This window comes from Castanea sativa, chromosome 9 (assembly GCF_040712315.1).
Source record: "Castanea sativa cultivar Marrone di Chiusa Pesio chromosome 9, ASM4071231v1".
Classification (NCBI taxonomy): Eukaryota; Viridiplantae; Streptophyta; class Magnoliopsida; order Fagales; family Fagaceae; genus Castanea; species Castanea sativa.
In genome coordinates, this window is record NC_134021.1 from 38,287,288 (window position 1) to 38,431,466 (window position 144,179).

General features: G+C 36.1%; 2 protein-coding genes across 3 annotated transcripts; one reads left to right on the plus strand and one right to left on the minus strand.

Moving 5' to 3' along the window:
• Positions 1 to 25,576: 25,576 nt before the first annotated feature.
• On the plus strand, positions 25,577 to 65,546 carry LOC142610651 (ferredoxin-dependent glutamate synthase, chloroplastic). 2 transcript variants are annotated; one of them, XM_075782526.1, is made up of 34 exons: positions 25,649 to 25,992; positions 32,092 to 32,404; positions 34,767 to 35,209; positions 35,341 to 35,472; positions 36,166 to 36,264; positions 36,745 to 36,815; positions 37,982 to 38,039; positions 38,389 to 38,485; positions 40,055 to 40,147; positions 40,701 to 40,846; positions 42,375 to 42,534; positions 43,433 to 43,543; positions 43,686 to 43,901; positions 44,400 to 44,557; positions 45,420 to 45,549; positions 48,626 to 48,684; positions 48,909 to 49,014; positions 56,891 to 56,987; positions 57,306 to 57,421; positions 57,539 to 57,736; positions 57,880 to 57,990; positions 58,234 to 58,473; positions 58,572 to 58,670; positions 59,026 to 59,121; positions 59,223 to 59,420; positions 59,528 to 59,602; positions 59,794 to 59,922; positions 60,024 to 60,122; positions 61,742 to 61,884; positions 61,991 to 62,084; positions 62,493 to 62,731; positions 62,824 to 62,902; positions 64,620 to 64,703; positions 64,929 to 65,546. In XM_075782526.1, exons 6-34 carry the CDS (start codon positions 36,758 to 36,760, stop codon positions 65,088 to 65,090), a joined length of 3,651 nt encoding a protein of 1,216 aa, XP_075638641.1. In that variant the 5' UTR covers positions 25,649 to 25,992; positions 32,092 to 32,404; positions 34,767 to 35,209; positions 35,341 to 35,472; positions 36,166 to 36,264; positions 36,745 to 36,757; the 3' UTR covers positions 65,091 to 65,546. The 2 variants fall into 2 exon arrangements, with proteins under 2 accessions (XP_075638640.1, XP_075638641.1); XM_075782525.1 differs by lacking the exon at positions 37,982 to 38,039 and having other exon boundaries at positions 25,577 to 25,992.
• A 14,636-nt stretch (positions 65,547 to 80,182) lies between these two features.
• Positions 80,183 to 81,013, minus strand: LOC142609177 (uncharacterized). The gene has a single exon (XM_075780791.1). It carries the CDS (start codon positions 81,011 to 81,013, stop codon positions 80,183 to 80,185), a length of 831 nt encoding a protein of 276 aa, XP_075636906.1.
• Between the last annotated feature and the right edge of the window lie 63,166 nt (positions 81,014 to 144,179).

The window sequence follows — 144,179 nt, forward strand, 5'->3', positions numbered from 1 at the left end:
GATTAAATTCACTCCTTCCTAACAACTTAAAGTTTTGGGAAAACCAGTAATTAATCTTAATATCAAAGCAAATGGTCCTAAATTCAAATGCTATCTCCACTCAACCTCCCATTTTAAAATTTTAAAATCTCAAATGTTGGACCTCAAGACTTTGGGCCCACACATGGGGGGTAGTGTCAGGATAATGGTTAAGTGATTTTTTTCTGTCAATCTAAGTCTTTGGGCTAATCAGTAATTAATCAAAGGACAAGGTGAAAACAATAAAAGAACAATTTAAATCTCATAGAAAAGAAGATAACTGTTACTTTATAAAAATTACTTACCTACAATTAGATGTTGCACCGATTTGGCAATCATATGAATATAAATTAAAACAAAAAATCCTAAACCACTCTATCTCCAGTAAATTTTCAACACTTTAAATACTTTGGTGAACACAGACCTTAAAACCTGATACCAGAAAATATGAATTTTGATGCGAAGCTGGGAAAACACCACATAACAACCAACCACTGCAGGAATGCATCATGTAGACAACAACAGCATGTATGCAAGGACATAAGCCAAGAGCAAGAGATGTCCTGCAGTCCATCAAGAGCTTGGAATTAAAACTTTTAAATACACTTACCAAAGCAAGAAAATAACAAATTCTCTCCCTTACTCAGTATTGGTCATATGCAAAATAATATAGAGAAAAAAAAACAGTAATTAATTGGTCCAGATACAAGAGATCTTCACCTTATCATGTAATTGAATCAATAAAGGCTATTGCACTTAAAAAATCAATTGTCTTAAGTTTACCAAGTTGCAAAGTTGGTTATAAAAATAAAATCAAAAAACAGTTCAGTAAATTTACAGCACAATTGCATTCACAAATAAAGTAGAAAAAACAAAGTCAACACAAGTATAATCCAGTTTACCAACTCCACTTTGCAGGATTTCTTTCATGCCTGTCATTAAATGAGACAAAAACTTCAATCGTGTAGCGTCACTTATAAAAAATGATCACCTTAGATCACCTTATAGAGGAGCCTGAAATCAAACATTAGGGAACTGCTAAGAGTTGTTAGCAAGGAAAAAAAATTCAACTCACATTTTGTGCAAAAATATTACTTTGCAGGATTTCTTTGGTGACTATAATTCAACCTCAAAGAAAGAATTTTCACCAAATGAACTGCTGAAACAAATGGAAAAAGGGATCTGCTAACAGTTTAACATTTCACACTTTGGAAACCAGTATGAAAGATCGTAGTAACATATAATATAAAAACTATAACTTAAAACACAACAAAAAATAACATTGAAATTTAAATAAGTTAAGTATGGTTGTTCAAGCCATTTGTTCTATTCATGATGTCACCTTGCTTTATATTGGGCCCAAGCAAGCTATCTCTATTGTTGAAGCTGGACACGTTAAGAGTAGCGGCCATCTAGTCGACTTTGGAACTCAAAACAACACATACTATTTATGTAATTTTTTCTAATTTGTCCCTCCCTTTTATATTACTAAAAACAAGTAGCAACCAGTCAACTTGGGCTATGGTCTAAGTAGAAAAACAATTATGTAATCGCCAAATGTCAAGTCCAAATCCAAATCTAGTTAGTCTATAACCAAGAAGTTTATATATGACCTGGTAGTACATTATTGTAAAAGTTTGGTCCTAACTACTCCAAAAAGGAAAACAGAAGTAACATTCCATATATTTTACAATGCTAATGAAACCTCAAATCTTTTGAGTCAAACTGGCTACCATATATAAGATAACTATTTAATATAAACTTGCAATCCTAAGCTCCTAATACAAAGATGTCAAGTTAATCTTTATAAAAACATGTGTAAGAGGGGGACAAAGGATATATAATGCGACAATTTCACACCATAAATACTGCATTTTCAAGTGGTACTGAAAATATATGAACACTAAAAAAAAATAGTCAACTTGGTTCAATAACATACCTGACTATGTAAGCCACCCACTGTCTGTCACACTTATCAAATGCCAAACACGAGCTGAAAGTTCTGCCAAACACAACATGATAAGTAGTAAGAGTTATAGAAAGCAAATAAATGGGTGAGCTTTCCCAAGGCCCCTATTGCTTAGCTGGATAAAAATTGCAGAAATATGTTTTTGGGAAAAGATCATTGGCTCAATAGTCTTGACTTATGTTTATGAAGCTTTAAGTAAATTCATCAAATATTTTCCGTTAGATACAAAAAGGAAAATAAGCAAGGAATTTATTCTGAAGTAAGATATTTCCACCAAATAAATAGCAAGGAAACAAAACATCTTGAAAAAGAATCAACAATCAAAACATCAGGGTTATTGTTGGAATGGTTTGTTTGCAAGCATACAGTAAGAATGACTTCTCTAATGAAATCAATAAGTATCTCCACACATTTTCCTACATCCCCCTTCCCCTACTTCCCTTGCCATCCCCTCCCTTTTAGGCTTAATTGTTGGTTTTAAATCATCACAATTAACAAAAGCTAAACTATATAATTTTAATGCTAACTAGTTTTAATTAAATAACATATGGAATCTTTCCAAGGAAGACCCCTTTGGACTTGCCCATCAACATGATAAGAAAGACAAGGAAACAGCACCAGGGTACCAGAGGTGCATCTAAACTATTTAAAAGTAGAACAATCAAGAAGATCCAAAAACTAAATAACGAATGACCACCAATAGTAGCCATCCAATCGCACAAAGTGTGCAGAAAAATTAACTTCATTTCCACCACAGGTCATTCAATGTCTTTGAATGTCCGGTAATTCCTTTCCTTCCAAATGAATCATGTGACAAAAGATGGAAAAGTTGGAAATGCACTTTTGTCAAAAACCCAACTTTTCATGTGTCAGCAAAATTAAAAGGACTCAAAAATTGTGACAAGCCATTAGTATGATTAAAAACATTGCAATTTTTCCTTGTGTATATGTGTGTGTGTGTATATATAAGTTGGAGTTCTGTGGCGTTTCTTTTAATATTAACCAGTTTGATTAAACTCAATATAAGATCTGCTTTGTAGATAGGCAGGAGATACAATGACTAGGAATGACAAATATTAAACATTTTTTATTTGCTTGCTTCTCCAATTTTCATCCTAATCAAGCAAGAACTAGCACATACTCAGTTACAACCCATCTTCCGCAAGGGGAGACAGTCAGAAGAGAAGCATAATAATGTCCACCAGCATTGCTGCCCATAATCATTTTGCTAAGTAAAAACTTACCATAGCCTGGGATACATGAAAGAAAAGAATAAAAAATACCAAAATCTCAACCAACATATTATTAAATGTGACAAAAATTTCAATCGAGTAGCGTCATTTATAAAAAATGATCACCTTATAGAGGAGCCTGGAATTAAACATTAGGGAACTGCTAAGAGTTGTTAGCAAGGGAAAAAAAAATCAACTCACATTTTGTGCAGAAATGTTACTTTGCAAGATTTCTTTGGTGACTGTAATTCAACCTCAAAGAAAGAATTTTCACCGAATGAACCGCTGAAACAAATGAAAAAAGGGATCTGCAAACAGTTTAACATTTCACACTTTGGAAACCAATATGAAAGATCGTAGTAAAATATAATATACAGAATATAACTTATAATACCACAAAAAATAACACTAAAATTTAAATAAGTTAAGTTTGATCCCAAAACTAACAAAAGATTAAATCATAACTAAATTATTTTCACTAAAAAATACAAATAGTCAGATATGGTCCCACAACAAAACAAAACAAATTAATCATTAACTTAAAAACAATTGTCAATTTGATCACTACACAAGAAATAAGAACACAGGGACCGAATTAGGTTACACTACACAAAATAATAAAGATGTGCTTATGATAAAATATTTATGAAGCTTTTAAAGGATATCTTATGATAAAAAGATAAGAGCAAATTAAAACACAATAACATAGATGGAGGAGAGCTGGAGGGAAACTATTCTTTTAAAATTTGACTACAAAAACCAGCCCAAAAATTGCAATCATTATGCTGATAAAACTTGTATCAAATTCCTATGGAAAATCTTCCTCCATAAGGGGATAAAATGACAAACAAACAAGGGCAGAAATTCTTCATCATACAACAGATAGTGAATAAAAACGTTAGTGAGTACATAAAAAAGAGGACACTTGGACAGATTGTTAGCAACATGAGAAAAGCATGAATAGAAATATACACAACTAGAAATGAGAGGTGTTCACCAATGGCATTCAGATCTGGATGGTTTTACTATAGCATTCTTTCAAGCTGTTGGAGCGTAGTGAAAAAATGACATTATGGAAAGAGCAACAAGAAATAATTGCAGAGCTGGAGGCACAGGAGAATAATTGAAACTCAGTCCCAAAAATGCAAAATTTGGTAATTTAGTAGAACCCTGATAATTTCATTTTAGTCCATATTTTTGGGGTCAAAATGTAGCAATTAAACATTATGGAAAGAGCAACAAGAAATAATTGCAGAGGTGGAGGCACAGGAGAATAATTGAAACATAGTCCCAAAAATGCAAAATTTGGTAACGTAGTAGAACCCTGATAATTTCATTTTAATCCATATTTTGGGGGGTCAAAAAGTAACAATTAAATGCTCATCATCCATGAACACCTCATTCAAGCATACCACTATGTGATAGTAAATGGGATTTAAAATGTCAAAAAATTAGTCCCAATGAATTGACAACAACAAAAGTTTAATTACATATCAACAAAAGTATTATAAAGAGAGTAAAACTAGATACAGCAATAGGAAACAGCATAAAGAACATATCTCTCCAGGACACCTTTAAAAAAATATTAAGAAAAAGGTTATCTTACAAAAGGGATATAATAAATATGAACCTCTTTCGAAAAATGGCTTTAAGTGATTGCATAATAATCCAAAAATATTTGAAGTGTTGAGGGATCCTGAATAACTGGCCCCCAAGAAATTGGAATATGCACTACGCAAGCCAACAATAGTTTTCACTAAAAAGTACCAAAATAGAAAAACCATAAAAGGCTAATGAGTTATATCAGATCATTTGCCTCAAAAAAAGTTAAATGCACCAGTACTAATCTCATCTGAACTTTCATCAAACAATGTCCCCATAAAATCAAATGATAAAAATTCAAGGATAGTGAAAGAGACAGTTCCTGCAGCTTGCTTCCAACTTTTTTTTTCAAAGGGGGGAACAGGGGGTGGTCAACAAAAAATAAATTGATATTACAATCAGATAAAACTTTTTAGAAAAAAATACAAAGATAGCAATTTAATATAAAAATCATTGTATTACCATAACTTTTAAGTTGGTGGAGATATCTGGAAAACCTGAAAAAGTGACTGATCCTTAAGCGAAATAGCTATCTTACGTTGAAGCATAGAAGGCCATTCAGAATTGGGCTGACAATTGATGAACCAAGATGACATATTTGTAATCAAAACATTGACCAAGAATCATTATCTATGATGGAAAAAAGAAGAAAATTTTAAATAAAAGAATTTATACTAAAACCTGATCAGCAACTAAACCCGTGACCCTAATTATACAAAAATCTATGATTCTACAAAATATAAAATAAAGTTATATACTTAAAAACAAAACATAACTAACTACTAAGCATGGCTTTAGATTAGTTATATGTTAGTGAGTGGAGACCCACACCATAGATAACATGTGGTTTGGTAAAATTTTAGAGCAAGAGGGGTAATATCAAAATAAAAATTTATTCATGCCTTATACAATTTCTAATATTAGTATCCAAGACAAATGTCAATGAGTCGTGACAAATGAAGAGATCTACCATTCCAGGAACTTCAAATTAAAAAACAGATTCAGAAAATTTACAGCACAATTTCATTCACAAATAAAGTAGACCAAACAAAGTCAACACAAGTATAATCCAATTTACCAACTCCACCTTGCAGGATTTCTTTCGTTCCTGTCATTAAATGAGACAAAAACTTCAATCGTGTAGCGTCATTTATTAAAAAAAAATGATCATCTTATAGAGGAGCCTAGAATTAAACATTAGGGAGCTGCTAAGATTTAGTAAGGAAAAAAAAAAAAACATCAACTCACATTTTGAGCAGAAAAGTTAATTTGCAGGGTTTTTTTGGTGACTGTAATTCAACCTCAAAGAAAGAATTTTCACCAAATGAACTGCTGAAACAAATGAAAAATGGGATCTGCTAACAGTTTAACATTTCACACTTTAAAAGCAAAGAAGCAAAAACAAAGTAATGTATTATCTAAAAGTACCACTAAAAGAGAATAGTAACCATATGCCAGAAAATCTAAGCACATTCCACCAGATGAAATCCAAATAGATAACTCCCCTTATATAATCCCATCCACTTTCGTTTTTTTTTTTTTTCTTCATTGTCTAAATTTATCAAACTTGAAAACTTTTTTCTTAACAGTAAATGTTCATTTCATTTGTGACAAGATACGAGACATTAAACTAAGTTAAAATCTTCACATCAATAGCCAAACACTCCAGGATGAAAACTAATCACCAGCAGATTCTATAAGCATCTAAACAGTCTCTTTACATGGAAAAATCTCATACAAGCATCTACTCCTGCTAATAAAAAAAAAACCTCTGCTAAAAATATATTATCAAGAAACAAATTCAATGCAGAGAAAAAAAATTCTAAACAATCCATTAATCCAGTCTGTGGCATAAACTATTTATGTAGCAAATATATTAACACATATAATCTCTAATTAAAATTCAAAATAGGTATTAACTTCTGCACACAAAAAAACAATGAATCTTAAACCAACTATAGATCCTTAACCGACCAATCGAGATTGACCACATTTATTCTTCTTCACCATTCTATCCTACATAGTTGGGTTAATCGACAGTAATGTTGATTTTCATTAAATCGACAATACGGTCGATAAAACCAACCATATAGTTTCACAAAATCCCCTAATTTTGCCCTAAGTGAGAATCATATAATGAAATTGACATAAAAAAGTGTATAAAAATCAAAATCAACCACATAGTAAAACAACAAAAACACTTTCATTCATAAGGAAATTTATACATACACATGGCGTGCAAGATATAAAAGGGGAAAATAAATAAATACCGAGCAAAGAATCAGAATCATCGGGAATATTATCATCGTCTTCGTTGACTATTCGATGGCTTTGATTCTCCTACTTCTATACAGTAAACTAATCAACATTTACTCTAAAACATTTCAAAAACACTTATGGGGAAAAAAAGCTAGGAGAGAGAAAGAGAGGAGTACCGACTACCGAGTGGAGGAGAATCGAAATCGGTGATCCCTGAGAATTGGAAAATACTAGAAAGAGAGAGAGTGAGAGTGAGAGAGAGAGAGATGAAGGAGTGAGTATCGAAAGAGTGCTTGGAGGAGCGGAGAGGCCTGGGAGAAGACGGTAATGGCGATCGTTGAGGCTCAGTGGTGTCTTCCTGTGCCCTTTCTGTCCGCCATTTTTGAAGCAGAGAAAGAGAAGGAAGGAATATAAAAGTAAATTCTGTGTCTTTTGAAAGTGAAACTGTACTCTCTGACTGAAGTGTCACTTTTATACTAGTTTTTTTCTAAAATAGAATTTGCTGCTGAGTATACTTGTACCTTTCTGTTGCTGCTGAGTACGCTTGTCGCTTGAAAAAATTCGAAAAATAAAAATAGCGGGAAAAAAAAATTTTAAAAAGCTTTATATAAAAGTTAAGGCATATTTTACAAGTGTATTTAACTATGTTTTTAGTTTTTAAATAATATTACTCATACTTTTATATATTTTTTTACCTACATATATTTTTAAAAAAATTAAAAAGTATTCTTTCTCTATACTTCACCAAAAAACCAAAAACGAAAAGATAACATCTGCTTAAAGAGCTTGCTACGTGCTGGAAGAAAATCACCCATCTGCTATTGAGGCCTTGTACTTTGATAGTTGCAATTCTATGAACGAATGATTTTGGTTTTGCCTTCAAAAAAACAAAAATAAAAAGAATTTATTATATTTTTCAATCACAAAAATATTTACAAGTGTGATGATATTTATATAAAAAAAAAACTTATATCACTTACATACGTATAAACTTCATCACACTCATAAGTATTTTTGTAATTGAAAAATATAACAACTTCAAATAATGATGAATGAAAACTATTAATCCTTAAAATAAAAGTAAATAAATACAAGAACCACTAAACACATGCTATTTTTTTTGTTTTTTGGTGAAGTATAGAATCATTCAAAATAATTTGTGTATCCAAATTCTTATTTACACATCCTTCCTCAATTAGTTATAAATTTTTTTAAAAGATAATTATGATTTATTTATGATAGTTATCAACTTATTTTTAATCCTAAAATTCAATCACTTACTACACATTTATAACAAAAGTTAAAAAGAGTTTAAATTCGAGATTTAGTAAGATTTAGCAACTACCTTTAAAATAAATAAAAATTGCATGTGACATTTTTGATGTGGTATTAAATTAGTAATTATCAAAAAAAAGTAAATTGATGTGGTAGTAAATTAGTAATTATCAAAAAATAGTAAATTGAATCCCAGGTAAAATTACACAATGATAAATATAGTTTCTTTTACAAAACATATTTTATTTTTACTTTTAAAGAAATACTAATATACCTAACAACTCAAAAATTCCAAATTTTTTGGATTTCAAATATATATATAAAAAAAAAAGTAATAATTTTAGGGGCGTCACATAGTGCTGTCCAAAATCTTAATAGAAAGTGTGGATGCTTAGCTCATATATTCTCAATGTTTGTACAACCCTAATTTTGTCATTGTTGGACATAAAACAAGTATTTTTTTCATAAGTTTGAAAAAATTATTTTATTTCTCATTTTTTTTTATCTTGATGACTTCTGGATGATGTAATAAATCATAAAATTGTGTAATGCATGGAAAAGTTAAATCATTATTGATTAATAAAGAGTCACTCAGAAAATTTATAGAAAAGAACATATGTAATTCAATTAGAATATTTTTTTTTTAGAGAAAACCAAATCTAATCTAATTAAAAGTTGTTTACCGGTTAAGTTACTTTAAGTTATGGTACTGGTCATTTTAAAACCAATTTTAATAACATATACCATAATCTTGACATGTAAAAGTGTGTGTTTTCGATTTATGTGGAAAAATTAATTAGAATAAGTCAATAAAAAATCAAAAACTTTTGTATTGTATTATATTAGAAAGTATCCCTACAATGTAAAGAAAATTTAACAAGATATATATTTTTTAATATAAATTTAATAATCAAGGTAATTATTAAAATTTATTTATTATGATTAGTGATGTGCATGGGTTAAAGTTGAAGAGTTTTTTCCAACACAACATGATCTCATTGAGATGATAAATTAATTCTCAAGCCAATTCAACCAACATGGGTTGGGTTGGGTTAGGTAAATGAGCTGTGCTTACATGTTTCATGCGTTGTCAAAAATTGAGTTTTCATCAAGTATTCAATTATATTTCAATAAATTATAACAATTCATATAATATGCTTTAATTATATTCAAAAAATTCAAATTCATCCAAACTTACTCTCAAAATACCAAAATCAAACGAACTAAAAAACACTAAAATAAGGGTAATCTAGTAAAGTTATATACATGGTGGGTTAGGCTGGTTTGGCTCATATGAGTTGAAAAAACCATCAACTCGAGGCAAGGTTCAACATAAAATTTCAACCTAAAAAATTCCACCATCAACTAACACCTTCATCCCAAAAGCTAACCATTCAAAACTCACAAGCCACCCACTAGCCCTCCATCAAATGAAGGCCCCAAACTAACAACTGAAACCCATCCCCTATCTACTGGGTATAAACCCATCCCAAAAGCACTGCTTGGTGTTTGGAGTTTACTTAAAGTCTAGTGCCACAATGTTGTATGACGAATCTACTAGGTAATGATATTTTATTTGGTTGCGGGTTTGGTTTGGGTTGATTCACGGGTTTGATTTTGTTAAGAGTGGGGAAATGGAAAGAGAGAAAATGGATATGGAAAAGAAAGATTAGTTACTTCAAGGGTAACCACCTCCTTAGTAAGGGAAGAACTTAAAGAAATGAAGAAGAGGAACTTAGAGAGAAATAGGAAGAGCAAGTTGGTTAATTCTCTGGATAATTCCTCATTCAACATCACAAATCTCCTCTTATACAATTCAATCCCATTTCCCGTCAAAACTGCCCAATCAATACAACTAAGTACAACAACTACTAACTGACTAACAGAATTCAACTAATTAACTAAATACAAGTCAACATTGCCACTACTCAATTAACAATGCTAATCATACAATGTTTTTCAAATAGCTAGTTTCCTAACATTACTCCCCCCCCCCCCCCCCCCACATTAGAACATCTTGCCCACAAGATGAGGAAACTAATGCTGAAGAAGAAATAGATCCTCCCAAGTAGCATCTTCAAGTGAACCTCTTTGCCATTGTATAAGAAACTGAGTAATAGTTCTCCTCCTAAGCTGATGAGACTTGGTTTGAAGCACAACCACTAGTTCAAGAGTGAGAATGCCTTAAGTGAGACACATGGAATAAAGGGTGAATGGCAGACTCAGTTAGGAGATCCAACCTATAAGCTACCTCACCAATCCTCTCCGAGATCTTGTAAGGACCAAAAAACCGAGGGGAAAGCTTGTAAGAACCTCTATATGCAGTAGATTGTTGTTTATAAGGTTGCAACCTAAGGTAAACCCAATCTCTAACATTAAAAACCTTCTCAGTCCTGTGTAGGTCACTTTGCTGCTTCATCCTAGTTTGAGCAATCGACAAATTTTGCTTAAGCAAGGTAAGAATCTATTGTCGAGAATGCAGAATAGAGTCCACTGCAGCCACCTGAGTGGTACCAAGGACATAGTCAACTAGTCGAGGAGGACTAAAAGTATACAGTGCTTCATATGGAGTCATCTTGGTGGTAGTATGTTACTAAATGTTGAACCAATACTCAGCTAAATACAACCACTCAGCTCGTTCAGTAGGCCTATCATTAGAGAAGGACCTCAAGTAATGCTCTAAGCTTTTGTTCACCTTGGAGTTTGAATAACTCAGCCTAAAATTTAATAGTAAACACTGGTTCTCTATCAAACACAATGGAAGTAGCCATGCTATGTAACTTAAGGACATGTTGACAAATAAAGCACTTTAGTAGCGGAATAAGGATGAGACAACCGCATGAAATGAACATATTTGGTTAACTTTTCCATTACTACCATAGTCACATCCATTCTCTGTGACTTAGGTAAGCCCACCACAAAATCCATGCTTACTGCTGACTAAGGCTTATCAGGCATGGGTAAAGGCTATAGCAATCCTACAGGATGACAAGTCTCATGTTCTATTTGTTGACAAACCCCAAACTCCTTTATATGATTCTTCAAATCTGCCCCATACCAACCCAATAAAAGTCATTTTTTAATCTATGAAAAGACTTAAGAAATCCTGAATGACCTCCCAATGGACTGTCATGAACCTGCTGAAGGACTTTAGGCTTCAAACCACAAGAAGGACTCAGATATACCCTACTCTTATACAAAATCAACCCATTATGCAAAGAAAAGAAATTGGGGCCATTAAAACCATCCTAGATCAGATTGATAACTAGCTTTGAGTTCATCAATCTAAGTAGGACAAGGAAAAGAGATCAAACATAATGAAGAAGACGTGACTGGTTTGTCAATGAATTGGTCGACAGAAGTAGATTTTGATATTTTTGACAAAGAATTAGCAATTCTATTCCCACGCCCTTGCTTATATTCTACCACAAAAAAGTAACCCAATAACTTAGTTAACCACTTTTGTTGAGCAGGTATAGCAATTCTCTGCTCTAAAATGTACTTTAAACTTTATTGATTAATCTTGATGATGAAAGGTCTTCCCAAAAGATAAGGCCTCCATTTATGCACAGTAGTGACCAAAGCAACCAACTCCTTCTTATAAGTTGACAATTGTAAAGCTTTCCCTTTGGGCAATTAACTATGAAAAGCAATAGACATTTGATTCTACATCAAGACAACCCCTAAACCCAAGCCTGAAGCATCACATTCAATAGTAAAAGGGTGATTAAGGTCAGGTAATGCCAACATAAGAGGTTGGCTAACTGCAACCTTAAGTTGTTGGAAGGCAACTTCAGCCTAATCAGACAAAACAAAAAAGTTTTTTCTTTAAGAGTGCAGTGAGTGGAGCAACTATCTGGCCTAAATGTTGAATAAACTTTCTATAGTAACCTGTTGAGCCTAAGAATCCCTTTAAAGCTTTGATTGATGTAGGAGAAAGCCATGATAGCATGGCAGTAACCTTCCTTGGATTAGTACTCACACCTTAACCAAAAATGATGTGACCAAGGTATTCCACCTGTGGCCAAATACACACTTACTTCTCTTAGTATATAATTGATGGTTCAACAGCAGCCCCAACATAGATGTAGCTCCAAGGTTGGATTGAAGATAAGTATATCATCGAAGAAAACCAACACAAACTTCCTCAAATAAGCTCTGAATACATCATTCATTAAGGACTAAAAGGTTGATAGAGTATTGGTCAACCCAAATGGCATAACCAATAACTTATAGTGTCCATCATGTGTCCTGAAAGCAAACTTATGGATATCCTCCTCTCTCATACGAATCTGGTGATAACCAAACCTTAAATCCAACTTAGAAAAGATTGTAGAACCAACTAGCTCATCCAATAACTCATCAACCATCAATATAGAAAACTTATCCTTGATTGTAGCCTGATTCAAAGCCCTATAGTCAATGCACATCCTCCAAGAGCCATTAGCTTTCCAGCTTTGAATCAAGCTACAATCAAGGATAATTTCTTATACCGGTGGTTGATGAGTTACTAGATGAGCTAGTTGGTTCTACAATCTTTTCTAAGTTGGACTTAAGATTTGGTTATCACCAAATTCGTTTGAGAGAGGAGGATATCCATAAGACTGCTTTCAGGACACATGATGGACACTATAAGTTCTTGGTTATGCCATTTGAGTTGACCAATGCTCTATCAACCTTTCAGTCCTTAATGAATAATGTATTCATAACCAACTTCTAACAACTCAGTTATTATCTTCTCAATCTCAATTTTTGGAAATGAGGATACCTATAAGGCCTTTGACAAATATGGGTAGTACATTCTACAAGGAGGTAAACTAGTAGGTGTGGCAAATACTAAGGCAAATTTAGTCAAAAGCTACTCAATTGGAGGGTCACAAGGCTGAGGAAAGGTAGTAATAGACCCTAAGGACATAATATGCAACAGAATGTCCTTCCTTATAGGTTCTTTTAAAGAATTGCTTCCCTTCTTGTAGAGTGAGATCAGTAGGTTGCAATCCTACTAATTTTACTATGGTCTCAAATTGCTGGCACTTCATTGACATGGCCATAAAATCCCATTGAATTACACCAAGGGTTCTAAGCCATTGAGTGCCTAAAACCAACTCACAGTCTCTTAAGGGCAAAACAGTCAAATCTACTGCAAAAACATGCTCTTGCATAGTAACTCTAACATTTGCACATTCACCTTGAGCTTGAATTGTAGCACCATTAGCCACTTTTACTTCAAATGTTAAAGTAGAATCCAATGATAGTTGTAAAACAGACAACATTGCAGCATCCAAGGAGTTGTGGGCAATACCAGTGTCAATTAGAATAGTAATCCAATGACCATTAATTTTACCCCTTACCCTCATGGTACCAAGTGAAGGACTACCCAACAAGGCATACAAAGTGATTTCAGCTACACCCTTTTCACCCATTCTAGACTCAATTTCAAAAATTTCATGTTGAGGAAAAATAAGTCCAATTTCATCTAGTTCTATTGGTTGGACATTAGAACTAGGACTATGGAAAGGATATAAACCTTCTAACAAGAAAAGTTTAGCAGACTTACATTGATGACCAGGTTAGAACTTGTCATCACAATTAAAGCATAGACCCTTTCTTCTTCTTTCCTCCATCTGAGCAGGGGGCAGCCTTTGCAAAGGAAACTTAAGCCTTAAATCCAACTTGATTTCAGGTTTTGGGCCCAAGATTGAAGGTTTGGAATACTCAAAAGAAGAGGACCTCTAATTCTTTTAATTGCTAATAAAAAATTCCTCTTGGATTTTGGCTAATCGAAAGCATCATTAAGATTCTTTGTATTAAGCACCTTCACAGGGAACTAAATCTCATCTCTCAGCCTACTGAGAAAACAACTCAGTTTATGAACATCAGACAAACCCTTGAGTCTGTTGGATAAGACTTCAAATTGCCCCTGGTTAATGCTTCCAATGGGATCTTCATAAGCAGATGTACGAGGTGTTACTCTTCCACAAGCCCATTGATCATAAAAGCCTATCGTAATGGTGCCACGTGTAATACCTTGCACTCGTTGGGCCCATAAACTCAGCCCAGGCAAGCTTTGACGCCCATCAAAAGCCCGAAACCACGAAACAAAAACATTTATGACATGAACGGCAAAGGTGAGACCCTACCTGGTCGAGGAATGCAATTTCCCAGGAAGATAAGTCTCGGTATACTCGGCATCACCTAGGGAGTGTCACTGCTGGGCAGTCCTTTTAACGGTGGAACCAATTCCAATGCCACTCTCACCACCTCCTACTCTCAATTAACACCTACTTAAGAGTAACATCATTGGACCTCTCTTCCCACTCACCATGAAAACAATCATAACTCTTCCACTAGTCTTGGGCTATAAATAAGAGATGAGAATTCGAGAGAAGAGGTTAGAAATTTGGGAATAGATACTGATAAAAGAGGATGACCATTCTGGGAGAAAGAGGGAGAGTAATTCTGAGTGCGAAGAAAACAAGGGTACTTGTGTTGCCGAGCATAGGATCACCCATAGTAGGAAATTCAAAGCCCACAATATAAATAGATTGTGAGCTCAGATAAAAGTTGGACCCAACAACTATTTTTGGGTACGCACAATTGGCGCCATCTGTGGGAATCTCCTACGTAGCTGTGGTTTTATCGAGACACGCACAGGAAAATGTTTGGGGTCAACTAGGAAGTTATGCTGAAAGTGGCTCTAGAGGGTTCATATGGTGAGAAAGAAGGCAGAAAATGCATGAAGATAGGCAGCATGAGGAAGCAAAATAGTCTGAGCTCGGAGAGGGATCGTTTCAAACACTCCGAACAGTATCCGACGCCTAAGGGCGCAATCGCATCGACAGAAGGGACCAGGAGCTTGAGTGGAGGGATCAGGCAGAAGAGCTCTGATACCAATTGTTAAGAGTGTGGAAATTCTAGAATGGAAAGAGAGAAAATGGATTTGAAAAAGAAAGATTAGTTACTTCGAGGGTAACTGTCACGACCCAAATTCATGGAACATGAATTTAGATGTATGACTAACTTGCTGAACTTATATAACTCAATAGACATAAAATAATCCCAAAATAAAATTAAAATTCCAAAGAAACAATACTCTTAAAAACCTCTTACAAAAAAAAAAAAAAAATCTAAACTCCACAACTTGGAAATAATCTCCACTATATAAAACATGAATTACAAAATAAAGGTAACTAAAATTCTAAGTCTTCAAGAAATACTGAAGTTGCCTACAACTTCCATGCTCTACCTCGCACCTTACAAAGCAATCCAAATATTCTATATTCCAAACTACACTTTAATCTGAAAATAGTAATTGATGGGGTGAGCCACACATCTAATAAGTAATTATACAGAATATACAATAAAATAAAGTCAAGCAAAGCACAAGTATTTTAATTTTTCACAAACTCATTCAATTATATCAAAAATAATTATTCCAAAACGTATAATGAATCATTTAATACATATGTAATCACATCTCACAATCATTAGGAAACACATGCATAAAATTGATCAAAGCACAGTGTCACATATACACATCACATATTCTCACATATAATCCTGTGAGTGAATATCAACATCTAACCCCTACTGGTGAAGGATTAACACATATTCTCACACATAATTTTGTGAGCGGATTTACACATATATCTGATCAATTAAAAAAAACACTTAATTTGAGTCACATATCACAAAAAAAAATATATACAAAATAGAATAATTTTCTTAATATTAACAATTATTCCAGATATAGAGACATATCGAATATCACAATATTAAATTGAAACAGAATCAACGGATGCTTGACTCTCTTAGGGAATGAATAAGAACTGAAGAGTTTATATAAATATTTTTACGATTCTTGAGTAAGTTTGAAAACCCAATTTGCTAAAAGAAACGCCTCGAATACCATTTGAAAAATAAGAATATAACTTTGAAATCACTTGGTTTTAAATAAACTTAAAGAACAAGAATCTTTTTAGAAAACTTATATTAAAACTTAATTATTTTCTAAAAAGAGTTTAGATTAGAAATTATCTTTTAAATGAGATTCAGACATTAAAAACTTTATTTAAAATTCAAAGTTTCTTTTTAAAACATTATTTAAAAGTCGAAATTTCTCTTTCAATGATGTAAAAATGCTTTCAATAAACTTTAGAAAACGTAAGCTTAAAAATATAACTTTTGAAAACCTTTGACATCTAAGAACCTAAATGACAAAACTTGTGCATATTATGCATAATTACTTACAGCAATTGAATCACTTTGAAAGTCCAGCTGAAACACCTTCCAAATAGTCTCAAAATACTCTTAAATAGGACCTATAATCAATCATGAAAATTACTTAATATCCTCCACAAAATATAAATCTTATTGACTTATACAAATTGACTCACTAAAATTATACTTTGTTGAACTAAGTGATAACACTAATGTAAAGCATCTCTACCCAAGAATATGTTTCATTGAATTTATCAAAACTCAAAGCCAGCAGCCAATACTTTAGGATTTAATAAATGTCCTAAACAAAAGTAAAACCTTAAACATGAATTAGGCTCTATAACCGTAACTTTGTTCTAAAATTCACACTATGGGTAAACCTAGGATTTAATATGACTTGTTCATGGACTTAATATCATTAACCCTAATATATTCCATATCTAAGCATTTTGAGATGCAATTAGAATTGAATAGAAGAAACAAGTCTGTCATTATCCTTTTAAAGAATTGTAGACGTGTTGATTTCTAATAATTCATTGTGTTAGGGAATAGTCAAAGTCTAGGCAAGGACAACCAACTACCAAGGCCATTAATCATCCATCAGAGAACTTGGACTTTGACAAAATGAGATCTCATGTGTGAGCAAATTCTCCAGCAAATCATGTGTGGGGTCGGTTGCAATTTCTCCAGCTAATCATAATTAACCTTACGGCATAGATCAACAGCCCAAAAGTTCCTATAGACCTTAAAGCCCTTATAGTCCTATGAAACGATGCAGCCTTATTCATGCTTTAAATAATTTCAACTTTTCTTTTAGACTCCAAACAGTGGCATCCTAGGATTCAAGAATAATTGAAATAGTGTAAAAATCGTAATCTTAGAAATTACCAATTCCACAATCTACACATCACTAAATTTTTCCATGATAAAATTTTAACTCCTTAATTTTTTTGTTTTTAATGGTGAAAAATCATACTTTGAACAATCTGATTGCCTCTTCACTTGTATGTGCTTTAAACTCCAAGGAAAAACCTTTTAGCCTATTTGATAAAACCCTTTCTATAAAAACCCTTACTATCTCTTCCTCTACCTTGTAGTTCGTATTAAAGATGTGGGCTTAGTGGGGTAACGGGCTCCAGTTACTAATAAAAAGAATACCTATGGCTTATCAATTATATTTAAAATAAAATTTAATAATAACCTCAAATAAAAGTATGTGGGGTATTGCAATAACCACCTCCTTAACAAGGGAATAACTTAAAGAAAGGAAGAAGAGGAACCTAGAGAGAAATAGGAAGAGTAGGTTGGTTAATTCTTTGGATAATTCCTCACTCAAGATCACAAATATTCTTTTATACAATTCAATCCCATTTCCCGCCAAAATTACCCAATCAATGCAACTAACTAACTGAGTGCAACAACTATTAATTGACTAACAGAATTCAACTAACTGAATACAACTCATCACAGCCACTACTTAATTAACAATTCTAATCATACAATGTTAATCAAATAGCTAGTATCCTATTAGGTTTGGATGTGTATTTGAGTGAGCCTTTGTTTGTTTGCTGAGAAACACATGAGAAAAACTAAACGGAAGTCTGATTGATGAGATGTCAACGGTCGTTGCCACAGACACCGAAGCTCCTCACAAAGTTGCTAAAGATCGGTTTGTAGTTTATAATTTGTGAGAACGTTTAGATTTGGTTAAACTCTCCAACTACAAATTCTAGGTTTGGGGAGGAATAATAATGAATGGTGTTGAGCCAAAAAATATTTGCTAAAGTAAATGATGAGGTAAAAATTTTGTTTGATTAGTAACCGCAGATTCTGGGTTTTGGGGGAAGAACAATGTGTAAAAGTTAAATGAAATTATCTTTGGTTAAAGAAATTGTAAGAAAAATAAAAGAAAAAACAAAGAAAGGAAAAAATTGGTGAAGAAATTAAAAAAAAAAAAAACACTGACTGAGTTTTTTTTTTTGTGCCTTGTATGCGCTAATGTGGCTACTAAAATTCTGACACATCAACATTTTATTTAATATTTTTAATATTAGAATTGCCAATAATGCAATCTATTTGCCACGTAGGCATTTTTTGTTAGTGAATTAATGATAGAGACCAAATTAATTACAAATTAAAAATAATTGGGACCAAATTGACCACTATCAAAATGTAAAAAACCAAATTGACTGTAATCCTAAAATGTAGGGACCAAAATGGTGTTTTCACCTTTAATTAATTACTATAAAATATAAATTTATTATGGGCAAAATTTGCTAAATAGTACCATTTTAGAAAAAAAATAAATTAGCGAATAGCATGCGGCTAAAGCTAATTAGTTAAGTAAACTGTTTTTGGAACTCAAGTTTGTTAAACTTGAGTTTAGGCTGAAACTCGATTTTGACATACTTGAATTCAAAAAACAGTCTACTTAACTAATTAATTTCGTTTTTGTGTTACTTTCTTAATTTTTTTTTTATAAAAAGTTAAAAACATGCTATTTGGCAAATTTGTTCATTTATTATATAATAGGAGTGAATATGTATTTATTGTACTCTAGAGTATTCTGTAATTACTATTGTCAACTTCTTGGTGTTAACATTAATAAAAATACTGAAAAGAGAATATTAAAAATATACTCAAATGTTAGGAATTAAAATCAAATTTAAAGGCCAAAATCAAAATTATTGAAATTTAGGTGGTAAAGATATTTTATTATGGAAAAATTATGAATTCAAAATCTATGGTGTAATCAATAACCAATCAATAATCAAACAACTTACAGCTCTATATAGTTCCAAAAGAAAACGTGACAAATCTAATCACATAAAGATTCCAAGTTTTTTTTCTTCTTATGCCCGCGTATTCATGTCAGTCAATTTTTGTTCAGGCAGAATTGAGATCTGGTGCAATAACCTAGATGCAATTCCTATGACTGGTTGAGATTGATTGTTGCAAAAAACAACTTTCAATCTCAACCATTGATTCAAAAAAGTTAAGAAAAAAATTTTAAAAAGTAAAAAGTTAAAGTTAAAAAGGTGAAAAGTAAAAAAAAGATTTATGAATGATTTGGGTGAATTGCACCATGTGCAATGCCTAGGTATTGTACCGAATACTAATCCATTCAGGCAAATCATCTCAGTCGAGACTTCCCTCACGTCGCTGATCACAACCAAAAGATACTGGTCTTTTTGTTGCATAACATAAGATACAAAATCGGATGATTCGGATAAATTGCAAACCAACAATTGCCAGTTTGTAGCACAAACCACTCGCGTTATTTCTCAAATGGAGACAAAAGTTGGAGGAGAGATGATGTACTATAAAGTAGAGAGCGGTGGCTTTAGAATTTTATTTGACAAATGATATGTTTATAGTATTTTTACAACAAATCTTAAGTAGTAGGTTATTATTGGTTGTTATGAGCGGACAAAAAACTAATTTAAGTAGTGAATTCAAATTTGAAACAATAACAACTTAACAAATGTGATTTGTTGTGAAAATGTTATGGATGTAGTATTTCTCATTTTATTTAGGGTGGTTACTAAGAAATTTAAATTACCACAATATTTTTCTTAGTATCATTTTAAGGAAAAATAAAATTAGAAATTATTTTTATTGAATAGGTTGAATGAGTTACAAATTTTATCTTTTTGTTTTATAATAAGTTTTTTGTTGAATAATGTTTTCACTTGTTATTGTTTGGTCTTGTATTGTTTTTGTTTGGTTTTATGTTTGTTGTTATTTGGGCTAATATTTATTGTTGTTATTTAAGCTTAAAAAAAGGGATTAAGAATTATGTTTAGGGCAGAATTAATTTTGAAGTAATGCTACGTCCACAACATTTTTACAATAAATTTTATACAAAAAACTTTATTGGTAGGTAAAAAAATAATATTAGTATTTGGCCCAAATTATTATCAATAGCAGTTTACCGCATTAGGTTTGTTGTGAAATTATTGTAAAAATGTTATGAATGTAGTAGTATTACTTTTGTTATTGTTGAACCTAAATTTTTGTAATTCAGGGTGTTCAAAATTCGTATTAGAGTAATCACAATAGGTTAGTTTAGTATATAATATTTTTTTGGCAAGTGTATATATACATTTTTTTGCAAGTCAGGGTGGTCATGTGACCACCCTGGCTTGCTTGTAGAGTCGTAAAGCCGTCGCTGAAAGTAGAATCTTTGTTAAAATAATACTTACAATAATTGTATCCATGTAAAAATCACAATTTTTGTTATAATTGTCCATGTGTCAATTATGAGTAGTAAAAAGAAAAAGTGATAGATCTGTATTAAAGTGATAAATAGTCATTTACATAAGATTGCAGTAACAGTTGTGACTATTTATATGGTAGTAAAATTACTTATATACTCATGTACAAAGAGTTTGACAAGGTTATTTTTATTATTATTAGATACCATGAAATTTCATGGTGTCCTTTTTATAATATATATATATATATATATTTTTTTTTTGATATAAAGGAGTGATAACTTAGTTTTTTATTATACTATTGCACTCTATTAGTCTATTACATTCTATATCAATGAAGACCTTCAAAATCACACACACATTTTATGATGAGGGTTATTATTATTATTATTATTATTATTATTATTATTTGTTTTTGATAGGTTAAGAATGTATTGACCTCTTGTGATAAATTAACTAATTAATTAGATAAGTTAATTCAATTAACATGCAATACGCGTGGTAGTACAAATAAATCACCAAAAAAGTTAAATGCAGCGGAAAATAAAGTTGACACGGTGATTTGTTTACGAATGGAGAAAACTTTCAAGATAAAAACCCCATAAGGTGATTTTAAGGTCACATTTCTCGAGAATCCATTATTATCGCAACAAGCGGTTACAAGTAAATGAATCTTAGTACCTTATACCAATCTACAGTTGAACCCTTACCCGAATACACAATTGGACTTGTTCTATAGTGACAATCTCTCATTTTCAGTGCACGGCTCCTAGTACATAACTAAACAATCGATGCATGGATCCAAGTACGTGGCTAACCACCAACTTGAGAAGGATGTTAGCTGCAGAGTTCTTCAGTTTATCAACACGATGAAGATCATGAAACTCTTTGGTTACAAAACCCTATGACGTACAAATGCAACAGCTTCTTCAAGAGAAAGATGAATTAGGGCATATTGTCTCCGGTCACAATATGCTTGCAACAACAAGTACAATAACCTTATGACGGCCCTTACAATAATCCTTATATATATTTAGAGTTGTGAGAAAAAAAAAGTTTAAACACATACACTTGGATATGCGTGAAATTATATTTAAAAAATTGATTTTCGTAAATCTCGATAGATATTATCTGTCGAGCAGCTGTTAAGTATCGGACTAAAATTGCCTTTTAAACCTCGATAGATGCAATCTGTCGAGCTAGTTGTCGAGCTTTAAAATACAACACTTCTTCACTTGTTTCTTGAACAGATTTGCACAGCTTTAATTCTTGACTTTAACAATATGTTTCTTGAAGATTTAAACCATCCTAAATTTACCTAATTACAAGTAAAGTGCGTTTTGTCAAAAGATTAGCCAATTCTAAATGACATATGTTCTTAATATGATTCACATATGTCCTAACAGTTTTTTTAGATGCAATGAAATTTCATGGTGTTCTTTTTATAATATACATGCGCGTGTGTGTGTATATATATACACACTTTATTTTTTATTTTTTATTTTATATAAAGAAGTATTATCTCAATTTTTGATAAGACTATTTTATTCTATATCAATAAAATACCCTTAAAATCTCATAGATGCTGTATTATGATTATTCTTTTTTAACATTATGATAATATATTAATTAATTTTTTGTGTAAATAAAATTCGAACCTTATATTTTTTATTAAAAAAAAAATTTACTATTTAAGTTAACTGAATTTGAGGCGCTGATTTTGTAGTTAGTGCTGCATTTAACAGTGGACTGCTATGCATGTGATAACGAATCGATGTAGGGTCTTCCCTTGAGCAAAATATCATGTGCATACATAGTCACCCAATCTGGCGGTTGTCATATCAAAGAAAGAGTTGATTTGGTGGCCTTTATTTTTAGCCACATACTTAGAATAAATAAAACCAAGAGATCACATTGTTATTATTATTATTTATTATTTTTTTAGAGAGTTTCAATCTATGATGTCCGCTCTTGATAATAGCTCTTTATTATTATATCAAAACACTAATCAGTTTTTGGTGTAGGTGGAGATTGAATCCCAGATCTCTTATTCAACTATCAGAGACTTTATCAGTTGAGTTAACTGAGATTCACTTAAAATATTACATTATTGGTAATGGGATTGGCATGCAAAAAATTATGTGACTTTTATAATTGTTGCGACTGGTTCAGATGTAGGTTGTGGAAAATAAAAAAAATGCACCACACTAAAATAACATTTTACGTTCAACCCTTCCTAGCTAAAGATGAACTATAGTGTTTAGTTTAATGAGTTGAAAATCTAATGCTGACTCATATACCTTTTGTTTTTGAGAGAAAAAAAAAAAGTATATAAGTCAGCATTAGACTTATATACATAATTTTCAAAAAAGAAAAAAGAATATAGGAATTAGGAATTAATTTAATTAAGTTAGGTTAGACTAAATTTTCTCAAGTGGGAACCCGTAGCATAATTTCATGGACCTAACCATTCATCATTCACTTTATTTTATGGAACTAACATTTTTTACTTAAACCAAAAAATAGAGGACTTTTTTTTGTTGCTAATAAAAAAAAAAAGTAGAGGATTAACCCTAAAATATACATACCATTTTCATATTTCATTTTGTAATATATCATGATGATGGTGATGATTACAACACAAAAAATTAGTGTTCAAATGTCGACAGAAGTTTTGAAATACTTGCAAAGGCAAAATTCCACATAGTTTGGTGTTGACATTGGTGTATTGTTAGACACAAGTCACACAACTATTCCAATACTTAAGTTAGTACTCACAGTTGTTTAAAATACTTATATACGCGGTGTTTAATGAATTTTTACATACCTTCAAAGGTAATATCTAGTATTTATATAGGACTTATAGTTGTTATGCTATGATCATCACTATATCTTTGAAAAAAAAAAAAAAAACTTTTGGGCCCACCCTGTGGGATTATATGTTTGTCAAAGGTATACTCTGTAAGACCGATATATAAGATGTGGTCTCATATCTTTGGGTCCACCCTATAGGATCCACGTGTTTATCAAAGGTACACTATAAAGCGGACATACAAGATATCATCTCATATCTTTGAGTGGTAGAGCATGTTTAGACATAAGTTTAGAGGGGAGGACATCACAAATATCATGCGCGCACACACACATATAATTTTGTTGTATGGGTAGAAGATATCACAAATATCACATGCGTGCGCGTGCGCGTGCTCATATATATATATATATATATATATATATATATATATATAATTTTGTTGTATGGTTATGAACCTTCTATAAAAGTTGTATGTTCATTGATTTTAAAATTTCGCTATTTGTTGAATTTTGTAAGGATGATATTGGGTTGTGCCATATATTTTCGTATTTAAATTTTAAAACTAACACAAACATAACTATAGAAAAGTAAAACCGGGTTATTGTTTGGTTTAGACAGCGTGCCTGCAAATCAAAGCATTTTTCTAAAGTATTGATTGATTCAAAATTCGAGCACATCAGTTCTGTAATTTAATAATACTTTCAAAGATATCAAATAAAATTAAGTAAGCCAAGGAAACAAAGATTATATTTGGCATTTTGACAAATGACAATTATCTTATCAAATTAAAGCCATCAAAATTGACCAAAATACCTGACCGTAAAAAACTAATCAAAACTCATCAATCAAAGACACGTTTGATGACACCTTTGCGCAATTTATAGAAAAAAACAAACAAAAATCAATAATAGTAAAATCCCTTTAGTAAAGCTTTTTGTTATATACTACCTAACTGGGAGTGACCTTCTAAAATTTTTAAGTAACTCCACTACCTTAGAATTCTTAAAATCTTATCAAATTAATTTTGAAACAAGTAGATTAGATTTTAGAATTACCACTTCATTAACATTAAAATAAATATTAATTATCAATATTTTGATATTTACTTAAATTATTAACGAAGTGGTAAAATTTACTGGGTTCATTTTGAATTTTAGAATATAAGGAAACCAACTTAGGTCTACCGGTATTTTTTTTTTTTGAAAGATAGTTTTAATTTATGACGTTCATTTCTGATGATAGTTCTTTATCATCAGACCAAGACATCAATCAGTTTTTGGTGTATGTGGAGATTGAACCCCAGATTTCTTATACAACTATCAGAGACTTTATCAATTGAGCTAACTAAAACCTATTATTACTATTGTGTATTAACCCTATTGGGATGTGGACAAATACTGGACCAGATGATGATAAAGTGCCGACAAAATTGGAGAAAAAAAAGAAATCCTATTTCAACTTATTGCGAAAAGATTGAGTTCAATACTCAGTTACATTGGATCTATTATAACGGTGATACATGTTTATTTTTAATCATATATCTTGATTTGACAATAAAAAATAAATTGAAACGTTCTCAACAAAATAAACATGTGTCATCGCTTTAATACTCTCTGTGGACTGGACCCGAGATAAACTCTTTTTAACTTTTAGATTACAATACAGACAGGTTCTTGATGCAGCAAATCAAATCAAATCAAAGGAAAAACAAAAGGGCAGTGCAGAGCATAAAGGTGGACCGCGGAACATGTGGCCAGAGCTGAGGACCTGAATTTGAAATGGAAAGTGTAAACATCAAAGAAAGAAAGAGAGAGAGAGAGAGAGAGAGAGAGAGAAAATAAAAATAAAATATAAGAACGAAGAGAAACGAAAAAAGAGTAGTGGCAGTGGGGATAGTAGTAGCAAGAAGTAAACGCCAGAAGTTTGTTTGTGTTTGTGTTTGTGTTTGTGATTGTGAGGATGTGAAGCTGGTTGGTTCTAAACCTCCCTATCTCTCATTCTCTGCCCTTTTATCTTCACCCTCATCCCCACATTTCTCTTCACATACAAACAGTCACTCTCTCTCTCTCTAAAAAAACTCAGTCTCTCTCTCTCTCTCTCTCTCTCTCTATGGCTTTACAGTCAGTCTCTCCCATTCCTCACCTGCTCCACTCTTCTTCTTCTTCACCAAAGCCTTCGATTCTCGCTTCCTCCAACAATGGCCGCTACTTCATTGATTTCGTCGGTTTACATTGCAAATCCAAGCGAACCAGGCGGAAATTCACTGCGACTTCTCGAACCTTCTCGCGCTTTGTTTCTTCGTCGAAGGTCAAAGCGGTTCTCGATCTTGCACGTAACAATAGCGCCTCGGAGGAATCAGATTCTCGCTCTGATTTGAGACCGAAGGTGCGCTTTTTCTTTCTTCTTTTTTTGCTTGGATTATTGTTTTTCTGAGTAATCTTCCATGAAAGTGATTGAATTGGAAGACTTGTTTGGGTTTCACTTCCAGAAAATGCGTTTTTTGTTTTTACTTCTTGGAAGCGAAGCCAAACGCGCCCTTAAGAATTTTGTTACTTAATAATTTTTTTTTCTATTTTGTAATCATTCTTTTGTGTTTTGTTTTGTTCCCCTACTCTCTTGAGATAAACTAGGATACTGTTTGGTTCGCGTTTTGGATTTTCTCTTCTTGTTTTTAGGAGTTAAATTCGATTGTATTTGACATATACAACTCGGTTCAATTCAACTAAGCCTTAATTATTGCCCAAAAAAAAAAAAAAAAATCGGAGTTTGCCACGTACTCGTGCAATAACAACAAAATTACTTTTTTCGTTTTTTGTTTTGTTTTTAAATATTCTAACCAAGCAGGACTTCAGGATTTTGGGAGTACTTTGTTGCTTTTAAAAGCAAGAAGGAATTGCTAATTATAGTCTCTGCAATTTTAGCCATGAAAAGATAGGTTAGGTGGTTATTAAATAGCAATCAAACAGTGCCTTGGGTCTTTAGAATTAGAAGTACTTTCAATGTGTTTTGAGACCCAAAAAGTTGACTGAATTTATCTAGGTACCTGTAGGACTTAATTATTACAAGGACTTGATAGTTAAAGCAATATGCAGTAAAAACTCCGACTTTGCAAGTTCGTGGCGAGTCATGATCTAGGCTTTGTAAAGTTTGATGCAAGTCGGACTACAACGATAAAAAAATGGTGTTTTTTCAGTGGGAACATAGATTATAAGCACATTATCTTGTAAAGGGTATGAACATGTTAATTGAATTTGTTAGTTGTGGTTGCTCACTGCTGACGAGAGCAGAGTTATTTTTAACAAGGATTGATGGTCAAAGCAATATGTAGTAAAAATTCTTACTTTGCAAGTTCTTGGTGAGTCATGATTTAGGCTTTGAGTTAAGTTTGATGCAAATTGAACCACTACAATAAAACAATGGTGTTTTTCAATGGGAACACAGATAATAAGCACTTTATCTTTTAAAGGTATAAGTATGTTATTTGAATTTGTTAGTGGTGGTTGCATGCTGCTGAAAAGAATAGAGTTATTTATAATTAGATACTAATACTTATCATGTATGCTATCTATAACTAGATGCACTGAAATGGTGCTGCACTTGTTTTGAATAATACAACAAACTCCACTTTTGTTCTTATATATCATCATTTACTGTGCTGCTTGATTTTTTTTTTTTTTTTTGGAAGTGGGAACAATGGTTCTATCAAATTTTCAAACAACAAGTACAAAGCTTCACTTATTTTCTCTTGAGGTTTGCATTTTAATTGTTAATGATGTTTGTAAAAGCATTCATATTACTTGTGAAAAGAATCTAACATTCAAGATAATGTTTATATTGTTTATCCAATTTGCCAACCTATTTATTTTCTCTTTTTCCTATCCTGGTTGACGTCGTGAATCGCATAGACCAACTCCAACCGAATTTTCTTTGGAGTGGTATGGGAGATGATTCAAAATTTCACTTGGTGAATTGGTCTAAGGTATGTTCTCCTCTTCAGTATGAGGGATTGGCGATTAGGAGTTTGAGATGCTTTAATGAAGCTTTGTTGGGAAAATGGTTGTGGAGATTTGGAACTAAGAGAGATGCATTTTGGAGAAGGATGATAGGGGGTTAAATGCGGAAGTGAAGGGGGAGGTTGGTATTTTAATTCCATTCCAGGTCCTTATGTAGCGAGTTTATGGAAGACTGTTTGAGGTGGTTTGCCTACTTTCTCTTGCTATATTTAGTTTGCGATTGGGGATGGGTCTAGAGTGAAATTTTGGCATGGTGTTTGGTGTGGGGATAGCCCTTTGAGTTTGCATTTTCCAGAGTTAATCAGAATAAGTAGTAGCAAGGAGGTTTATGTGGTTGATTTCATGAAGTTTCCCAATGGGGTTCTTTATTGGGATATGAAATTCTTGCGAGCAGTTTAGGATTGAGAATTGGAGTCTTTGTCTAATTTTACGGATGTTATACATGGAGTTTCTTTGAGGGATACTAGTTAGGATAAGATGTGTTGGATATCTGTTATGAGAAGGAGTTTTGAGGTTAGCAACTACTATCGGGTTTTGACTGGTGTCTGTGATCAATGTTTCCCTTATAGGAGCATTTGGAAGCCAAAGGTCACTTCTAGAGTTGTGTTCTTTTTTTGGAATGCAGCTTTGGGGAATATTTTAATGATTAATAATTTATGTAAGAGGAAAGTTTGGATTTATACTTGGATTGGTGTTATATCTTTTATTACCTTGTTTGGTATTCACTGGGTAATGCTAAAGACTGCAGTTGAGCTTCTAGCATGTTGGCAAGGGAAGTTTGGACATCATCGTAATGGTATTATTTGGAAGGTTGTTTCTCATTGCTTGATATGGTGCATTTGGTGGGGGGGGGGGGATAATTGGAGCTTAGAGGACTCTAAAAGGACAGTGGCAGACCTGAAATTTTTTCTTCTTTAAAACATTATCGGAATGAATGTTAGTCGTAGAAAGTCATTATATTTTTTCGGCTTATGCTTTGATGGTAGCTTGTAATTTGTGTGCTTGATTGTATTGGTCCTTAGCTGTATACATCATGTATACTTGGGTGACTCTTTTTCATAATTTGAATAAAATTCCCATTTCTTATAAAAAAAATGTTTATATTGTTAATGATGAATGCGGATGAAGTGTATTTATAATTAGCAAAAGTCTGATAAATTATTACAAAGAATCAAATATTTCACATGTGGAGGGTTAGAGTTCAAGAATCTGCCTCTCCAAAAAACAAATTGGGAGTTGGGTTGCCTACCAATCACCTCTCTTGGACCTTGTAGAAGTTTGGGAGCTTTGTGCACTAGATATGATCTTTAATCAAATATTTTAGATGACTAATAGCCTTAATACAATTTTTGGAGCACTGCCTGGTTATAAGTTTAAATTCCCCTGTCACTTGTAAGCAAAAAAAAGAAGGGGGAAAAATAGTCACCAATAATTCCTTTGATAGATTTTGTTGATAATGAGTCATGTTTAGTGTCAAACCAATGGTGTTTGTATTTTTGCATCCTTACTAATGAGCTTTAGCTCAAATGACACCTTATCTTCTCGATGGAATGGGATGGAGGGTAAGGTTGTCCAAAACCAATTAGTGTATGTGTAACTAACAATAAAAAATGAAAAAAAAATGTTTGCATCTCTGCATCTTGGTCCATGTGATGTAAGAGGCTTGCTCTGTATGCATGTGCGTGGCCATAACTGTACCTTGGTTCCTGTGAACCCTGGATTATGAATCTTTGATGGTAGTGAACATGATTCAAATTATATCTTTGTCTATTTTGCAGAGCAGCCACTCTAAGGTTGCGTATGACATTGGCTTAAAAAGTTAGCTTATTTTACTATTTAGCTTATTTTTGCTATTATTCATGGGCCCACTGCACTTTTTGGTATTGTTCATGGGTCTCATTGTACTATTTCAGCTAACTTTTTTATTTATTTATTTTTTTATCTATAGTATTTTCAGCAAAAAGTTTTTAGTTTCAGCTAAATAAGCTGTTCCCAAACGGAAACTAAATAGTAAGCTTTTGGACCAACACTAGTAGGTTTTTTCCTCTCTCAAAAACATCTCTTTAAGTGGATTTGCTGTTTGCACATGGTACATATATTCTTGTTGACTTGTTGACATTGGTATGCAAATTTTTTGTCTGTGTCATTAAACTTTTCACTGGAGATTGTTTTCTCTTTTGCATTTCTGATTTTGTTCATATGTTTTTTGGAAGGAGCAAGGCTGGCTCAATTCTTTTTTCTTGGATTTTTTGTTCTCTTCGTAATCCTATTCTCAATATTGAATCTAGCGATTGGCCAGTCTAGGATTCATAGTTGTAATATGACAACTAAATAGTAAGCTTTTGGACCAACACTAGTAGGTTTTTTCCTCTCTCAAAAACATCTCTTTATGTGGATTTGCTGTTTGCACATGGTACATATATTCTTGTTGACTTGTTGACATTGGTATGCAAATTTTTTGTCTGTGTCATTAAACTTTTCTCTGGAGATTGTTTTCTCTTTTGCATTTCTGATTTTGTTCATATGTTTTTTGGAAGGAGCAAGGCTGGCTCAATTTTTTTTTTTTGGATTTTTTGTTCTCTTCGTAATCCTATTCTCAATATTGAATCTAGCGATTGGCCAGTCTAGGATTCATAGTTGTAATATGACACCGGCAATGATATTTTCCAACATGTTATGTCTTATGTATGTGTTTTTCTTCATGTAAGTGTGCTACCTCTAGATATTTTAAAGATTTTTTTTTGATAGGTAATCAGAAAACTTTTATAAATGATAGAAAAAAAGATTTTTTTAAAGATACTTTCAGTTATTTCAAGAGAAGGATTTCTGACTGCATACAGAGTGTGGATCTATTGTTTAAAACTTTAGCCTGATTGGATGTTATTAATTATTAATAGATTGAAAGTTGTATGGGACAATTCAACTCCAGTCAGCTTCAAATTTGTACCTGGCCATTGAGAAGTATAATATTATATTCAGAATGAGATCTTCCAAAAAGTCTGCCAGATTAGACCTGTTGATGCCCCTAGTTCAGATTTCCAAACCATGTTACCAAGTTTACTATTTTATCTTGGGCCAAGTTATTAATTTCACCCCAAGAGCCTGATTTTTTTAGCTGGTCATAAGTAGATATCTGTATTGTTAAACTTTGGGTGGAGGCCATGAGTTTTACATGCATCCTTCTTTAGATGGTAAAACTAAATAAGATGATTTTAAGCCATTGAGTTTCTCATGTTTTCCCCCCTTCTAAGTCATATTATTCATTTTCTCTTTTCAGTTTTCCTTTTCTAATGCTGTAGTAATGGTACCAATGCTTTGAAAGCAATTCCGTACTGGCCAGAATGCTGATATATTTCGTACTGTTTCATAAACCAGTACATCTAACCCCTATAATTTGTCTTGCCTTAAATATTGACCTTTACCGGACTGTTCCGGAAGTTCCAGCAAATCTTGGGAGGAAAACCAAAAACGTGTGTTTTGGTCCTGAGTGACCTTTTTTGGTTGTTCAGTGCTCACTTTGTTGCTGGTTACCACAATGTCAAATGCTTGCGTTTCTGGAAGAGAAAATTCAGAGTTGAGAGGCATTCTTGAAACTGGTTGAATTGGAGAGAGAGAGAGATAGAGGAGATGAGAAAATGATAAAGGACTAGAAGAGCATTAGGAAGAGAGAAGAAAAGAGACAAAATAAATTATAGGGTTGGTATTTTGGAATCTTTGGATTTATTTAGAGATAACACTTAAGAGAGAAACGAAGATAGGGTAAGAGAGATAAGAAAGAGAAAAAAGTGGTTTGCTTAGGCACAGTCAGAAAATAAATAAGGAAAAGAAGAAGAGTTAAGAGAGAGAGGCAGAGTGAAGAAAGAGAATTAAAAAGGATTGGGAATGTTAGAGAGAAAAGCAGTGAGAGATAAAGAGAAATTTAAAAAATAACATCAACGAAGATAACTTTGTTGGCTTTTGTGTGTGGGCTTTGTTTTTGGATTGTCATGGATTTGTGAGTTTGGGTTGGGCAAGCTTATGAGTTTAATGGGATTTTTAGAGTTATATATATATATATGTATATGTATGTATGTATGTGTATGTATCCGAAACAGTACACTAGAATTGTTTAGTACCAAAATATTCAATTCCAAACCAATAGGCAAAACCAGAAAAGTCATTGGAACAGAATTTTAAACTTTGAATGGTATAATGAGACAAGTATTCTAGAATTGCATTTTTATTTCTTAAAGTGTTTGAAGACCTCATAATCAATGAAGACGCAATATTCTTGATATGCTAGAGGATTCATTGCCTATATAAAAAAAAAAACTAGAGGATCTATATACAATGTTGTTTTTATATCTGTCAATTGTTTGGATCCAACTTCTTGTTGGCATTGTACTGTGCTTGATATGATATTAATTTGATGTTGTAAAATAAACTGCTCCATGTGGTACTGTCTATATGATCCAGTTTTCATGCTCAGCAGGTTGCAAACTTGGATGATATATTATCAGAGAGAGGAGCTTGTGGGGTTGGATTCATTGCCAATTTGGAAAATAAAGAATCACATGGGATAATTCAGGATGCTCTTACAGCTCTTGGCTGTATGGAACATCGTGGGGGATGTGGAGCAGATAATGACTCTGGTGATGGTTCAGGTGTGATGACTTCAATTCCTTGGGATTTATTTAACAGCTGGGCAAATGAGCAAGGGATTGCTTCCTTTGATAAATTGCATACTGCCGTTGGAATGATTTTCCTTCCCAAAGATGATGACCTATTGAAAGAAGCCAAAAGAGGTGATTTTTAATTAGTTTTTATCATTCTTATTACTTAATTCTTTTTGTTTTCTCAAGTATCTCATCATGAATGATTGTTTGATGGCTCTTCTTGCTTTTATATATGTTAAGCATGGATTTTCACTTATTTGTTATAAATACAAATTAGTCCAGTTGTCTATTAGTTTAATTGATGAGAATTATGTACTTCTTAGTCAATAATTTTTGGTTCTTTTGGCATGCCATGAAAGCTTAGGAATGTGGACAGAGGTTCTTTTTTACTTGAAATTAGAAGAGTGAGAGTTTTGAAGATTATATTCTGAAACTCATGAGTGACCCATTTTTGGTTTATGGCATGGTAATAGGATCTAATAGCCTCTTCAGGTTTTAAAAGTTTTTGATGCTTTATTTGACTCATATATTATTACATCATCATTTTCAAGTTGTATTCTAATATAGAAATCTTTAAGATGGTAATGTTGAGGAAAATATTTACAGATAACTAAAATCAAGAACTCAGAACCTTTCAGGATTATTTGGGGTTCAAATTATGTCTTAGGCTGTGTTTGTTTCAGTGTAAAATATTTTCTGAGTGGAAAATAATTTCAGATGAAAATATTTTCGGGAAAGGAAAATATTTTCTAGTGTTTGGTTGTATTTTAAAAAATACTTTAAAAAATATTTTTTGGTGTTTGGTTGTGTTCTTGAAAATACTATAGAAAACACATTGCTCAAATTTTCTCATATTTTCTCAGCTTCCAAACAAATATATAATATCATTTTTCAATATATAAACACAAAACAAACCAAACCCAACAAAAAAATTCATCAAATCCTGTCAAATTGAGAGAAGAAGGAAGAGAGACCGGTGCGATTGGGTTCGATCTCGCGGCGGAGGGGGCTGGGTTTGATCACGCGGCGGAGGCAACTGGGTTCGATCTCGTGGAGTGGTGGGTTTGACGAATGGGTCGATCGGAGTGGGTTTGATGAATGGGTTTTCTGGGTTTGAGGGATGGGTGTGGTGGGGTTTGAGAAATGGGTTTGCAGAATGGGTTCGTCGGAGTTGTGGGTTCGTCGGAGTGGTGGGTTCTTCGGGGTGGGTTTTCTGGGTTTCAGGGATGGGTATTGCTCGACGAAGATGGAGGGGACTTCCGGCGAGGGTGGGTTTGAACAGATGGGTCGATCGGAGGTGTGTGGGTCGCTTGGTGTGTGGCTCGGACTGGCGTGAGGGAGACGGTTGAGCTCGGACTGGCGGTGGAGCTCGACTGGCGTGAGGGAGAGAGCGAGAACCCGAGAGTGCGTGAGAGGCGGAAATGAGAGACGGAAATGAATTGAAGGTAAAATAGAAATGGAAATTGTTTTCAGTCTGGGAAGGGCTATTTTACAGTCAATGGGAAGTGATTTTCCATTTGACCAAGATTTCAGTTGTTGCCAAACACACGCAAACGCGTAAAACATTTTCTGAAACTTATTTTCTGTCGATCCAAACGCAGCCTTAATTGTAAGTTATTATGTCAGGCATCAGGGTTGGCTTATTCCTTGTAATCTGCATAGCCCTTCTGAATATTTAAGTTCAGAAGACACAAGCAGTGTCTTTAGTTTCCATAAGCCATTTTTCTAGTAGAACTAATGTATATCATAGGCAGTGGCTCAAGATTATATATTTGAAGCAGTTCTAGAACTCCTTCGCAAGCCTTATGTATTGATTTTTTTTTTATTTTTTTTATTTTTTTTTTACGTTTTGTTGGTTAACTATTGGCTTCTTATTTCTTCTCATATATGCACAAACCTATATTTTTCTGATCGGTAACTTGCGCACAAACCTGGTTGGTCTGAGTCTTGCGCCCCACGATCTTACCCTCCAGCGTGCCACCTTTTTAATAGCTATAAGCAATCCACCTATATAAGTAAAGGAGAAAAATTATACCAAAGCTGGGGATGATAATATGATCTGAAAGAATGGTATCTCTAATGTGCTACTTGGTGCAAATAATTGATAAGCTTGCACATGCTGTGGTGTGTTTTGGTTGCGATAATAAACCTAGCTTGGTATTCAGTGAGTTTGGCTGTCTCTGTGTGATAGTTGCTTTCAATTTCATGAATCCTACCAAGACATGGCAGGCTACCTAAAAAGGATTAAAAAAAGAGAGAAGAAAAAGAAAGGGTTGCAGTCCTTTTAGATTCTTGTGTTCCTTTTGTTTCTTTTTGTTGGATGCTAAATATTTCTTGATGCCCACTGATATAGAATTAAATATTATTGAATGTTTCTTTCAGTATCATCAATTCCTCAATTTGCATGAAATATTCACTACTTTGTCTGGAAAATGTTCAATTTTGTATGTGTAATCTGTTAAATGATGATTAATTTCAATTGCTTCTGTAGTTATTGTAAATACTTTTCGACAAGAGGGTCTTGAGGTGCTTGGATGGAGGCCTGTTCCTGTGAATGCTTCTATAGTTGGTTACTATGCCAGAGAAACCATGCCCAACATACAGCAGGTATTTGTTAAAGCTGTCAAAGAAGAGACTGTCGAAGACATTGAAAGAGAACTGTACATCTGCCGAAAATTGATTGAAAGAGCAGCAAGCTCAGAAACTTGGGGAAGCGAGCTTTATTTCTGTTCTTTATCCAATCAGACAATAGTGTACAAGGGAATGCTTCGCTCTGAAGCTCTTGGGTTATTTTATTCTGACCTTCAAAGTGATCTTTATAAATCTCCTTTTGCCATTTATCATCGAAGGTACAGCACAAATACTAGTCCCAGATGGCCTCTTGCACAACCAATGAGATTTCTTGGACATAATGGAGAAATCAATACCATTCAGGTTACAGTTTCCTTAGCTCTGGTTGTTATCTGTTCTACTATGCTGTAAAATGCAAATATAAGTTAGACTGAATTCAGCTAAAATAAAAAGAGACTTTAAGTTTCTTTATTTTGACAGTGATTTTTGTGCAGGGTAACTTAAACTGGATGCAATCTCGAGAAAGCTCATTGAAGTCATCTGTATGGCGTGGGCGTGAAAATGAAATTCGTCCATTTGGTAACCCAAAGGCATCAGACTCTGCAAATCTTGATAGTGCAGCAGAAGTACGATCTATCACTTATGTCATTGTTTTATTAATATATGTCATTGGAGCCCTTGTTGGCAGTGACTATTTAGAATTAAATTATTGAACAGAAATAAATGTCAAAAATTGAATGTTCTTTCAGAAGATATATACTCTTAGTGGAATTTATCTCTAAAATCTTTTAAGTTTGTAAGTTATAATGACAAACTGCCAACTTTGCAACTAAGCATACATATTAAACATTTTATCTATTCATAATGTTCATTAGTCACAAATTATAGTATATGTATTTTAACAAAATGCTTTCAATATAATATTAATTTCAAATTTGAAAGATCCATTTGATTTTATGCTGATATGCGACCGCCTGATTGGTGCCTGCAAGGGCATGTTTTTAATGACTATTCATGTTGAGTTATTTTTTAACTTTCATGGTTGGTGTGAATCCTTGATATGACCATGTTTTTCATGATTGTCTGGTATCTCCATAAACTGCTGGAAATTTTCTCCATATCTGTTGTACTTTTTCTTTGAAACATTAGCTTTTATGGCTTAAGGGCAACCTATTTATCTATTAGCATTTGTTATTTATAAACTCACCTGATTTGAGTATATGATTTGGTGTTTTGACATTCTTGTATTTCTATGTTAAGTTTCACTAGTTTCTTAATCTTGACCTGATACTAGTTCATCTTTTTTATGCTTTGTTCAGTTATTAATAAGGAGTGGCCGTACTGCTGAGGAAGCTCTAATGATTCTTGTCCCAGAGGCATACAAGAATCATCCAACTCTTATGATCAAATATCCCGAGGTATATTTATGTTGATGCTTCCGGTAAGGTGTCAACGTATTTGAAAAAATTAGGAAAAAAAATCTCTTTGTAGTGGATTATCTATTTTTCTTCAACTTTTTTACTTTAATGCATTGTCATGACTACCACCAGTCATTACGGTGGTTGTTAAGTTTGTTCAGTTTATTTCCCCAAACTAAATTAACTGACCAAATACCAAAATTGCATCTTCTATCAACATGATGGTCCTTTCCAATATCCTTTATTTTGGGCCTTATTTTCTCCAACATCCTTGGCCACTATATCTTTCCTCAGTACTCAATCTTCACACCCTTTTTTGTCTTGTCATATTTATTCCAGCATCTTGAATTCATCCATTTGGATCTAGTCTTCAAGATTTTTGGACAAATGTCTTATGTAATTGTCTTCATTACGGGGAACTTTATGTAATTTGAACGTATATCACTTGTTGACAACTATCACTTTGTCTTTTCTACTTAGGTGGCTGACTTTTATGACTACTACAAGGGTCAGATGGAGGCTTGGGATGGGCCTGCTTTACTTTTATTCAGGTAACGCTTCCAAAGGAATTTTAAAAGAATCAGCAGTTCTCTTGCCACTGACATTGATTTTCAAAACCATGATTTATAAAATAGGAATCTTGAAATGGGCCTTAGTCTGTGCAAAGTGCCTTGGATGGGTACCGACCCTTGTGTTATTTTCCATCACAACTACCTAGTGCATTAGAAGGACTATTTTACTTTTCTTTAATGGAAAGAAAAAGTCTTGGCACTGACTTCTAGATTAACTAATGGTTGAAGTGTTGCCAAGTCTACTTTGATGGGCCAAGATGAGAGAGTTAGGGCATTGGACATTGGCTAATGTGATGCAGGTTGGGGATGCACCAATACAATCAAGATATGAATTGTTTCTTGAGTGATAAGGACTTTTCTTTTGGAGGAAATAAGATATGTATAGACCATTTTTGCTGTAATAGGAACACAAATCTAGAATTAGGCTTATTGTTTAATTGTGTAGAGATTGTATAAATCCAACTGTATGTAGGAAGGCGATTTCTCCTAACTGGTCACTTCCAACAAGCAATGTGAATCATATTGCTTTACTTAGAATTCCTAGTCAACACGATTTTTGTACTTTGGAAAACTGAAGAATGTAAAAATCCAAATGAATGTAGGAGGGTGATTTCTTGGGCACTACTAGATATGGCATCTTTACTACTGCCAGAACCTATACTGACAGATGATCATCTTAATGAACCAAAAAAAAAAAAGTGGAACTAAAAAGTAAGAAGTTTACTAACATTGGGGATGGTAAATCTTTTAGCGGGCCAATGACAAATATAGCAGCATCTTTATTGCCAGATGATATACTGCTATATCTCTGCTGCCACCTTGGATACAGAATGCTGGAAGTTTAGCTGGAAGATCTCTTTAGTGCTCAGCATCATAATCACCTGATTATTTTGGACTACTAGTTTCTTTTGGAAAATTTTAGTTTCACATGTCACATTAATGTGCTACAGAAAACTTTTTCTGAGGAGAAAGATTAGTTTTTTTTGCATTGCTTCAGTTTTGCTATAGTGGTCGAGTGATTAAATTTCCCATTTTCTATTAGCTTAGCTTTTGTGACAAATGGTATTTTATTATAATATCAGAGTAGTGGTCTTGAGTTTGAACCTTATCTCTGTGTACTTCTCATTTAAAGTTAACAAATCCAGGTGTTGGGCCCCACATATGGAGGGTGAATCTGGGCTCACACGCGAGGATGAGTGTTAGGTAATGTCTAAGTGATTATATTCACCATTTCCAATTAGCTTAAGCTTTTGGGACAAGTGGTAGTTATTAAGTTCAATTTATGTGGCAGAAAGCCGATGTGAAATCAAGAATAGAAGTTTGTGATGAATGCCTTTGTTTTACGGTATTAGCATAGCATTACACATATTTTTGGGGCTCGGTGATTATTATTTTTTGATGTCCTAAATTTTCTTTAGAAGCCTGTGGAGGATATATTGCCCCGTTGACAGTTCTATCAATTACTCTTCTTTTTCTTTGACAATCTTATTTCTTTTTTGCAAACTTGTTATTCTTCTTTCTGATTGTTGCTATTCTAATTCTTATGACATAGTGATGGAAAAACAGTGGGGGCATGTCTTGATCGGAATGGACTTCGCCCTGCTAGGTATTGGCGGACATCAGACAATGTTGTCTATGTTGCATCTGAGGTGTGTTTTGCATTTTTTCTTTGATTTGATTTTTTTAATATACATAAATTGATAATTTTTCATAAGAACTATGATGTTTAGATTTTATTTGTGGGGACGGGTGATTGCTTTAAAGGATGGGGTAAATGGAGGAGGTTGGACAACGAAGCCAGTGTGAAGAACTTATGGGTGTAGCTTATGGAAGAATCTTAAAACAAAGTGGGATAAATTTGTTAGCCTTGTTTGTTTGAGCTGGGGAGTGGAGAATATGTGGTATTTGGCATCATAGGTGGTGTGGGGGATCAACCTTTGAAGGAGTTGTATTCAATTTTCTACTCTTTGGTAGCTAACCGGGATGCTTTCTTACCTTCTTACTTGTAATGCAGTAGGGGGAGACATTGGGATGTTGATTCATAACATAGTTTAATGATAGGAATTGGACTGCTTCCATGCACGGATTATTGTATTCAAATACGCCAAGGAGTGCTGGCCCTGACAGAATGAGATGGAGTTTCAGAGGTTTTAGGGTGTTTGATGTGCGGTCTTCCTGTGGTGTGCTATGAGCCCCAAGGGAGATCTTTTTCCCATGGAGAGGAATTTAGTGTGCCAAAGCCCCAAGAGGGGTAGTGTTCATTGTCTGAACAACAACTTGGGGGAAGATTTCGACTAATGATAATCTTAGAAAATGAGGAATCATTTATTGGTTGTGTAGGTGTAGCCAGGAGTTGGTGGATCATTTGTTGGTTCATTGTGATTTTGCTGATGCATTGTGGGACTATGTTTTTTTGTCCCTTTGGAGCTAATTGGGTGATGCCGCGTGGAGTATTTGATTTACTGGTTGGTTGGGGGAAATGGTTTGGTAAATGTTCGTTTGCTGTGTGGAATATAGTTTCTTTGTGTTTGATATGGCTTTGAAGATGTGAAAGTTATGGAAGTGCAGTTCAGATTTTTGTTTCTTAGATTACTCTGTGAATGGTCAATTGTCCTGGGTCTTGGTGACAATGGTACTATCACTGAGTTCGCCAATTCAATATCTTTTACTTGTAATGTTTTGGATACAATTTCTTAGACTACCTTGTATTTTGTATTGTTTATGGGGTAGTTTTTGTGGAGTAAAATTATTTACTGGTTAGAGTTTAAATTTGCCTCATCTATGGATGATAGGGATTGGGGGTCTTGGCCCTTAAAAAAAACTGTGAAATCCGGGCCTATTGGTTATAACTCAAAGTTTCTTTATGATTGATGTATAACCATAAAAGGTGGATGGTTGGAGCATAAGTCTGTCTCATATTTTGATCCAGGGGATCAGCCTCTAGTTTGGCTTTTAGAATTCCTTGGCTTTCTTGAAACCAATTTACTCAGATTTGGATCTCTTTGCTGGATCATCTGTCATGTCAGGCTGCACTCAAGGAAATCTCTTATAAATTAACAGTTCAGTCTAACTACAATCCATCTTGCCCATTGTTGCTTTTACTTCTAACAAGAATTTGTGTCAATTTCTCAAAAAAATAAAAAAAAGTATATTGAGGACATTAATAGGTTCCATGAATGTACTTAAGATATTAAGCATTCCTTTTTGTTCTTATTTAGGTTGGTGTCCTACCTATGGATGAGTCAAAAGTTACAATGAAAGGCCGTCTAGGTCCAGGGATGATGATAGCTGTTGATTTAACCAGCGGACAGGTTTGTACACCATTGTATTTTGGTTTTGCTTGGTGCCATTCCATGATTGTTGGTATTGGATTTATTTGTGATTGCTATCTATTAAGTTCAGGATTGAAGCTAGTGAGTAAATTACTGAATGATCAAATTTGTAGAACTTTTAATTTTTGATTGCTGTTGTAAGACAATTACTTATAAAAACATTCCTGATGATTCTTTTTTTGGTTTGTTTAAACTTATTAGAATTACGTTTTATGGGATTTTTATTTTTTTTAAAAGAATTTTTGGAGGGTTTCCTTCACAGGTCACATTATTCAGTAGTAAAAGTCAGCATTGTCATTGTTGTTTCTTGCATGGCATTTCAGTTTATTATTCAGTAGTGTTATGCCTGTGCAATGCATGGCTTAATCAGGAATCTTATGTAAACTAAAAAACTATATTTCAATAATATAAATAAAAGTGAGGTTAGTTTTCTTCATTTCTTTTCTATTTATTCCAAATTGTTGACCAATTTTCCTAAAGGGTACACCATATTTCGATGATTTGTGCCTTAATGACATTATACTGATTGCAGGTTTATGAGAATACGGAGGTAAAAAAGCGAGTAGCCTTGTCAAGTCCATTTGGAAAGTGGATCAAGGAAAACTTGCGATCCTTGAAGCCTGTGAACTTCCTATCAGGAACAGTTATGGAAAATGATGCAATATTGAGACACCAACAGTAAGTGTTCTACTTCATGAACTGTTTGGAGATGACCCTGAGCACTGTGATGTGAGAGATGTTGTGAATGTTTCTTAATTTTTGTTTTTTTGGCTAACATTGGTATTCAAAGCTCTATGAGAGTCGGACCATTCCCCTAGGTGTGTGTAGTCTCCTTGTCCCACAAACACCAAGTAATTACAAGGGGAAATCCCTTGGGGGTGGTCCTAAGATGCTGTCTAGGAGTTTGGAACTTTGAGTTTCTTTCTTAATCCTATTAGACACATATACTCTGTTAATAATATATCTGCAATCGTGTAAATGTATGATTCCTGATTGATGTGTCTCAAATGATAATTCATTTTGGTTCCAGTTATATCTATGGTGTTGTGATTATAAATGCGATCCATTCTTTGGTATGAAGGCAATCTTCCTTGTTACTGAAATTTGGAAGTCAAATAAATTAATTGGAAACAAATTAGTTTAAAGGAATTGGGCGTGTGCATTTTTGTTGTACCAATGGTGATGTGATTATAAATGCAATCCATTCTTCTTTGCAAGGAAGGAAATCTTCCTGGTTAACGAAAATTTTTGAAGCCAAATAAATGTTGGTTAAAAGAATTGGGTTCGTGCAAAAAGTAGTAACTTTGCAATAGAATTTCATGGCCTTCAGCTTTCTTGAACACAAATTTTTGTGAAGGTTCAGAGGTGATTTGGAATCATGTTGCACACTAAGTGCAATGATTTCTGCTTGGAAATTATCTCCTGTAGAGATAGCAGTAAAGTATTGGTCAAACCTTGGGGCCATTGCAAGTGCTCTCTGCCCAAGTGATGTGTTCTAGGTTTTAGTATGGAAATTAGCATCTTCAAAATTGGGGTAAGACTATTGATTAGCCTGGGATTATGGTGAAGTTTGTTAAATAATGTACCCACTATTTTTAAAGTGGTGGTGGCGGTACAAATAGGAGAAAATGCTTGCTAACTTCTTCTTCTTTTTTTTTTTTTTCTGGAACTCTATTTCTGTGGTGTTATTGATGATGCGTATGCATGTGTGTTTGTGTACTAATAATACTTTAGTATATGGATTAATCTGCAATGTGGATGAAGTTCCTTAGAGATAAAATCCTCAATCTTTAATAATGGCTGTGATACAAAAGTAGGTGAATCGCATTTCTTTTGCCCTTATTTTTGGGAAGCCAATGAATTGTAGGTATTATGCAGTGATATTTGTGTTCACACTCGTCTTTGTGCTGTTCTGGTATGTTCATTTTCTGTTTATGGTGCAATGTAATAAAGTGGTTGATGGGAATCACATTCAGAATACTGGATAGATTGCATTTCCTTGTTAAGTATCATACTCATACTATATATTGAGACTGATTGCGTTACTTTGTTAATTGATCCTGGTATGACTACCTCAAGTTTTTTATCAGACAAATTAATAGTTATCATCAGTAATTTGGTGATGGCCAAGAAGTTAGTTTGAATACATTCTTGCAATAGTCTCCATTTTAAATGTTGTTCATTGTTTTGTATTTGATGGGACCAGAGCATTTGGCTACTCAAGCGAAGATGTGCAATTGGTTATTGAAACTATGGCTTCACAAGGGAAGGAGCCTACATTTTGCATGGGAGATGATATTCCACTGGCAATACTGTCTCAGAAGCCACACATGCTTTATGATTATTTTAAGCAGCGGTTTGCACAGGTATGCTATAATTTACTTAACGTTGGTTTGCGCAGGTTATTGTGTGAAACTGGGAGATTTGGCCAGCCTCATGTCTCCTGGTCTGGGACCTTTTTTGCTCCACTAGCCTTGATTGGCTGATGGAGGATTTGGACTTGCAGTTTTCAGGTCATGGGCTCCAAATACGAACCACTGATTTACAAAGTTTCATATAAAACTTACTCCAGACATTGTTTCATGCTTGCCTCCCCTCAAGCATATGAGCAAATAATTTGTATATAAAGCTTGACCTGTTTTAGTGTATTATGCCCTGGAATGGTCATGCATCCCAGTGTTTGAATGTTTTGGGATGGGCTTTGCATGTTTACGTTGTGCCTTGCTATCAACAACTGGGTAACTTTGCATTGGATGTGGTGAGATTGTCTAAGATAGATGTAGTTCTGCAGTGTGGCCACTTGTTGATCAATCTTGTCTCAAAACCAAATATCCTTCTCCATCTCACACCCACCCACTCTGCTGTTGGCCCTACAATATCTCTTGAGGGACCTCTTGTCCAGAACTGTGCCCATCGAGATGACATAGTCAAGTGCATTTCACATTTCTCCTCTAGAGCGTTATCTATTCGATGGGAAAATCTAGACTGGTGTTGTTAAAATTTTCAGTTTCTCTTATGAACTTTTTCCCTGGTGAAGCTGCAAGTTGCTGATGTATATTTTTTTACATCAATCTGCAGGCTTCATAAGAAGTGTTCTTACGGACATGAGCATAATATATATTAAATTATATTTTGAAAACCATTCTAAATATTATGGTGTTTCTTTGCTATCATTTTAAGGATTTTAGCTTATAATTGGCTTTTTGATGAATTCTTGATGTTAATTTTATATTTGAACTGGTTTTTCATTCGTGTTATCTGCAGGTTACAAATCCAGCTATTGACCCTCTTAGAGAAGGACTAGTCATGTCTCTTGAAATCAATATTGGGAAGCGAAGAAATATTTTAGAGGTTGGACCTGAAAATGCTTCACAGGTTTGTTAGGATCTCTCTTTCTGCCATATTTAATGGTGTTTTTAACGATTATTTTGAATTGAGTTTTAGGTAAAATGATAATGTAATGCTTTCAGTCTTCAAATTTTGAACTGCACTTTATTAATTTTTTGCCATGGAGCAGGTTATTTTGTCCAGTCCCGTACTGAATGAAGGGGAGCTTGAGTCCTTGCTAAATGATCCCTCTTTGAAACCCCAAGTTTTGCCAACATTTTTTGATATTCGTAAAGGAGTTGATGGTTCCTTGGAAAAGACACTGAATAAGCTTTGTGAAGCTGCTGATGAAGCTGTTCGAAATGGTTCCCAACTGCTTGTTCTGTCGGACCGTTCTGATGTGCTGGTAAAAAACTTTCACCCTACCTCTGTATTCATCCTGAAGTTATCTTTGTTTTTATATCTCAATCCTTTTTTTAGCTCACTGAGAGTTTATATCTACTGTGATCATGAGTTAAAACTTAAAGTTAATAAGTTTAAAAAAAATTATATTTAGTTAAATGACCATTGAACAGAAACTTTTCTAGTTCACTTCTAGCATTATTCCTGATCATATCGATGTTTGAACTTCCTGATTATTATTCGCTGTCCAGCATTTTTCTTGATAAAGTTTTATGGCTTTATAAAATATTGTATGTTATGAAAACGATTGCCATTTATCCTACATGTAGTGGCTCATGTTCTTGTGTGTATGCATGATTTTTTATGTAAACACACACACACACACACATATATGTGCGCATGTGTGGTACTTTAACATACTCCTCATTAAAGCTTGTGAGGAAACTTTTTTGTAGACTGGTTTTCTTATTTTGGAGCAATGCGTTGTTTCTTTTTCTTCCAGGAAGCAACTCGTCCGGCAGTTCCAATACTTCTGGCTGTTGGTGCGGTTCATCAGCATCTTATTCAGAATGGATTGCGAATGTCAGCTTCTATTGTTGCAGACACTGCGCAATGCTTCAGCACTCATCAGTTTGCCTGTTTGGTTGGATTTGGTGCAAGGTCATTTTTCCCTTGTGAAAATTTTTACATAATGAATTTCTTTTTATTTGTTGAAAAAAATTAACAAATATTGTTTCTCGTTAATATTTTCTTAAAGCATTAATTTGTTTGGTCTGATACCAGTTACTCTAAAATGTTCTCAGATAAATTCACTTTCTGTGTGTTAGTTGCATTATCTTAGACAATTTCATAGATCCTTTATAGTTGACACCTATGAAAAAAATAGATCGTTTATAGCTGATCCCACTGTGGGATGCAAAAAATTAATAAGCAATATATATTATAATTTAATTATTGCAATTTTTTTTAAAGTGCTGTAACTTTTTTTTTTTTACTTACAAATGGGGAGGGGGATTTGAACCCATAATCTCTCCATGGAGAGGAGCATACAATGCTACTGAGCCATGAGGCTCTTGGCATTTGTACGGCATACATAAAATAGAACAAAGTGTATATCTGTAAATGTAGGAACAGTTTTTTATTACTTATAAAAAAAATGTAGGAATAGTTTCTTGAAAGTAAAGCTATAAGTTGCAGGGACAAGATTACCTTCTGGAAATGTCTCAGTAGCTGATTAAATCCCTCTAACTGTGTAGAATATTGTAAAAATGCTTTAAATGTATATTAACTCCTGTTCCTGTTTTACATGCATGTTCGGTTGTGTTAATGCTTGTCAAGAATTCCCAGAGTTCATTCATTAAAAACTTGACCAAACTGTCTTATGAAAAGATCTTAGAGGGTTCTACATCCCTCTGAATCAGAATCCTCTTCTTCATCTTGATTCCATTATTTAGGCTTGTTGATACTTCTATTTTTTATCTTGAAAATGCTTAACACTACATCTCTTGAATAATTTTTTCAGTGCCATATGTCCATACTTGGCACTAGAAACATGCCGACAGTGGCGTCTGAGTAATAAAACCGTAAATTTGATGAGGAATGGAAAGATGCCTACTGTAACAATTGAGCAGGCTCAAAAGAACTTTTGCAAGGTCAGTACATCAATATTAGAAGGAATATTTTTGGGATGTAAATATTTTGCTGTAATTTTCTAATGCAATTCATGTAATATTGTTCCCATTGCGTGTGTTGGCCCAATTCAATTCAGGCACTTGTGTCAAGTGCGTTAAAACTTGCCAATGGTCTTGTAGCCAAGTGGCACCTGGGTTCCTTTGTAACTACTTGTACTGGGGTTCTATCCCCCACACTTACCAAGCAAAAAAATAGGGACTAGCGTAGAAATATTTAGTTAATTATTGTGAATTGTTTATTGGATTGGTTCTTATGCTGTTTTTATAATTGTTTTCTTATTTATTTTCATTGCTTATTTGATATTAAAGGAAATTTTTTTACATATTTGCCTAGATTTGTTAAGGGGAACTAGGTAGATCATTTTTATGTTCATTAAAAACAATTTAGTATAGCTGAAAGGCAATGCAATATGCAAACGAAACAAATTATTATGCTTTTATGTTTTAATGGTCACTCTTAAACTTACGTTTGGTATTGGAACATGGCATTCAGCTATTGCATTAATGCAAACGAAACAAATTATTATGCTTTTCTGTTTTAATGGTCACTCTTAAACTTACGTTTGGTATTGGAACATGGCATTCAGCTATTGCATTAATGCAAACGAAACAAATTATTATGCTTTTCTGTTTTAATGGTCACTCTTAAACTTACGTTTGGTATTAGAACATGGCATTCAGCTATTGCATTAATAATTAGTGCATTGCAAGGAAAATTTTTTATTTGAGGTATTGCTTGAAAATTGGTTTCCTTATTATTATTTTTTTGATAAATAACGAAATTGTATTAATAAAAAATCCAGGTACACCAGGGTTGTACATAGATAATAGTACATCAAAATCTAAAATTACAATGATCAAGCATTTCTAAAAAAATCGGTTTCCTTATGATGAAAGTTTAGATATAAATCATTAATTAGTTTAGAAATAGTGTAAAGAACATGGCAAGCTTTCCTTAAAAGGGAGGTATTTTCAAGGTATTCAAAGGCAAAAGGCTTCCCTAACTAAAGGCCTTTTATCACCTGAGGCATGAGGCAACAAAATGGGACTAGCTGAATTAAAGCGAAGCACCAAGTAGTAAATATATTTAATACATATAGAATTTACAAATCAATCAGATGGTTCTATTTCTCAATTTTTTTGACTTGCTCTTTTGGAACCTTCCTTTGGAACCAAGGTCGAAAAGATTGAGAAAAATTGGTCATTCACAACCATTGATAAAGGATTCATCAAAAAGTTAAGGATTAGTAATCCTTTTAAGAAATTTAATGGATTTGACATTATACACATGCCGGGAAGGTAATCAAAAAAGGAAAGAAGATGAGTTCCCTTTTCTTTTATAACTTAGGAGCAATGTGAGATGATAGTCTCATTCACGGTTTTGAATGAGAGAAAAAAGTGAGGAATTGTGGTGTGTGTGTGTGTGTTTGATGTGCTCCATTACCATAAGCTATTGTCTGGTCCTCCCACTGATGTGTTTCCTTGGGAGTGCATTTGGTGTGCAAAGGTGCCTAAACATGTTCTTTCTTTTTATGGACAATAGCTAGGGGTAGGATACTCACTATTGATAATGTAGTTAAGAAAGGTCAATTCGTGGTTAATAGGTGTTGTTTATGTTGTTGTGATGGGGAATCTGTGAATCATCTTCTGCTCCACTATAAGGTTTCTTATGCTTTATGGAGTGCAGTTTTTGAGGCGTTTAGGATTTAGCGGGTAATGCCAAGAACGATTAGCTCTGTTCTTTTTGCTTGGAGAAGTTGGTTTGGAAAGCACCTGTCAACTATATGGAATATGGTCTCGACTTGTTTAATGTGGTTAGTTTGGCAAGAGCGTAATATTCGCACCTTTGAAGACAATGAGAGACCCTTAGACCTCTTAAAATCTCTTCTCTTCGGCACTTTGTTTTAGTGGGCTTGTATTTGGGGTTTTATGCATTGTGTTTCAATTTCTAAATTCTTACAATTTGTTAGCTTTATTTCTTGAACTTGTATTTGTTTCTTGTTCAGAGTTTTCACTATCTTGAATACGATGTTCAATTTTTTCTATAAAAGTCTTATTAACTATCAAAAAAAAAAAGAAAAAAAAAAAAAGAGAGAGTGAGGAATCCTCTTTTCAACTCGTCTCTCCCACTCCAAAATCATATGTATCTAATGTATTGAAATGTTACAATCAATTGTTTTTGACATGTGTTGCGTGAAGAGATTAGGTCTAGCATTTAATTCCAAAATAGACTTAATATGGTTTAGGCTCTATTAATTATGTTAGAAATAGGTGTTACAACAAGCATCTATAAATTAATTAATGTTTTACACAAAGCTTTTGTAAATAATTAACCTAACAATAAGTTTACAACAAGATTCTATAAATTAAAAATAACATAGGTTTACAAGCTCCTGAAAAAAAAAGAACCAAAAAAAGAAGAAGAAAGACTTAGGCTTTCACCTTAGTGCCTTTTTCATGGTTCAAGGTGATTGCCTTGCTTGCCTACGATCTAAAGGTGATTGCATCATTAAATTTGCCTGGCATGCCTTTGACTACCGTGCGTGTTTCAAAAGAGGATCTATGAGTTTTTGGATGTACGAGGTTACCAAAGCAATCACACAATGTTGTGTGATTATGTTGGAAACTCATTTTATATATATTATATTGCAGATATTATACTACAATATATAATTTTATAACTTTAACCTCAAAATATATGGACTGGGAAGAGATATAGGAACATGAAGTTACATGTTTGCATGTGCCATGCATGCACGCACTCACGAACAGTTGTAGGTTAAAGAACAGAAGTGCAATGTAACAAAGACTGTATGTCTGGTATCTTTAGCTTGGATTTTTATGGAAAGTGTATTCATTATCTCCCTGTTTTACTTTTCTATAAAATTTCTGGGCATTGGGTCGTCTGATGATTCATTTTAGTGAGTTCTACCTTAAGAATTATCCACTTCTGGTTTATCTGTGGTTTCAATAGAAAAAAATGTTGCTCTATTCCATTGCTTTACTATTTTATACTGATTGTTTCTAATTATTTCAGGCTGTTAAATCCGGTCTTCTCAAAATTCTTTCCAAAATGGGAATCTCATTGCTTTCAAGGTATTAACTCTTCTTTCATTTTTTTTATTATATATATATATTTTGTTTTTGTTTTTGTTTTTTGTAGTCAGTTATATCAGTTCTGCCACAATTATTATTTGATTTACATGGTCCACATTGTTTGTTTTTTGTTTTAAAAAAGGTCAGTTTACAGGTGTGCTTTTTAAGTCCATAATATATGTAGTCATGTTGGCAACTCCACTTACTAGTTTCTGGTCTTATAGTTATTGTGGTGCACAGATATTTGAGATTTATGGATTAGGGAAGGAGATTGTTGATCTTTCATTTTGTGGAAGTGTCTCAAAAATTGGTGGATTAACTTTTGATGAGGTAAGGAAAACTTATATGAAGCCCTTGGTCTTGTGATTGAATATATTTTCCTTTATATTGGCTTTAGGTAAAGGAATTCATATTTTACAGAAAATCTAAAATGATGGGGTTTATCGTTCCATTATTTAAACTCCCACCAAATATTAATATCATTGTTTGGATATCATATAGAAAAGGAAATAACATTCATCAGCTCTAGGAAATTCTTGTTGGTTTGGCATATGCCTATTCCGTATAGCTTATTTTTGGTGGCTTTATTTTTTTTTTGATAGGTAAGAAAAATTATATTCAAGAAAACTGCTAGATGCAAAATAGCATCAGCATATTTGAATAACAAAAAGGAAGGAAAAGCAAAAACATAAAAAACATAAATTACAAAGAAAGAGAGCTAAGGAAAAGAGGAAGAGAGTCACTAGATGTGGGTCTCCAAGCCCTAGCCCAATAAAAAAGGGAACCAGAAAAGAGAGCAAGCATTTGGTCCTCGGATCTATCCAAATCCTCAAACGTCCGTTGATTGCGTTCCTCCCAAATATACCACATCAAACACAATGGAACTAAGTTCCAGATGTAAGAAGAATGCTTCCCCAACCAATTTCACTAACTAAAAAGAAAATCTGACACCGTACATGAGGGAACCCAAGAAATCCCAAAAATCCTAAGCATGCACATTATTTACCTCCCTTATAGGCACCATTTCGCTTTTAGCTACGTTCACCTTCAAGCCAGTCACAGCTTGAAAACAAAGCAGCAACAGTCGAACATGAAGGACTTGCTTCACCTCTGCATCACAAAACAAGATAGTATCATCCGCAAATAGCAGATGTGAAACACATTCCCCTCTTCCCCTCCTACCATCCGCCCTAAAGCCACTAAGTAAACCTACCCCCTCCATTCTCTTCACCATCCTACTAAACACCTCCATCATAACTAAAAATAGTAGGGGAGACAATGGATCCCCTTGTCTCAAACCTCTAGAGCTACTGAAGTAGCCAGCTGGGGACCCATTGACCAACACAGAAAACTGCACTGTAGAGATACAGGTTCGAATCCAGCTACACCATTTCTCCCCAAAGCCCATTTTCTTCAATGACTTCAAAAGTGCCTAACAATTCACATTGTCATAAGCTTTCTCAATATCTAACTTACAAATCACCTCCGGAATCTTACTCTTCGTTCTGCTATCAACACACTCATTGGCAATAAGAATTGAATCGAGGATTTGCCTACCTCCCACAAAACTATTCTGAGATTCAGATATCAGTTGATCTAACACCACTTTTAATCTATTTGCCAGGACCTTGGCCAAGATTTTATATAGACTCCCCACCAAACTGATAGGTCTGAAATCACGAATGTTGGAGGCATCATTCTTCTTAGGAATCAAAGCTATAAAGGTAGTATTAAGAGATTTCTCAAACTTACAGTGTTGATAGAACTCTTTAAAGACTGCTAAAACATCTCTTTCTACTACTCTCCAGCAGTGATGAAAAAAGGCCATAGAAAAGCCATTTGGACCTGGAGCTTTATCCCCTTCCATATCTTTGACCACTGATAGAATCTCATCATTCTCAAAACTCCTCTCCAACCAGCCCCTTTCCACCTCCCCTATTTGATCAAAATCCAGTCCTTCCACAAAAGGTCTCCACTCCTCAGACTCCTGATATAGGGTTTTATAAAATTGAACTACCTGAGCAGCCACTTCCACTCCATCCTCATAAATCACCCCATCCACTTCTAAGATCCTCAGATGGTTATACCTTCTATGAGAATTGGCCATCTTGTGGAAGAACTTCGTATTATTATCTCCCTCCTTAATGCATAGCATCCTTGATTTTTGTCTCCATGAAATCTCCTCTAGGGAAAGAAGATGCTTTACTTGCGATCTCACTTCAACCTTCTCATTTCTCTCCATCTCAGTGAGTGCAAGAACCCCTTCCTTAGCGTCTAGTAACTCTAGAGCCCCCAATAATTCTTTCTTCTTGCGCCCAACATTGCCAAACTCTTGGCGATTCCACTGAATAATGTCTTCTTTCAAAACTTTCAATTTTTTAGCAAACACATAACTAGGAGTACCTGAAAAAGAATGGCGATTCCACCATGAATCTACTCTATCAACAAACCCGTCCGATTTCAGCCACATATTCTCAAACCGGAAGGGGCTTTTCCCCCTCATCATACCCCCTGCCTTCAAAAGAATTGGGAAATGATTTGAAATAGGTCGTGGTAGAATACACTGGATCACATTCGAAAAGTGTTGCTCCCAATCCTGTGACACTAGAGCCCTATTGATCCTAGACATGGATGGCTGTTCAGTACCACTAGACCATGTAAAACTCCCTCCCTCCAATGGCAAATCTATCAAGTTTAAATCTTCAATAAATTCAGAAAACTTTTCCATAGCTGGAGTAAGCCTAGACCCGCCCCTCCGTTCACTAGGAAAACGAACAACGTTAAAATCCCCAAAACAACACCACGGAACATTCTAATAATGCTGAATACCAACCAACTCATCTCACAAATCACCCCTCAAATTATTATCGTTCGGGCCATACACCCCTGAGCATGCCCAAATAAAACCGTCCTCCACACCTTTCCACTGAATTGACACAAAAAACGAGCCCACCAAAACCTCCAATTTTTCTAAAACCCTCCTATACCACATAATCAAGACCCCACCAGTCGTCTGATCAGCTAGGAAGCACGGGTGCGGCGTTTGGGCGGCTGCACCCGCGTCCGACGCGGGGACGCACAGGCGACACCGCTGCCTGCGCGTCCGTGCCGCGTCTGCCTTTAAAAAAATATTTTTTTCGGCGCAATACGCGCCGATTCGTGCCGACACGGCGCCGATTTGCGCGAAATCGGGCCGATTCGGCCGGAATTGGTCCGTATCAGGTGCAACCACCGATACCGGCGCGAATCGGCCGATGCAGCTGAAATTCAAAAAAAAAAAAAAAGGTGCGAAACGCAGTTTAGCTTGGCCCAAAAAAAAAAGCGCCATCAGACTGAAAATAAGAAGAAGAAATTACTAAGGTGAAGATAAGTGCGAAGGAGATGAAGAAAAGTTGAAACTTGAAAATGAAGCATTGCCGCCATCGGATTGCAAAAATCAGAATCACGTGAAGCAAAGGGAAACAACAGTGTGTTTGTTCATGGGCTTTGTTGGCTTTGTTGCTTGTCATGGGCTTTGGCTTTGTTGCTTGTTCATGGGCTTTGGCTTTGTTGCTTATTGCTTGTTCATGGGCTTTGCTTTTGTTCGTTATTCATGGACATTTTGCTTTTAACGTGCCACAGTAAAAATATTTTAATAGTAAAAAGTACTACTAACAGGCCATAGTTTTCTCCAAAAAAAAAAGAAAAAAAACCATAGTAATTTTTAAGAATATTTTAATAGTAAAAATATATAGAAAATATAAATAAAAATATTTTTAATAATTTTTTAATCGCTGCACCCCATCGCACCTGCACCTGCACCCGCACCCGAATCCGAAAACGCACCCGTGCTTCATAGCTGATCAGCATCTAGATCCACCCAATCCACATACAAACAGCCCCAAATGCTACAAACAAGCTGTCTATCTATGCCTGCAAGCTTTGTTTCTTGCAAGCATACAACATCACATTGCCGCTCCCGTAACAAGTTTCTCACTACCAGACGTTTCTGGGAGTCATTCAAACCTCTAGCATTCCATGAAACCATTTTCAGCTTCATAAATACTTTTATGGCCCCGCAATTGTCACTACCACACCTCCGACACACTATCTCCCGTTATAGTTAACCGTTGAGATCAAATTCCTCAACTCTCTTTTCCCTTTACCCATGGAGGGTGCTGCTTTTTGGAAAGCAGCAGCTTTCTTCTGCTACTGGTTAATGACATCCATCTCCCTTTCTAGTCTTTAAAGATAAGCAATACACAACTTTTCATGACGATTAACAGAAAGCCTAATCACTCTACTAAAACCTGGGATTCTGTTCTTCCCCCATTTAGAGACATCTAGCGTACCACCAATATCTAACACCTCAGAAAAGTTGTCCATTTCCATTGACAAAGCCATCCCCGGAGGGATAACAGTCAACAATGGATTACAATCTGCCAAACTCTCCTCCTCACCCAAAACAGTTAGGCCACAATCTGACTTCGGTTCCACCAACGCTAAATTGGGCTGGCCAATCTCACCCATATCTAACAGCCTGGTGCCCTTGTTGTCTGCCCCTTGAAACAATAGCACACTACACTCACTTCTAGCTTTATCCACTCTATTGACACCAAAATCCACAAAACCCGCAGCCGAGAGTCTCTTAAGGATATCTGCCAAGAAAATACCCTTCGAGACTCGCGAAATTACCATTTCGGTCTTGCCCAGAACCATTGTGAAGTCATCAGAGTTGAACCCATCATGAGAGGTACCATATAAATCCGTCTTAGCCCCCTTGTGACCGTACGAGTTAAACCCAGCAGAGGAAAAGCTCTTATACTCCATCGGAGCCACCTCCAGACCGTCGGAGCTGGTTCCAAACTCCAGCCCATCCACTACGGTGTTGTCGGAGCTTATCCTGTCATGACAACTGTTAAAACCCACCATCGGCCTCCCCTTGAGACCATCAGAGTTGAACCCAGCCTCAATCCCAGCCACCGTGAGGTTATCGGAGCTTACCGTGTTAATACCCACAATTGGCCTCACCTTGAGACCATCGGAGTTGAACCCAGCCTCAATCCCAGCCACCGTGAGACTATCGGAGCTTACTGTGTTAATACCCACCATCGGCCTCACCTTGAGATCATTAGAGTTGAACCCAGCCTCAATCCCAGCCACTGTGAGGCTGTCGGAGCTGATTCCATCAGACCCGCTGCAACTTACAAGCCTCAATGTCTCGGGCTTTTCTGAAGAAGATATAAAAGGTATCACTGAGTGGGCCAGGGGTGTTGGGCTAGTCAAAGAAGAGGGTACACCCATTTCATGAATACTTGGGCCCAAGAAGCACACTTCATTTGACTGAAAGGAGCCTAAAGCAGTTTGGGCCAACATGGGACACCAACTTTGACCCTGTGACCCACTGGAAGGACCCACGACCAAATTCCTCGGACTCCTTATGCCCCCTTTAGAATACCTCCAACCTCCTTTATTAGGAATCCCTACAACACACCTATATTGGGCTGAGCCTATCATAGGGGTTTGTTGCACCCGTGACCCACTAGGAGGACCCTCCACATGCTCCTTCTAGCTCCTTATGACCCATTTAGAAGTCCTCAAACCACCTTTATAAGAATTCCATGTTACACGCCTTTTACCTTCCTCATTCACCTCTATGGTCAAGCCTTCTCCTGTCCAGTGAGAATTCCCCAGTTCAAATTCTTTTCCATAAACAGAACCATTCACCTTTGATTTGAAATTCAACTGAAAGCTCCTTTTAATTCCAACCTGATTTGTCTCTCCCAAATTAAATTCCTCATCACTGTGCCGAGGACCCACATCTCTTCCTCCTAGAGTCATCGGACCTAGTATGCTCACCGGCGTTTTGCTCAACCTCCTCTGTTCAAAGACTGGGTTCTGCTTCTCCCCCCTATTATCCCCTAGTTGCATTTTCCTTTTATCGTGGGCGCTTAACAGATGATTTCTGCCCTTGACCTGCACTTGATGCCCACGCACCGTATCGGCAAAAGTTTTAAATGGTTGTATCCCTGATTTATCCTTAAGGAGGTGAGCTACAAATTTCAACTGACCAGAACCACCATTCACATAGTTTTCGGGTTCCAACATCTTCCTTAACTCTAACCCAAAAACCCTCCATCCATTCTTAGCTCTGCCTTCTGGAATAATAATGGACCTCCTAGACCCTCCAGCTTTAAGTTCAGTCAATAGAAGGAACAAGCCAAAAGAATTTGGAGCTCCGTTGGAGGGTGTAAGCTACATCACCTTCCCTAAATGTATAAAAATACTTCAGACTAACCCTAACAACAATCTGTTCTGTACTCTTCAACAGCCATTGTGCAGCATTCTTACCCATGAAGACCGACTTCATGAAGTACCTACTCTGCTCAAAAATCCTAACAGAAAAAAACCGTCCCCCTTCCTCTACCACCAGTTGAAAAAATTTGGATTCAATACAAAAACAGCGGGAACCACCCATAATAGAACGATCGAAAGAAGAAAGCCGCAAATTATCTGGCTAATTTGAGGTAGCCGGGCCTCAGACCAAACTATAGAGATGTAATTCTTGCTTGACAGTTACTGGTAGTTTATCTTCTTCATCAATTACTGCCATGTTGGAAGCAATTATAGATTATAGAAAAAAATTATGTCTGATGTGGATGTTGTGGAGGGAACTTAACTGGCTTAGTAGTAACACTAAAGCAGTTCTGGGTTATTCAAGAATGCTATGTTTTCATGCTTAGATTGGATGTGGGCATGGAAAGGAGGTGGTGAGTGAGTAAGAGAGCAAAGCTGGCGGAATTTGTTAAAAATGTCTATATAGGTGGAATTTTATAAATAGAAATTTGAGCCCTTAAATCCAGTCTAAAATTCTCTGTTGAAATTTAAAATTTCTTCCTCCTAACACACCCACACTAGAAACTTTCTATGACAAGTTTAAATTCTGTCAAATGCCTAAGAGCTGTTTATTAATTCTGAACCCAAGCACATTGTTAGGATATGCCCATTTTATAGGAATTTGGGATGAAGATTGTTAATTTTTGGCTATTTGTTTGAGAAAATTCTTGAGAATTACAACTTCCATGAACCTCTTGATTCCTATAAAACGTGAGAGTCCTAACCCCCCACTTTTTAGGTAGGAAACGTCAAGTGAATTCTAGTTGTGAGAATAACCAATGTAACACTTAAATTCAACTTTTCAGGTGTTTTGTTATATAAAAATATCATCCGTAGTGGTCAAATTATTAATTCTAAGCTACAATATGAGTGTGTATAAGTTTTTTTTTTTTTTTTGAAGCAATTAGAATTTTAAATTTTAAATATAGTGTTGTCTAAAATATGTTTTAAAATTCAATTTCTAAGCATTTTTAACAGCAGAATGTGTAATTATTCTGGAAACTAACTCTTAAATGATTTTTACAACACTCGTTAAAGATCTTGAAAGGGTGTTCTCTTCAGGAATAACATAGGAATATGTAATTTGTGTGAAATGCATTTAATCCACTGTAAAGAGTCCTCAGCTGTATCTTGAAAATCTCGATGACCAACACTAATGCGATAGTGCTGGCAGATGGTAACTTCTCGGGAAGGACTTAGAGGCATGTAAATTGTTAATTTCAATTACATTGACTTTGCATTTGAGAAATGACTGCACTGAGAACCACATATCCAGGAGGACTCAAATTCTCTTCATTACATGAGAACAGGGAAACGAGATTGTTGAATTGCCATGTCTTATTATAATTGCTTTCAGTTTGTAGGTAGCATATTACTTTGACAAAGTTGTAACATCCAATTCCTGGAGTTTACAAGTTTTATGGATATGGTTACGTTTTGTTGTGACCTATAAAGTTTATCTGTTGTTTCTTCTCAATTGTAACAGTGTAGAGTACAATTTAGTTGTAAGAGTAGTACTAATTTAATAATTGGGTATATCATTTGCTCTGCATAGAAGATTAAAGGATCCAGAATGACTAAATCCTAAATGCAGCTGAGCTCAGTTTTTGATGAGAACTTATGTGAGGAGGATAAACAAATTATGAGCTTCTAACTTTAACTTTGGGACCAAGAAATCTAACAAATTATTAGCCTTTGGTGGCTTACACTATGTTCATACAGTCTTCCCAAACTTTAATCTCTTTTTTCCCCCTGGTATAATAATGGTGCATCTTACTGTTGATGTCTATGTCAATTGATTATGTTTTCTGAAAATACTCCTTTTTTGCAGCTGGCTAGGGAGACTTTATCTTTTTGGGTGAAGGCATTCTCTGAGGATACAGCTAAGAGACTAGAAAATTTTGGGTTTATACAATTCAGAGCAGGAGGTATCATATGTTTTTACTTTTATTTTGGTTGGGGTGGAGACATTTTCATGCAATGCAAGGACTGGCTATATAATTTATACAATTGGATCCTTTATTGAAAATTTTAGGAAATTATTGCAGCTAGAAGTGAATTAATATGTTGCTTTTAATTGTAATCCATACAAACTATTCCACTTTTAGTTAGAATGATGCAATTGCACGTCTATATCTTTGAAAGCTGACAGCATGGGTTGTATTTGTTCATTATGCTTTTGCCTTACCTAAGAATGTCTTGGAAGTCTAATTGTTCTACTTTATTTTCTTTTAATTTTTTTTAAGGGGAGTATCATGGAAACAACCCTGAGATGTCAAAATTACTCCATAAAGCTGTTCGCCAAAAGAGTGAAAGTGCATTTTCAGTTTATCAGCAACATTTGGCTAACCGACCTGTTAATGTGAGTGCCGAAGTCATTTATTATTTTTCATCCTTTTCTGATATTTTACTAAAATTATTGAAAATCAACATTCTGTTATCATATGAAGTTGACCTTAATCTCTTTTTTTGACTGTAGGTTCTTCGTGATCTTCTTGAGTTCAAAAGCGATCGTGCTCCAATTCCTGTGGGAAAGGTTGAGCCTGCTGTATCTATTGTGCTACGGTTTTGCACTGGTGGGATGTCACTTGGAGCTATTTCAAGAGAAACCCATGAAGCCATTGCTGTTGCTATGAATAGATTAGGTGGAAAATCTAATTCCGGAGAAGGTGGTGAGGTAGTTTTCCCACTATTATAAGTTGATCATACACTAGTGACTTCAAGTATATCACTTTCGGTCCTCTTTAGTTTCATTCAGCCAAGCTGAAACATGATTTGAAAATTATAATTGTAATATACTCTGTACGTTTTTGCATCCAGGATCCCATTCGCTGGAGACCACTTACTGATGTTATTGATGGGTACTCACCGACGCTTCCTCATCTCAAAGGTCTTCAAAATGGGGATACAGCTACAAGTGCTATCAAACAGGTCACTGCATTGAACTTTTTCTTTAAAATGACTTCATAGATTAACATGGTTTCTGCAATCTGACTATATAATTCAATTGTTAGCACTGTAGTCTACTATTTGCATAATTTTCCTTAATGGGAAGGTCATGATCTTTTCATCATATTCATGAGGCTATTCTTTCTTGAATTGATTAGAAGTAGCTTCCTACTATGTATTTAAATATAATCAATGCTTTACAAAACTTTGCTGTGTCATATTCAGGTTGCTTCAGGACGTTTTGGTGTCACTCCAACGTTCTTAGCCAATGCTGATCAATTAGAAATCAAAATCGCACAAGGTGCAAAGCCTGGTGAAGGTGGTCAATTGCCTGGGAAAAAAGTTAGTGCATATATTGCAAGGCTAAGAAATTCTAAACCTGGGGTTCCACTTATTTCTCCGCCTCCTCACCACGACATCTATTCCATAGAAGATCTTGCCCAATTGATCTTTGACCTTCATCAGGTGATTATCTGCAGCATATCGAATCTTTATATTTTCCTAGTAAGACAGAGGTACTAAACACTAATAGAAATGATAACTAATTTTTACTGATTGAATAGATCAATCCTAAGGCTAAGGTGTCGGTAAAGCTAGTGGCAGAAGCAGGAATAGGCACTGTTGCTTCTGGGGTTGCAAAGGGTAATGCTGATGTTATACAGGTAGATTATCCATTATCATATTTATGTTTTGAGCAATGAAATTATCTTAAATGTCTGTGGTATCATTTCTCCATTCTTTGCCCTATTTTCAAAATATCATAATCTCAATAATTTGTGTACCTGTAAAAATATGAATCTTTATAGATCATTTTTTGGGGAATATAATGTTATATATTTTGCATCTTAGATGATATCTGGTGCTCCATTGCATTTTAAAATAATGTTCTTGATCTAATTATTTGTGGATTGCCAAGGGTCACTAGTAGCTATACATTGTGTCTGCAGCCCTTAAAACTCTTTCAGTGCACCATAAGCATTTTGATATTTTACTGATTACTCTTAATTTGCTTGGCAGATATCAGGGCATGATGGTGGAACTGGAGCCAGCCCCATAAGTTCCATCAAGCATGCTGGTGGTCCCTGGGAACTTGGACTTACAGAGACACACCAGGTTTTTATTTGACATATATGAGCTAAATAGTGGAAGTTGCTTGTTTTGATTCTCTTTCGACAGACCGTATGTACTATTTGATTTATGATGATTTTTTGCAGACACTCATTGAAAATGGTTTAAGGGAAAGGGTCATTCTCAGAGTGGATGGTGGCTTTAAAAGTGGAGTTGATGTCCTAACAGCTGCAGCTATGGGTGCTGATGAGTATGGGTTTGGTTCTGTCGCAATGATTGCTACTGGTTGTGTGATGGCCCGAATTTGCCACACAAATAATTGTCCTGTTGGCGTTGCCAGTCAGGTAATAAGGCTGATTTGTTAGTTTATGTTTTTATTTCTTGTGCTCTTTTCCAGCAAATGTGGGAGTACTGTTCTTTTCCCCACTACTTAAAATTCATTTTACTTCAGAGAGAAGAACTGCGTGCTCGGTTCCCGGGTGTGCCTGGTGATCTTGTCAACTTCTTTTTATATGTTGCTGAGGAGGTAATCCGTTTGCTTCTTTCTTTTTTTTCTTTTTTTTTTCCTGATGGGATTTGTCTTCCAATTTTATGGTCCTTGATTTGATCTGTTCTTTACTTTGAATTGTCTCCTAACTGTTTTGACCATACTTTGGGTAAAGCCCTTTGAGGTCCATTTTCTTATAGGTTAATCAATGATTTATTTATTTTGGCCAGGTAAGAGGCATGTTGGCACAACTGGGATATGAGAAGTTGGATGATATTATTGGTAGGACAGATTTATTAAGACCACGAGATATCTCTCTAATGAAAACCCAACATCTTGATCTCAGTTACATTCTATCAGTACGTATTTATTTAATTTCTTATATTCTTATCATGTGTAATTCCTTTAATACATACCTATTTTATTTCTTATATTTGAATGCCTTCTCTTTTATTTCCAGAATGTTGGGTTACCAAAATGGAGTAGTACTGAAATCAGGAATCAAGATGTTCATACTAATGGTCCTGTTCTGGATGATGTTTTACTAGCGGATCCAGAGGTAAGGACTATTGATAATTCGTGGCAGTTGCTACAAAATGCAGTTAGCATTGACATTGATATTAATGCTTCTTAGGTTTTAGGTTGAATTTTATTGACTAGTGTTAGAGAATTAGAGAGAGAATATAAAGTGGGTATGTACAAGGTGCTGTATAAGTGGTACTGCCGTGTGGCTAAAATCTCTTTTGTTCACGTCCTAATCTCTTTTGCTGTCAATCTTAACTAGCCTCTGTATTATCATGATGTAAAGAATGCATTTCTAGATGGTCATTTGCTCAAGGAAGTATAGCTACCAATTGGGTTTGTTGCTCATGTGAAGTGTTGGGGCCATGTCTGCAAGTTGAAGAAAGTATTACAAGGTCTCAAGCGGTTACTAAAAGCATGGTTTTAGGAAAATTTTCTCATGAAATTGGTATCCATCGTTGTCAGACATATTATTCAGTATTCCACTTACACAATGATATTGTTTATGAGTATGATTTAATATTTACTAGAAATGGCTATGAAGACATTACTAGATTGAAACTATCTTTACCACACACTACTTTCACACTAACGATCTTGGCATACTTCAATATTTCTTGGAAATTGAAGTTGCAAGGTGTAGGTAAGGCATCGATTTAAGAGATTGGATTGTTGGGTTTTTGTCTTGTTGACACTCCTATGGATTCTATTGGAATCATAGTTAAATAATTAAATTCACTATTTCTTAAAAGCTTAAGCTTTTAGGATGATTGGTAATTTATTATGGTATCAGAGCAGGTGGTTATAAGTTCTAACCCTACATCCACTCTACCTGAAGTTAAAAATTCCATGTGCTGGGTCCCATTCACTAAGTGGAGTTTGGGCACACATGTTTGGAGGAGTGCTAAAATCATGGTTAAATGTTTAAATTCACCATATCCTAAGTCCTAATAGCCTTTGCTTTTGGGACTATTGTTGATTCATCATATTCAAATCAGAAACTCATAAAGTCATAAAAATATAGAGATAAAGGAGGCCTTTTTTTAGATCCTAACCAATAATGTCGATTGGTTAGGAAGCTCAACTATGTCACTATCATGAGTCCAGATACCTCATATGTTGTTAGTGTGGTGAGCCGGTTCCTAGAAGCCCTAAGACTCTCACATTGGGATGCTTATATTTGGACTGTTAGATATCTGAAAAGGGCCCCAAGTTGTCATATTGTTTAAAAAGAATGGTCAATCTCAAGGTGGCAGGTTTCATTGATGCAGATTGGGTAGGATGGTCCATCAGAGGGTATTGTTCATTTTTATAATGAAATCTTGTAACATGGAAAAGTAAAAAGAAAACTATAGTTGCTCAGTTGAGTGTAGAAGTATAATACCAGCAAATGGCACATACTACTTGAGTTGACTTGGAAGCCAGTTTGACATCATTTGTTGAAGTTGATGGCTGATTCTTATTTTATGTTCATTATTTTATTATTATTATTTTGGTGGGGGGGGGGGTGTTGTGTAGAAGAGCTTGGTGGATGTAATTCTAAGGACATGAGATAAAAATGTCATATTGGTCAATGCTACTTTATCCGCAAGCATTTATTCTGTGCATTGCTACCTATACCCACTATATAATAAGATATCATGTATGTTTGTGCAGATATCAGATGCAATTGATAATGAAAAGGTGATCCAGAAGAATGTAAATATTTACAATGTTGATCGTGCTGCTTGTGGACGCATAGCAGGGGTAATTGCAAAGAAGTATGGTGACACTGGTTTTGCTGGGCAGTTGAACATAACGTAAGCTCTGGGTTTGACATAGCAATTGTTAACAAGTGAAAGGATCTATATCGTGATGTTTCTTTCATTCTAATGCGGGCTAATCAGTATTTTTCATTATATTCAGATTCATAGGGAGTGCTGGGCAGTCATTTGCATGCTTTTTGACACCTGGAATGAATATTCGGCTAATAGGAGAGTCCAATGACTATGTGGGAAAGGTTTGTCGACCAAATCTTTGCATGCTTGAGAAGTTGAAGATTTTACTTGAACCTTGATAGAGTAACTTGATTGAGTTATTATATTAAAAGATGACTAGTTCAAGAATTTTGCAATGTTATGGTTTAATTGAGTTTTGGGTTAACTAGGCTGTGTAGACTCGGGTAGATAATTCTTTAATTGACTAGGTGCATTATATGTTCATTAAATTGTGTTTTGCCAAATCTGTTTTGTTCTTACCCGTCTTTTTTCTTGAAAGGTTTGCTTATAATGAAACTAAGAGTATCAAGTTGAACTATTTGAACTTGGGCTGTTTTTCTATAATAAATCCAATTGGCCATATCAAGGACTTGGTATTTCATATGTATTCCTACTGTCAATTTCTGATGCGGGAATATAAATGTTTCAAGGGTATTGCTGGAGGTGAGTTGGTTGTAGTTCCTGTTGATAACACTGGGTTCTGCCCTGAGGATGCGACTATTGTTGGGAATACTTGCCTGTATGGGGCAACAGGTGGTCAAGTCTTTGTCAGAGGAAAAGCTGGGGAACGATTTGCTGTTAGAAACTCACTTGCTGAAGCAGTGGTTGAGGGCACTGGAGACCATTGTTGTGAGTACATGACAGGTGGTTGTGTGGTCGTACTTGGAAAGTGAGTGATGCCTCATAACATTTTTTACCCTTATGGTGAAGAAAATTGAAGAGAATGGAATTTGAACCACTTCTATCTTTTACTTGTGACAGAGTGGGTAGAAATGTAGCTGCTGGAATGACTGGTGGTTTGGCATACATTCTTGATGAGGACAACACTCTCCTCCCCAAGGTATGTGCTTTTTCATTGCAGAACTTCGTAAGGAACTTTATGCAGCTGGAAACATGTCAACTTTCCCTTTTTTTTCCTAAAATTTTTTTCCCTTCTGCTGCTAATTGTTCACTATCACCTTACTTCATTATCTATGTGCTAGGTCAGTTGTTCAGTGTTGTGACTATTTAGAATTGGCCCCAAGGGAAAACAAAATGGTCTGTTGACAGTTGTATTTGAACCTTGTTAAATATATTGGGTTTATGTTGATGTAATGGCCTAAGAGGCCCAGTTATGTTGTAAGCCCATGTAGGGCTAACCCTAGCTTCTAGTCTATATATATATATACCCTGTTAAGGTTTCATTGTAATCATTGACTTGAGCATACAGTAAAGATGTAGCTGCTAGGGCTTTATCCTGTGGATGTAAGCCGTTAGGCCAAACAACGTAATCCTTCGTGTTCTTCTCTCTTTCTTGCTTCAGCTTCTCTATATTATTTTATTCTCGTCTTTAAGAATTCAAATAAAAAAGTTTATAATTAAGAATGAGATTTGGAGTCACAAAAAATTTGTTCCTATCTATTCCCTTTCCTGCTGCTTCAACTGGCCTTCCCTGTAGCAGCATTGTATTCTTGTAACTTAGGGTACATTTGGTATACTGAATGAGGATTACGACAGGAATTGTAATTTTTATTACTAGTAATAAAGTGTGTTGTAATGTAATAACTAAACTTATTCATTAGTTTGGTTGTGAGTTATAACATTAGAATGAAACTTAACATTTATATTAGGAAATATCTTACTCATAATTACATCTTCTTAAAAATTGTTATTTTTAAATTTAAAAGAAATAAATGTTATTTTTTTATGATTTTTTAGTTTTATAATTGTTAGATGTATATGGAAAGTTTGCTTATTTGGAAATATATTAAGTTTTGAAATTATTGCACTTACTAAGGAATAGCTAATACAACATTTTAAAGAGGAATAGTTATTCTTCATTTTGAAGAATAATTATTCATAAGGAATGACTACTTTTTGTAATAAAAACATAACCAAACTAAAGAATAACTAAACCATAGGAATAACTATTATATTACAGCGTCTATCACAGTTTATCAAACATGCCCTTAATTGTTTAATGTATTTTTAAAGTGAATCTGACGTTATAATTAATTTATGGTATATAAAAAGTTTGTTTGCTTTACGTTGCCTGGAGAAGTTGTAGATGCATTGCATGGCATATGTTAATGCCGGAAAATGAAATAGATGCATTACATGACATTATTATTAATATGATAACTATTTTTTTTCCTAATTACATGGGATGCATATAAATGGAGATTAATTTATTATTTTAATTCTTCTCTGTTTTCTCCTTGGTGTTTATATTTGTTTTTCATTATCTATCAAGAAAATATGATTATACTATGAGCTTGTGTGAGGATGGACAGGAACACCTCATTTGACTGTCTTTGGTACTGTCATAGAATCACTAGACAATCAGTGACTAATTAAATCCCTTATCTCTTGGTCAATTTAACCAAGGGGCTGATGCATACATGTTATTTCTATAAATTTCCCCTGTTTTTGTACTCAAACCATTAGCATTGTTTTACTGTCGTTTCATGGGAGCTAGTGCATATCATTTTCTCAACTGATGCTCTTTGGGTTTCCTTCTGTATACTAATTATCTAATCATGTCAACTTCGAAATCATATCTTGTAAAATGTTGACAGGTAAATAAAGAAATTGTCAAGATCCAAAGAGTGACTGCGACTGTGGGGCAGATGCAGCTGAAGAACCTTATTGAAGCCCATGTTGTAAGTGCACATAATGACCTGCATAAGCATGCGTGCACCCTCATGACATGCCACAAAAGCACACCTTAAACAGAAAAAGTTCGAATATTTTCCTACCTTTAGCATTATGCCTAAGCTGATGCTGGATTATGTCTATATATAACTAGCAGGTCAAACTTTACTATTCAAACTTTTTTTAAAAAAAATTTTAATTTTAATTTTTTTTATTATCAATTTTTGGTGAAGGAAAAAACTGGGAGCAGCAAAGGTTCTGCTATTCTGAAGGAGTGGGACACATATCTGCCGCTGTTTTGGCAGCTGGTTCCACCTAGTGAAGAAGACACCCCAGAAGCTTGTGCAGATTATGAGGAAACAGGTGCTGGGCAGGTCACTTTGCAATCTGCTTAGGATTATGATTCAAAAGTACACTCAGACCGGCACTGAAATCATATAAACTGCTTCCCAATCTGTACAGTCATATACAAGGGAGATGGATTATTAAGTTAAATACTACTGCTACTTAACAAGGATTTGAATGCTTTAGTGCCGAGGGTGGAAAAAAAAAAGTTTTAATCAAAGATTAGCAGTGCATTGCCTGAAGTTGGAGACCCTTATCGGTACATTGAAAATCATACACATTTGATCACATAAAATTTGTATAGTGTTTGTGTCAGACACTGTAAATTCAAGCTCAGATTTTTCCAATCTTTCAAAGCAGTGTCATGGCCTGCTATTGCTAGTCATTCCTCTTTAACTTAATTAAATTCTGGTTGAGCTTTCTTCAGATTTTTATTTTTTGGTAGCATGTAAAAAGTTTCATTCAAAAGAGCATCATAGTATAGAAATGTCTAATCTTGCTTCTTACTATACCGACCATGCACATGTTGTAGTTACATAATCTAATTTATTGTTTAGGACTCAAATAGTTTGATAAATGAAATTAATAAAAACGATTCTTGTTTGTGGATGAATTGCTTTTTGATACATCAATAGTTAGGGATGGAGAGATTTGAATCCTAAATATTTTCATTAGAAATACCAAGAGATATTAATCAAGTTGAATTACAAGACTTCTTGAATTTGTGGATGAACTGTTGGTCATTGTTAAGGCTCTCAAGCACCGTACAACTGTGAAGCAGTAAAACAATAGCATACATCAAAAAATTATTTGTTATCAGTTTTTGGGTTGAAATAAAAAAATGTTACGACTGTTTTCCAGTTCAGCTTTTCATTTGACAAGTACTTATCCTTCCTATCTTATCTGGTAATGAATTTTCTTTTAAATCAGATGCCCCGAGGATCACAATTTCAGAATTGGTGCCTTATCATTATCCATATCCAAAAACCAATACGGGTCCCATCACATTCTGTCATCTTTCCAAAATGTAGACAGAATGAGTGGCCGGTAAGAAAATCTCATGTTTGGGAGCATGGCAATATAGTTCCCATCGAAGGAATTTGCTAGGGAGCAGACTTCGCATTCTCATCTTTGGCTTGAAATTCACACGCAGAAAAATAAATTTGTTTAATGATTTTAATTAGACGGTAAAATCTATTCCAATGAAAATAACATAAATGATTATCCTGCCTTTATTAAGAATTTAAGTCTTAACCCTATTTTGTGGGCCTGCAGTCCAAGAGACCTTTTCAATGGACAAGAAAGTAAAAATGGTTTCTGTTGAACTTGTCTAAATCTTAGGCTTGGATTTCTACACTTTCTTAATAGGGCTAAACATATAAATTGGTAAAAAGGGTAACGCTTCCTAGTGTTTAATGGTCAGAAAAAAAAGTATTAAGGTCAGAAAAAAAAAAAGTATTAAGAACATTATAAGGTTAATCTTTCTGTTCCTATCTGGACCGCGCATCATCTAGATGGACGGCTAAGAGTGGCGGTTGTACTTGTTTTAACTGAACTAATTGTGCATTTGGACAAGTCAAAAGTTTGATTATTCACATAATTCTTCATCCTTTGTACTTCTAAGAAATAGTCTTGAACCTTCAAAACACATGCATTTTACCTAAACATTTATCGTCATTTCAATTATGAACGGTTCCATTGTTCAATCCATGTTTGGTACATCCACACCCACTATTATCCCAGTTTTCCAACCTGCTAATCGACTTGAATATGATGACGTACGTAATTTATACACGTGAGGATTAATTTAGGTAGTAAATTAATCCAAAGACAGCTAGGGAAATTTTAAAAAATAAATAAAATAAAAATAAACTTGGAAGTGATTTTAAATTAAACCATATATTTTTAAAAAGGTGATTCTCAAACCATAAACATGTTACATATGAAGTCATTAACGTAAAAGACAAACCAAATAATGTCATGTGACTTCAAATGAAATGATATTTATATATTGTTGATGTTGTTACAATCACACATCTTTTCGTTCATGCATTTTTTATTAATGATATTCCTATTAATGGGTATAACTTGATTTGAAATGATTACTTTTTTGAAAGTGTTAGGTTTATTTTGAAAGTCTTGAAAGTGAAGGATTTATTTCCAAATCAGTCAAATTATGTGTAAACTGTTACTATTTAACTAAGTTATAATTATTACCAAGGGAGAATGTGAAATTTAGGAGGAAAGGAGAATAATTATTCTTCACAAAGAAGCACCCAATCACAAATTCCAATATCAATAATGTAAAAACTCTTTCTAGAAGAATGTGTAAATGCAGTGAAGGTCGAATGGGAGATGCACCATACAATGAAAAGGCCCTTTTGTCAACTACTATAAAGCATAACTAGGAAGGATGGATTCCCCTATTGTCCACAAGATTAGGAGACCAGTTTAAATTGCTTCTCAGTAGGTCCAAATGAGCTACCCCACCAAGCAGTTTCATGGTCCAAGCTAATGCAATGCACTTAGTCACTGGCAACAATTAGACATATCAATTGGACTCTTCTGAAATTGGAGTCCACTCTCTTTTAGCAGAGGTGACAGTAAAACTAACCTTAATACGGAGAGACTATATGCTTCAAATAATTTTTATTTTTTTGTATCATACTGTTCTCCACATGCTAGACAGGTGTGTATACAAATGCTGGTATTTCAATCTTGGTTTGGCTACATTTAAAAATTGCAACTTTTTCTAAGTTGCTAAAAAAAGAAAATGGCATTTTAACTTTCAATCTCAACTACCATTCTCTTTTGTGTTTCTTTCTCCTTGTGCACATAAATCTCAAGTTCCATTTCCACCAGTGGAGAAGTTGAGAGGTGAGAGAGACTGAGGGATTGACTTGGTCAAGTTTGGGCTGACTTGATTGAGCCCTGCGATGGTAGTGAGAGTGAGATGGTGTGGATACGATGGAGAGAGATAAAGCTCAAAGAGGGCGTAACCAATGACTTCATAAGGATGGAGAGAGAGGTTATTACGATGGAGAGAGATAGAATTAATGAAATTATTATTATTACTTTTTGAGCAAAATGGATTCGGTTAATGTGTGCCCTAAAGGCACACATTAAGCTATCCATTTTTGAAAATATTTTCTCGAAAATTAAAAAAGCTGTCAATACCTTTTCAATTCTCGAGAAAATGTATCCAAAAATAATTAATTATTGTGTGCCCGTAGGGCACACATTAGCAAAATTCTTTGTATAATAACCAAAACAAAATATTTTAATTGTTTCGATTTCAAATGGAACAAGTGGAAGTTTTTTTTTAAAATTTTTAAATTATTTTTTTTAGGAAAGGAACTAGTTGAAGTTAATAATTTTATTTTGTTGTGGTTAATTTAAATGTGATTTAAATTAATATGCTAACATGTTTATTTTGGTCAAATGCACGGGTAAACAGTAATCTACTTCTAAAAAAAAAAAAAGATCCTTGTCAAAGTGGATCTTAAGTGAAAAAAAGAAAAGAAAACTCAAACCTCCATTTCATTCCTTTATTCATTTGGGAACACTACTTTTCACAACCAGAAGGTTTTCTAAAGTCGCTCCTTTGGTTAGACTTATTTTACACTTTATTTTATTTATTTGATGAGTTAACCTTTTAAATCTTCACTTATATAAATAAGGTTTTATTATTATTTTATAATTTAATAATTGTCAACTAATAGAACTATAATACTCTTGATTTATATCAATAAGTATATACCAATAAAAACAAGCTCTACCAAAAGCAGCCTCTATCTCATTATAAAGGGACAAAGAAGCCTCTATATCTATATACACACAACCAAATGATTTGAACTTTTTGACCAGAAATCAACTGCATTTCCAAAATGCTCACATTTAGCCATTACTTTTTTACTTTCTCTACCACCATCAATGGTCCTGCCTAACTTATAGGCGGGCAGATCCATTTTGGATAATGTCTTAAAGAAAAAGGCAAGGAAATTAAAACTGAAAAAGCCAAATGCACATGAAACTGGTTGGTCATATGTAAAATAAGCGGATGCCCCAACGCAACAAAAAATACAAAAAATAATGTAATCAAAATATCTTGATGAGTGGGTTTTTAAAAAAGCCTTTTGGTTGTTGAGTTTGAGATTTGAATTCAAACCGTGTTAAAATAAAATGAAAAAAAATTTGATTAGTATTTTACTTTAATAGGAAAGATCAATCATCATAAAGTAGATTCTATAAATTAAGATTAAAATTATATATATAAATAAAAGCCTGACTATTAAATAGTAATTGTATGAATGTGTAAGGGCTAGAACCTACAAGCTCTACTAGAGCCAAACCGCTGGCTTATTAGGCTATTAGCTGTACAAACAGCCATGAAAACCGCCGAAAGCTAGTAGTGGACTATTTGTTTTGATCCAGATTCATCTGTATCTATCGCCCATGGTTATTTCTTATTATTATTACTCATTACTTACCCCTCTTTCCTTTATACCATCTTGAAAAGTAAAAACATGCCCAGAAAAAGCCAAATTTTTTATTACCATAACTTATTCAACACATTTTGTCACAACTCCTTTATATTACAGCCTGTAAGTGGGAAAAAAAAAAAAAAAGTCCATATACAAATAATACTTCCTCAGTCTCAGTTTATCACTTAAAAGAATGGGAATAAAGTGTGTTTTGTCACAACTTTTTTAAATGACAGCCTGTAACTACCCAAAAATAAAATAAAATAATGAATTTATATAAAAATAATATTTCTCTATATTACAGTTTGTTTGTCCTTTATTCTATTTTGAGATATTTTAAAATATTGTTCTGTTTTTAAAAATAAAAGTCATTAATTTACTAATATTTCTATTATACTCATATTTTATTTTCAAAACCCTTATTTTTTGACAAATTTATTTAAGAGTAATTTTAGAAACTTATACATTTTTATAAAACAGACAAAACAATAAATGATATTCTTTTACAAAATTTAACTTTTTAAACAAGATAAATAAATTGAAAAGAAATTAGTAGTTCGTGAGCCACAGCCTGTCACTTAAAATAATTGTAATAAAGTGTGAAATACGATGTAATGATCCTACAAATATTGAAAAAAAAAAGCTACAGTTTCAGTGACAACCATTTTATGACCAAGACCATGACTGACTGACACGTGTAACCATAGCTCATGTCGGCTTAAAGAAACAAATACAAACCAAAATTTCCCATATATAAAGGGCTGCTTCCTCGTTCTCTCCGTCATTTGACTTCATTTCTTCTCTCACTGTAGTTGTTTTTTTTTTTTTGATGGGAACTGTAGTATTTGTATCTGTCTTTCTTATTTTATTTTTATTTTTCATTTCCCCCTTGTTTATTGAAATTTTCAACATAATCACCCCTAGATTCGCGGTTTAATTCTGTATTGTGAAGCTACCTGACGAGTACTATTAAAAAGAATAAAAAGTGTGACTTTTACATAGGACTACTAGTTTTTTTTTTTTGAGAAAACATGGGACTACAGAGTACAGACTACTAGTTAATTACTCACGTCATGCCAATAGTCTCTGTGATAAATGGCATTTCTTGGTTCTTACCTATCTCTCCCAAAAGGATATCTACCAAAGGCAACAGGTCAAGATTCTACCCTACAAAAGGACCTTTTTTTTTTTCCTGCTTAGTAACCCAACAAAAGGATTATTTATCATCCACTGCACTGGGTTGAAAGATAACTTCTATTGCGCACAAAAGGGAAAAATCATGACTTAAATACACTTTTGATCCTTAAAATTAGGGTTATTTTGAGTTTTAAAATTTTATTTTATTTTAACCATTTGTGTTAGTTTTATACATTATCTATACTACTATTTAAGGGGTTTCTCCTGTTTGGATTCCTATTTTTTTAGTTCAAAAATGCCCTTACAATTCTATGTTTAAATAGAGACAAAACTAAAAGACAATCCGGTAAAAACTCATTTTTTTAGTTCAAAGATGCCCCTACAGTCTTATGTTTAAGTAGAGACAAAACTAAAGGGCAATCCGGTAAAAATGCAATTCCAACTCCCACTAAAATATTGCCTAAAAAATAGGACCACTCTCCTATTAATTTTTAAATTGATTTATTCACTTATAAATTATATTTTTAAAATAAAAATCATATATATATAATAATTAAATACAATTTTTTTTTACAAAATAGGACCACTAAAAAAGAAAAGTCTCATCGCACGCGAAGCGCGTGTGATGAGACTAGTTAAACATTAAGAACATTTGACAGTTAGATTCCTAACAAAAATAGAAGACAGGATGATGAATATGAAGACAAAATCAAACATGAAAGGCCTAAATTGAAACTTAATAAGAGATTGAAAACAAAATTTCAAGATTCAAAAATCATAGTATATTGTTAATTGAGGAATATTCCTCAATTGATCACCAAGATACACAAAATGACAGGATTAATTAATTAATTAAGGTTCATCACCACCAGGTCCAGGTCGGTAGGTCAGGAATTGAAGAGACTATTAAAATGGGATTCATTATGAATGTGTTTGGATTCAAGGCTGCGTTTTGCGTTTTGCGTTTCAAGTTTTTTTTTTTTTTCCAAGCCGCATATGTTGACCAGTCTTCTGTGAACAGTGCATCCGTGCACTGTTCATGGACCCACAAATTTCACTTTTCAACCACTTTTTCATTAAAAATGAGTCCCGCGGTACTATTTACACATTTTAAAATTATTTTGCTACAGTGTTTTCAGTTTTCAGTTTTCAGCAATAAGTTCTATCCAAACGGACCCTATATCTGGTGGGTGATTCTAAATTGTAATTTTAAATAAAAAGTAGATTGTATAATGCAAGTTCCAGTGGTTTAAATGGTACAGTACTGTCACCGCAGGCCTCTTCCTGGGTATAGCTGTGTAGCCTTGCACGTCACTCTAAGCTAAAAAAATGGTGGATCCTACTCCCATACCCCGAGAAATTATAAGTTCCAATTGATGAACAAGTGAGGTTTTCCAAAAACTATTTTGTTTAAAATCATTTTATTAAAATATTTATATTTGTTTAAAATTGGTGAGTTAAAATTTTTTTTTATACAGAAATTGATTACTGAATCAACAATTTTGAAGAAGCAATTTTGAAGAAGTGAGAATCTTCTGACTCAGCAATTTCCGCAAAAAAAATTACTTTGTCTTCACTCCATTTTCATGATCACAATAACCATACATAGTAAATAAGTATACTGATTTTGTTTCTCTGCCATCTACTATTTCACTTATCAATATTTCTTTTTATGTTAAAGTGTAAACATTCATGCATCAACAGTAAATATGTGTGCGAAATATTAAATGTGAATTAATGAGAGTGAAAAAATATTTTTCCATAACAATTATAATTATCTCTTCTAAATTAAAAGAAATAAAAATTACTATAAGTCAATTCAAAAGAAAAAAAAAAAACTACCGACTTTAAGAAAGCTGAATATTTCAAAAAGTAAAAAAAGAAAAAAAGAAAAAAAGAAAAAAAGAATAGTGCTAAGTTCCCATACATTTCTAGGAGCAATGGATCCAGAAAGAAAGACAAAAAAGTTGCAGAATGAGAGAGAATGTTACAAAGTTGTTCCCATCTTTCATGCATCCAAGCAGTTGTTTGGAATCAAATAGAAGGGTCAACAATATCTGGCACCTGAGAAGGAGTTAAAGCCAAGACAAAAAGAAGAGACATAATCAAAACCGGCACAAACAAAAGCATCAGCGGCGGTGGAGGCAGCGGTGGCAACACCAGTGGTAGAACCAGAAGCGAAATAGTCAGAACAACCATGACAGTGAGGAATCTCACGCTGAAGTTATTGCTGAACATATATTATGTATGAGTATATCAATCTTGGCCCAAAACCCAATAATAATATATGACCATAAAAACAATCATGCATCGTAGAAATCGTCCTCTTCCATTGGCTCAATAGCATGGCAAGCAAAAAATATAAACAAAAATAGGAAAAGAATAAAGCTTTTGCTTGTTTGTTCTAAGCTAAGGCTAGAAAATTTAGAGAAGTGGGTAATGGGAGGGGTGTATAGGCCTAGCAAGCTATAGGTGGGTGAGAATTGAATATGAATGAAAAATTTAGAGACTTTGAAAATGACTATTGGGTTTGTTGGTACAGAGGGTAGAGAATCAATCTGAGAAGGAATGAAAGGAAGAAAGGTAGAGAGAAAGAGAAGACCAGTTGTGGCGGCAGTGGGGGTTACGAGTCATCGTCAATAAACGCTGGCTCTTACCCTTTTCTTTCTTTCTCATCTACTAGTAATATACGTCCTTGTTCAACCAACCACAGCGTACACGTATCTTTTGGGTAATGGAGCTATGAATAGTGGTGTTTAATGCCCTACCAGTTAATGCCTTTTGAAGTAATTGTTTAGAAAAATCAAAATGCTACTCTGAGCAGTCTACCATAAGCTTTAATTACTATACAATTTCCCACAATTTACTACACATTTTTCTACCATTATTATTATATATAGCAAACTGTGACTAATGTTTGTCACTTTTATTTGGAACACAATTTTTTTTTTCCCTACAACTTACAATCAGCTGTAATATATGTGTGTGTTTCTCAAAAAATAAAATAAAATTGTAATATATTATAATTATGGCAAATAGTGTGAGAAAAGTAATTGTCTTATATGATAGATTGTAGTTGATTGTCTATTATTTTTACATAAATTTTATATATTTTTTTCTCTATAATACTCAATAAGCCAGATATGATAGTTATTGAAAATAGTGTGAGAAATGTAATTTTTGGGAGTCTTATTCTATTTCTATCTCTCTCTCTCTTGAAAATTTCAAAAATGTTGGGTTTTGTTCAAATTTTAGTCTTTTGTTTTGAAAGAATTTAGGGGGTGTTTGGTAGAGTAGTTTGAGATGAGATTTTTGTATTTTTTTTTAAATTTTTTGAAAAATGTGTGGATGGAAAAGTGTGTAATGTTGTTTAAAATGTGAAAATGTGAGTTTGAGAGTGAAGTCCAAACAGGCCGTTTGGAACTTTTAGGTTTGATGCTTCATTTCAAACAATTGTCATTATTCAAGTTCTTAGTTTTTTAAGTTTAAATGGTTCATGATAAATATGCGAGAATTGTAATGTGGATGACAAATTGGATCTCATCATCATGAACTAATTTTTTTTCCATAGATCTTTGTATAACAAAAAATTGCTTGGCACACTTGCTTTGACAATTTCATCTGACTTAAACGTCAAACACAATTAATTTCCTCTAACTTTTTTTTAGAATCAATTAATTTCCTCCAGATTTTTTTTAGAATCAATTAATTTCCTCTAACTCAAATGTTAAACACATTTTTTTTACTATAACAGATAAAGAAATCAAACGGTTGGTTGATCATTTTATGACGAATTTTATTATATTCAAATTCGGGCAATCTAGTAGTCAAAGAAACTTATCAAATAATAATAATATCAAAACCACTTTTTTATTTATTATTTTTTTTTATTGACAAGTCAAAACCACTATTTAGGAATTAGGATGTTGGCAATTTTTTAAACGTATCGGTTTAATGTTATATAGATGTAGAGGTCGACATTAGTAATTTCCAAATCTTGAAATATGATATCTTGAAATTAAAAAGAAAATAAGGGAGTTAAAAAGTCACTTTTTTCTGTTACTTTTGGGAGACGCAAATCACATTATTGGCACAGTTCTGACTTCTAATACTATAAACTAAGACAAAATAAAACCTGTTAATACCTAGTTTCGTCTAAAATCAGATCAAAACCAGTTTTAATTAATATGCAGGTTATTTTTTTTATTTATAATTTGATAGTTTAGAGAAGGAGGATTTAAATACTTCCTTATAGTTCATGTAAGGACCAAAAACTTATAAAATCAGCGTAAAAACGTTAATGCTGCTTTATTCACTTAAGAGTCCTCATACAATACATTTGGTAGAGAGGGTTCAACAACAACAAAACCAAAAGCCCCCAAACCGTAGTGTCCTGACTCTTACTTATATCATTTGTTCCTTTCATCGTGGCCCTACACCTCACAATATACTTTGCTTGTCCCTCTGACATCTGTCTGTCGGCAATGGTGCAAAGCTCTAACTTCGCGTTCAGCACTGTTCAGGTCATATCCTCATTAATGCAACGGATTGAATTGGTATCCTTCAATTAATGCGGCCAGCATGGTTGTTGCCGGGCATTTAATGCAACCCTCTAAATTAGCCTGCCACCTTCGGATATTTGTAACTCTTATGTCAGCGGTGCCCAGGCCACATCATCTTCGGGCATCTCCAGGTAACTTCCCTTACTCCTTTATTTTATTTTGCTTAACGCATGTCGGCCATCCTTTCCTCGGGTCTTCGGGTTCTTGGGTCCTCGGAACCTCACAACAGCCCCTTTAACACTTGAGTTATTAACGATCAGTTAATGACCAAGTTTTAACCTCTTACACACGTTTCTTACATTCCCCTCACTTTCACACGTACAGCCGTCTTTTCACTGCCCCATGACCCGCGTCTGGCGCCTCGTATCCCACGATGGAGCATTTATGGAGTCTGGCGTTTCCTTTTCCGCGCACGTTCTACGGTTGGATGGGTAATGCACGGTTCAGATCCCGCTTTCGATTATGAGCGGGAAAGTTACCGCCCTTATTTCTTTTACCCCCCCCCTATAAAAGCAAACCCTTTGGCTGGATGTGCTCATTTTGGCATTCTGAAGGATTGAAAGAAGAGTGAGCTCCCGAGGACCATCTTTAAACGATCTCCAGAGGTGTGTTCATTTCCTTTCGTTTCTCTCTATTTTGCTTGCTTTTCCCTTCTTGCCGCGGGGTTTAATGGGTAGGTACGCTAAGCTAGTAAACACGGATGAGGCAAAGGCTGCCTTTAAAAACCAATATAGGATCCCTGATGACGTAAACATAGCGTATTGTGAGGAAGAAGAGATTCCACTCGCACCCCGCCCCCCTGAGTCCGTCTTGATTCCCATGATTGCGTTTATCGAGGGGGGCATGGAGATTCCTATGGGTAGAGTAACCAGGGATTTTTTAATAAACTATAGACTCACCCCCTCACAATGTTCCCCAAACGTCCTTAGAATTTTAGGATGCGTAGACGCGCTTAACCGAAAGATGGGGACCAATTTGACATGGCAAGATGTAAATTGGGTGTACAACTGCCAAAAAGGGGATAGAACTAAATATTACATGAAATGTAGATTCCCTTCCGTTAGGTTGATCTCTTGCTTACCCGACTCGAGTAAAGGGATGGACGAAGATTACCTTGTCGTCTCGGGCAACTGGCATGACGGCTTACACTGCCCTACCCGAGAAGGGACGCCAGGTAGTGTTCCCGAGGACTGACCTGGTACTTAGGAATGACCAAAATTTTCATGTGTTCTTCTTTGTTCAACTTATTCATTCTAACCATTTCATTCATTACTGTAGACGATTTTCATACTGCTCCAAATTTATCTGCTGTAAACCGAGTTGATCTAAACCGAATTCTTCGTTCAGAGATATTTGTGCACCGGGACGGACAACTCCGAGCAGCCCACATTATCCTCGGGTACACACCATCCACTAAACGTTTCCAAAGCCCGAAGAACGTAATCAGAGCAAGAGATCTACGTTTAGCTCGGATTGACGTTGCGGCCCCTGGATTCCTACTGCTCGCACCTCCTCCTGCAGGAACTCAAGACGCACAGCTTCCAGCTCCTCTTGCGGCTCAATTACTTTATCCCCCCTTGGACCAGGCTACTAATCCTGTAGCCGAGGAAAGAGTTGATACGCCCGAGCCAAATCCTCCCGAGGTGACCGAGAAGGATTTTGAGGTATTCTACCGTCCAGACGCTCCTTCAAGCTCCAATCCATCAACCAGCGAAATGGGTTTTCAAGAGAAGGAGCCCGACTTGCTGGCCTTGCTGCAGGCGCACGCAGGCGACTCTTCACCGGCAGTCCCGGTCCCACCCCGTCCGATCACTCCAGCTACTACCCGTACATCTTCCTCGGAGACGATGGATAAGAAACGGAAAAGGGGCCAAAGTAGCAAGCATGTGATAGAAATCGAGGAAGGGGAGAATCTCGACCCTTCCGTTAAAGATACCAGGGCTGCCAAAGCCCTTTCCAAGAAAGTTGTTCCTACTGGTTCGTCTAAGGACCCCAGTAGTGAGCCTACAAAGAAGGCGTCAGCCTGGCGACCCAACTTCACTCTCAGTTCGAGCAGCCCTGTCATGGATGACGCGAACCTGAGGGACCCAAAGAAGGGAAGCTCGAGCCTGGTGGCTGAGTGTCTAGAGAAGGCTCTGTGCCTTCCCGAGGATATGGCAGAGTTACGATCCTTCCGTAAAAGGGAGGTTTTCTTGTCTTTGAAGCAGGACTTGGCCAAGGTATTTTTTAAGCCTTTGCACAGTTTATACATAAGTTTAACTCTTTATTATGGCTAACTCTTTTGTTTGTACTTGAATACATCATAGGCGGTCCAAGCTTCATTTATGGCTGAGGAATGGGTAGATCATTCACTGGATCTTGCCCGCAAAGCTGATCAGAATGCCGAGGCGGCAGTGAGGGCACAAAAAGAAGCTGAGTTGAATTTGAAGGAGACCCTCACTCACCTGTCCGAGGTAGAAAAGGCTCACAAGAATGCTGAGTCAGCCCTGAAAAGCTACGAATCTCAAGCAAACCTTGCTCTTGAGGCTCAAAAACAAGCCCAAAGTAGGCTCGCTCTAACTGTTGTTGAGCTTAAGCAAACGCAAGAGAAATTGGCCGCCAAGGAGCAGGAGCAGGCTGTAGCGGAACAAGCTGCGTACGATGCAGGAATAAAAAAGGCTTCGGATAGCCTGACTGCCCAACTCAAAGGGGTTGCTAGGGCGTTCTGCTTGGAGGTATGGGGTCAAGCCTTGGACGCTGCTGGGGTAGCTGCCGATGCTGAACTTCGAGCCTCAGACAATGTTTACTACCCCACAGCACTTCGGATTGCTCCTGCTCCCCCTATGCCACCAAGTGAACCAGCTGAGCCTATTCCTGTTCCTGATCCGTCTGATGCTGCAGCTTCAAAGGGCCCTTCTCCCACAGTACAGCCCGTGGAAGAAACAATCATGGGTGATGTGGCCGAAGAGCCAAAAAAGAAAAAGAAAGACAAAGAACCAGAGAAGAGGAAGGACAAGCAACCTGTCGCTTAGTCAATCTATCATGGTTGTCTCCTTCTTTTGTTGTTGTTTTTTTTTTTTTTGTACGCATGTAAGGGGCTACATGATTGCCCCAATTTTGTAATGAGTACTTATTAAGGAATTAACATTTGGCTCTTCTCTTTTTGTTTCACATATGAGTCTTACTACAATGTGCTACCATCCGACTGTCACTTTATACGAATTCATAAGCTTACCTTAAAAATCATAATACTACTTTAAATTGTTCATCATACTTGTGATTTGAAGAAACACAAAAAAACTTAACCTGGACACCATAATTCCACTACTTAATCTTTTTTGACGTTTGAAAGAACAGGCATGATAATGAGCATGATAATGAGCAACGAGGCTTAATGATTCGTTTGTGCTAACGCTTTAGATGCTTGAGATCCTTTAGCCCAAAAAAGAACAAAAAATCAGTTTAGCACTTATGTTCTCGCAAGCGTTTAATTCTTCTTAGACTTGTAGTCCGAGGAGCCGAACAAGCGTTAAGGTCAATTTAACACTTGTGTTTTTTTGTTTTTTTTGTGTTTTTTGTTTGTTTTTTTTTTTTGCAAGTGATTAATTTCTCTTAGACTTGTGGCCCGAGGAGCCGAACAAGAACTAAGGTCAGTTTAACACTTATGCTTTTTGCATGTGATTAATTTCTCTTAGACTTGTGGCCCGAGGAGCCGAACAAGAACTAAGGTCAGTTTAACACTTATGCTTTTTGCAAGTGATTAATTTCTCTTAGACTTGTGGCCCGAGGAGCCGAACAAGAACTAAGGTCAGTTTAACACTTATGCTTTTTGCAAGTGATTAATTTCTCTTAGACTTGTGGCCCGAGGAGCCGAACAAGAACTAAGGTCAGTTTAACACTTATGCTTTTTGCCGGTACGGAATTGAAACAAACAGAAGCCTCATATAAAAGGAGATTCTTTTCTTAATAATAATATCGTCGTAAGTTATTTACATTCCAAGGGCGAGGAATCACCCTCCCATCCAGATCCTCTAAACGATAAGCCCCTACACCTGCCACTGAGGTAATTCTATATGGCCCCTCCCAGTTAGGACCCAACTTTCCCCAGACAGGATTCTTTGCTACCCCCACTACCTTTCTTAGTACCAAATCTCCTGGTACCAAGGGCCTGGTCTTAACTCCCTTGTCATATGTCTGCTTGAGCTTCTGCTGATAGTTGCCCATCTTCACATTGGCTATTTCTCTACTTTCCTCAATAGTATTCAAACAATCATTCATCAGATCATGATTGCTCGCTTCGTCATACTGGTCGGACTTCAGGGTGGGAAAACCTGACTCTAATGGTATTATAGCTTCCATTCCATACGTCATTGAAAAGGGAGTCTCACCTGTTGATCTTCGAGGTGTAGTGCGATAAGCCCATAATACATGAGGTAATTCTTCTACCCAGCCTCCTTTAGCGTCATCCAATCGTTTCTTCAAACCTGCCAAGATGACTTTATTTGTTGCTTCGGCCTGTCCATTTCCTTGGGGATAGTACGGTGTGGAATATCCGTTTCTTATTCCCATTTCCGCGCAGTACCGCCGGAAAACCTTGCTATCAAATTGAAGACCATTATCAGATATCAAGGTGTGTGGGACCCCGAAGCGAGTTATGATATTTTTCCAGATGAATCTTTTTGCATCCACATCCCTAATGTTGGCTAATGGTTCGGCTTCCACCCATTTCGTGAAATAATCCGTGCCGACGATGAGCCATCTCCTATTACCCGTTGCCCGAGGAAATGGCCCGACGATATCTAAACCCCATTTAGCAAAGGGCCATGGGCTGGACAACGGATTTAAGTTACCTCCTGGTTGATGTACATTGGGCGCAAACCTTTGACACTGATCACACTTCTTGGCATACTCTTGAGAGGCTCTCTGCATGCTTGGCCACCAATACCCTTGGGTCATGGCCCTATGAGCTAATGATCTTCCTCAAGTGTGGCTCCCACACACACCCTCATGCAATTCTTCCAGCAAAGGTTCCACGGCTTCAGGATGTACGCAAAGGAGGTACGGACCTGCATAGGAACGCCTATAGAGTTTTTGCTCCTCCGATAGCCAGTAACGGGGTGCGCTTCTTCGTATCGTCTCGGCCATTTTTCCATCTTCAGGTAGTATTCCGTGCTGTAAGAAGGCTATGATTGGGTCCATCCAGCTTGGGCCTACATGAATGCTGTGAACCCGTACTGCCGGGATGCTGGTCAAGCTAGAGGACAACAAATCCTCCACCATAACCATACGTGGTAACTTCGATCCCAGTGAAGTGGCTAACATTGCTAATGAATCAGCATGAGAATTATGTCCCCTTGGGACTTGCTGTACCTTGAAACTGTCAAACAAACCCAACACCCCTTGGACTCGTTTCAGATAGCTTTTCATCCGCTCATCTTTTGCCTCAAACTCTCCATTAACCTGCCCGACCACCAATCGGGAATCACAGAACACCCTCACTACTTTTCCTCCCAAATGTTTAACCATCAGGGAGCCCACTAAGAGAGCCTCGTACTCGGCCTCATTATTAGTTGCTGGGAATCCCAACCTCAATGACTTTTCAATGACTAGTTTTTCGGGGGATATTAACACAACTCCAACCCCGGCTCCCTTTCGATTTGATGCCCCATCAGTGTAGACTTCCCATGGAGTGACGTTTTCCGTTCCAATGGACATTATTGTCATTACGACATCTTCGGGGTGAGCCTGACCGTCCGTGAACTCGGCCACGAAGTCGGCAAGGATTTGCCCTTTGATAGCTGTCCGGGGCATATACTTGATATCATAAGCTCCCAGCTTGGTTCCCCACTTTGCTACACGACTCGTATAATCCGACTTCCGCGTGATAGCTTGTAGAGGCAACTGAGTGAGTATTACCACGGTGTGAGCTTGGAAGTAATGAGGCAATTTCCTTGTTGCGTGCACCACGGCTAGAAGCGCTTTTTCCAGCAGTAGGTATCGCTGTTCAACTTCTTGCAAGGACTTGCTGACATAGTATATTGGTTTCTGGACCCCGTCGTCATTCCGTATTAAGACAAGACTTACGGAGTGATTTGTGACGGCTAGATAAGCATAAAGCACTTCTTCCTTCTCGGGCGTCGATAGTATCGGCGGTCTAGATAAGTATTGCTTTAAATCCTCAAAAGCCAAATTGCATTCGCTAGACCACTGGAAATCTTTCCACCTGTGCAAAAGGCGATAAAATGGGCGGCACCTGTTTGCGGATCGCGAAATGAACCTGTTCAAGGCTGCAATCATGCCAGCTAACCTCTGCACCTCTTTAGGGTTCCGAGGGGGATGCAATCCTAAGACAGCCTTAATTTGGTCAGAATTAACTTCAATGCCCCGATGAGTAATCATGTACCCCAAAAATTTTCCCGAGCCCACTCCGAAAGAACACTTTGATGCATTCAAGCGTAACTTATACTTTCTTAACACCGGAAGGTCTCCTGCAAATCTGCCAAATGGTCTTCTGTCTTCTTACTTTTGATTACCATATCATCGATATAAGCTTCCATGTTACGTCCCAGCTGCGCATCGAACATTCTGGTCACCATTCGTTGATAAGTGGACCCTGCATTCTTTAGACCAAAGGGCATTACTCGGTAATGGTAGTTACCATTCGGGGCACGAAAAGCTGTCTTCTCCTGATCATTCAGTGACAACGGGATTTGATGATACCCTTGGAACGCATCCAAGAAGCTCATTCGGGGGTGCCCCACAGTTGCATCCACCAATTGGTCAATTCTAGGAATAGGGAAAGGATCCTTGGGACATGCCCTATTCAGATCTGTAAAGTCAATACAGACTCTCCATTTTCCATTCTTTTTTTTTACTACGACAGTATTGGCCAGCCATTCAGGATAGAAGATCTCCTTGATCGCACCGGCTTGCTTTAGCTTACCAACCTCCTCTTTAACTGCCTCGGCGTGCTCTAGAGATCCTATATTGGTTTTTAAAGGCAGCCTTTGCCTCATCCGTGTTTACTAGCTTAGCGTACCTACCCATTAAACCCCGCGGCAAGAAGGGAAAAGCAAGCAAAATAGAGAGAAACGAAAGGAAATGAACACACCTCTGGAGATCGTTTAAAGATGGTCCTCGGGAGCTCACTCTTCTTTCAATCCTTCAGAATGCCAAAATGAGCACATCCAGCCAAAGGGTTTGCTTTTATAGGGGGGGTAAAAGAAATAAGGGCGGTAACTTTCCCGCTCATAATCGAAAGCGGGATCTGAACCGTGCATTACCCATCCAACCGTAGAACGTGCGCGGAAAAGGAAACGCCAGACTCCATAAATGCTCCATCGTGGGATACGAGGCGCCAGACGCGGGTCATGGGGCAGTGAAAAGACGGCTGTACGTGTGAAAGCGAGGGGAATGTAAGAAACGTGTGTAAGAGGTTAAAACTTGGTCATTAACTGATCGTTAATAACTCAAGTGTTAAAGGGGCTGTTGTGAGGTTCCGAGGACCCAAGAACCCGAAGACCCGAGGAAAGGATGGCTGACATGCGTTAAGCAAAATAAAATAAAGGAGTAAGGGAAGTTACCTGGAGATGCCCGAAGATGATGTGGCCTGGGCACCGCTGACATAAGAGTTACAAATATCCGAAGGTGGCAGGCTAATTTAGAGGGTTGCATTAAATGCCCGGCAACAACCATGCTGGCCGCATTAATTGAAGGATACCAATTCAATCCGTTGCATTAATGAGGATATGACCTGAACAGTGCTGAACGCGAAGTTAGAGCTTTGCACCATTGCCGACAGACAGATGTCAGAGGGACAAGCAAAGTATATTGTGAGGTGTAGGGCCACGATGAAAGGAACAAATGATATAAGTAAGAGTCAGGACACTACGGTTTGGGGGCTTTTGGTTTTGTTGTTGTTGAACCCTCTCTACCAAATGTATTGTATGAGGACTCTTAAGTGAATAAAGCAGCATTAACGTTTTTACGCTGATTTTATAAGTTTTTGGTCCTTACAGTTCATTAATTGGATCCTAAGTTTATCAATTATGGTTTTCCTTATCAAAAACATCTTCAAACATTAAGCCCTGATATTTTTGTGTTCCCTATCAAAAACATTTTCAAATTAAGATCTATAACTATATATGGTTTTTTTGGTTTTTCACCTCAACAACGTTTTCATGGTTTTGCATATTAAGAGCCCTTTCAAGCATTAAGATCCTATTTTTCTTTTTTTCCACATCTAAAACCGTTTCAAAGATGCTAAACATATGATTTTATGGTTTTCCAATATCGAAAACCTTCTCAAACGTCAAACCTGAGACTCTGGTTTTCTAGTTTTCCACGTTAAAATCTTTTGTAAGTCTTAAATTCGGATTTATTGGTTTTCTCTATGGAAAACTTTTTTAGAGATGCCAAACTCTAGTTTTCTAGTTTTCCAAATCAAACACCATATTTCAAAGATGCTAATCCTTAGTTTTCTGGTATTCCATTCCCAAAAACCTCTTCAACGATGTTAAAATTTGGTTTTACAATTTATCCACGTGGAAAACATTTCAATAAAAAAATTCTGGTTTTACGGCTTTTCTCATAAAAGTCATTTTCAAAATGTTTTCCAAAGGATAACTACATTGACAAATGACAGCATGAAGGAAGTCTCCCTTCATTTGTACAGTGGCTATTCCAGAATTTATTTTTATTTTGTGATCATCAAGAAGTTTAAATTATGTAAAACCTTAAAAAAAGAAGAAGAAGAAGAGAATTTCATATATTGATAAAAAAATACTTACATTTATACACACGCAAATATATAAAGTTTTACAATTTTCTTCTACGATTTTTTTTTTAATATTTTGAAATCATTGCTGTAGGGGTATTGGGCCCAGTAATTTATGAAGGATGGCCCAACGAAGTCTTTTGGGCTAGAAACCCAAATCCGAAGACATCAAAATGATCTTGGAGTATCTAAATGCCCAAATACGTCCGAGGAGTAGATTTGTCATCGGATTGTTAAGCCGAGGACATAGGAAGAGAAGTTTAGTGTCCCCGGGTTATGTTATAAAGAATCCTACGACTATGGGAATACACAGTACACGTGGAGGACAATAGAAAGAGCGGTGGAATATCTAAAGTAAAGCTGCTACCACCGCCCATACATTAAAAGCTCTGTAATTGATACGCTGACTGTATAGATGGAAGGATGGGACCTGAGCATGGAGCTTGGAACTTGGTCCCTAATCCCAGCGGGCTTTAGGGAAGAATGGATGGGACAAGTATCCGAAATCAGGATTGCAACCATAAAGTGGAAGATGATGAAGAGAAGGAAATGAATATAAATAGAAGGGAAGACATACGAGGAAGGGAGAGGCTTTTTCAGGAAGAAAAAGAGCCAATAGTATATGATAATCAATATTTGTATCCAAACTTAAGGAAATACTATTATAAATTATCCTCGGATTTCGTCCGAGGAGTAATTCTCAGTCTTACTCTTGCAAACAATTCTTTAATTTGTCCCATTGGGCCCAAAGCCCGTTCTTTCCCTTATTGTTTAAACCATCATTGAAATCTAGATTACAAACCCATCCTCTACAAGTTTATTGTAAAGAAAGGCCTTTCAAGCCCATCTACCTCCAGTCATAGTTTGGGAATTTGAATTGTGTCCTTACAATTGCGTTATAGTCTTATTATCAATGCCGCAAGTTAGATCTTTTTCTTTTTTTTTAAGGACAAAATTTGGCTGTAAACTTAGTTGTAGCTTAAGGCTATAGCTTTCATTAAACAAATTAATATTGTTACATATTTTGAAAATCTAACCATTGAATTACATGTTCTTTATATTATTAAAACACATGTTAAATTTCACGCCAATTGGATGTTATTTACTATTCAATTCATAAACTTATTTTTTATGTATAATTTTAGACTACAAAAACTCAAAATTTAAATATTTGATTGATAATATAACTATTCATCTTTGATTTTCTTGAAATTTTGCAAGTATGAAAAAAAACGTAATCAAATGTGGATTTGTCAAAATTAACATTCAGTAAAAAAATATTGAGCGGATTTGTAACCTTAATCTATAATCGAGTTTTTTGCCAAACTTTGTCTAAAGTTTACTTATGTTGGGCATAAAAAAAATTTAGAATTGTTACAAATTTTTTTTAAGGATAAAAAAATCACAACCTTTTTAAATTTATATATAATAAAATCTTTTCCAGGTTAGGGTAGTTAAAATATTCTCCAATTGAATTGCATCATTCCCCATGGAATGATGAGATCCGAATGTTGGCTAGAACTAATCCAACAAAACATGGCTGCAATGGGTTACAAGATTTCAAGTTTATCTTCAATATCTTGACGTCAACCTTTTGCTAGCCATGAGTTTTTTAAAATGGTTTTCAAACTAAATTTAATTTAATTTTTTTCCTGTAAAATCAAAACCATTGATATCATTTTATATACCAATCTTCATGCATGTCAGATATTATTAGACATATGTCCAAAAATTGGGCTTGCATTGCAAAACATGGCCGTCCAGCCCTAAATATTGACAATAATGACTACAGTAATATAAATTTTGAAACACTTAACAATAAAACATGTATTATCAAATATTCTATTGCATTATAATGCATATAATGATAGGATTATCTCATAGTCTCAAAATGCATAGGTAATATGGATTCACCGTATAACTTGATGATTATTACTTATTTAATAATAATAATAATAATAATAATAATAATTTTAATGACCTAATTTTTTAGCCCAATGTTAGTGGTATATAATATATAATGAAAAAAAAATTATTTTAATAATTATTATTATTATTTTTTACCTTGGGTGCAAGAGACTAATAGGGAGCAATCAATCTAGCTGCAGTCTTGGCGTCATTGAGTCAGATTCGAAGGAGTTCTTAACAATATCGGATTTTGGATAGTAAATTTGGAGAATTATGATCATGATATTTTTTTTGGGGGAGAGAGAGAGAGTCCACCAACCAATTTTTGTGTGTGAGGGAGATTGGGAGTGGTAGAGACCCACACACAGAAATTAAAAACCTTGTGTGTGTGTGTGGTGGAAAGCCCCATAAAGAAATAATTTTCTAAAAAAATGTTGAATATATTGACTAATACATAGGGGTTAGTAAAAACTCCTACACAAAAGAGATAAAAATTACATAGTCTGAAATTCGCATCAATTGGTTAATGCTCAAGGGTTTTAGGCCATTGCATGAATAGATTAGTAGAAGAGCTTACCCTTATGAAATCCGTAATTGATTATTTGACTCCTATTATTATTAATTAATTAAAAATTTCTACATGCCACATTTTTTGTTGTTGTTGAGAAAGTGACACTCACCCCAAAATGGGGAGCCGGATGCATTACTAACCTTAAAGGCCATTGGCTTATCCTACAATTGTTGAACCAAATCAAATTTTATTGCAACAAATCAATCAAGGAAATGTTGATGAATTTTGGAGATGACTTTATGTTGCTATTGAATTTAAAGTTAATGTTGTCTTTTTTTTTGGGGGGGGAGGGGGGGTGGGGGGAGAGGCGTGGACACGTTTCTCTTTTATAAACGTGGACACGTTTCTCTTTTATAAAATGTTTGAAATAGAGGGAGAAGAAAAGAGAAATATATTCTGGCGATCGTTTTCTTTTTCTTTTCTTTCCTCTAATCCAAATGTTGGAGAAATGTTAAAATAGTTTATGAGAGAGAGAGAAGGTTATGAAGGGAGGGATTTGTAGATGAACAAATTTTTCATTTAATATTGAGTTGATAGAAATTATGACAGTATAATTCAATCCAAAATACCTTCAAAAATTCAATATAAGTTTTCAAGATAGGAGGGCAATATGAAAAATCTTTGAGCTTCGGAGATATTTTCTATTAAATTATTGACAGGTAATTTGTTGTTTTTTTAACCGTGGTCCGTGGGCTTGCTTTTGACTTTGAAAGAAAAAGACCTTTAAACACTTAACATGAAATTAGTGGATTAAGATTTAGTTATTGCAATATGTGTAATTACTCTATTTTCTCTCACAAAAAATATTTACTTCTTCACATTTTAACTTTTTTAATTTCTTTTTATTTATTGTTGAAATTGAATATTATTTTTTTAATTTTCAATCTCGGTCATTAAAAGCAATTACATATAATCTCAATCTCAAATTATTATATGCAAATTGTTATGACTGTTAATGTGTCATGTCATGTTTCATTAAAAAAAAGTATAAAAAAAAAAAAAAGTAACATATCTTGCGTAAGATACAAGTTGCCAGTACATACTCATAGACTATGAGTCATAGTAATAATATTTTTTTTTGATAATAGTATTACAAGTTACTTCAGTCAAAAAAGTAATGCAAGTTATATATAATATAATCCTGCAGAAGGTTTTAAGTACTAATTACAGGCGACGAGCCTCAAGTAATTGGCTTTTGCCTAAAGTTTCCTATGTGCCCTATTTGGCAATATTATAAAAAGCTGCAAAGATTTCTCTTACAGATTTCACAAGGAAATTGCGCACCTTGTATTGTATTAGTCCAAATTCAGGTGGTCAGTTCAACTTTTAGGAAGAAGTTCAATGTTACAACTCACAACTCGTCTAGGAAGAGCTACTATTTGCTCTCACTTTTGTTTTTATCTTAAAGGTTCAAATAAGTGCATAAAGTTCACTTTTTTTATAGTGTGAGAGAAGTCATAGAAAGTAACTTACTCCTAATTTTGTTTCGAACTCAAATATGACTTATGAGACCTATCACTTTTAATAGAAGGCATTTAGCATTGCACCTAGACCCCTTTTGTTTCTTCCTTCACCTCCTAAATTTCACTAGCCTACTTCTTTAGGGTGAGGTCATATTCATAGGACTTTTTCAAAGCAAGAATAATATATAATTATTCATTTTTGGAAATAAATTTCTCGGGAATTGAAAAAGTATTGACATATTTTTTAATTTTTAAGAAAATTTTACCATAAATGAATGGCTTAATGTATGCCCCTTAAGGCACACATTTACCGGACAATGCAAGGACAAGAAGAAGGCAACTTGGAAGATCCATGCAATATTATAGACTTGAAAGGTAGCAATGTTCATGCATGTCATTGACTATTGAGTTCTGACCGCATGGGCACCACTGGAAAGGGCTCAAAGCTTTAATCAAGTACCCTATTTAAAAAACATATTGCATGAAGAGCTAAGACATCCCCCAAACCCAACTCCATTTCTTTAATTCTCAAAATTTCTTATCCACCTAGCGGAGAGGCAACAAAGTAAGGTGCACATCATGGTGTGATAATCATTAAAGTGGTAACTATATATATACTACTGACGGTATCGCGGTGGGTGTGACGGCTCAGACGGTGCCAAATCTTTATTTATTACTTTATTTTTGCTAAATTATATCAGCCTTGATGATGGTGAAGGTGACCATTACAATAGTGATAGTTGTATTAAATTCACTCAAAAACACAGATAAAAAGAAAAACAAAAAGAGAAGTGATAGTTGTAATACAAGTTACAATGGTCGTAGTGTTGGTATTGCAATATGATCTATATTCAGTGATCGTTGTGTCTAGCTATTTTGAAAGCTATTGTTATTTTTTAAAAACTAAATTATATTTTGGGTTGAAAAGAAAGTAGTAGTTTCACCACCAGATTATTCTATCTAGATAGTGCATGCATGGGAGAACGGGGAGCCATAGTTTGGGCTTGGGGTAGGGGGGAGGGAGGGAAGAGAGTAAAGTATTTATTTAGTAATATTTCTAACTAGTTAAAAAATTGAGGATATTTTCAATCTTGTCTCTATATATTTAATTATGTGTAGATTACATTTAGCTCAACTAGTAAAGCATATTATCGTCAAATAAAAAAATTAGAGTTTGAACCCTATTTACACTAAGTGCCAATTAGTGTTTTGAGCTTGATGATAAAAAACCATCATCATGAAACTGGTAGTACATGTTAATTTCAATTTTGTCTCTATATATTTAATCATGTTATTTTCATCCTTTAACTATTAATGGTGTTAATTTGTATCCATCAATTTTTAAATCAGGTCAAATTTTATCCCAAATTAGTAATAATGATAGTTGTATTATAAATTTCGGTGGTCATAGTGTTGGCATTCTAATATGATCTATTAGGTGATAAATGTAGTAGTGAAAGACATTTAAAAAAAAAAAAAAGAAGTCCAAACTACCTTTTTTTTTTTCATAAAATGATACGATTATTTTAATTTTGCTCATATATATTTAATTGTATTAATTTCTTCCTTCAAATATTAAAATTAAGTCAATTTTATTCTTATAGGTACAGTATTGAAATAGTTACTAATGTGTTTATTCAAATATTGTGTTTGGGATTTTTTAATGTTCTCTAACTACCATACTAAGAAGAGAGTGCGTTGCACATTTTATTCCCAAAATTGAAAAATAAAGTTAATTTTATCCTAAATTTTATCAACTTTTAAGCATACCATTGATGGACTAAATTTAACATAATTAATAATTGAGGACTTGATTTTAAAAGTTAAAGGGTGAAATTGAGATAATAAATCTCTAGGGACGAAATAAAAAAAATAGAAGAAATTTTAGTTTGACATTTTTAACCGTTCCTTAATTACCAATACAACGTTCCTCAGATTAAATTTGAAGGCTAAGTTTGGGCATGGGAAGACGTTAGACATAGCTTCCATCACAACGTTCCTCATTTCTTTCTTCAGGTTCCTTCATTCACTGCATGCTTCCTTCTTCCTTCTTCCAGGTCCAGAAACTCTTCATATATATGATTGTGAGGGAGTAGTTGTGGTTGGTGTTGTCTGATGATTGATTTGATTATGATGTAATGATCGGTTAATAATATTTGGATCTTCCTCTAGAAATAGTCTTAGAGAGTTCACGGAGCAGCAAAGATGGATTTGATTGGAGCTTTGTTGGACAAGGCAGTTTGTGACTATGAGTGTTGACTGCTTTAAATGCTTTTTCCTAAAGCAGGAGTGATGCATCTACCAGCCATTACATAGATCATGCCCCTGTTATCCTAATGGTTTGTTTGGTTTGGTTTGGTTTGGTTGGAGTGCTGCAAAAATGAGAGAATAAAAAATGATTAGTTAGAGGATAGAAAAGTAGGAGGATAGAAAATATTTTAAATTTCTCTAATTTTTGTTTGGTTGGGAGTGGAGAAGTAGAAGAATGGAAAAAGTGAGTTTGTGTTAATTTACTCATATTATAGTTAAAAAAATAATAGCCAATTAAAACAAAAAAGTAACAAACAACCAAAAAAGAAGAAGCAATAACCCAATTTATTAAAAAATAAAAATCATGTCAAAAAAACATGAGAAAAGCAAAATAGCTATCACACTCATAGCCCAGGAAATCCAAAAAAAGAAAAAGAAAAAGAAAAAGGAAGAAGGCAATGTCAGGAAAGGAAAAGAAAAGAAAAGAAAGAAAGAAAAAAAGAAAATTGGGAGAGGCAAAGTGCCCAGTAAAGGAAAGAAAAAAAAGAAAAAGAAAAAAGAAAATTGGCAGATGCAACGTGCCCAGGAAAGGAAAAGAGAGAAAAAAAAAAGAAAGAAAAAAAAAAAGGAAAGAAAATTGGCAGAGGCAATGGGCAAGTGCCAATAGGTATTTTCATCTATTAAGCAGTCTCATTTTCTTCCTTTAGTTTTCTCTCCATTTTGGGGAGAACTTTTTGGTAAGTCTAGAGAGAAAACACCTGAACTTTTCCATTTATTTTTCTCCCTCTCCATCCAATCAAACACACTCCAAAATTTTTATTTTTTTTATTTTTTATTTTCTCTCCAAAGTTTTCCATTCACCCTATTTCACCTCCAAACAAACACACCACAAATTTCAATATAATAGGTGGGTTTTAATTAATTTAACTAGTAAAGTTTCTTCTCGTTGGAAAAATTGATTGGTATTTCAATCTCGTGAAAAAAACACTTATTATGGAATGCATGTCATATTTTGAAATTCAAGGCCTTCCCATTTTGAGGCCTGCTTGGGCGAGTGACGGGAAGGAGCACCGATGAAGTTAGAAACTCGTGGGATGACAGTGTTAACGGACTAATAGCTTTGAAGCTAAAAACAAAGTTAAAAAAAAAAAAAAAAAATGTAAGGGCGATTCGTAGGTGGAATAATTCTTTGGTGGGGTTAGGCATAAATTAAAGACTTAAAGCATATTGAATCTTATCGAGGCAAGGATCCTACCCTAAAGAAATTTTTTGCAATCGAAAATGTAGAAGTTAATCTCGAATCTCTTTGGGGATTACTTTTCTTGCCAACTTTAAAGAGTTCTTTACCTCATCCAACTAACTTGGCTAGAGGATTTTGAAAACTTACTCCAACTATTTTTTTTTTTGAGAAATAATTACAACATGTTGTTAACTCCGCAGCTCGAACCCTTTCCTCCCTAGATCCCCAAACACTTTGTACATGGAGAAGTGCCAATTAAGTTACAAGGCCTTTGACTCCAACCATTTCTTGATGAGCCTTGAGAATGCAAAACTGACTATGGCTTAGGAGATTGTTGATATTATCACATTGCTACATGCTCTTAACTCTCTAGGTTGACACATTGATAACAGTGTGAGGGTCACTTTTGACTGTGTCCAAGCCCAAGCTTGAGCAAGGATCCCGGGGCCCTCCTGTTGTAGTTTGAAGGGACTGGGCTTGGTTTACCGCAGCTAAATGGGCTGTTTACTAACCAAGTGGTGCACAAGGCAATGTTCTTACAATATGTATTCACTAGCAAGCGAGAATATATGTATTGAACAGTAAGAAATCATCAAAGGAAAGCAATGTAATAAACAAACACACAAAATAATTGTTAGGGATCCTCAAATTAATAAGGAATACTCCATTAGTTTTCTTAATTGGGGGTTATAATGTGCTCACTAAGACGTGATACAAGGTTCAAATAAGCTCAAAAATTACAGACTTAGATGGCTATTTAAGCTTCTAAAACTTGCAAAGTTTGAATCCTTTTGAATCCGAGTATGTGCTATAATGACTATTTCTGGGATACCGGGAGATATTTCTTTACTGTCTCAATGTTTCTTGACAGAATTTTATGGTTATCTCTTGATTTCACTATTGCGGAATGATGCCCTTTACTGTTGCTGCCTCCTCCTTTTTTATAGCGTCACCCTAGGGCTCCAGGGTACCACTTGTTCCCTCTCTTTGCTTTCTTGAATAACAGAGCCCGTAGCTTGCCAGCGATTTTGGTGGCTGACCCATTCCTTGTTTCTCATAATTCTCTTTTTTTGGTGCCTTTTCACCAAAAGCCCCTTGCTGACCTCCCATTTTAAGATGTCTTTGGGGAGCTGACCTTCAATTTTCTCTTTCTCCAAGGCTTCTCTGCTTTCCCTTTCCCAGACTCAGCTCTTTTTAGGCCACCCTTCCTTTTTATTATTTTTCCAAAGTGTGCCGGTTCTATTCTTGTCATGTTGAAAGCCTTCCTAGCTACTTCCCCTTACAGTTTCTTGCTTCTGAGTTTCCCGAGGTACCAGCTTCCCCATTCGTGAGTTGTCGCTTTCCAAGCCTTCTGGTTCTTTGCTGCATCACTGGATGCTTGAGAAGGACATATCTATCATTCGTTTCTTGTGCTTTTTGGTTCCCCTTTTGAGCTGCCTTAATCCCACTTTTGGTTGTGCTGCACGTCCCAGAGGTCCTAGGCAGTCTTCGGGATCTTGGGCCGCCCCTTCTCTACTGGACTTTTTTGGTTATTTGATTCTGGCAGGCTGCCTTCTTTTTCTTTCTCCCTTTGTTTTATGGACCCTAAATCTTGCCTCTTCATGGGTCTTGGGCCTCAAACCCATCGGCCCTACCATCCTTTTCCCCCTTTTTTGTATGCTCAATCCTTTTTTTTTTTTTTCTCAATTTTTTACTTCCCACGAGTTGGCCCAATGTGCTATTTTCTCTGGGTCTCGTGTCATTTTTTAGACCTCAACAAACGGAAAAGCCTATAGATGCCGAGGAGTTAGTAAGACTTATTTGTGGCTCATAAATAAGTCTCAAAGTCCACAAATAGGCAAAGACTCACTTGTGAGGGGGACATTGTTGAGTATACATATGTGAGTGAAGTCCCACATAGAATTATATTAACCAAAATGAGTTATTAATATAATATAATTAGACTCAAACTCATAATTTGATATATTAACTATGTAATTGGAGTCTCCCCAAAAATTTACCTTTTCATCAGAAGAAGTACTCGGAGTTGGAGATAATCAATAAGGAGGTTTAAGCTTTGTTCAATAGTTTTTCATAGTGGTAGAATGTGCTTACCAAACTAAATCATACATTCACTACCCTCATTTCTAAGAATGTAGGTGTTAACACTTTTAACCATTTCAGGTCCATAAATTTGTATAACATCATTTATAAAATTCCCTCCAAGTTGCTTGCCTCAAGTCTTAAATACCACTTGGAGAAAATTATTCTACATACATACCAGGCAACGTTTATCCTAGGTAGTAATTGGGTAGCAGAAAACAACATTATAGTTCAAGAGATTGTTGACAGCTTTAGCAAGAAAAAAAAAAGCATAAAGGTTGATTGGGTATCCATATCCATATGCAAAAAGCCTATGATTAAATGGAAAAGAAATTCTTACTAATTAATCTTTGATAGTTGAGCTAGAGGTTGTTGACAGCTTTAGCAAGAAGAAAAAAAAAGGTTGGTTTATATATATGCAAAAAGCCTATGATCAAATGGAAAAAAAAAATTCATACTAACTATTCTTTGAAAGTTGAGCTTTCTAGACAAATTTAAAAGCCTCGTTGAGTAGTGTATATCCACAATTACTTTCTCCTTTCTTCTTAATGGCAGTGTTTATGGAAATATAATCTCTTCTCAAGAGTTGAGAAAGGGAGACGAAATTTTGTCCTATCTCTTCGTCATTTCTTCAATGTTTGGTTGGGTGGAAGTGGAGGAAAGAGAAGAAAACAAAATAAGGAGAGGGAAAGGAAAAGATAAGGGAAAACAAAATTCTTTTTTATGTGTGTTTGGATGTGGAAGGGAAGAGAAAGTAGAAAAAGGGAATAAAAAAAAGACCATTTTACTATTTTATCTTTGTAAATTTTAAATTAATAATTAATTATGATAATATAAAAGTAATTTCACAAAAAATTCAAAACTTTCCAAGGGTGTAAGAGTAATTTTAAAGATTTGGAGGAAAACTAAAAAAATAAAAAATTGGTGGGACATATGAAATTCATTCTTTTCACATTTCCTCTCCATCATTTATTTCTTTCAAACAAAAGACAATAAGTCACTTTTCTTCTTTTCTAGCCACTCTCTTCATACCAAGAATTTAGCCATAGGAAGAGCGGGGGAAAAGTGTCAATGGAGTCAAAATAGCTAAAATAATTTTTTCCATCACTCATCTTATGTTTGTAGATGATTTAATGATAAGTATGATATATCATTCAAAAGAAAAATAAAATTAGGTATAATATAATTATAAAAAATGAAATAAAATGTTGTAAAGTTATTTGTATTATTGTAGTATAATTTGTGTAAAAAATGTAGGAGGGTCATTAGCTAAATTTAGCTATAATTGCATATATGTTTTTTTTAATAAAAAGAAAATAAGGGTGGGAGAGGATTTTAATAGCTAGGGGGGCCATGGCCCCCTCCCTCCGCTAATGTTTGGTAGTGGTAAGGTAGGTTAGTGTTGTAGACTTTAGTTAGTTGGCTTTGTTTTATTTATTTATTTATTGTATTTTTTGAATAATTAGATTGTATACAATAAGTGAGAAAAGTGATTCGAATCTTATTATCCTTGTAGAAAATATGAAAAAATACTATTGAATTACAATATTTTTAAATCTTCAAATATGTATAAAAATTAATATTCTAACATCCTTGACAGTGTTCATAACTTTTTTTTTTGATTCACAACATAGAAACAGACTTCATTAAACTGAAACAGAGTTCAAACAGAATACATCATGCTGGACTTGAGCATCAATTAAAGGTGGAGTATCCCCCACCCAAATAATTCAATCATTGACCAACTTCGCACGTTCATAACTTTTTGAGTACCTATAATTGTTCCTTTTTCTATCTCTATAAATGCATCTATCATATCGAGCAAAAATGGATGGTTAAATTAAGATTCGGCAGGTAAAAAAACGAACCGACAAACGCAATAAAAATAAAAATAAAAATCGCAAAGGATATGATGATCCAGTAGAATTTAATGTTGCCAAAAGTTGAAAAAGAAGTACACGAAATGAATATAATATATGGATCCGCAGGTGTATATGTGGAGTGTTTTTTTTTTTGATGGGATATATGTGGAGTGTTAACCCCACAGGACAGACATGTTTCCGAAACTGCTGTTTACGACCTGATGATCAATGCGGCAATGCCCAATTCAATTTGACGTATATATATGACTTGTTTTATACAACATACATTGCATCTCTCTCATTCTCTCTCTAAAAATGTCAATTTTTTCTCCAACAAAATAAACATCAACATTGAGAGGTTTGAAGAAAAAAGGGGAATGACTGTCTGACCAAATCCTGTCCTTTTCGAACCCAGCATTTGGTATTTGGTTATTATTCATTTTAAAATATCTTCATTTTCTTCTTTTTTAATTATTTTTTTTTTCAATAATACTATATTTATAACATTTTCACAATAAATAACAAATCTTAAACAGCAAATTAGTTTTAACCTATGTCCATTATTGATATTACTTTTTTATCCATAAATATAAACTTGTCATTTATAATTTATCGCAGACGTAGTATTATTCTCCTTCAAGTATTAGGGAAAAAGATTATTTATATTTATTTTTAATGGTTGATGAGAAGTGTGGGGAGAAAATAGACCCTGATGGGGATGTGGGCCTTTGGGCCATGCTAAGGAAGGCCGACTTGCTCTTGGGTTTAGAACTTGTTAATACTACGGGTTGGCCCATACGCCGAGGATCCGGGGATCCAGCCGATAATGAATTTCCCTTCGGACGGATACCGGAGAACCCGGGACTTCATAGTAAAGGTTAGGGAACGACACGGTTAAAACCAATAGTTAAAGGGGGTGAACCCTTGAATGTCCTAGAAGCATCGAGGTTAGAGAACACAGATAAAAGTCGCCACCTCCACATTAAAGACCCCTGCACCTACCACCTGGCCGCATTAATGGGGAGGTGACGCCTGAACAGTGGAAGGGAAATTTTTGGTTACTATTCAAAGGCACTGGGAAAAGAAATATCTGAGTTAAGGGGGAGTTGGGGCAACACGTGTACAAAATATCAAAAAGAGGAGTATTTAAGGAGAAACCTAGAACAGGAAGGAGGACGCCCTTTTTGGTAATCAAAAAGAAAAAGAAAAAAGGGAAAGAGATAATATAAGAGCAGTTCTCGGCTTATGTCCGAGCAGGTTGATTTACAATATTGCTTGTTGTTTTCAAGTGTTTGCAATCTTTGGCTTGTCATTTAATCCTCAAACACTTCTAACCTGGGTTTCAAGCCCACACTTTACAAATTCATATTGTTTAAGGCTCATTGGGCCTGAGCCCGTAACTGTTCTCAGGGCCAGGTGCAATTGTGCACTTACAATTGGCGCCGTCTGTGGGAAGTCTAGTCTAGAAGAGGTAGGGATATTATGGCAGGCTTAGGCTCTCACCATGCAGAGTCACAAGGATCACAACCGGAGGACCATTTCGAGCGTCTTGAACATCGAAGGGATCATGAGGGAAGTGTCCATACAGAGTACCCAGGCGCCAGCCACATCATGGCAAGGGGGTAGTGCCCCCTAGGAGGACGGTTCTAAAGCCATGCAGAAGGAGATCAACCGTTTAAAGAGAAAGCTACGCCGCGCCAGACGTAGGCCTTCATCATCCTCACCTAATCCTTCCTCGGACGAGGATAGGCAAGCTGGCTACAGTTCGAGATCGTGCTCACCTGCCAGCTCAGTGTCCTCCGAGGAGGACGACCGGCTAACTCGTAGGCGCAAGAATCTTCCTTCTAGGGGCTTAGGCAACGACGCTATGAGTAGGGCGTTACACCAACTCTCCAAATCTTCGTTTTCACGGAGGATTGAGAGGGGAAGGCTTCCCAGGAGGTTCACCCAGCCCACCTTTACCATCTACAATGGCCGGACCGATCCGGTGGAGCACGTGAGTCACTTCAACCCAGGATGGCAAAGGCACTCTCACAACGAGACTCGATGTGTAAAGTTTTCCCTCCAACTTGGGACCCTGTGGCTATGAGATGGTTTAACGGTCTCAAATCGGGGTCCGTAGGCTCATTCGGAGAGCTAACTAGGCATTCGCTTCGCGGGTCATTACGTGGAGCAGAGTCCCTCGGCCATTGGACTCGCTGCTCTCCATGGCCATGAAGGAGGGGGAGACGCTGAAAGCATACTCCGACCGATACTTGGAAATGTTTAATGATATAGATGGTGATTTTGATGAGGTGGCGCTTAATACCTTTAAGGTAGGTCTTCCTACCGACCACGACCTAAGAAAGTCTTTGACGAAAAAGCCCGTCCGCGCGTACGCCGCCTTATGGATCGTATCGATGAGTACAAAAGGGTAGAGGAAGACCGGCAAAGCAGGAAAGGGAAAGGAGAAGGTTATCCCCAGAGAGAGAAGGGATTTTAGGTCGGACAGATATCACAACAACAAGCCGAGGAGGGATTACTTCGGGCAATCCGGCTCGGCAGACCTCAGCCTGTCAGAATACCGGTGTTCCGAGAACCAAGACATCGCTACTAGAGAAAGTTCGTAAAGAGCCCTTCTTCGATGGCCCAAGCCAAGATGGCAGGGACCCCGCGAAAAGAAATCAAAACCTCTTTTGTCAGGACTATCAGATGTGGGCCACACTACCGAGAACCTGTCGACCCTGTGGAACCATCTCGAGCAGCTCGTTAGTGAGGGAAAGTTAGCAGCATTGTGTCAGCCCCACGGGGCAGCTTCAGTCAAGTTGGCTCAAACAATCAGAGGAACAATTCATCTCGGCCAGCATTGGGAACAATTAATGTTATCTTCGCTGCACCTGGTAGGACCGGCTCAGGTCCTACTAGGGTGATGGCGGTTTCCCATCCTCAGGCCGAGGATGTGGGTGGCAGGCCGAAGAGGTTGAAGAGCACTTTGCCCGTCTTAGGTTTCTCCGAGGAGGATAAGGTAGGGACTATCCAGCCCCATGAAGATGCTCTGGTGGTTACCCTCAGGATAGGGAACTATGATGTGAGGAGGGTGCTAATAGATCAGGGCAGCGGTGTAGATATCATGTACCCTGATCTATTTAAGGGGCTAAGGTTGGAGTTGGAAGATCTAACTCCTTACGACTCGCCGCTTATAAGCTTCGAAGGGAGAGCCGTTGTGCCGAAGGGACAGATCCGTTTACCCGTTCAATCCGGCTCAGAAACGGTTGAGGTGGATTTCATTGTGGTTGACGAGTACTCTCCCTACACAGCCATCCTCGCCAGGCCCTGGCTGCACGCGCTTGAGGCTGTCTCCTCTACCCTGCACGTTAAAGTCAAATTCCCCTCGGGGGAATGTGTTGAGGAAATCCTCGACAGCTAATCGGTAGCCAGGCAGTGCATATCGGCTGCGGTACTACATCAGACAGAAGCTTTAATCACCAAAGACTTATAGCAGTTAACGGCTCCTGATTCATCTGGAATGGTGACAGGAGATGAGACACATTGTGAGGAACTAGAGAAGTTTCTAGTAGCCGATGACCCAGAGAGATTCTTCCAAGTCGGTGTACTTTTGCCACACCAAGAGAAGATGGAATTGTTAGAATTCTTGAAGGACAATGTTGATGTTTTTGCGTGGGATCCTTATGAAGCTCCAGGCGTGGATCCGAGCTTCATTTGTCATCACTTAAATGTCAACCCAGCTATTGTTCCGAGGAGGCAGCCACCTCGGCGATCTTCCAGAGAACATTCTGAGGCTGTGAAGGAAGAGGTTCTTAAACTCAAAAGGGCGGGGGCTATCAAAGAAGTTTTCTATCCCGAATGGTTGGCTCATACTGTTGTTGTTAGAAAGAAAAATGGAACGTGGAGGGTATGTGTGGACTTTACTGATCTGAACAAGGCCTGTCCTAAAGATTCGTTCCCAATGCCACGTATTGATCAACTGGTGGATGCCACTGTCGGACATCCTCGGATGAGTTTTTTGGACGCCTTCCAGGGTTATCACTAGATTCCCTTGGCATTGGAGGATCAAGAGAAGACGGCTTTTATTACTCCAACGGGGAATTATCATTATAAGGTTATGCCATTTGGTTTGAAGAATGCTAGGGCTACCTACCAGAGGATGATGACTAGAATGTTTGAACAGCAACTTGGGAAGACCGTTGAAGTGTATGTGGATGATATGGTGGTGAAGAGCAAAACAATACCCTCACACGTGAGAGACCTAGCTGACACCTTTATGGTGTTAAGAAAGTATAAGCTGCGCCTTAACGCCTCAAAATGCTCTTTCGGCGTTGGGTCTGGAAAATTTTTGGGGTACATGATCACTCATAGAGGCATTGAGGTAAACCCAACACAGGTTAAGGCTATTCAGGACTTGCGGCCTCCTCGGAACCCAAAGGAAGTCCAGAAATTAATCGGAATAATTGCCACCTTGAACAGATTTATATCTCGGTCGGCTGACCGATGTCGTCCTTTCTTTCAGTTGTTGAACAAATGGAAAGGGTTCCAATGGACCGAGGACTGCGCGTTAGCTTTCCAAAAACTCAAGCAATATCTTTCTCGCCCGCCCATTTTGTCTCGTCCCGAGGCGGACGAGGTCTTATTTGCTTATTTGGTAGTGGCTGTCCATGCGGTCAGCCTGGTCCTTATAAGGAATGATGATGGGGTGCAAAGGCCGGTATATTACGTTAGCAAATTTTTAAACGAGGCCGAGGTGCGCTATCTATCCTTGGAGAAAGCACTTCTCGCCGTAGTTCATGCCACGCGAAAGCTTCCTCATTATTTCCAGTCCCACACCGTGGTCTGTCCTTGACCCACCGCTTCTTAAGGCGGCTACGTGCCGACTACTCAGGCAGGATAGCAAAGTGGGGGACCATCTTGGGGGCTTTTGACGTTAAATATAAGCCTCGCACCTCGGTGAAGGGTCAGGTCCTCGCTGACTTGGTGGCAGAGTTTACTGAACCATTGCTGGAAGAAACTCTAGAAGAAGCACACATGGATGGAAAATCAGTTGGAGTGATCACGGCCGCAGTGCCCTCGGCTTGGAAAGTGTATGTGGATGGGGCTGCTAATCAGAGAGGGTCTGGTGTTGGACTTGTTCTAATGTCCCCTGAAGGAATTGTCTTCGAAAAATCTTTAAGATTGGCTTTCTTGGCTACTAACAATGAGGCCGAGTACGAAGCAGTCTTGGTAGGCATGCAGATGGTACGTAAGATGGGTGGAAGGGAAATCCATGTGTTCTCGGACTCTCAGTTAGTGGTCGGCCAAGTCAAGGGGACCATGGAAGCTAGGGACCCCAAAATGCAGGAGTATTTGGCCCAGGTCAAACGTCAGCAAGCTGAGTTTGACTCCTTTGCCTTCGCTCACATTCCTAGGAGTGGAAACACCCATGCAGACTCTTTAGCCACATTGGCAACATCTTCGGCTCAGGGTTTGCCCAGGATTATCCTTGTGGAGGATTTGCTAAAGCCAACTCTTGCCCCCATCAATGTGGCTCGCATCCATCTAGTAAGGCCTGGACCTAGTTGGATTGATCCGGTCGTGTCTTTTCTTAAGAATGACATCCTTCCCGAGGACAAATCGGAAGCAGATAAGATACGTAGAAAGGCGCCACGCTTCTGGTTGTCCGAGGATCAGAAACTATATAAATGGTCCTTTTCAGGACCGTACTTGTTGTGTGTACACCCTGACTCAACGGAAGCACTTCTGGAAGAACTGCATGAAGGGATTTGTGGCAGCCACACTGGGGGAAGGTCCTTGGCCCACAGAGCTCTGACTCAGGGTTATTGGTGGCCCAATATGCAAAGGGAGGCTCAAGACTACGCCAGGAAATGTGATCAATGCCAGAGGTTCGCCCCTAACATCCATCAACTTGGAGGAGTTCTTAACCCCCTTTCCAGTCCTTGGCCCTTCGCACAGTGGGGATTGGACATAGTGGGGCCATTTTCGAGGGCTGCAGGTAATAAAAGATGGCTGCTGGTAGGAATGGATTACTTTACTAAATGGGTCGAGGCGGAGCCCTTGGCAAACATTAGAGATGTTGATTCCAAGAAGTTTGTGTGGAAGAACATCGTTACTAGATTTGGAATACCACATACACTTATATCAGATAATGGTGTCCAATTTGACAGCAAAGCTTTCAGGAAGTATTGCGGTGACATGGGTATCATAAATGGGTACTCCACCCCAGCTTATCCTCAAGGAAATGGACAAGCCGAGGCCATTAACAAGGTCATAGTCAACGGGCTGAAGAAGAGGTTGGACGATGCGAAAGGTAGATGGGTAGAAGAGTTCCCTCATGTCCTGTGGACGTATCGGACCACACAGCGCAGGTCCACTGGAGAAACGCCATTCTCTATGACTTATGGAGCCGAGGCGGTGATACCTCTGGAATCTGGTTTTCCCACCCTAAAGACAAGTTCTTTTAGCCCGGAGAATAACAATGAACTCCTGGAGAAAGGTCTTGATTTACTCCAGGAACGACGCGAAGCAGCTATGGTCCAAATGACTTATTATAAACAGAAGCTAAAACGAGGATATGATGCCCACGTGAAGCTAAGGCCACTTGCACCTGGTGATCTTGTGCTAAGAAAAGTTGTGGGCACCTCTAAGAACCCAGCTTGGGGTAAGCTAGGACCCAACTGGGAAGGCCCCTATCGCATTGTTTCAGTAGCAGGCATAGGGTCATATCGGCTAGCTGACCTAGATGAGAGAATTGTACCACGCCCATGGAATGTAAATAATCTTAGAAGGTATTATTATTAATAAAATGTGCTTTTGTCAATTAACATTTGAAGTTATTGTTCTTAAGAATCAAACAGAAACTTGGTTAAGTGTAGTCCTCGGACCACAAACCTTGTGGAAATTGATGTCTTGTCATTTGTTAAACAGAACCTTAGTTATGCCGGATCCTCGGACCTCCTATTTTGGGAAAATTAACATTTGAAGTTACAATCATTAAGAATCAAACAGAAACTTGGTTAAGTGTAGTCCTCGGACCACAAACCTTGTGGAAATTGATGTCTTGTCATTTGTTAAACAGAACCTTAGTTATGTCGGGTCCTCGGGCCTTCTACTTTGGGAAAATTAACATTTGAAGTTATTGTTCTTAAGAATCAGATAGAAACTTGGTTAAGTGTAGTCCTCGGACCACAAACCTTGTGGAAAGTGATGTCTTGTCATTTGTTAAACAGAACCTTAGTTATGCCGGGTCCTCGGACCTCCTACTTTGAGAAAATTAACATTTGAAGTTACAATCATTAAGAATCAAACAGAAACTTGGTTAAGTGTAGTCCTCGGACCACAAACCTTGTAGAAATTGATTTCTTGTCATTTGTTAAACAGAACCTTAGTTATGTCGGGTCCTCGGGCCTTCTACTTTAGGAAAATTAACATTTGAAGTTATTGTTCTTAAGAATCAGACAGAAACTTGGTTAAGTGTAGTCCTCGGACCACAAACCTTGTGGAAAGTGATGTCTTGTCATTTGTTAAACAGAACCTTAGTTATGTCGGGTCCTCGGGCCTTCTACTTTGGGAAAATTAACATTTGAAGTTATTGTTCTTAAGAATCAGACAGAAACTTGGTTAAGTGTAGTCCTCGGACCACAAACCTTGTGGAAAGTGATGTCTTGTCATTTGTTAAACAGAACCTTAGTTATGTCGGGTCCTCGGGCCTTCTACTTTGGGAAAATTAACATTTGAAGTTATTGTTCTTAAGAATCAAACAGAAACTTGGTTAAGTGTAGTCCTCTAACCACAAACCTTGTGGAAATTGATGTCTTGTCATTTGTTAAACAGAACCTTAGTTATGTTGGGTCCTCGGGCCTTCTACTTTGGAAAATTAACATTTGAAGTTATTGTTCTTAAGAATCAAACAGAAACTTGGTTAAGTGTAGTCCTCGGACCACAAACCTTGTGGAAATTGATGTCTTGTCATTTGTTAAACAGAACCTTAGTTATGTCGGGTCCTTGAACCTCTTACTTTGGGAAAATTAACATTTGAAGTTAGTTGTCTAAAGAATCAAATGGAAAATTAGTTAAGTCTTGTTCTCAGACCATAAACTTGATCAAAGTTAACTTCTTATCGTATCTGGGAGTTAGTGCCTTACCGTTCAATAACTCGGATCTTTAATTTTATTTCTTTAAAAGTATTAAGCAAATTTATGTGAGGAAGGAGTGGTCCTTGGATCTTGCATCCTACTAAAAACAATGCTACACATTATAAGGTTTTAATCGTTATATGAGGTCTCTCTTTTTTAACCAAGGCATTGTTTAAACATATTAGCCATATCACTTTTTATTAAGTTTTTAATAACACGCGAATGACTGCTTGAAGGTTATGATTGTGTAAAATTTGAAGTTAGATTTGTTTGCTCCGCCCCTTTTTGACCATGTACTAATGGCAATCTTTATGACCAATATAACAAGAGTAAAGTAAAATAGATACGACATAAATGAGAATCAAACGAAATAGTTCTTCATTAATTACTTAAGTGTACATTACATGTTTAATCCAGAATGTAGAAAAAGAAAAGTCCTAAAGCTAGGTCCTAAGCTTTTGGAGGGGGGTCTTGCTGAGAGGTACTGGTGGCCTCGGTCTTTCTCAACTCCAGCTCAAAGGGAGTCAGGACTTGCTCTCCTTTGTCTGCTGTCTTCATTGGAAGGACGTTGGGTTCCACTTTCTGGCTCAGGTCCTTCTCTGCATCCCCGCCTCCTTCCTTCTCTTTGTTGGAACCTAACGGTTCTGTAGGATCTGGAATTAGCTGTGGGACCATCGGAGGCAGAGCAGGGAGAGTTGACTCAGGGGTAGGAGTAGCAGCAGGAGCCTCTTCAATCTCCTGTATCTCCAGGGGAAGCCAACGTTCTCGGATTTCCTCAAATCCGAGGATAGAGGAACTCCAGCTACGTTTAGGGCTTCCCCCCAGACTTTTTGACAGTACTCCCGGCACAAAGCCGCGAAGGCCTCTGTCAGCTGCTCCTCAGTGGTTGCTACCCCTTCCTCGTAGCTCGTCTGCTTGGCAGCCTGTAAAGAGCGTTGGAATGAGCTGGCTTCTTCTTTCATCAGTGCAAGTTCCCTTTCCAAATCCGAGCGTTCCCTTTGGGCTCGGGAGAGCTCATCATCTTTTTCGCGGAGGAGCTTGCGCTGCCCTTCTATCTGGGTCTTCATGGTCTTCAGATTCGCCTCGGCCCCATTCTTCTCTTTCTTCAGATCAGCCACCTCCGAGGTAAGCTTTTCATTCTCAGCAAGGGCTGTGCCCAAGGACTTCTCAGTCTTCACCCTGACTTCAAACTCAGTTCTGGCCTTCTTCCGAGTGTCTTCTATAAATTTCTCGGCTACGAAGACTTCTTGAATGACCTGCAGTAAATTGCGAGGAAGTCAGATATATCAAGGTACTTATGAGTGATCGGATATTGTTAAAATTGGAATCTTCCTAAAAAGGGGGAAACTTACCAGCGCTAAGTCTCTTTTTAAAGAGAGGAATAGTTGTGGCTGGCTCATTTTTTCCAAGGTCTCCATGTCCTTGGGCAGAGGAAGAGGGCGCTCCAACACTTCGGCCAAGTGGTGGGCATGGCCTTGTTGAACCGCCCTTATACTGGATTGGCAGGAAATGGGTGCACCGTCCAGCCTTAAGTCAGGGGACCAGATGGCCGGTGCTCGGCGCACTTCGGCTTCGTCCCTGATCTCCCCGCTTTCAACTAAGCGGGCCCGGCCTTTGCCTTTGTCCAGCTTCTGCTGCTGAACCGGTGGGAGTTGTTGTCGTGGTTTCTTGGGGTCCTTGCTGATCGTCCCCTCGGCCTCCCCCTTTCTCTTCTTTTTGGGATCCTCGGCTGGAAGTTTTGGCTCAGCTGGAGGAGGGGGAGGTGGCAAAGATTGAAGAGCTTGGGACCCCCCCGTCTTTCTCTCCACAACCTTCGCAGCTCTATTGGTTAGGAGACCCTTCATTCTGTCCATATCCTCCTCGGATTCGTCCTCTGGTTGGGCAACGACTAACCTTGCAATTCTAGAGGCCTCGGTGGCTTCTTCCTCCTCGTCAGAAAGCACGACGAATTGATTCCCTCGAGGTCTTTCGGTGTCTTCAAAATGGAATTGATCTATCTCTTCGTCTAGTGTATGTGAAGAAGACACCTGCTCTTCTGGAACAATAGTTGCCTGAGAGTGCACGGTGAGGGGAATTGCCGCTATGGGCTGGTTGTACAAAACGGTGTTAGGGGCGTCGAGGAGATCGCGGTCGTCCAAAAAGTTGGGCCGGGCCACGTTTATTTTTCTTCGTCTTTGGTCACCCGCGATTATGACGTTCTCTATTTCCTGGAAGTCCGAAGAGATGGGAGTGTAACCCAGAATCAGATGAGCAGCTCTAAGTTGTAAATCCTCACTGACAAAGACCTCGGAGCGAAGCACTCGGTTTAGATCGGCAACGCTGCAATGGCTCAAGCGAGGACGCACGTGTTGCTTATCTGCAAAGAAAGACGTGAAAGTGAACAACATGGTCAGATTCACACAGCAAGTGATAAAGTTAAACAAATATAAATACATGTTAGTGTGCATGTTTGTGAGTATTAAAGGAAGTTGTGAGATGGGGGGGGTTAATTCTAAGGTGTCGCACCTGGATCTCCCCACTGAACTGGGCAGTGGAGGCCGTCGTGCCAGTTCCCAAGTTACGATCAGGTAGTCGTCCTTCATGCCTTTGTTGGATTTGGGCAGACAGGAGATTAGCCTAACGACACTGGAGCGAGATTTAATGTAGTAACCTACATTGGAAAGTTTGTGGGACTCGTACAGAAAGACGACATCGTGCCAGGTGAGGTTTAGACCCATTTGCTCGTTTAGAGCATCGACACTACCCAAAACTCTAAAAACGTTTGGGAGGCACTGATCGGGACACAACTGGTGGTTGCGAAGGTACTCCCTAGTTACAGGTCTCATTGGGAGGGTCATCCCACCCTCTATAAAGGCTATCATTGGGATGATAACCTCTCCCTCTTTTCTAGAGCCGGCCACGGCTTCTGCCGGGCAATATTTTAAACCTACATCGCCGGGAATGTGATATTTGGCTCTGAAGCCTTCCATTCCAGCGGCGGTATCAACTAGACACTTAAACCTACCCATCAGAAAAGAACGAAAGGCTAAGCTTTAAAAGGGGAAAATATCTACGAAGACAGCCGAGGACTATATCCGAGGAGAAAAGGTTAAGAATAGAGAGAGCAAGAACTTACAAAGTTGAAGGTGTGCAAATTTCCACGGTTTTCTACAGGTAAAGTATGATTGCTGATGTTTTGATGGGATTAGCCCCTGGGGAATTAAATGAAGGCGCAGGTTCCCGAAGCGTCACGATGTGCGGAAAAGCGGTCTCGAAATTATATTCGTCCTGCCCAAATTTTCGTGAAGTAACGAGGACCGTTGGATACCCATCTCGCCGTTGAACGTGGGGGACAAAATGTAACTTACAGCAATAAATGCGTGCGTTTTTGAAAATAAAACCGCCAAGTGGCATCTTCTGGGACGCGAAACGATTTTCACACGTGCAATCACTCACAAAGTGTGTGGAGTAGGTTCTCGTCAGGTCAAAACCCTATTTTTCTCCTCGGACGTTGAAAATTAGAGTTTTGAGGGGCTATTGTGGGGAGAAAATAGACCCTGATGGGGATGTGGGCTTTTGGGCCATGCTAAGGAAGGCCGACCTGCTCTTGGGTTTAGAACTTGTTAATACTACGGGTTGGCCTATACGCCGAGGATCCGGGGATCCAGCCGAGAATGAATTTCCCTTCGGACGGACACCGGAGAACCCGGGACTTCATAGTAAAGGTTAGGGAACGACACGGTTAAAACCAATAGTTAAAGGGGGTGAACCCTTGAATGTCCTAGAAGCATCGAGGTTAGAGAAATACTGAAGATAAAAGCTGCCACCTCCACATTAAAGATCCTGCACCTACCACCCTGGTCGCATTAATGGGGAGGTGACGCCTGAACAGTGGAAGGGAAACTTCTGGTTACTATTCAAAGGCACTGGGAAAAGAAATATCTGAGTTAAGGGGTAGTTGGGGCAACACGTGTACAAAGTATTAAAAAGAGAAGTATTTAAGGAGAAACCTAGAACAGGAAGGAGGACGCCCTTTTTGGTAATCAAAAAGAAAAAGAAAAAAGGGAAAGAGATAATATAAGAGCAGTTCTCGGCTTATGTCCGAGCAGGTTGATTTACAATATTGCTTGTTGTTTTCAAGTGTTTGCAATCTTTGGCTTGTCATTTAATCCTCAAACACTTCTAACCTGGGTTTCAAGCCCACACTTTACAAATTCATATTGTTTAAGGCTCATTGGGTCTGAGCCCGTAACTGTTCTCAGGGCCAGGTGCAATTGTGCACTTACAAGAAGTTTATAGCTCTTTAAGCATTCAATTAATTAAGTTTTTTTTTCAAAAAAAAAAATTAATTAAGTATTTTCTAAAATAAAAAGACTTCAATTAAGTAATTATTTGGGTAAGTTCTTAGAAAGGGGATTCAAACTGGGTGCAATGTTTTCTGAATCAACCTGAATCTAATTTGAAGATCGAACCACTTAATTAATCCTTTATTTTCTCTCGTTGACTTGAATGGAAAATAATGAAATAAATAATATCTTTTTATATCATAATAAATTTAATTTTAGAAAATTAATTGAAGTAAAATTAAGGCCGTGGAAGTAACATATATGCCTTAGGATATTATAAGGTTGCATCAAATGATCTGAATGAAGTTTTCAGTTTCACATTAAAAAAAAAATTAAAAACTATTTTTAATCACATCTTCCTTGATATAAAAAAGAAATATATCATTTCTTTGAGGTGGGATTTTACACATCACCAAGGGTGGTGGTTTAGTGGTTATTCAACTTATTTCAAGTGGTTTGGTGAGCGGAGGTCCCAAGTTTTCTTCCCACAATAGGAAGCACTTGGGAAAAATCCCACGCCCTTGGTTCAATGTTCAATAGGCATTCGTGGGGCTGGGAAGCTTGGAATAACAGTTATGGTCACCGGATCCCTTACTTGTAGAATCAAACTCAATAGATAGAATGCGGTAATGCTTAAGTAGAAAAGTCACTTTTGTGACTTTCTTCTGTCCTTTTTTTACTTAACCAAAAATAGAGAAAAAAGATTGGAATTCTACCTATGATAGTCTGATGTGCTCTGTCTTCGAAGTATAAAATTTGAAGGCATTATGTATGAAACTTGGACTCTGGTGGGGACTCGATTCCCTGTTTCAGTTAAATCTGTAATGAATTATTCCTCATAACAATTTAAAATATAAATCAAAGCAATACAAAAAATTTGTATTCAACAATCAAACGGTTTCCCCTCCCTTTCTTGCACCAAGATTTATTTTTCCTACTTATAGCTACAAACTGCCACACAAGAAAAAGGATCGTCTCAATTTCAAATAGATCAATATCCCAAAAATCTTTTATCCTTAACATCTCGGATACTAACAAATGCCTTTGGTTTCACTTGTTTCGATCTATCTCCGTAGAGCCATTGCTCTTCCTAAGGAATTTTCTTGAAATATAAATATCGCGGAGCCGGAGAGTCTAGCCAGCTATTCTCTTCAATAAATTATGTACTCCAATTGTGCCCAACTAGTTATAGCAAAGAATTGAATCTAATCATTCAGCTCTAGGCAATGAGAGTTGGTTATTCTTGTCGAAGACCTACATTTTCATTGAATCAATTTAAATATTACCATTTTTCTCAAAAAAAGAATTTAAATATTACCACAATAATACTATATGCACGATTGGTTCCATATTCTAACTAGCTATTATAATGTTTGATTTAGTTTGGTATTTTTCATTATAAATGGTTTAACATAAACCTCATTCTCTCTTTGAGTAAAATTACATCACTCTGAATGTGAGCGTGTGCGTCAGTGGCGGCTCAAGACATAGGCCTAAGGCCTCCATTTAAAAAAAGGTTTTATCTTCTTTATAAAAAGGCCTCACTTCATTATAAAAATACCTAAAATTATAAAATGATTTTAAGGATACTTCAAATTTTATAACATAGAATTTACAAATTGATATGTCACTAACTAAAAAAAAAAAAAAAGATATGCCACTAGCTACAAAAAAAAAAAAAAAATTTATTTATTAGGCAGTTAAAGCTCATTAGTTACATTTATTACCACATTAGTTTGTATACTTTATATAGTAAATTTTGTAGTATTTTTAGTATTACCAAAATTTATGATAATAAGTGATTTAAAAATTAAAAAAAGGGTTGTGCAATAATTTTCTCACCTCAAAATAACTATTTGAAAATAATTGAAAAACAAAGGTCTCCAAAATATTAGTCCAATATAATAGAAACTCCACCCAATTGAAAACTATATACTGTTTGGGGAAATTTTTTTTTAGAGCCTATGATTTTTGTGGACCAACATCCTATACAGTAGATCATCAACATTAGTGACCTAATCTCCTACATGGCCACACACCAAACAATTTCTATCTCTTTGTTATCACCAAAATCAAAATTGAAAATTAAATTACAACTTTACTAATATTGACGCATTGCCTTATTCAATATAAATTAAACCTAATTTCTATTAAAAAAGGGATAATTACAGTAAACCCATCTATGGTATGGTCTGTTTTCATTTTGCCTATCCGTGGTTTAAAACTTTACACTTTTCCCACCTGAACTTCAATCCATTACCCATCCGTCACCCACTTTTGTTAAAATCAGGGATAAAAATGTATTTTACCTTCAATTTTATATGTCTCTCTCTTCTAAAAACAAAAAATAACAGAAAAAACTCAAACAAACAAGATCAAAGAGGGGGGGTTGGTAGAGAAACAAGATGTGTATCAAAAGAAGATCAAATGGACAAGCCAACACATTTGGTTCATCATTTCTCTATCTCACTCGCATCTCTCTCTCAATCTCTAATTTCTCTCTCTGTCTCACTCATCCCTTCTTCCCACAACCCATTTCAGATTTTTATATCCCAACCTTTCAATCAAACCCCTTTATCAAACCAAAACTTAATTCACAATCCAACATAGGATAAGGCAAAACGACGACGTCTTAAGGAGAAGGAAGATGAGTTTGATTATAAGACAACAATAGTGACGGTATGGTGGTTGTGGAGGCGAAGTTTTGGTGACAAAGCCGAGCATTGTGATTATATAGTTTGAAATTCGTTTGGGGGGGGGGGGTGGTTTCCTTGTGTTTGTGTTTTTTGATTTTGTAAGACGACGACACAGCCTATCTGACTTCTCTCAAGACCCATTTGATTCTGTGACGTCTCTCACATTTCTAAATTATTCCCATTTCTTCCAAAACTCTCTGTTTGGTTGCTAAGAAAGAAAGTATGCAATTAAAACAAAAAATAAAATACCCATTTGGACAAACACAACAATAGCTAGCTTAACATTATCATCATATATAGGCGGTTGTACAATCATAAAGGTAGCTTTTGGTGAAGCTTTTAGGAAAATACAAAGAAACACCAGTAGTCTTGCTCTTGCACAAGCATATAAAGCTTTAAACCCCCAATCCCAATTCCCAAACCCATAACAAAACAACAATAGAAAATAGCCAAATAGTACAACTAGGAAGTAGGAAGAAAAAGAACACCAGTTACATTAGATTACACGAGGGCTGAGGAGTGAGGAGAACAGCCCCCATAACCATTAACAAACCCACATGTGTTGTTGTCTTTGTTCTTGTTGGCCGCTACCCTATCTTTCTTGCCTTCCTTCATTCTTGATTATTTTTCAAAGGAATTTCAGTAGACGACCAGTTGTTTGCATAGAGACACAAAACCCCATAATCCAAGCTCTTTCAAAAAAAATTCAAACCCTAACTTTTTGATTCGTTTTATGTTATGTTTTGGTTGTAAAAGTTGTTTTCTAACGAAAAAGCTAAAGGTGGGTAACAGAGCCCTAACGGAAGTAACCTCAGGTGGGCAAAGTGTTAAGTTTTGAATCACGGGTAGGCAAAGTGAAAACGGGCTAAACCACATGTGGGTTTACTGTAATTATCCCTTAAAAAAAATTTCATTTCTTTTTATTAAATTTTATGATTAAACCTTGATGCTTGATTCTCTAAATGAAATTAACTTTATTTTGATTAGTATTAATTCATTAAATTATTTGTTTAACTCATCAAATTAACTTTGGGTTCATTAATTAGTATTAAATAAATTTTTTTAATTGATATAAAAATATAAAAGGCACTGCTTAAATTTTTTGCCTTAGGCCCAAATTATATTGAGCCATGTGGAACTCCTGACAAAACTAGAATTTGAACTTAGGGGGAACATGAATCAAAATTTTTTTTTTCCATACGAATCCAAACTAGCGCATATTGATATATTAACAAAAGACAAGGCATAAAATAACTGTTTGTTAATATGATTGAATATGTATTAAATTTAGAGCAATCTACCTTTCAGTGTACAAAATTAAAGAGACTATTAGAAAATCATTTTCTAGATTAAAAAGTTCTTTGTGAAATTTTGTTTAAAATTTCTCAGAAATTGGGATATTGCCAATATTGATATTAGAGGTTGGCAACTAGCAATGGCTTTTAAAATTTTAAAGTCAAAAATTTCAGTTGACTTTCTTATATTGTACAAATCAAATAAAATACATTATTATTTTATTATATGTTAAATATTGTTCTAACTAAAAATTAATTAGCTTTACACACAATAAAATAAAATGAATTGTTTAGGTGCAAAAAGTAAAAAAAAATTCTAGGACCAGAATCAATTTCAGTCCATTTTCATCACAACTATTAGATATGGCTAACCATGAATGGGGGATAAAATTAATAGGTTCATGTGAAAATGATAGATAGTTAGTCATAATCTGTCATATAGAAATAGGGTTGTAAAAATAGATGTGAAATTGGCTGTGACTTAGAATAATGCTAAACAACTTAACACACCTTCATCACATAACTTTACACGCGTAGCCACACAATAACTATTGATACACAAAATTACAAAGCCCCATATCAAAACAACTTACTGCTACTATCAGTTAGCAATTTTAGATTTGTAAAGATAAATAAATAAATATATTTTTTTTGTTGTGGAAGGGACCGTGTGACCATTTTATTTTTGACTTCTTTGGTCTAATTTTAGTTTTTGAGGGGGGTAATTTTAATTCTCAATAAGGATTGGAGTTACAATTTTTTACAACTGCTAAGGTGGCAAGTTGTAAACAGTAGACAACAAAATGTTTTCAATTGTGGACTAGTTGAGATCAATAACAACTTGACAATTCAAAAGTTCCAAAAAATATTCAGAACATGGCATTGCTCATTAATTCTTGAGGGCGACCAAATATGATTTTTCTTAAGTTTTAATTTCACACTTTACTATTATAATTTTTTTTTTTTTTTTTGAAACAGAAGCATTCCATTCAATTAATCAGAAAATTAGCATCTAGGTACAAAGCTTCCCTAGCTACTGGAGGAACATCTTCCATCCAATACATATCATCACTAATATTCCTTGCAAATTGAGCTAACACATGAGCCACCCTATTCCCCCCTTTCCTAGTACATTCAATCCTAATCCATTGTAAATTTCTAATCAAATGATGAATATCCCCAACCACATTCCCAAGCATTGACTGATCATCCTTTAGAGCTGAAATAGCTTTCATGACAGAGCTATTATTGCCTTCAATGACTAATTTAGAGAAACCAACATCTATGGAAAACTCAATGGCTTTTCTACATGCAAGTAATTCGGCCTCCTCACTGCAAAATACCTCAGGTCTCTTGACTGTCATGGCTTCCATAACCTAAAAAAAAAAGTTCAAACTTAAAAAAAAATATATATATATATATTTATTTATCTATACTACTATTTAAGGGTCTTTCCCAGTTTGGACCGGATTTTTTTTTTGTTTCAAAATACCCCTAAAGCCAACTTTTAAGTAGGGGAAAAACCTGAGGATAAAAATGTAAAAATATATCTCTAATTCTCACCTAAAACATTTCTTACAAAATAGGATTACTCTCTTACTAATCCATTTCTTCAAAGCAACTATACGTTTGTTGCTTTTTTTTTATTTTTTTTTTCCTTTAAAAAAAATCATCCTCACGTTTATCTTCAAATCAAATATTTTTTTTAAACATCCTCAAGTTAAAAAAAAAAAAACTAAACAGATATATATATATATATATATATATATATATATATATATATAGATTTGATTACAATTTAAATTTAATAATTCAATGATTAAAAAAAAAAAGGCTCCCTAGTTAATTGCTCTGTTCCACACCCTTGAAAACAGGTTACACAAATCCATTGTAAAATTCAATACACACTATTATCCATATTGGCAAGTGGCAACCCACGTTTGATATTTTTCATTTAAAAAAAAACAACCACACAAACACGTTTAATTAGTCTCCCACTCCAAAATATAAACTCCTACTATTAACTGGTTATGCTTATCAGTTATCACACCACATCTAAATGTTTCCAGCCACCATGTGAGTCTCTTAAGCAAAAGCTTGTTTCCAGAACTATTTTCACATTTTGGTAATTGTGCTGCCCGAACCAAAGCAAAACAGAAACCAGCAAATGGAGCAGTTATTTGTAGTGGAAGCCCTTAACAAGTGTAGCAATAAAAAGTTGTTCAAGAATGGAGGTTGAAACCTATGTGAGTAACGCCCAATTTTCTTGATGAATTCTTTAGTGTTTTTTATTTTTATTTTTTTGTCTTCAAGGGAGTGTTAATCAAACATAGAAAGTTGTACTGTGTTATTAGTAGTTTACAACCAATGTCAATTGGATGTAATTTTAGATGTCGAAATCTTTGGTTAAAAATTCTTCTTTTTGAAACCAAATTCAATAAACTGTTGAAACCATCTTAATCTATAGACCTGACAAATCTATTTTGAAAAACGCTTTCATAAATATTACAATTTTTATTAAAAATTTGTACCATGATTTTATGTAATTTTTTATATGCCCAATTAGCTTAATGACTTAAATGGCCAAATTTTGTTGAATTTTCACTTGGCAACGAGTTTTTTTTTAATCAGAAAACATTAAAAAATTATTATGAAATTACTAATTCACTGCAGTCATATTAATTTGTAGCGTAAAGATCCTTCACCTAAGGCTATACATTTTTTTTTTTTTTGTGTGAAGACATCTAAGGCTGTACCCATTTTATAGGGATCGACTTACTTATGGGGGGTGTCTACAAAAGAATTTATCATGAATTTATTCATTATTCTAATGTTATATTTGATTTATTTTCCCCTCAGGAAATTCTATATCTGATTTGTGGTTCTTTTTCCACAGTATTATGGTGGTGATTGGTGAGGGAGATTCAAGGGAGATGGAAGTGATAGTGCTGACAAAAACACTGTACACAGGTTCGGCTAAAAGGATTTGAGGCATGAAATAATATTTTAATTTAGTGAGTACGGAATAAGTATGTTGCTCTTGAAGATGTATGTACATGTTGTCTACTAAGGCAAAATTATCCCCTGCTTCATGATATAGAAGTCAATTGCAGATGTACATTTTTTTTTTTGGATAAAAAGTAAGAAACACGTGAGTTAAATTTTGAGACAAAAATTTATATAGAAGGTGTTTAATTTAGACAAAAAATATTTATATAGAAGATGTTTAATCAGAAGGAGACTACCTTTCAATATACTAGCCTCATCTTTTATATAGAATATGTTTATATGAGGCTTTTTCTTTTGGTTTAGTGTTATAATTTCACTCATTCTAATTTGAGATTTAAATTTTTTTCCATCGAAATTGTGCATTTAAGACTACTGATATAGCTAAAAGGGTCATAAGGTTAGCTACAAAAAAATGAACATCGAAATAACATTGAAATCATATGTTTATATGTGGATTTGTTCATTTTTTGTAGCTAATCTTATGAAACTTCTAGCTATATTAGTAATCTTAAATGCACAATTTTTATGGAAAAAATGTAAATCTCAAATTAGAATGAGTGAAAGATTATAACACTAAACCAAAAAAAAAAAAAAAGTCTCGCGCATGTGATGAGGCTAGTGTGGGGAGTAGAAGGACCCAAGCGGGCATTTGGGCCTTTGGGCTCTAGCAAGGAGGGCCGATCTGTTCTTGAGCTAAGAATTTGTTAGTATTGCGAATCGGCCCATACGCCGAGGGTCCGAGGACATATCCGAGGGTGAGTTCCTCCTCGGACAGACCCAAGAGAACTCGGAAATTCACTACGAAGGTCAAGGCAGAATTCCGAAAAGACTGTTGGTTAAGAGGGGGAAACCCTGAACCTTCTAGATACACCTGTGTTAGAAAAATATCATGAGCAAAGGCTGCCACCTCCACATTAAAGACTCTGCACCTACCTCCCTGGCCGCATTAATGGGGAAGTGACCCCTGAACAGTAGAACTGAAACTTCTGGTCACTATTCAAATGCACTAAGAGAAGAAATATCTAGAGGGGAGGGGGTTTGAGCAACACGTGGATAAAGCATCAGGAAAAGAAATATTTAAGGGGGGTGAAGGCCTAAGAAAAGGAGGCCAGTCGGTAACCAAAAATGGAGAGAGGAAGAAAAGAATTGTAATCTTTAAGGAAGAAAAGAATTGTAATCTTTAAGGAAGAAAGAGAAATAATACAGAAGTAGTCCTCGGCTTACGTCCGAGAAGGTCCATCTGCAATTATCATTCATTATTTACAAGTGTTTGCACACCATAGTCTGTTATCAAGTTCTCAGTACCTCTAATCTAGATTTCAAGCCCACACTATATAAATTTCATTGTTTAAGGCTCGTTGGGCCTGAGCCCATAATTGTCTTTGGGTCCAGGTGCAATTGTGCACTTACAGCTAGTACTATATATAAAATGATTTATTTCTTTCAACTGGACTTTTATGTGGTTTAAAAATACTCTCATTAATGAAGGGTAATTTTATTCAAAAATAAGGCCATAAATGTCAATTAACAAATTTCATTTTAAATTCAAAATAAGGATTCCTAAAATTTAGGATTTTTTCCCTTCAAGTTCAAAAAAGAAATTATAGTTACTGTTTATCTCTAAAGTTTATCATTTTTATTTGTTTGAAAAAAAAAATTTCTAAATTATAATAGATGCAAATTATTAATCCTTACTCAAAAAAATAGAAGAGCTATGCGCATACTCAAAGGCTAGTGTGTGTATATATATAAATATATATCTTTTTCAATTTTTAAAATTTGGGCCCCTCTCTCTGTGGAGAAGAAAAATAGAATGATTATGTCAGGATCAAGTGGTTGTAAAAAATTAATCCAACTTGTTTTAAAAAAAATCATATTAATTATAATCCAACTCGCGCGATACAATGTTCCATTTACCTTTCTGACTTTATATATCTGTTTGTTTGTCTTGTTGCTAATTTCTAGATCTATGCAACTTATCACTTTGTGTTATCTCTATTTGACGTGTCTAAACCACAATGAAATATTGTAGTGTCATCTTTCTAAAAAAAAAAAAATTGTAGTGTCATATATTTAAGGTATAAATACATGCACCTACTTATAATCTACAGTCCAGTTCGCTTATTTTTCTGAAAACTGAAAACAATAAAAAAATTACTGTTCACGCACGTTGTACTATTCACATGCTTAAATGCACTGTTTATGTCCCATAAACAGTGCAAGAAGCGCTGAAAAAAAAAAAAAAAAAATGCAAACATAGGATGTGGGAAGCGCAAAACGCACTTCCCAAATGCACACAAAATCAGAAAGCCATTACAAGGTCAAAGAGATAGATAGTGATGCTAAAAGAAAGAGAAATATTGAGTTTAACCTAACCTCCCTCATTTCATGGGAATTAAGAAGGTGCGTGTAAGACTTTTACAGGCCCAATGTGTCAAGTGCGACCTTTCAACCTCTATTACGGTTGGAGAATTCGTAGAATTCTCAAGTCAATATATGACTAGGCATTGGAAGAGAGGAGAAGAGCTCTTTTTAATTTATTTTTAAAATTTATATCTTTCCTTCTTTGAAAATTTGATATGGTTTTAATTTCAGTTTCTAAAATTTAAAACGTTCAGATTTAATTCTAAGATTTCAGTCAATTTTCCTGTTAATTGTTGCTGGCATGGCTAACTTCTAAACTAATGTGACAAATTAAAAATCTCTAAAATTCTTTGGCTCACACAACTGAAGATACGAGAACTAGAAGTGCATGCCCTAACTTTCCCCAGCTCTCAAATTCAAGCCAGTTGCAATTCCAATTTCCAAATCTGACACATTTTATGGTTGATTTAAGCCTCAAGAAGCAAATCTCAACTCTTTGCATCAACATAATCAAGCTTTGATGTGTTCCCAAAAGATAACATGACACACTTAGTTATAAACGGGTTGTGTTGGGTTGACAAGAATGTGACACAACCCATTTCAACACGCATAATATTAAATATAAAATTCATATAGAAATAAGTTCTATACATCCAAAAATTAGTGCATACATTTCAAGTCAACCCACATTCAAAATAACATAGTTCAAAAAAATAAAAAAGAAGATATTTATAAGAAGATTTAGAGATTTAGTGTTTGTAGGGTTTAGAGATCTAGAGTTTGTAAAGTTTCAATTTACAATTATATTACCTATAAGTTTCTATAAATACTCGCTTTTCTTCTTAAGTTTAAAATATAGGTTGGATATAAAAGGTATTCGATAAATTTAAAATAAAATGAATATTTATTTGTTATACAAGTTAAATGGGTTATATTAAATAGGTCATTTTGGGTTGACAAAAATAAATTGGTGTGTCAAACGTATCTATTATAAGTCATGTAGGTTGACTTGATTCTGACACGTTTTGTAGACACCCCATTTTGAGGACGACAAACTCCCAGGCCCCAATAACGAGAAATCAAATCACTACCAAAATGATTAGAGTTGTACCTGATAAAGATGACAAGCCTAAATATGACCCAATACAGTCCAAGCCCAAGCCCCACTATGAAGTAGGTAAGAAGCCTAAAGTCCAAAAGACAATTTAACCTAATTTGGCCAAGGCTAACAAAGATTGCATTCACCGAATATATGATGCGTACACACCCAATTTGTGGCATATGCACTCTCTGATCAAAAAGCATAAAATCACTTCATTTCCATTTTGGTGAGATTCTAGGCAACTAGCCGGATCAACTAGCTACCTAAATGTGTCATCAAACCCTAGGCACCCATTTTCCCTATAAATACACCAATTTTCAACATGCAATGGGCCAGAAAGAGAAGCCTTACAAAAACATCTGTCAAAACAACACAAGAGTTTAGGGTTTGTGTCCAACACTACTAGGTATAAAAGGAAAACCATAAATACGTTTTAGAAGTTCTTGAAAGTCTTGTGAGTTACTCCTGTGAGATTTTTGAGGTTTCTATAACCTTCTAACTCAACAAGCATCTACCAAAAATAAGATTTATATTCAAGAACTGGTGGATTAAGTTGCTGCAAACAAGATCATATATAACTGATGATTTAAAACTTTGAGTGAGATCTCAGAGTCACAAATGGGGGTTTTTGTGTGCAACAAATTCAGATTGAAGAGTCCATGGATTCGGAGCTGCACGTGGTTGTGTGAGTAAGTACTATAAGAGGTAGTTTTAGCTTGAGGGAAAAATCTACTTTATAACTTCCATTCTATCATAGTGAATTTGTTGCTTTGAGGATAGATTATGTTAAATCCTCCCTAGGTTTATGACCTTGAAACTGTTGGTTTCATTGGTTTTCTTGGGTAGTCATATCGCTTGTCTTCTTTACTTTTCCGCACTTAGTGATGTGATTGTTTGTATTTAACTTAGATCTCATAATAGACCTAAGTATCAACTTGGTTAATTAATTAGGTTAAACAATCTGAGTGTACAGAGTGGGTATCAGAGCATGTGGTATTAGAGTGGGTTAGCTCTTGATTATGTAGTTTTACCTTGAGTTGATCTTTGACCCCTGCTGTCATGAAACGTGGTCACTCTCTAGTGATCCCTTCCCACTTTGAGGGGAATAACTATGCATACTAGAAGGTGAGGATGAAAGCCTTCTTGAAATCTCTAGATGACAAGTTAATCTAGATGAGTTAGACCGTTCTATCAAACACAATCTAGATTCTAAGAGCTGGTTACCTCTGTGTTCTGATCTTATGCCTCCTCCTGCTGCCTTAAATAGAGAATTCTACTCGAATTTCTCTACCCATTTTGCTTCATCTGGTGGTCACTACTTGACTACTTGGATTTGAGGTGAAAAATTTCAGATTACTAAACAAATAGTATTTGAAGCTCTTCAAGTGCCTCTTGTTTAGAGACCTACTTACCCATACACTGAGTCTCCTCCCTTGGATGATGTCATGTCTCTTCTTTGTGGAAGATCAGTCTCTTGGGATTCTGAGCCTAGACTATATTCTCGTGAGTTAATTGAAGTTAACTATTTGTTGTTTAGGATAGCATGTCATTACATCCTTCCTATTTCTCATGTGCATACCATTTTTATAGATAGGTGTATCTTTTTGTACACTCTCATCATTGATGGTTCCATTTGCTTTCCATCTCTCTTTATTCAAACCATTGTTAAGGTACATAGGGACAAATCTAGGAAACAACATCTATTCTTTCCAGTCTTTATTCATAGGATCTTAGACTTCTTAGAGTTATAGTGTTTTCCTTCCCTAGAGTTGGTCCATCTCACTGCACCTATAGGAGCTACCTTCCTCAAATAGCGTCTTGCACAGAAGAAGACTATTGAACCAAGTGCTGGTACAACAAAGAGACAGAGAGTAGAGTTTATAGCTGAGGATGCTCCTACTAATCCTTCTACTGAGGATATACCTGTTGACCCTATGGTTGCTGTTCTTAATGATGGTGATTAGGATGATGCTGATTTGGATGCAAATGCAGGGTCCTTCTAGATCATCTCCTTCTCTTCGTGACATGATGGAGACATTCATAATGACTCAGGTAGCTCATAGATAGTTATTAGATAAGCTTATCACAGATGTTGATGCATTGAGAGCGGATTTTGCTGAGTATAGGAGATCTTTTCCACCTTCTCCACTCTCAGATTCTTGGTGGTTGCCTCGGCAATACATAACAAAAAGGGGGAGTAGATGTGCATGCTCTTGTACTTAGAGGGAGAGCAGTTTTTGTACTTGGGGGGGGGGGGGAGCTTTTGTATTTGGGGGAGTTGTTTTTGTTTTTATTTTTATTGTTTTGGTTATGTACTTGTTTCACAGACTATGTTTATTCTTATTGATCCTATGATTATTTTCTTGGATATCTTGTGTTTGATTTGCTTTGTGAAATCAAGTTTAAATTATGTTTTATACTATATTTTCCACACATGTATTTATAGTTTGTTTCAATGTTTTAGGAATTTACAGGTTAATTCTTTCATCATGCTGCTGCCTGTTCTTGCAACTTATAGATAGTAGATTTTTATTGAATTGTAGTAGGGCAATAACTTGTATTGGGTTAGTTCTTGAATTGAGCAATTCATGTTTATGTATATTTTTCCACAGGTTACCAAATGGAGAGATTGTTAGGTTCTAAATATTTAGGAATAAATGTTAAGATTCTAATTTTATGTAAGTTGGCAAATCAAGAACAAAAACATGTCTAGTTTAAGTGTTAGATATTGCTTGTGATGATTCAAGTCAAGATTCAAGAACAGTTAAGTTGCAAAAAGAAGAATTCAGATTCTGCAAGGCTCAACCGATCGAAAGAAAGGTTCGACTAGTCAAAGATCGATTTTTGCAGATTTTAAATTAGGCCCAAAGCTTGCGAAAACGCTTTGGGTTTGTCTCCAAAACAACTAGGTATAAAAAGAAAATCCTAAATACGTTTCAGAAGTCATTGAAAGTCTTGTGAATTACTCTTGTGAGATTTGTGAGGTTTCTGTAGCCTTCTAACTCAACAAGCATCTATTGGAAAGAAGATCTATATTCAAGAACTGGTGGATTAAATTGTTGCAAGCAAGATTATACATAGCTGATAATTTAAAGTTTTGAGTGGGATCTCAGAGTTACAAACAAGGGTGTTTGTGTGCGACAAATTCAGCTAGAAGAGTCTGTGGATTTGGAGATGCATGTGGTCGTGTAAGTAAGTACTACAAGAGTTAGTTTTAGATTTAGGGAAAAATCTACTGTAAAACTTCCATTCTATCATAGTGAATTTGTTGACTTGAGGATAGATTGAGTTAAATCCTCCCTAGATTTTTTACCTTGAAATTGTTGACTTCAATAGTTTTCTTGAATAATTATATCGTTTGTCTTCTTTACTTTTCTGCACTTAGTGATGTGATTGTTTGTGTTTAACCTAGATCTCATAATAAATCTAAGTATTAACTTGGTTAATTAATTAAGTTAAACAATCTGAGTGTACAAGGGTTTAAACAAAACAAACATAATAGATTATAAACTTCAATAGTCATTGAAGTTTTGTGTAGGAAGTCCACAGTTTAGAGGATTTTTCCCCCAAAAGTCAGAGACAAATTTAATAATCAATAATTTTATTGGTTAATACTTAATAAAATTTCTTGATATATCATTAGAGTTTTATCTTACCTTCGAATTTATATGTTCATATAAATTCCAAGAAAAGCAGTGGGATTAATCATCTTGAATAAAGCAATACGGAATTAAAATAATGAATAATGTGGATCAATTTCATTTTTTAATGCAGACATTGGAATCATTTTTTTCCACCATGAATTTTCAGTATTTCTTTAACTTGCTGAGCTCAACAAGCTTGCATTCAAGGGTGTCTTAATCTCAGTGAAATTAGATATGAATGTCTTTTTTTCCCTTCTAACTAATATCACTAACAACTCCAATCTTAAGTTCATAACTAGCTTTTTCTAACCTTAATTTAGCAAGCATATCATGACATTTTTGTTTTTGGATATATTGTTATGGTTTAATTTGACCTTAATTACCGAGCTTAGCTGTTGTAGTGTCATTATACATACTTTACCTAGACCTCCTTACATATCATATATGTGTGTGTATATATATATCCTTCTTCACTATTTCTATCCATCTAACTTTAATTATACATTTCTCTACCTTTTTCACTTCTTCATATGAATCAAATTGATTATGCATTTACTTTCTTGAAGCTTGATCAAAACATTTTATCCTAGTATATGAAACAGACACCTGTTAAAGTGATTTATCATATGATTAGCAAAATCCATAGTTGTCTGGCATGAAAGAAAGTGAATAAATACCTTTCTCCATTATTTCTTTGACCATTTGTTCAATCTCCTTTTTAGTTCGTATTCGTATATTGTTGACAAAAGCAAAGGAAAGCGTGTAGAGCTAGCTAGCTTTTTATCTTATCTTCAAAACAAGCCAAATCTCTTAAAACGAAAGTAGGCAAACCTAATCCTTTCTTTGTCAATTTAACCATTTTAATTCCTCTACTAACCAGACTTCAGGGCATTCTTTCAGCCTTCAAATTCAACAAGAAGATATCATCCATTTGCAACTTAACCAATAAGCAAACTCCCAAAGCAAGCAACTTGAACTAGTTAAAGATTAGCATCTCTAATATTATAATCCACCAAGAGTTTCTTTAGAAAAAGCCTGAGGCATTAAACATATTACTGAAGCTCTCAATATCATATTGAAAATAAGAGAAACATATGTACATTTTGTATCAAACACAAAGGATAGCGATATTGGGAAGTGGTGGTTGAGACAGTGCCAAGAAAATAAGAAGGGAGAAAATCATAACCGGAACAAGCAAAAGCATCAATGGCGGTGGAGGCAGCGGTGGCAACACGAGTGGAAGCACCAGAAGGAACAAGGTCACAGCTACCATGACTATGACCGACTTGACGATAAAATACCTCAACATATATCAAAGTTTGCACCAGCTATAGACAATAATTCTCCCTCCCAATCGAAACCCATTTATGGATCCATCTCATGCATCGCCACGCCATCCCGGATCGAGCTCATGCATCGTCATCGTCCATGGCTGAAGCTTCATCCACGATTGTGTTTGTGGGTCTAGAAGTAATTAAGAGATGGGTGATAGGAGGTTTATATGTTAGTGTGTAAGAGAAGAATGGGAATTGGGAATTGATATATTGGTGTAGATAATGTTCAGGTTAGGCGGCTTGACCTATCTTAATACTTTGTCCTTAACAAAGGCGAGTCATTGTCAAACCAAGCTCCTTTATGTCCGGATTCAACTAACCAAAACTTATTACATCTAAATGAGTATGACTAGTGAATTGAGTATGACTAGGGATCGTTTTTGTTTTTATTTGTATTTTATTAACATATTTTTTAAAATTTTTAAATTTTAAATAAAGGTTTTTTGTCCATTTGGGGGCATGCGGTGGTGGTGGATTCGTTGGATTGTGAAGAGCATATCTTAAATATAGAGGTTCCAAAATCTATTTTACACGATGTCTATTTATAAGGTTTTCAGAATATCTCATGACTAAGAAGTTAAATAGTTGGCCTAAGATTAAGAATCCAATTTCTCATATATATATATATATATATATATATATAAAACCTGGTTAGTAATAGTAAGTAATTTCTCTTGGATATTTTTTATGCCACAAAAATTCAATAATCATTCTTATTGCACGAATATCTTAGCACGAAAAAATATCTTAGAATTCACCTTTCAATTAATTGTTTTGTAGTGGAATTTAAAAGCATAAAGTTGCATGGAATGTATTCAAATCCACTACTTGCAATACATTAGTGACAAATCTAGGTTGGGGGCCATGGCCCATTGGCCCGCCTTGACCCAAACTCCAACTCCTTTCTTTATTCCCAAATTAAATTTTTTTTATAAAGAATATTTAAAGTTGAAAAATACAAGAACTAATATCAATAAGTTTGATCTATATATATAAAGCAGATAGAATAATCTTTCACAGAAAGCACAAAAATTAAATTAACAGGTTTGTCCTAAGATCATTAAATAAATTAATATACCATTTTTTATTTTATTTTACAAAGCGTATATAATTTATTACATTCAAAACCTGTATTACTATGTAAATCAAAACATAATAAAACAAAACAACTTACAATTCAAAGAATTAAAAAAAGTAGAAACACATGATCACTATGTCTGATGAAGCCAAAAATGGTCATTAGTTGATAGCCTCGTCGTAGCTTATGACAAGGTTGCGTTCCCTGCAAAGATGGGACAGAAAGACATCGGAGTGGCGTTAACCAACGGTTCTCCGATGATCAAGTCAGATGAGTTCTCAATATCTCTTAGAAAATAAGAATGTCATTCTGTGTGTCTAGAATTATGTACCTTGTTTATAGTGTTTGGTAGGAAATAAGAATGTAATTCTGTGTGTTTAGAATTGTGTACTTTATGGTGTTTGGTGACTTATTTATAGCCTTGATATAGCTGTTGGGAGCCTTATTATTAGTGTAATGTCGTTGACCACTTAATGGCTCTTTTGGCTATTTGATTAACGTCTACCTGAGCCTAAATGGAGGTTTGGCCTCTCATGATTGGCCTTTCTAACTGTTGGAGCTTGTTGATTACAAAACTATTGATGGTTGTGCCATTAATGCTGTATGGTCATCTTCTCGTATGACATCCTTGTGTACTTTATGCTCATCATCTATAAGGACAAGCCTACGGATTGAAGGTTCGTTAGCTATATGACGAACTCATAATTTTAGTACTTGTTAGTTGCCCCCTTACAAAACATTGTTGAGGATCAAAATTTGACAAGAAAACCCATTTTATGAAAAGTAAGGAAAGACCATGGGCCTTAATAAAGAAGGCCAAATTCATGAAGTTAAGAAGGACCATGAAGGCCCAAAGTCCTAAAAAGAAGAAAAAAAAGAAAGAAATAATAATAATAATAATAATAATAATAATAATAATAATAATAATAATAATAAAAGAAGATGACCCAGACTTGGTCAAGCCAGAAGACATGCAGCAACAAAAAGGATCTCGATTAGGCCAAAGGATATGTGGCAAGAAGAATCAACATCAAGGCCCTAGGACCTTGATGTGTCCTTTTGAAGCCTTGAGAAGAGGACCTTGGCTGACATATGGGAAAGCCAAGGTGTATGTTTAGATTTTCAGCAAAAGCCATTAAAAAATCCAGCAAAAACCAAATATTATCTTTGTAACCCATGGTCCAAGCCCATGGGATCCCGAGTTGGTAGTAAGGGAGAAATGGTTTGGTTGGTAGGGGAGTGATTTATGGTGAAAGAAGGATCCCAATGGTTTCCCTTGGTTCATATATTTGCTTGGAATGCATAAACTAATGGAAAACTCAGTTCCTCTATGTGCATGACACCTCCCCACAATGTCCTCTCAATTGTCACTTTCAATTAAAGTTTTCATCCATTGCATTGAGCAGCCCACCCACTCCTTTGATTTTCCAAGAAGGAATCTTCCATTTGTAGCTAAAGACAAATGCCTCTTTTGTGTTATAATTGCCTAATTAAGCTAAACCTCTGCTTAATGCACTTTTTCAGGTTCCAAAGGACATGGTTTTACCCAGTAAACCAGGGACGTCCTCGCTTGTGGTACCAGACTATGTCAACTATAAAAGGAACACTAAGCCATAACAGAAATGGGGAGAAAAATGGGGATTCAAATGGGATGAAAATGGGGAGAGTTTAGAGGTTCAAAAAGATAATCCTTAGAGCTTTAAGAGCCCAACAGGGAAGAAAGGAGAGGAAATGAACAAAATAAGAGAGCCAAAGAGGAGGAATTCGTCCCATATCATTGAAATCATTCAAAATATCACTTTGCCTCCAAAAAATATATGCCAAAATATGCACACATCAAATATCACTCTCTTTTACAAGAATCCTCCCCACTTGACTATCTTGGAAGGCAGTGCCTAAGCAAAGCTACTTGAACTTGAGTTTCAAATTCCACAAGTTTTGTGCAAAAGCACTAAGTTTGTGAGAATTGGGGCTAGAATCCTCTTGGCTGACTCATTCTTATGAAATTCACACATATATATATATATATATATGTATATGTATTAGAATTTATATCCTAATCCGAGGAACTAACTATTATTTGAAGATATGTGTATTGTATAGTTGTTCTTGTGCAGGATCTATAGAGGTAAATGGAAAGGACAAAAGTCCATTGCATAATAAGCATGGAGAAAGATCCCATAGTTCAAGGAATTAGAGATTTTGGGTTCCATGGATTACATACCTAGTAGCCTTAGGAGCCACGACATCACGTTCGGGGTACCACAACATCAATCTCGGGGAACCAAGTGAAGGAACTCTTTTGTTCACATAATAAAAGATTAGTCTTAAATATTATATTTCAATCTCCTTCTCATTGTGGATATTATGAATAATTATTTTACTTAGGAGGAAATCGTATTTTTGCCTTGAGGAGCTTTATGTAACTTGCGCATAAACTGGTTCAAATAACGACCCCAATAGGCCGTAGAGAATTGGACCCAGTCCAACCATCCATCCTTGGAGCCCAGGATCCCTTGTCATCAATGGACTTGGGTACTTTTCAAAACAGGAACCCACAAACATTTATCTCCCTTTTTGGCCTTTTGTCTTCTCCAAGTTTCTGAGTTCTTTCTCTACGTTTTCTAGTGAGTTCCTCCTAATCTTTTCTCCATTCATGGTCGACTATGCTGCCGTTAGGTTAGATTCCCCTTCGGTTTCTTTTTTCTTTTTTCTTTGCTAGGTTAGGGGTTTTCTTGAGTCTCCTGGTGGCCATAGTCCCCAGGTGGGGCAGTTTATGCCTCAAGATTTTGTTTTTGGGTCGGTTTTGAACGAGCTCTGCCCTTTGACTCATCGTTCTTCGAAAAAACAGTGTTTAGTGAGTGAGATGGTAGGGGAAAAGCCGAGGTGAGGTCGAGTGAGCTTGAGACGGGGTTTTCGTCTAGTGATAACTTGGTATGGAGGTGGACATGGTGGTGTTTGTCCCCTCTTTGTCTTCTCTGTCATAGTCTTTTCAAGCTTTGGTTGAGGAGTGCGCTTTGGAGGAAAAACATATGAGGAATTTTAGGAAGCATTTTCAGCTCCCTAATGAGATGAAGATACGTCTTCCTCATCGTGGCAAGAAGGCTTGTGCTTTCACCCATGGTCATGTATGTTTTTACGAGGTTGATTTCCTTTGTGGCCTTTGTTTTCCCATTCATCCTTTTATTCACGACTTATTAGATTAATTTAAAACAGTTCTTAGTCAGTTTGTCCCAAACACCTGGTGGATGGTTGTGAGTGTCATGTCGATTTGTGTGTTTGTTCATGAGGGGCGCCTAATAAAGTTGAAAGAGTTTTTACACTTTTACTTTCTGAAACCTCGACCTAATATGGGTATTTTGAGTTTCAACCTTTGGATAAGACGTCTAGGGTTGTCCGTGATCTCCCTTCTTCTTTTCATAAATAGAAGTACAAATACTTCGTCATCTATGGAAAGGGTTGGGAGATCACTTCTGACGAGGTTTTGTGGCGAGGTGCTTAGGCAGCGTACATGAGAAGTTCCCAGACTTGGTGCGTTCTTCCCTTCTTTTAGGTCTTTTAGTCATCTAGTCATGCATGTTTTCCTTGTTCTAACTATCTTCTTTTGGTTATCAAAAAAAAAAAAAAACCTACTTTTTGCAGCAAAAACTTGTCTAATACTGAAAAGTCGATATCAAAAGCGGGTTCGAGCTGCTTTGGATTTTCCCCTATGCTGGGACTGATGAAATCAACTACCGACGAGACTAAGACATCTGATGGGACTGACAAAATCAACTACCGATGAGTTCAGTAGGACAGACGAGACCGCTCTCTAAGACGAGCCTAAGCAAGTATCCACGTCACTGACGAGGATATCAGGATCATTCAATGTCGCCAATAATACCACAGACGGTTACAGAACCAGCTAGACAAACCGTTAAAGGCATATTAAAACCCCATTACTCAGCAAGAAGCGTTACTAAAAAAAGGCATTAACATCACAATATCAACCTTAATAGCTAGAATCCAAAGCAACATATATAAAGCCTTCACATTGCCAACCAGAGGTACGAACACAGTTATAAGATATCCCTAATCATTCTTATAGTCTATTATTATAAACTCCCTTGTACTAACTTTGGCATTGGAGGCGTTGTGGCAGGCACCACATTGGTGAACATTCCGGAGAGTCTTTTCTTCCGTCGTGACACAAGCAGACCTCTGGTCCCGTTTGGACGACCTCACTACAACTAATGAACCTGTAATTCATCAGTTCGAAAGCGTAGTTTCTACCAACTTCAATATTTAGATGGAGTCCAACCAGGATTCAGCGGCCTTAGCCCAGCAAGTCAAAGCTCTTGTGGCCACCATTGAAGAGCTCACCTGGCAGAATCAGGAAATGAGACAACGACTTTAGCATGAGAAGAATCGGTCTAGAGCTATCCAGGAGGATGAAGGAGACAGCCATGGGAGAAGCGACCGATGAAGGACCACTACTTTAGACAAACAAAATTCTGATCTTCTTCAAGAGATGAGGAAAGAGATGGATGAACTAAGAAATGTTATTAAGGAGAAGACAAATCAGAGCCTGGATAGAATGGTCAGGGCAACAGATTCTCCTTTCACCGTGGCAGTCTTGGAACGACCAGTGCCGGCAAAGTTTCAGTTGCCTCAACTTGAGCCTTTTGACGGGCTTAAGGACCCCCAAGATCACCTTAATACCTTCAAGATGACATTAGGCCTCCAACAGCTCCCTAATGAAATAATGTGTCGTTCCTTCCCTACCACACTTAAGGGAGCTGCAAAAGAATGGTTCATAAAGTTGCCAACCTCATCCATTGATAGCTTCGAACAGTTGAGTAGCGCCTTTTTGCGCCATTTCGTTGGAGGGCAACGTCCTAAGAGACCAGCGGACCACCTACTCACTGTTAAGCAACGGGAGAAAGAAACCTTGCGGTTATACGTGAAACGCTTTACGCGAGAAACCCAGGAAGTGGACGACGCTGATGACAAAGTACAACTGACGACCTTTAAAGCAGGGCTGAAGTCTAGAAAGTTTGTGGTTTCGCTGGCAAAAAATCCACTTAAGACGATGGCAGAAATGCTCTTAAAGACGCAAAAGTACATGAATGCTGAGGATGCACTAGCCGCCATTAAAGATATGGAGAAAACAGAAGAAAGGGGAAAGCGGGAGGACGAATGTAAAGGACGGAAGAGGGAGTGTCCAGATCGTCGACTTACTAATGAAGCCAAAAGATAATCTCAAAAGTGGCTAAGTAATAAGATTCCGCCTAGACGGATGTACATTACTGACGAAGCCTCAAAAGTGGCTAAGTAATAAGATTCCGTCTAGACGGATGTACATTACCGACGAAGCCAAAAGATAATCTTAAAAATGGCTAAGTAATAAGATTCTGCCTAGATGGATATAAATTATTGATGAAGCCAAAAGATAATCTCAAAAGTGGCTAAGTAATAAGATTCCGCCTTGAGGGATGTACATTACTGACGAAGTCTCAAAAGTGACTAAGTAATAAGATTCCGCCTAGACAGATGTACATTACTGACGAAGCCAAAAGATAATCTCAAAAATGGCTAAGTAATAAGATTTCTCCTAGACGGATGTACATTACTAACGAAGCCAAAAGATTATTAAAAAAAATAAAAAAACCTTTCATCTTTTATGGTCGTCATAGCACGTCATGACGACCACAGAATCCGGAGGCATCTGATGGGACTGATGAAATCAACTACCGACAAGACTAAGATATCTGATGGGACTGACAAAATCAACTACCAACGAGTTCAGTAGGACAAACAAGACTGCTCTCTGAGACGAGCCTAAGCAAGTATCCACGTCACCGACTAGGATATCAGGATCATTCAATGCCACCAATAATACCACAGACGGTTACAGAATCAGCTGGACAAACCGTTGAAGGCATATTAAAACCCCATTACTTAGCAAGAAGCATTATCAATAAAAGGCATTAACATCACAATATCAACCTTAACAGCTAGAATCCAGAGCAACATATATAAAGCCTTCACATTGCCAACAGGAGGTACGAAAACAGTTACAAGATATCCCTAATCATTCTTATAGTCTATTATTATAAACTCCCTTGTACTAACTTTGGCATCGGAGGCGTTGTGGCAGGCACCACACCGGTGACCATTCCGGAGAGTTTCTTCTTTCATCGTGACACAAGCAAACCTCTGGTCCCGTTTGGACGACCTCATTACAACTGAAGAACCCGTGATTCATCACTCTAAGCATTAATTGCCTAACAGTTTCCTTATCTTTCACAAATATGGCCACTTGCTTTAGTGCTAACAAGTACGCTCGGGCAAAAGGGAAGAGAGGCGAACCTTTGTCCAAGATTTCTATGCCACCAACTAAGAGGGTGAAGACTAGGAGTAATACTGGGATCGTCATTTCTAGCCCGGTCCATACCCCTATGGCTCTTTATCCCACCACATCGATTAAAGAGTTACCTTCCCCACCTTGGACTCGTAAAGGAAAGGAGAAGAAGGGTGAGAGTGTTTGGACCGATCCTGCCATGGAAATTAGACGGGCTCACAATGTCCTTTCTGATAACGACCTCAAGGCTTTGTCTTTGGTCCCTTCGCATGAACTCGTTAGTCTTCATATCCATAAGCTTGTGTAGGTGAGGTTTTCTTAAATAGTTGCATTCTTCTCCTTTTGTTGTTTGCTTTAAATATGACTATTTTCCATATGTTCTCAAGGAGTCCTTACGCTTGACCATTGATTACCTTGCTATGAAGGAGAAGGTTGTGATGGTCAACTCAAGGGTTGAGGCAGCTGAGGTTGAGAGTTCCAAGCTTAGGAATGACTTGATCGAAACGATGGACTAGGCCAACGAGGCTAAGGCAAAGCTGAAGGAGGTTACTGATTAGCTGAGGATGGAGAGGATTCTTGTCGTTTAGAAGGATGAGGAAATTTCTTTGATGAAGTTGAATATTTCTAAAGAAAATCGAAAGGCCATGGCCAATTTCCAGTTGTCCCAAGCTTTCGGTATCATCACCTTTGATGAGATTTTCAATGGTTTTGAGCTCTTACGGAGGTGGACGATTAAGCATCATTCTGAGGCCATTGACTACTCTGATTTGGACTTAGAGGCCATTGACAAGGAGATGATGGCTAATAGGGATAATGAACAAGCTAGGGTGGAAGGTGGAGACGGGGAGAAGGCCCTGAGGAAGCCCCAGTTGATCCTCCTATTGCTGATCTTGTTGCTGACCCTACTGTTAACCTTGCCATTTGAAATTTTATTTTTGGTTTGCCCTTGTTTTAGGGCTGGTTCTCGTCTATGTTTTGAATTTCTTTTATTTCTATATTTTGTGAAAAATTTGGAGCTTTGAATGCTCATAATCTAGAAAGTACTTTTGATAAACTAACATTGTTTATTACACACTTCATTGACGACTTCTCTAAGGATCTTGTCATAGTTGCTATGCTTGTCAGTTTTTATACTTGAGAGTTTGATTATGTGTCTCACCTTTGCAGGATTAGATTGTCAATATGACTTTACTCCTTCGTTTTAAACGTTGTGAGCTTGATCATATGACATATCCTTTTATTGTCACCATAATCTTGCCTGTTGATTTTAACCTTGTGGGTTTGATCATATGAATGTTGTTCTCGTGATGGGGATTTTTATTTTATGAAGCTTTATCAAAATGACTTATCCTTGTGTTAGGAATTTACTCTTCATTATGATTATACTCACCTGTTTGTTAACCTTATGGAACTAATCATATAACTTACTCTTACTTTAAGAGTTTGATTGTCATAATGATTTTAGTCGTCAGTTTTTATCCTTAGGAAACTAATCATATGACTTACTCATGTCTTAAGAGTTTGATTGTCATAACGACTGTGTTCGTTGGTTTTTTAACCTTATGAATTTAGTCATATGACTCACTCTCGTTTTGAGAATTTGATCGTCATTATGATTGTACTCATTGGTTTTTAACTTTATGAATTTAATCAAAATGACTTACTCTCGCTTTGAGAATTTGATCGTCATAATGACTGTAATCGTTGGTTTTTAACCTTATGAATTTAATCAAAATGACTTACTCTCTCTTTGAGAATTTTATTTTCATTGTGATTTTACTCATTTGAATTTAACTTAATGTGATGACTTTTATCCTTTGTTAAGAACTTTTATCATCTACGTGGTTTTATTCATTTGGATTTCAATGAATCTCTTGTTTGGAAACTCGTCCTTGGTGAGGTTGACACAATGTTTTTGTGGATTTTCAATGGAAATATGTTTATTCATTTGAGGCACCTCGTCCCTTTATTCTTTCTTGCTTACAAAACAATTTGGCATAGGGAAACTGAAAACATTTTCTCAGTTAACAATAATACCTCCTGAGGTGTTCTAAATTCCATGGATGAGGTAACTATTTATCATTGAGTGACTCTAGGTAATAAGTTCCTCTTTTGGAATATTTGACGATCTTGTATGGGCCTTCCTAAGTTGGATTCGATTTTCCTTGCGTTGGGTTCTTTGCAGCTTTCGTTATTTTGCGTAGCATTAAGTCTCCATGGTTGAACCTTCTGAGCTTGACCCTTTGATCATGATACTTCGTCATCTTTTGCTTGTACTTCTTCATTCTTCGTAGGGCATTATCTTTGTCCTCGTCCAAGCAGCCGAGGTCTAACTTGTGACTCCCATCCAAAAGTTATCTTCTAAGGCTGGACAAATTAACTAGGATGACTGCTAGGATGACCGCTTTTGTGCCAAAAGCAATTTTGAATGGGGTTTCTCTTGTAAGAGTTCTTGTTGTCGTTCGGTATGCCCATAACACACTAGGGAGTTTTCCTGGCCATGCCTCCTTTGCCCCCCCAAGTCGGACTTTGATGATTTTTAGTAAGGTCCGATTTGTTACCTCTGTTTGTCCACTGGACTGAGGCTGTCTAGGGGAGGAGAAGTAGTTCTTGATTCCTTGCCCGTGGCAGAAATCTTTAAATTTGGAGTTGTTGAATTTTCGTTCGTTATTTGAGATGAAGATTCTTGGAATTTCGAACCTGCAAATGATGTTTCTCTAGACAAAGCCTTGGATTTTTGCCTCCGTGATCCTGCCAAGGGGTTCTTGTGGAAGTGGTCTGACGATGTCTATTCCCTATGTTGTGAATGGCCATGACGTGGTAGCGCTTGTCATATTTTCTATAGTGGTTGGAAATTGAAGTTGTACTCCATATTTGTGGATGTCTTTGTCAGGAGATATCATGACGACTCCTACCCCTCCCAGTTCTTTAACGGATGATTCATTAGTGGGAATCGTCCAAAACTGTGTTTGGTCAAAACCTAAAAAAGTGAACTTAGGAATAAAATCTGCCAATACCTATGCTTTAATCGCTAACCAAAGGTTTGTACTCGATGTCAAGCTGACTGAGCCCAACCGCCTATTGCATTAGGCAAAAATTAGGGATCATACTTGAAGAAGGAGAAGACTCTCCACAAAGAATGTTACTTTCTCCCTATGAACAACATCCAAACCAAATGGGTTTCCCCCAAGATAATGGCCATTGGGGTCCCACTCCCTAGATTCTTGACCACATGAAGAATTCCAAGATCCACATGAGGTGTTTCATGCACCAAGAAGAACCTTGTGAGAATGCAAAGGCAAAAAGCATTGAGATGGTCACTCTAGCCAAAGGAACCTCTTTCTTAGAGAAATCCTTAAGAACCATCAAGACATTCAACTTATTGGACTTGCACCACCTCTTCACCATAGCTAGGGGATCCCCCAAAAGTTGATGATCTAGGTCCGCAAGATCTTCCTCGAGAGTAGGAAGAATCAAGGAATTGAAGTCGTGCTCACCCATGATTGCACCAAATTCTTGAAGAAGGGGGCATAATTCCACACTGTTGAATTGAAAGACATGCCAAGTAGGGATCTTAAACTCAGTGGCAGCACGTAGAAGAGGCACATTCACCTTGATTTGATGAAAATAGGAAATACAAGAGAGACCAAAAGGGATGAGAGCATACTTGAAGTTGAGGTTAAGCTGGTTAATCCACATTAAGACCTCTAAAGAAGTGAATTATGCCATTGGGGACCTTACAGAATGTTTCCTGAGCTTAAAACACATTTTGTGAAAGTTTGGAAGCCTCTTACGACTGTTTTATACTGAAAAATGTCGGCTAGGGTTTTTCTACCTGGGCGCATGCATGCGCCACATGGTCTTGGATGCGGACTCATGGTCAAAACTTGCTATGCACCAGTGTGTATGTGTATACTGGATCATTAGAGTTTCAAATTCCTTTTCCTATTTGGAGTGTGATTCTTATACCAAGGCTTCTCTCATGACTCTTATGGCCTAAGGGACTACTTAAGACAGATTTGAACGTGGAATTTCATTCACCAAAGCAAGAAAGAAAAGGAAAATCAAGATAATATAAGATGCCTACATATCCAAATTTCCATGAGTTATAAATAAGTACATATCCAAAAATAAAAAAATATTAAGATGTTCTTAAATACAACCCAATGTCTTAAATAAAATAAAAGTGCAGAAGATAATGCTAAAAAAAGAGAGAAAGAAGAAAAGAAATTGGAAATATATATGTCTGTGTGTATGTGTGGCTAAACTATAGGATCCCCATCGGTAGTGCCTCCTCCTCGGCCGAAAGCTCTGGGTCGCCTCCGAATCATCACCGTCACCATCATCATCATCATCATCGACTTAGGCATACCCTTTGGGTCCATAGATCTGTCTTGAATACTTAGTCACCTCCAACATGAGGTTCCCAAAAAGCCAGACGAGCTCCTCATGCTCTGCGACAGTGGGCTGAATGTGAAAAGAAGACATTGTTAGGATAAGCCTAAGGAATGCAAAGAAGAAAGTGCAAGGGATAAAAATAGAGGAAACTCATTGCTTGTGTACCCTGAGGGAAGGGATAACCTATGACATTTGTGTTACATCCCACAGGACATTCTCGAGCAAACCCATTAAGACCATAGGTGTAGACCGAGGCAATCGAGGAAGGTCAACAAGGTCACCAGGAGTAGGTCCAGCTGCAGCCTGAAAGGGTCACCACATTTGAGTATCATCACATGCAAGAAATGCAAGATAACAAGAAAGAGAGATGAAAGAGAAGAAAGTACTTACCCTGGTGGAAAAAAGGAGCCATGAGGCGAGCTTCACTAAACTCATCATAGTTAAAATCACCTAAGAGTCACTGGGCATAGGGGTGCCATTCCTCTACAGCTCATACTCATCATTAATTATCGATAGTGGGGTAAGCATGAATGATGGAGGATCCATTGGAACCTGAGTTGTATCCTCACCTACCAGTTGGCAAGAAGCTCGCTTAGCTAGGTATATAAACCTCAAGCCCGCACCCTCTAAGGGCTGAGTAGTCCCCAAAGAGATGATAGCAGTCGACTCCAAACTTGGGTCAGCAACGGGTGGGATACCTACCTAAGATTTCTAAGTAATCTGCAAAGCATTCATGGTTAGAAAGAAAACCTTTGAAACATGCAATGACAATTAGCAAAGAAGGTCTTTGCTCAATTCTTCGGCAGAGAGGCTGTTAAGATAAGCTCGAACTGAAAGGAAGTCCTTCAGGCCCATGTCGGAACCACGGACGATAAGGCCATAGTTCAAGGCCCAGCGCTGCAAAGAAAAGAGCAAGGATATAGTTTGCAAGAATACAGATACAGTTTGCAAGATTACAAATACAGTTTGCAAGAATACAGATACAATTTGCAAGATGATAGTTTGCAAGAATACAGATACAGTCTGCAAGATAAAACATGAATACAGTTTTCAAGGGCATGAAATGCAATTTTGTAAACCTAGAAGGCATATGAGTTAATACAGTTTGCGAGAGTACAAAGTAAAATTTGTGAAACTAAATGAGAAAAGGAAAAGTATAACCTCAAGGAGTTTCCAAGGCTCCACCATTTGGCATAGAGTCCTTCAGCTAAGTGTGTACATAATTGAATAAAGGTAGGCAAGAAAATCCTGGCCCCAGTTTGCCTCACATGCATGCTCGAAGTCGCGGAAGAGAGCAAGCGCCTCAAATTCATTGCCTGCCCTCCATTGGTGAAGAAATATGCCCCCAGCAGGTACAACAAGAATGCCTTGGCCATTCGGGCATAATCATCAGGTGTTGCATGAGAAAGAGGCCTATAGTCCCTCTACAAGTCGAAGTAGTGGATGCACTAGCTTTAATACCTATGCCGTAGTAGGTCTACGCCATACGCTAAATGCCCGACTCACTTTCCAAGTTGATGATGGGCCCATCAGTTCTTAGACCGGTCATTTGGTGGAAGTCATGGGGAGTCACAATCAACTCCCTCCTTGCAATATGAAAGGTGTGGGTGGTATCCCACTATCTCTCGGCGAGTGCTTGCTCCAGGATGCCGCTAGCGGAACTCTTTGGAAGCAAACACATGATGGGCTCAAAGCTGGTTGCATGCACTAATGCCTTTGTGTCTTTTATAAAGGCCCGATACCATGCAAAGATGAAACTAGAGCTACCCTTGCCACTGAAGGGAGGTAAAGCCTGTGAAAGACAAGAAAAGGAGAGTAAGAATCATGTTGGATAGGAAAATAAGTGAAAAAAAAATCCAACTAGACAAAAAATGAAGTTTCTGAGTGCCAACATGTGTATGCATGGCTTGTGTATGCATACGCAGGGTCCCTGCATGCGTCCGTATGAACTAATGAACACGCATATGCGCATGAAGAGTGGGTGCATATGCATGAAGGCTGGCTATACACACATGCACGATGCATGAATGTAAATAAAATCATTTCTTTGACAGTTTCGGCCTACCATGAATCAAAACTCATCCTAAACATGTTCCTATCCCTCCTAGGACATTAGATTTTTATCTGAACCCATCCCACAATGGAATCCAAGCATTTACAAGTCTAAAAACATATTAAAACATAAGATTAGAGCAAAACTTAAAAATGAGAAAAGTTTGAAAAACTTACCAATTTGGCTTGTGCACCCTTCGAGAGATGGTTTTGTGGCTTGAAGATCAAAGGAGGGGACTCCATTAGCCTTATGGCTCCATCCCAGCAGGTGAGATTGAAGACTTTGTTAGAAATCATGTGGGAGGTCTTTTTGGTTTTGGGTGCGATTGGAAAAGATGAGAGAGTTTGAGAGAAGAAGAAAGTTTCAGATTGAGAGGGATGAAGAAATGAAGAGAGAGCAAGAGCTTTTTGTGGAAAAAGAGAGAAAGTTAAAGGGTTGTGAAGAAAATGAAGAGATGAAGGAGATGAAGAGAATAAGAAGGAAAAGAAATAGTTGGCAACCGTTGGGAAAGTGAAGAAGCGGAAAAGACACTCAGTGGCTAAACTACATGTAGTTTAGGCCTCCACTAAACTCTGTGTAGTTTTGTATATATATATAAAAAATTAGAATATCCCCATTGGACTCTCGGAATGTGGGAAATGCAAGGAAAAAAAACCAAAGACATCCTCAGTAGATCAAGAAACATCGGAAGATGATGGAAATACCCCTCAGTGGGTTGAAAGACATGAAGAATTTTAAAAGCATTCCCTAGTGGATCATAAGGCTTAAAAACACTACCCAGTGGATTAGAAGTCACCAAGGAAACTCCCTCATGAGCTAAAACCATCAACCAACTCCCTAGTGAGTCACAAATGGAAAAGTTTTCTCCAAGCGGATTAGAATCCTCAAGGACTCCCCTGTGGGTCCAAAATACCAAGACAACTCCCTCGTGGGTTACCAAAAGAAGAATTTTCCCCAGCAAATCAGAATCATCCAAGACTTCTTCGTAAGTCTCCTTAGTAAGTTGAGAACTACAAAAAAAGCTTCCTTGTGAGTCAAAATCATCAATGCAAAGTCCTTAGTGAGTCATTTCCCCAATAGATCATACATCATCAAGGACTTCCTCGTAGGTCAATAGCTACCAATAAAAGCTCCCTCGTGAGTCAGAATCATCAAGTAAACCCCATGCATGTTGGGAAGCCCTTCGAGTGAGCTTTCTATTCAAGATTATCACTACACTTGTGCACATATCCTTCGAGAATTGAATATGCAGGCACAAATCCCCAAGACAATAAAAGAAAAGAAGAATACAGAATTTGAGTACATATCCTTCTTGGAATTGAACATTTACACTAGTATTGAGGCACAAGCCACCTATAATAGAAAAGTTTAAGATAGAGGCACAAGCCACCTAAAATAGAAGAGATTGAGATAGAGACAGAAATCAGATGGAGGCAAGATGCCACCCAGAGAAGTTTGAGGCAAGAGCCCAAGATGGACACCATAGATATGTATCCTTTTAACTCGTAAGAGCACCTTGTTTGTTTGGTTGATGATTGAGGCCGTTGGCCATGTTTGATTTCTTTTTAGTGACTTTAGGATAATGAATTACCTGCCTTTTGCTTGCAATTGGCTAACTAGGTTCTTGGATAGTGAACTTGTTGTCGCTCACTTCTCGAGTAACACCTGTGGGACTTCGGACATACAAATCTCACGTAACTCTATGGAGTTGCACCCTGCCCTATGTATGCATGTTGTTTACTGTATGCGTGGGTTGAGCTCGAGCTGTATGTTGAAACAAAATGTTTTGTCTCTTATTCTTTTGATTCCATTAGCAGAGCTTATGAATCAAAAGAAGGGCATCTATAGACACTGCATTTTGTACCCTTTATGACTCGGGCTCCCGTTCCCAATTGATGTTAAAACTTTAAGGCCCAAGGTTGGTTTAGGGTCCAATCAGATGAAAATTTACTTGAAGAAATTTTTATGGAATATATAACTTGTTTTAATGAGCAAATAAACTATTTTTAGAAAAGAAAGACCACGAAAACCCTAGGGTGTGCGTAAGCATATATGTGAATGCACACTGTACTCATGCTCAAGCTCTATGTGCGCATGCTTCATGCATGTGTACACATACATGTGCATGCATACGAATGCAAGGGTTCCAGAAACTATGAAATGCAAGTTTTTTGCATTTAAACTCGGTTTGGATGAATACCACATCGTTTGGGAGCCGCCCTAAACCCCTATTTTTTGACTATATAAAGCCATAAAAGGTACTTTTTTTGAAGAGAACGAATTCTAGTGGTAAAACACATAAAATTCACTAGAAAATAGTGAATCAAAGAGGGAGTTTTTCACTAAACATACTCATGTGAAATTTTTCTTGATTGGGACCTTTTTTGGTCTTGATATTTGAGTTCTAAGTTTACTAACGTGCCTTTGAATTAGTTGTGACTATATTGACTGAGAGGAACGGTCAAAATCAAACTCTAGAGAGTTCTAGTGTTGAGGTAAAGTTTCTGACTTTGGCTCTTTGCTTTTCTTTGATTTTCTTTGCTTCTATATGTTTTTATATGTGTTTATGTGTTTGTAATATGTTTGTATAGTACTTTAGGTTTACTTTGTGCTTGTGTTTAAAGCATGTTAGGTTATTAGATTTATTGTTTTCTGAGTTTTTGTTCTGCAGTTTTGGCTTAAGGTTCTTTGGCGTGTATGCATGCCCAAGATGGGCTGCGTATGCATGCCCTATATATGCGCACACATACTCTTGCCTAGAAACCCTAATTCATCTTCTGTATGTTTTTCCTTTTGTTTTATTTACATGTTTTACCTTTTATTTAACCTGTATTGTCTGTCTTTGAGTCTCTATCTCTCTATTTTGTTTTGTTTGTTTTATTTTATTTCTTTTATGCTTATTAGGATTTTAGCTTGTTTGAATACCATGAACATGCATATGAATATGTTCTCGTCTCATAGTTGGACTTGTATTATTTTGACATTTGCCTTACGCTTGGACATGAATCAAATTCCATTTATTACACATGTTTTACTTCTCAAATTTTGAATTTGGCTTCTCTTATGAGCTGAAGAGCTGCACTAGTAGCATGGACGGAGCCATGTTTGGACTTGGGGGGGCAACGGCCCCCCCATTTAAACAAAAAAAATATTATTATATATATTAGGTACTAATTTTAGCAATTTTGTTTCAGAAAATTACACTTTTGCTCCCTTAAAAATATCATTGATTCTTTTAAGAGTATTGTTAGAGTCACAAATTTTTCTATAACATTTTTACAGACGGTTAAGGTAACAAATTCGTATTGGTTCGTATTTAGGCTGACCACTTACATTATTAGCAATTTGTAAAAAGGTTTGTAGTTCAAACATTTTCCACATTTTAAAGACCATTAAAAAATATTTATATGCCTAAAATCTAAAAAAGAAATATACAAGCCCAAAAAAATTAGTACAACAACAAAAATTATCAATAGTTAAACTAAAAAAAATAAAAAATCAAGCCTGGTCAATCAATTTTACTTAAAACAAAAAATCTGACCCTTTAAAATTTTTTAAACAACTTGCAGCTAAGCGACTAAGTAGCAACAAAGTCGAAGGCCGAAGTCATTGCACACAACCAACAGCAGAGCCGCCCCCCTTAACTCTAAGTTCTAGCTCCATCCCTAACTAGTAGCCGATGGTCTTCTTTGGGATAATGTCGAGTTTTAGACTTGACTTTGAAAATTAAACCAAAGCTTATTAAGGCCAAACCTCTAGTGGTTGATACGTGGCAACAAAAATGAAAATAAAAATGCCTTGTGTAGCTCCACCATCAACTCGGACACTCAAATCTTGCCTTAATTTTCATCAGAGAAGAAGAAATCAAAGATTCAGATGAGAGTCTAAGAGTGAGAAAGAGATTGAGAGAGAAATGGAGAAAGCAGGAAAGTGACAAAGCGGAAGGTCATTGGGTAGGGGAGTTTTGAATTTTTTGATTCTGTTGATGTTTTGTGTTTGTGATTTATCTGTCACTTTTTTTTTAATAAAAAAAAAAACGGCCGTCTCTCTTTTATGAAACAAAATAGGCTACGGTATCCCCCCCACCCCCCTCTTTAAAAAAAAAAAAAAAAAACTTTTTTAGATATTGTCATGTTAGAGTATTGAAATGATAAGAAAATTATACAAAGAGTATGTAATTAATTGGGAAAAATCTTATTTTATTTTCAGCCTCAATATACTTGAATTTCTTTAAATATATATTTATTAACATCCTTTTATAAATAAATTATTATATTATCATGGTTCGACCTTTGATTGAATCTGGGCCCTACCTAAAGAAACTGTTTTTTAATTTTTTTTTCAAGTCCTGTTAATAGTTAGGTTTTCAAATCCATGATTGTAGGTTTTTATTGCATTTTCTGTTTATTTTCGTTGTAAATTGTTGTCTGAAAAAAAAAATTTACAATTTTTTTTTTGGTTGTAAAATGGTTGTTAACTATAAAATATTTTCAGTCAACTATAAAACTCAAGGCAAAAAATTGTAAAATGGTTTTTGCTATGAAAGTTGGTAGAAAAAAAAAAAAATTTAAATCTCTCACTCTCTCACTCAAGATTGCTTTGTCCCTCTTTCACTCACAATTGCTCTCTCCCTCCTCTCACTTAGCTCAGTGACTCACCCACTAAGCAGTCATTAGCACCACCTTTCATTGCCACCACTCATCATTGGCTCCACCGTCGTTTGTGTTGCCTATTAGTTCTTAGGTTCGCAACCCAAACATAAATGGCACCACACTCTCTCACGCCGATCAGGTTCTCATTTTCTAATCTAGGCTTTTGGGTTTGCAAGTTTTTCTTTTTTGGCTTTCTGATGTGGATTTTTGGGTGGTGAGTGGCAAGTGGTTTTTTGGGTGGTTGGTGGTGGTTTCAAAGTGAATTTTTGTGAGATTAGATCTTGGAGGTTTCAAATATGGGTTTGTGGGTTGTTGTGGTGGTAGTTTTTTTCTTCAAGATTTTGATTTTTGAGTGATTGGTGGTGGTTTGTGTAGCTATGTTTACATTGGGTGAGTTTTGAGAACTACAATTTTTTTTTTAAAAAAAATTTTACAACGAAGCAAATATTAAAATATGATTTCCATAAGGCTCAAGTTTAAGATATTCATGTCTTAGAACAATATTAGACATTGCTCAAGTTGGTTCAAGTCAAGATTCAAAAATAGTTAAGTTGCAGAAAGAAGAAGTCAAAAACTGCAAGGCTCAACCGATCGAGAGATAGGTTCAACCGATTGAGATGTGTTTTTTGTAGATTTTAAATCAGGCCTAAAAGATTGCGAAATGTTTAGTGTTTGAGTCCAACACTGCTAAGTATAAAAGGAAAACCCTAAATCATGTTTCATAAGCCTTATGAAGTCTTGTGAGTTACTCCTATGAGATCTGTGAGATTTTGTAACTTTCTAACTCAACAAGCATTTATTGGAAAGAAGATCCATACACAAGAACTAGTGGAGATAAGTTGCTGCATAATAGATCAACAATTGCTGATGATCAACAGTTTTGAGTGAGATCTCAAAGTCACAAATGGGGGTGTTTGTGCGAACAAATTTAGAGCTAAGAGTTTATGGATTTGGAGCTACGTGTGATCATGTGAGTAAGTACTACAAGAGGTAGCATTAGATTTAGGAAAAAATCTATTGTAAACACTTCCATTCTATTTACTTTGAAACTAGACGATTTCATTGGTTTTCTTAGGTCATCATATTATTTGTCTTCTTTACTTTTTTGCATTTAATGATATGATTGTTTGTGCTTAACCTAAATCTGAATAATAAATCTAAGTAACAACTTGGTTAATTAATTAAGTTAAACAATCCCAATTTAAAAGAGCCTAAACAGACACATTATGACAACAAAACAAATCGAGGCGTAAATGACTTGCACCTAAATTTTTGAGTGATAACCTGTTTTAAAGAGTCGTGAAGTTCAATATTAGTTTAAAAGTATGGCATCCCACTTAGCAAGGTTATCAGGCTCCACACCATTCTTGTACACTGAATCCAGACTTCAGCTTTTGTCCGCAATAGTTGTAGGATCATCACTCATCACAGGTACCATTGCCAAATTGGTTGGACGTGTCGGATATGCGGGTGTCGTTTCTGTAGCTTTATTCAATTGGAATTGGAAAAGTTTTGAGTCAAAAGAAAACGTACAAATGTTTTTGTTAGAGAAATGAAAACAAAAATGTTTCCTTGTGGCACGCTTACTCCCTGCCACCAGTTTGGAAGTAAAGTTGCAGAAAAGGACAAATTGTGTGAAGAATTTGTGTCCTTAATTTATTGAAAACTGTGTGAATGGTGTGGACATTAAAAGCCCACTGTTGAAATCTTGGCCATGGCCAATAGTTTAAAGTTTGATTGATGACTCCGACAGTTCCTAGTGGCCAAATCATTAATTTGTTTTGGATGAAAGAAAGTGGCCAATCACTCCTATTATTTTAGTAGATTCCGCAAATCTAGCCAATTCATTTCGAATCACAAAGGCAAGGCAGCCCTTCTATGACGGCAATAACATATTACAAATTACACCATAACAAGAATGGAGTTTTATGCAAATATATTTCAATCACAGTAACGAAACGCTTTTTATAAACTTATGTACAAGATTCATTTACAATGTATTTAGAAGTTTGAAGATGTTAGAGATATGTTAACCTAATGTGATAGGCACAAGCCTAATCTTTCTAGTATATGGTTTAGTTTACTATATATACATATATTATGGTTCATTGTAATATAGGATTTGTTCTACACATTAATATATTATTGATGTAGCCCTTTAGGGCTTCCTTCATAGATGTAGGCCGTTAGGCTGAACCACGTAACCCTTGTGTGCTATTGTGTTCTATACTTTATGCTTCCGCTTCCGCATCCATACTAGTATATTCAACATGGTGTATCAATACTAATATTTAACTTGGTATCAGAGTAAGGGACCCAACCTAAGAGTGGGGTAGTTTGCTATCGACCTGTTCATCTTCCACCTATTCATTTGAGGGTGATCCAAGAGAAGTTTAAAAAATATCTAAT

Coding starts and splice junctions, on each gene's coding strand:
- LOC142610651 (XM_075782525.1), top strand. CDS start 25,717: ATGGCTTTACAGTCAGTCTCTCCCATTCCTCACCTGCTCCACTCTTCT. Junction 40,847..42,374: donor GCAATATTGAGACACCAACA/GTAAGTGTTCTA, acceptor TGATGGGACCAG/AGCATTTGGCTACTCAAGCG. Junction 59,923..60,023: donor ATCTCAGTTACATTCTATCA/GTACGTATTTAT, acceptor TTTTATTTCCAG/AATGTTGGGTTACCAAAATG.
- LOC142609177 (XM_075780791.1), bottom strand. CDS start 81,013: ATGCCCCGGACAGCTATCAAAGGGCAAATCCTTGCCGACTTCGTGGCC.